Raw genomic sequence first — 117,629 nt, 5'->3', positions numbered from 1 at the left:
GTGAGTCCCATGTCAGGCTCCCTGCATGGAGCCTGCTTCTCCCTTTGCCTCTCTCTCTCTCTCTCTCTCTCTCTCTCTCTCTCTCTCTCATAAATAAATAAATAAAATCTTAAAAAAAATAAAAAGGAAGTTCTGATACATACTATAGCATGGATGAACCCAGAAGACGTTATGCTAAGTGAAATAAGCCAATCACGAAAGGACACATATGATTTCACTTATACGAGGAACTTAGGGCAGTCACATTCATACAGGTGGAAGGAGAATGGTGGTTGCTGGGCGTGGAGGGGAGGAGGGAATGGGAAATTAGAGTTTAATAAGACCAATTTTCACTTGGGAAAGATGAAAAAGTTTTGGAGATAGTGTGGTGGTGGTTGCACAACAATGTGAATGAATGTACTTTATGTCACAGAACTCTATCCTCAAAAAGAGTTATAATGGTAGATTTGATGTTATGTGTATTTTTACTGCAAACACATACAACTTGTTCAAAGAGAAAACAAGGGGCACCTGGGTGGCTCAGTCAGTTAAGCATCTGACTCGATCTCAGCTCAGATCTTGATCTCTCAGGGTAGTGAGTTCAAGCCCTAGGGTGGGCATGGAGCCTACTAACTAACTGACCAAATAAATAAATAAGGAAACAAAACCCCAAAATCCTTGTAGGAAGGCCAGCTTTTTAAGATTTTATTTATTTATTCACGAGAGACACAGAGTGAGAGAGGCAGAGAAACAGGCAGAGGGAGAAGCAGGCTCCATGCAGGGAGCCCAACGTGGGACTCGATCCTGGGTCTCCAGGATCACACCCTGGGCAAAAGGCAGGTGCTAAACCTCTGAGCCACCCAGGCTGCCCAATGGTGGGCTATTTTAAAAAATCAGATACATCACCAACATTGAAGTTCTGCTTTTCCAAAGGACGTCTCTTCAGGATCTGAAGGCCATTTCAGGAGTAAGGCTAAACCTGCAGTAGCCAATATAGCAGCCACTGGCCACATGTGGCTACCAAACACTTGAAATGGAGCTAATCCAAACTGAGATGTAAGTGCTGTTATTGTACAATACACAATGAATTTCAAAGACTTAGTACAAGAAAAATAATGTAAAATATTAATAATTTTATATATTGGTTATGTGTTGATAGTTTTTTAGCTAGGTTACAAATATTGTTAAAATTAATTTTACTTGTTTTTCTTTTTAAAGTGGATAGCAGGGGGGCATCTGGGTGGCTCAGTGGTTGAGCATCTGCCTTTGGCTCAGGTCATGATCATAGGGTCCTGGGATTGAGTCCTGCACCGGGCTCCCTGTGGGGAGCCTACTTCTCTCTACCTGTCTCTGCCTCTCTGTGTCTCTCATAAATAAATGAATAAATAAAATCTTTAGAAAAAAATAGAGTGGATAGCAGAAAAATTAAAAGCACATATGGATTTTACATTATTTTTGTTTCACAGTGTTCTGACTCTGCACCCTACCAGCAATATAGGAACAAACATGGAAATGCCCCACAATACCCTTAAAATGGCTGTGCTTGCTGTGTAGCCAGAGACCTGCTGAACCCAGTCTGGGAATACTGCCAGCAGTTAGGATTTGCAGAGATATTAGAGTACTATCAAAATTATGTCCCACTTTTCTTCCTTAAGATGCACTTTTTTAATTGTAAAAGAATTGGATTCTCACTGTTAAAAGTCTAATGATATGGAAAAGTGTAAAACAAATTAAACCCTATTTCATCCATAGCCAATGTTATTTCTCTGCTGAAAAAACATGCACCTATGTGGAGGATTTTTCCCCCTATAGCTTAGAAAAATGTAACATTATACAATTACATTGTATTTTTCCCTCTTAAATTATGGTCATCCTTCCATATCAATAAATTCTTTATTTTTAAGATTTTATTTATTTACTCATGAGACACACAGAGAGGCAGAGACACAGGAAGAGGGAGAAGCAGGCTCCATGCAAGGAGCCTGATGGTGAACTCGATCCCAGGATCACACCCTGAGCTGATGGCAGATGTTCAACTGCCAAGCCACCCAGATGTTCCCATATCAATAAATTCTGAACTGTTTTTAGTAGCAACATAATATTCCATCTTTTTTAAGGTTTTGTTTTTATTATTATTATTTTTTAGGATTTTACTTTTAAGTAATCTCTGTACCCAACGTAGGACTCAAACCCACAACACCGAGATCAAGAGTTGCATGCTCCACTACCTGAGCCAGCCAGATGCCCTCGTAATATTCCATCTTAAGGCAATACCTTATTCCCTTATTTACAGACATTTAGGTTGCTTCCACTGCTTGCTACTACAACAATGCTACAATAAGTAAGTTTATATAAATATTCTTATTAATGAGTTTTTTTGTAGACTAGATTTCCAAAGTAGGATTACTATGTTAAGGAATCACCACACTGAAACTTTCAATATTGCCAAAATAGTTCCCAAGAAGGATGTAGAGTTTACACTGTCATCAGCATTATGCATGTGCTTCTCTCACACCCTTATCACCAATAGATATATATCTTTTTTTTCCATTTTTTTTCAAATTCAAGAGTGAAAAATGTTCTTATTTTCTTAGGAAATTGTATTTCCTTGGCTACCAATGAAGTTTCTTGTTTATTAGCCATTTGTACTTCCTTTCCTATAAAATGGCCAGTTCGTATCGTTGGCCCATTTATTTCATCTTTTTTATATCAATTTATAAGAGTTCTTTCTACAGTACAGGTATTAACTTTTTAGACTCCCAAACTTCTATCTTCAGCTCAGACCTCTGTCTTGAACTCCACACACATATTTAGTTGTCCATTGTATCTCCACTTGGGTGACTTAGAGGCATTTCAAACTTACCATATCCCAAACTGAATTTCTGATCCTTCACAGAAAATCTGTTTCTCCCACAATGTTCCCCATCTCACTAAATAGCAATTCCATATTTCCAAGCTGCTCACTGTCATCTTTCTTTTTCTCACAACTCACAACCAGTTGCATATTGTGTTAGCTCTACTGTCCAAGTACATCCAGATCTGACTACTTCCTCTGAATTCTACTGGAGCCACCCTGATCCATGTTACTATCATCTTTCTCCTGGATTCTAGCTATAGTATTCTGAACAAACAACTGTTTTCCATTGGTTTTCGCTCATTTTAATAGCAGCCAAAATGGTTATTTATAAAACTGTGGAAGATAAGCCATATCAGATGAGCCCCCAGCCCTGCCCTCTGCCCTCCACAGATTTCCAGCCTCACTTAGAAGTAAAAGCCAGAGTTTTTTTCATGAATGTTGTACTTTGTCCAATGCTTTATCTGTCCCTCTTGAAATAATCATGTGCTTCTTATCCTTTATCTTTTTTTTTGAGATTTATTTATTTATGATAGACAGAGAGAGAGAGAGAGAGAGAGAGAGAGAGAGGCAGAGACACAGGAGGAGAAAGAAGCAGGCTCCATGCCGGGAGCCTGACGTGGGATTCGATCCCGGGACTCCAGGATCGCGGCCTGGGCCAAAGGCAGGCGCTAAACTGCTGAGCCACCCAGGGATCCCCTCTTATCCTTTAACGGATGTGATGTATCACATTGACTGATTTGTGAATAGTGAACCAACCATTCATAGAAAACCCAGAAATAAACCCACAATCATATAGTGAATTAATCTTTGACAAATCAGGGAAGAATACCCAATGGAAAAAAGTCTCTTCAACAAATGGTGTCGGGAAAACTGAACTGCAACATGCAAAATAATGAAACTGGGCCACTTTCTTACACCATACACAATAATAAGTTCAAAATGGATTTAAGACCTAAATGAGGCCTGAAGCCATGAAGATCCTAGAGGAGAACATAGGCAGTAACTTCTCTGGCATCAGCCAGAGCAACTTGTTACTAGATAGGTCCCCTGAGGCAACGGCTATAAAAGCAAAAATAAACTATTGGACTACATTTAAATAAAAAGCTTCTGCATAACAAAGTAAACATCAACAAGACTAAAAGGTAACCAGTGGAATGGGAGATGTTTGCAAATGACATATAAGGAGTTAGTATCCAACATATATAAAGAACTTAATACAACTCAACACCCCAAAACCACTCTAATTAAAAAATGGGCAGGAGACATGAACAGACATTTCTCCAAAGAAGACATACAGATGGCCAATAGATGTGTGAAAAGATACTCATCATCACTTATCATCAGGCAAATGCAAATCAAAAACACCATCACCTCACACCTGTCAGAATGGCTAAAATCAATAATACAAGAAACAACAGGTGTTGGCAAGAATGTGAAGAGAGGGGAACCCTCTTGCACTGTTAGTGGGAATGCAAAGTGGTGCAGCCACTGTGGAAAGCAGAATGGACTTTCTTCAAAAACTTAAAAATAGGGGATCCCTGGGTGGTTCAGTGGTTTAGCACCTGATGATGAAGGGATAAAGAAATTGTGAGATAGATATATAAATCTGGGGGATCCCTGGGTGGCGCAGTGGTTTGGTGCCTGCCTTTGGCCCAGGGCGTGATCCTGGAGATCTAGGATCGAATCCCACATCGGGCTCCCGGTGCATGGAGCCTGCTTCTCCTTCTGCCTGTGTCTCTGCCTCTCTCTCTCTCATTGTGTGTAACTATCATAAATAAATAAAAATTAAAAAAAAGATATATAAATCTGTCTATGGAGCCATACTGGCACTTTGCTGTTATATTCTATTACGTATATATATGTTCCAACATAATGTATATATAATGAAATATTATTCAGAATGAAATCTTGCCATTTGCAACATCATAGATGGATCTAGAGAGTATAAGGCTAAGCAAAATAAGCCAGTCAGAGGAAGACAAATACCATATGGTTTCACTCGTGTGGAATTTAAGAAACAAAATGAAAGAGCAAAGGGAAAAAAAGACAAATCAAGAAACATTTTTGGGGCAGCTGGGTGGCTCAGCGGTTTAGCGCTGCCTTCGGCGCAGGGCGTGATCCTGGAGACCTGGGATTGAGTTCCACATCCGGCTCCCTGCGTGGAGCCTGCTTCTCCCTCTGCCTGTGTCTCTGCCTCTCTCTGTCTCTCATGAATAAATAAATAAAATATTTAAAAAAAAACCACACACACTTTTTTTTTTTAAAGGGAGAAAGAGAGAAGGGGGGAGGGGCAGAATCTTAAGCGGGCTCCATGCCATGGAACCCGATATGGGGCTCCATCTCTCACAATCCTGAGATCATGACCAAAGTTGAAATCAAGTTGGACACTTGACTGAGCCACCCAGGCACCCGAAGAAAAAAACTTAACTATAGAGAACAAACTGGTGGTTACCAGAGGGGAGGTAGGTGGGGAATTGGTTATATAGGTGAAGAGAATTAAGGAGTGCACTTGGTGTGATATGTATTTGGGTGAGGTATGGAATTGTTGAATAAAACACTTAAAAAAAAGTGAAAGCCAGTCATTTCATCGATCCACAGTGTGCTACAACCTCACCCTACATCCTCATGCTCTTTATTTACTCTGTTGTAGTTTCCAGCCATACTGGCACTTTGCTATTCCTTGAACAGGCAGACATACTCTTGCCCCAGGACTTTTTGACTTGTACTTTCTGGCTGGAATGATTCCCCTTAGGATGGCTTGCTTGCGCTGCCATTTCAAATCTTTAGCACCGTCTTTTAATTTTTACTTTTTAAATTTTTGATAAAATACCCACACCTATCACGGATCCCAAAGCAGGGCTCCAACTCAACCCTGAGACCCAGATCTGAGTGGAGATCAACAGTCCGTAGCCCAAAAAAATGAACCACCCAGGCGCCCCTAACACCATCGAATAGTCTATATGTTTTACTTGTTTGTTATATTTATCTTCACCATAGTATAAGCTACAAGGACAGGATTTTTTATTTTTATTTTTATTATTTTTTTTTGTGGAGGGCCAGGTGCGCCCGCGCACCCGGAGCCCCCAAGGACAGGATTTTTGACATTTTTTGTTCACTGCTATATCTTTGGTGCTGCCCATTTGGTAGGTGCTCAGTAGAACTAGTAGAATGAACATGTAGGTAAATATTTTCCTGAATTTGTCACATGTATTTATGTTTTTGATGTCTTCTGCCATTCAAAATATTTTTATTTACATACATCCGTTGGTTTTGATTTTTTTTTTTTAAGGCTCAACTTTTGATCCCTCAGAGACTGTTCTTCTGACCTAACATTGTTTCATTAAACTTTCTATTGTGTAAAATGTCAAATCCACACAAGAGTGATCTCATTATTCCTCTCTTGGAAATTCCATAAAAGCAAAGATGAAACTCTGATTTTTCAGTCTCCATCCTCTGCCACGGATCTCAGCAACATTAGGGAATGTATTTCCAAAAAATGAATTAACAGCAAGAAGGTGCTCCTGGGCAGATGCCTCTCAGGCCCTCAGACAGCCCAGCATGGTCCCGGAGGCGGCAGTTTGCTGACTGAAGGCGGCTGTTCTGGTTTCTTCCGTCAGGCCCGACCCTCCCACGGACGCGCTCCCTGCTATCACCAGGTTTGGCTTAGGCTGCCAGGTGGGAGGAGTTCTGACTTCCGACTGAACAAAGTTTTTCCTTGGGCCCGCAGATCCCGGCCCCACCCGGGCCAGAGGCCGTCTCACCGACTAGGCCTCTCCGCCGCCGACGCTCCCCGCGCGCGTTCCCCCCTCTCCAACCCTCCTCTTCCCCCTCCCCCCGGCAGTGGCGGTTGGTCGCGCGCCGTCGTCCCTTTCCCGCCCCCTCTGCTAACGAGCGGGCTCCAGACCCTCTGGGATTGGCTGCGCCTGAGTGCATCTTCCTTCAGCCTCTCTGATTGGCAGAAGGACGCGCGGGATATGGGCTCCGATTGGCTGGGCCAGAGCGCCTGCGCGGCGGGGTTCTCGGTCGCCAGCCATTCCTGGGGAGGACTGCCGGCCGGTCGGACGTCTCGCCTGTCGCTGGAGGAGAGGTCCTGGCTCTCCGGGAAGGCGGCTGCGGCGGCAAAATGAAGATATTCGTGGGAAACGTCGATGGGGCGGATACAACGCCAGAGGAGCTAGCAGCCCTCTTCGCGCCCTACGGCACGGTCATGAGCTGCGCCGTCATGAAACAGTTCGCCTTCGTGCACATGCGCGAGAACGCAGGCGCGCTGCGCGCCATCGAGGCCCTGCACGGCCACGAGCTGCGGCCGGGGCGCGCACTCGTGGTGGAGATGTCGCGCCCACGGCCTCTTAACACTTGGAAGATTTTCGTGGGCAATGTGTCGGCTGCGTGCACGAGCCAGGAATTGCGCAGCCTGTTCGAGCGCCGCGGACGCGTCATCGAGTGTGACGTGGTGAAAGGTAACGCGGGGGCGCGCGGGGGCGGGGGCGCGGGCGCGCTCTGGGCACTCAGCTTGTTAGCCACGCCCCTTTCCCGGGGGTCGGTCACCGCGCGGTTGGGGCGGGTGGGGAAGTCCGCGGGAGCGAGGCCGGAGGTGTTGGGGGCGCGTTGGGTAGTCACCCTCCTCCCCTGCGGTCCAGGCACTATTCTCCAGATGGGAGGAAGCGGCTCTGGGTGGGTTCGGCGGCCACTATGAGCCGAGCTACGGGGCCGGGGACGCGCCTGAGAGACTTGCGAGTGTACCGGGGGCGCGCCTTCCACTGGTCTCCTGGGCCTGGCACCGAGCGGAAATTGGGAAGTGACGGGCACAAGCCGGATCGTGGAACGGGGAAGATTTCGCCACTTCCCCCCTTCCTCTCCAGACGTCGGTCAGAGCAAGGGAAGAGGGAAAAGGTGGGGGCTGATGCCCCAAGGCCACCCTCGTGTTCCCTCCCGATGAATGCTCCCGAGCGGAAGGTAACGGGGCCCTTGGACATTTCTCGGGCTGGGATCTTCTAGCTTTGTGTGGCATGGGTCTACTCATGGGTATAGTTACTCGTGGGTATAGGAGGGGCCCCTTCCGAATCATTTTGGCCTTTAAGTATCGTTAGGTGGGTTAGACGTGGCAACGCTGTTTTCCAAGTCCCACAAACTAGGCTCGATTTTACATCTATGAACTGGGAACCTGGACCTTTTGAATGTGGAAGGAGGCTTGTTTTATGAAGGCCTCTTTTCCATAACCTTTACTTGCCAGCCCATGTCCTTGGGGCAGTGTTCTTTTATAAGCTTGGTGATTTTGCAAGGGGGCATATACTCTGGCTGAGGGTGACATGGAGAGGCACGTGTGAGAGGTCTTGGTTAAACATCGGCAAAACAGGTTTACTTGCTAATCGTCTTTGCTGGAGTAGTCTAATCCTTAGGTAGATCCCTAGTTTGCCTTTTCTTGAAGAAAAATGTATCACTGTAACTTAGGCCCGACTTCTTTTTGGCACCCAGTTGACCTTTTTTATAGTCTAGGTTTCTATCCTGTAAGTTCTTTTTCTTTTATGTTGTCAAGGTTCGGTGGGATAGCCCTTTTGTATATGTGGCCTTTTTCGGTTTCTCTTGGGAACAGATCAGAGTAAACTTTGCCATCTTCAAGGATGTAACCTGGGGGAGGCATCTGATGCCCTACTCCTGGTGCTGGATTCATACCTGCTCTTACTCTGAAAAGTTTTGGTGATAGGAAATGGTGCAGGTGCTTATTTCCACCAAGACACTTCATTTGCTGCCCTGGATGGTCATATCTTTTGGGCTATTCCTTGTCCTTTCTGAAACTGGGAAAGTGTAAGGGGTTGCAGGCTCCACTACTAGGAGCAATTCCTTGTTCTGCATTAATACTGCATTCTGTTTTCCTTAACTCAGGTTATGCAAGTCTACGAATATCCAGAATCAGGCTTTGTTGCTGGGGGCTCTGAGGCAGGCTATGTGGTACATTGATTTTTGCTTTTGTTTAGAGTTAGAATAGGAAGGACTTCAGATTGGGCATCTGGCCAGGAAATGGATAAGGGTACATGACTCACTATGAGAATTCTGTGTTTAATTGACTTACCACATTTCTTTTGTGGTTCTCAGGCATGATGACTACTAGATTGGGAATCTAGAAATTAGCACCTAAGGGGACAGTCTCCATGGAACTCATTGGTCAAGATGCTTGTTTTCAGCTGGTGGACAAACCAAAAATTTCCTTCTATTCTCTCTGGTCTGAGACCAAGTGACAGTGGTGGGAAGGGTGAAGTGTGTAACTGTATGTGGTTTATAGAACTCCTGGCTGATACTTAGTGAGAAAGCGAAAGTTTTGACTATTTTATCCTTTTGTAAACATTCAGTTAGTGGAAATGTGTTAACTTCATCAGGGAGTAGTGGTTAGCTGTTATTTGTAGTTACCCTGATAAGTAACAGAAGTCCTGATACTCTGACGTCAGACTCTGGGAAAGATTTGACTGTTATTTCCTTCACTGATGCTTTTCTGTCTCTCTGGGGTGAAAGAAAGTGAGATTTTTAAGTTGGGAATGTAGCAGAAGAGACTGGCTCTGGTTTTATAAACACTCATTTCTTGGGTTGAGAATGGTCATTCGATAATCAAGTCTTCTGGTGTTGGCTGTCAGGTCTTTGAAAAGCACAGAAGCTTGGGGTTGCACAGGACAACCAGTTCTGTTTTATTTCACAGTGGAAAAACATAGTTGCTTGGTTACCCCTGAGGTGTAGATATGATTTGATTTAAAGAGCAAAAATCTCCATAGCAACTGGATTGTAACTACTTTCCATGGTTACATTCTATTGGGTGTTCAAAGATGAAGTAGGAGAGTTGCTGACAGCTTTCGGAACCATTTAGGCTTCAGGGGAGGTCTGAAAGGCAGAAGAGGAAACTGTTTCCTCTATTTTTTGTAGGTGGCCGTTTTTCCCTGTTGTACACAAATCTGTAGTTTAGAGATTTCTATTTCCCTCAGGATAGGAAAACTCATTTTTCTGGATTCTCTTGATGCTAGAAGAATTGTGATGCCGCCAGACCAGTAGGTGATCTGTGTAAAACATTGCTTGCTTTTTTGCCTTTAAATGCAGTGGATTTCTCCCAGAGGTTACTGTTTCTTGAACTAGCTCTCCAGGCAGATATGTTTCTGGAGTCTGTAGATTTCTGGTTTTTCATCATCCTAGGATTAATTGGGTTCCTGGGCATCTTTGATAGGGCTAGGTCTTGGTTTGGCTGCTGGCTTAGCCCTGATGTGATTAGATTAGCTGGACAACCAAGTCATACTGCTCTTTACTGTTTGGCTTAGGAACTCTTTGATGTAAATTGGTTATAATTGTACCTAATGGTTTTTTAAAAAGCCAGTGATAAAAATCAGTGATATAATTCATATGGGCAGTCAGTTGAATCGTACATGTGAAATCGAAATCTCCGTTTTCAAACTTCAACTTGGTTTCTTAACAAAACCTAGCTAAGTAGAGAGTAGACAGTGGGATGTCCTGTTGCTCTTACAAACCCTTTGAAGTTGTTGTTGGGTGTTTTTCCCTAGCTTGTTCTAGTCTCAGGAATCTGTGGATGGGTTAGCCAGGACTGTAATATCATTCATTAATACTCTGTCATAGTGTTTGAAGATTTTTTTTTTCATTTCCCTTAATCTGCCGACAGGCTTCTGTTTTCTGCTTGGCACTGCATTCTCTGGAGGGTCAGCTCAGTCTCTTGCTTTTATTTTTTTAGTCTCTGCTTTTAAAGAGGTCTCTGATCACTAGTATCTGTTTTTAGCTACCTCTACCCAAAGTGGTGGTGAGAGACCATAGGACAGTTCTAATATCCTGTGGCTAATCCAAAAGGAACACTTTGCTTTAATTGGTAGGTAAGAAATCAGATTCTGACCATGGAGGTATTTGGGATGGTTCATTTTGTTCTTTCATCATCTCTGGCAGGTTTTAAGCCTGCACATACAAATGGTATGGTAGCTGTTATTTTTTATTATTACAGATGAAGGATAATACTCTGTAGGGAGAGAAGCCTATGGTTGTTATTCCTAGGATTGAGTAATCATAATTCTTTATCATTATTATATAGCTATTTATATTTAACGAGGCACTTTTATTTTCTTATTTGAACCTCCTAACTCAGGTGGGTAGGACAGATTTGGCAAGTCAGTAACATCTGGATCTGTAACAGGCTTTTAAGTGCCTAACTCAGTATTCTTTGGCTGTATCATACTTATGATTTGTACCTGTTGATTATATTTTTATTTTCATTTGTATGAGAGGCAGGTTGATGGCATTGCCTCACACTGAGAAAAATAACTTGCTCTCAGAGCAGCTAGAGAGGGCATCCTGATAGGAAAATTTCTAGAAATTCAGACACTTATTTCAAGGCTATGTAAAAGGATTTCTTATCTTCAAGAATAGAATCTTAGTAATTTCATCCAGTTAGTTTTTTGTTTCCTAAACTGATGTGTGAGAGATGGGGTCCTGGTACTTGGTACTTAAATAGCCATGGGGTCGGATGGGTTAAAGTGCATGGCCTTATTTCCCATGAGCGTGATCTTGTCATTGTTTTTCAGATCCTGCTTGCACCATTGTGGTTTGTGAATTTGGACACGAATAAGAATTTCTTCCTACTCCTCCCCTTTCTAAAGTTGTCTCCTTCTGTATGGGAGATAAGTAGGACTTTGAGATCCCAGCATCCTATCTTAAGTCTGTATCCCACCACAGCTCATTCAGATCCTAAATGAGGACCTCAAGGGTAACCTGCTTAGCAGAACCTGCAATTGTAGCTTCTCATCTTGAAGCTAGGAAACCAGATCTTTCCTGTAAATAGTCTGCTCTGTGAACAGGAATCCAAGGGGTAAGGTATATATATTTCTGTCCCTTGAAGAGGAACAAGTAGAGGATATGACATAGCCTAGGGTAGGGGGCTTAGGCCTGAATTCAGCCAAGAGGCTCAGTTTCCATTCCCACACCTCAGTGACTTACATGAGCTCCAGCTGCACCTGTTCTCAGTTTAAATTTCTAGTTATCTTACACAGTCATGCCTTATATATTGATTTCTCAGGGATAGACTGGTGTAGTGAAGGGGCGCAGAAGAACTGGAATTCTATTCCTGGCTCTAATAAGTTTTGATCTAGGGCCGTATAAATTCTCTGAGCATGTTTGTACCCCTGTAAAATGGAGATAATGATCCTTTGCTTTGCCTGTCTCAGGATTATTGTGAGGCCCAAATGAAGGCCTGTGCATGGAAATCCTTTGAAAATGAAAGTACTCAGAGAAAGGGAGATGACATTGGAAGCATTTAATGAACTGTGCATTTCAGTCTAGCTTTCTTGCTTTAATTGGACCCTGGGCTGAGACATGGGTCATGCCAAGACATAATTGGTCATTTCCAGTATTTCAGAGTTATGGTTCAAAGGTGAGCAGTAGTGTTTGGTGACCTTGGGCTAGAGAACACTAAGTAATCGAGTGATCCAAGAACCCTTTCTCTGTTTTGTCTGGTGGTTTACACTTACAGGAGGTGGGAAGATTTTTATCCTGTGTTACAGTTCATCTTTGCTCTTCTCTCCAGAAAGTTGGGTGAGGTAGCAGGGGGGAAGGGGAGAATGGGGAGAAGGCCATAGGGAAAGGTGATGCTTGGGACAGTTGGAAGCTTTGTTATGTGGGAACCATGTTTTATGACATACTCCTGGAGAGGAGGGTTTGGAGGCCTGGAGGTAGCTGGCAACAGCTGGGTGCTGTTGTGTGTCCAGTTTGGGACCCATCAGGTAGCATGCCCTGCCCCCCTAATTGCTAACCCTCTGTCTGCTGCTTTATCAGACTACGCGTTTGTTCACATGGAGAAGGAAGCAGATGCCAAAGCCGCCATCGCGCAGCTCAACGGCAAAGAAGTGAAGGGCAAGCGCATCAACGTGGAACTCTCAACCAAGGGTCAGAAGAAGGGGCCTGGCCTGGCTATCCAGTCTGGGGACAAGACCAAGAAACCAGGGGCTGGGGATACGGCATTCCCTGGAACTGGTGGCTTCTCTGCCACCTTCGACTACCAGCAGGCTTTTGGCAACAGCACTGGTGGCTTTGATGGGCAAGCCCGTCAGCCCACACCACCCTTCTTTGGTCGCGACCGCAGCCCCCTGCGCCGTTCACCTCCCCGAGCCTCCTATGTGGCTCCTCTGACGGCCCAGCCAGCCACCTACCGGGCCCAGCCCTCAGTGTCACTGGGAGCTGCCTACAGGGCCCAGCCTTCTGCCTCTTTGGGTGTTGGCTATCGGACTCAGCCCATGACAGCCCAGGCAGCCTCTTACCGCGCTCAGCCCTCTGTCTCCCTTGGGGCTCCATACAGGGGCCAGCTGGCTAGCCCTAGCTCCCAGTCTGCCGCAGCTTCCTCGCTTGGTCCATATGGTGGAGCCCAGCCCTCAGCCTCAGCTCTCTCCTCCTATGGGGGTCAGCCAGCTGCGGCTTCCTCGCTCAACTCCTATGGGGCTCAGGGTTCCTCCCTTGCCTCTTATGGTAACCAGCCATCATCTTATGGCGCGCAGGCTGCCTCTTCCTATGGGGTTCGTGCGGCTGCCTCCTCCTACAACACCCAGGGAGCAGCTTCCTCCCTAGGCTCTTATGGGGCCCAGGCAGCCTCCTATGGGGCCCAGTCTGCAGCCTCCTCACTAGCTTATGGGGCCCAGGCAGCTTCTTACAATGCCCAGCCCTCGGCCTCTTACAATGCCCAGTCTGCCCCATATGCTGCACAACAGGCTGCTTCTTACTCTTCCCAGCCGGCTGCCTATGTGGCACAGCCAGCTACAGCTGCTGCCTATGCCAGCCAACCAGCCGCCTATGCTGCACAAGCCACTACCCCGATGGCTGGCTCCTATGGGGCCCAGCCGGTTGTTCAGACCCAGCTGAATAGTTATGGGGCTCAAGCATCAATGGGCCTGTCAGGCTCCTATGGGGCTCAGTCAGCTGCTGCGGCCACTGGCTCCTATGGTGCTGCAGCTGCCTACGGGGCCCAGCCTTCTGCCACCCTGGCAGCTCCATACCGCACTCAGTCGTCAGCCTCATTGGCTGCTTCCTATGCTGCCCAGCAGCATCCCCAGGCTGCTGCCTCCTACCGTGGCCAGCCGGGCAATGCCTACGATGGGGCAGGTCAGCCGTCTGCAGCCTACCTGTCCATGTCCCAGGGGGCCGTTGCCAACGCCAACAGCACCCCGCCGCCCTATGAGCGTACCCGCCTCTCCCCACCCCGGGCCAGCTACGACGATCCCTACAAAAAGGCTGTCGCCATGTCGAAAAGGTACTGTATGCCCCCCCGCCTCTGCCCCCAGCTGGGGCTTAGGGCAAGGGGCTGAGGTTGGCAGGGGAGGGAAACTGGAGCCACTGGCCCCTCCCTTGGTCTTCTCTCCTCTACTCCCATGGGATGTCCAAAGGGTTGATGTCTGTGAACTTTTCTGGTCACCAGGGTTCAGGTAGAGCATTAGTGCTCAGCCTGGGGTGGTGCCAGCTAGTCAGGCTGGGAAAAGTGTCACCTGTCTAGGCTAGCCCAAGTGCCATTGGAGCTACTGCCTGCAGGATTGTGGCCCATAGCCTTTCCCACCGTCTCAAGGATCCTTAAGCCTGTCATGTGGTTGTCCTGGCTTTGGTGGGGTGGGTTTGAAAGAATAGTCCCTTTGGCACTCACTGGCTGAAGGCAAGGTGTATGAGGTGCGTCCACTCTTTGGGGAAGTTGGGGACCTTGCTTTCGTCCGCCGTTCTGTTGATAAACAACCAAGGTCTTTCTGTGCGGGGCCCAGGGGGGATAGTTTGTTTGTGATTTGGGAATATAGACCAAAATCCACCTTGGCCAGTTGAGAAGGGAGGGCTTCAGTGGTGGGCTTGGTTTCCCACTGAGTTAACCAGGCTTGATTTCTTGCCCTGGATAGGGTGATGAGCCTTCTGACAAAATCTTGTTTGTTGGAGACCAATCTGATCACACCCTCCCTATCCCCATTGGCATCTCCCCCATGCCCACCTGGAGCCCTCCCCTCAATTGTCTCATTCACCAACTGTCTTCTTCTCTCGACTAGGTATGGTTCCGACCGGCGTTTAGCCGAGCTCTCTGATTACCGCCGTTTATCAGAGTCGCAGCTTTCGTTCCGCCGCTCGCCGACAAAGTCCTCGCTGGATTACCGTCGCCTGCCCGATGCCCATTCCGATTACGCACGCTATTCGGGCTCCTATAATGATTACCTGCGGGCAGCTCAGATGCACTCTGGCTACCAGCGCCGCATGTAGGGCCATCCTGGGATGGGGCACCACAGGGGGGGAAGGAGAGGAAAGGTGGGGTAGGGTGCAGACCCAGGTTATAACCACTGGCCCATACCTCTCCTGTTTGCGGTTTTTCATCCCCTCTACCCTGTGGGCCTTCCCCAGGAGATGATCCTTTTGAGTGTTCGGCAGTAACCTTTGTTCCTTCGCCTCAGCAGCAAATCTTGCTACTGGCTCTAGATCTGCGGTTTCCCCTCTCCCCTGCCTCCCATCTCCCAGGATGGGAATTTCTTTTATGTTTTTATTTTTTCCTGGCTCCCTTTTATTTTTGTGCGCGATATTTAAGGTCGTCTGGATGGGGAAGCAACCTGCAGCTGAGAGGTCGGCGGCGCCTTTTTCTTTTTAGATGTGAGGGAGGCCAGGAAAGGGTTAGCTTAACCATTTCCTATGCGCCAAGCTGTGCCAGCAGTCCAGGGGGCCCTGACTTTGTTCCTCTATAGACTGTGTTGAGACTGAATTCCTGTCGGGACAGTCGGTTGGTATATGTCCAAATCCCTACTGACCCCCTGATGTTCTAGCTGATGCTGAGTGGCACAGTCCCACATCCCCATCTCCCCAAGTAGGTGGTGTTAGAAAACCTTGATTTTTTTTCCCTTTTGTATGGACTACAAATAAAACTTGGGGCAATTTGCAGTTTGGAAACCTGGTTGTCATTGTCTTGATTGCACTCAGTTTCAGAGGAGCCAGTTTGACATCCAGGAAGACATGACAGCTAAAAGAAAGGCAGCTGGAGAACCCCAGGGCAGATGAGGAAAGGGGTTTGAATGTGGGAACTAGTGATTTCCCTGCTGCCCAAAGGCATTTAGGTCATCGTTGTCCTACCAGTCTGCCATCTTTAGGACTGGAAAGTCCAGACCAAGTTGCTTGGACTTCTCAGCCCTTAACTTGATCACACTAAGTAAATTTATTGCCCATTTTCCCCTAACTTATCTCCAGTTCGGAAACAACCTGTGCTCCAGTAGGGTGGTCCTGGGGTATGGCTTCTCAAGTGAGAAGTGGGGAAATAGGCTGCTTTGGTGCTTACAAGGCTAGTCTCCAGGCAGTGGGCTTGAGTGAGCGTTGGAGCTGGGACCCAGAGGGGAGCCAGTAATGGGGTAGGGGTGATTTCAGTGTCTGGTACTTCCCTGTGGTTAGAGAAAGGAGGAACAGGGACAATTGGAAGCAGGTATGGGGGATCTGGCAATATACCTGGTATTTCGCCTGTTGAACATCACCATGGAGCGTCCTTCCTGTGTCCTGTCAACTTCTACCATCGTAGTGCCGAGACTCACTTCCCCTATCTCCATTTGTCAAGGTTTCCAGATGTTTTCTTGCTGGGTTTATATCTGAAGGTGACCTCAGACTGGGAAAGGGGTGAGGTACAAGCATAACCCAAGTAGGGATCCTGGGTTAGAGGGAGGAATTGAAGAATCTTCCTATATTTTTATTCTGGGACTGGTGGGTGGGGTGGGTGTGTTGAGAGGACCTGGCGGGGGGTTGGGGGGCAGGCAATTCCAGGCAGGGACAAGATGGAGGCTTGGGCTTACTAATAGTGAGTGAATGGAAGAAGACTGGTCGGGTAGGAACATAATGATGTTCCTTTGGGCATGGGGACTTACAGAGATTCGATTTGGGAGTTTGCTGGGGCAAGGTGATTTTGGGCAGTTATATGTGTCAATCAAGTGGAGTTCAGGTGGGTTCTTTTCTGCCTCTCTCACTGGCTTCTCGTGAATTTGCCTGATTCAGAGTAGCTTGCCCCAGATGTTTTCTTTCACCTGCCCAGTGGGCAAAAGCCTATGATCTTTATAACCATGAACTCTTGTGGATGCTAATTGGGGTAATTTCAGAGGGTTACTGGGGTCATAGCTCTTTTCCTTGTTTCTCTTTCTGCTCACTGCTTTGCCTCCAGGTACATTGCTGTTCCTTTTCATTTCTTTACAGGACTGTGGGGGGAGTTCGATAGGTTTCTTGTCACTTTTCTGCAGGGAGGGTGGGGTGATCTGAGGGCCAAGCTAACCAGCTTAGCTCTGGTTATTACTCTGGAAAATACAGGGTTGGTTGATTGCAGGGCTGTGATTGTGGCCTGTATATTTGTAATATTTGTCATGTGGCTTTCTCTCTTCCTTTTTCTCCAGTGAGGGTTCTGCCACTACTCCAATCCCACGGTTCCTGTGAAAAAAAACTTAATGTGCTCTTGAGGCCAGTGTTGATGTTCTTTATTGCAGCCCAAGTTCTTCAGAGTGACCTGGCCTAGATGATCACTCTAACTGCCTGTCATCCTTAGGTCCTGATACCCTTTCTGCCTCAGCCCTCAGGCTTTTCGTTGTTTAAGCAGAAGAGTCTACAAAGCGAAATCATTTGTCATTCTCTTCTTCCTTGCAGATTGTTTTAAAATTCCCTTTGTCCTCTTTTATTTAAATTATGCCACCTGTGTTAATCCTGTAGCCCACTCCTTATACCTGGCTTTCTGTGGACTTCTAAGTTCTGGGTCCTATAACCTCAGATGGTTGGGTTGAGTGAATGGGAAGACAGATATTTAATGTGTGTTTGGGGAGAAGAGGGTGGGGAATATGGGCTCCCAGTGTCCTTCAGATTTTTGCACTTCTGCATCTCTCACCTCTACAACTTGACCTTCATTGGAGAAATTTAAGATGATTTATTCCTGGAACAAGATCACATAGAGGCTTCTAGCCTTGTCAGCCTGCTCTCTTCTGAGGTTTGGACTTTGTTTCAAATTCTGTCTGGGGTAAGCCTGGGGCTCGATCCCTTGTATTGGAGATAATGGGACTGGCACTGACTGGTCAGCCTCTGGGCAGGCCGCATTTCTAGTCATGCCCATCAGTTAAGCTCTGCCAATGTCTGTGCACAGACTGCTTATCTAGTCATTTTGTCCCGTCAAGCCATGTAAGCTGACCATAACGGGATGACTGAGGCCATAATGAAAATACATTTCTTAGATTTATGGACTATTATGTGATAGAAGGTTGGGTAATAGAGAAGGTAAGATGGAGAGCAGGTGATGGCAGCCTGGATTGCTCAGTTGGTTAAGTGTCTGCCTTTGGCTCAGTCATGATTCTGGGGTTCTGGAATTGAGCCCCAAGCCAGGCTCCCTGATGAGCGGGGAGTCTGCTTCTCTCTCTGTCTCTACCCCCCCCCTCCTCCTGCTCATGGTCTCGTTCTCTCAAATAAAATCTTTAAAAACGTGTGGAAAGCAGGTGAAAAACTTTATAGTTACTTTTAGAGAGATCATAAGTGGTAGAACCTAGTTTTCCAGAAAAAAGGTTCTTAAAATTATTTCAAGTATAGCTCTAAGTCATTTGAAATACTGTGTCAGTAATACTGGAAATACAGTGTTCAAGTAGCTGAGCCCTTGTGCTGACCTTGAATTTATAATAGGGAGGCAGGACCTACTTCAATGAACTAGTTACAGTTAATAAACAGTGCTAGGGTAGTGGAAGATAAGGAAGAGGCAGCTCCACTAGTTAAAACTTTCTGGAGATGGAATTTGTTTGGAAAATTGACTTGGCACAGAAAGAATGACTGGTGGTGTTGGCTCTAAAGTCACAGGTTTCCTGAGTTTGAATTGTCACTACTTAGCTGTGTGATTTTGGACATGTCAGGAACTTTCGTTTTTTATCTATAAAATGAAGGTTTGAACACTTGCTAAATAAGCACTGTTAAAAGTGCTTTTCACAAAGGAATTACATTTGCTCTTCATTGCAGCCCAAATGCCAATTAAGTATTTTGAAACCTCTTTTATAAATAGGGAAATTGAGGCTATAGGTTAAGTAACTTAAGATCATATGGTTAGAAAGTAGATCAAGGGATTGAATCAGTATTTTGAATCGAATTATTGAGGACTTTGCTTGTAATCATTTATAATACTGTGGAAGGATCAAATAACACAGGACAAGTGTAGGACCTTATATATAGCCACTGCTCATTAAAAATGCTAGCTATCTCATAGAGTTAGAACATTCTGAAGAGATTGGGGGGGGGCCTAGTGGAGCAAATATCCGAGCAAAGGACTTTGATGTAGCTCTGAGTGCAGCACATATGAATAACAGTGAAGCAGTGTATTTTTAAATGAGTGGTACCTAGGAGTGAAGTTGGCCACGGACCACACCAGTTTTTGTTACCTCCAGTCTCCAGCAACACTTCAGTGTCCTGAGATCAGATTCTCCTTGAGTATAGAAAAGAAAGGTATGAGGATAGGGAAAAGATGGTAAGGGGAGGGTAATCGAGTATAGCTGGCAGTGGGATTTGGAGGTTTAGAAAGCCTGCTTGACTGGCCTAGTCAAGGCAGGCCAGTCTGAACATCCCTGGCAAATACTGGTTTTTAATTTGAACTCTTAACTAAAACAGTAACTCGTTTCTGGACAGGAGCCAGAGTTATTAATGTGTATAAATTATATATATTCACCCACAAGGGTGTGGAAGTAGTAATAGATTGTTTGTTCACATTTGAATGGTTTTCACTGACATCAGTGTTCCTTCCTAAGTTTGGACTTTCCCCTCATTTCCCTTTCAAGAGTCCAGGCTTCAGGCACTTGTCTTTTCAAAATCTGCAGTCAGAATGTATATTTATGCTTGGCTATGACATGCAGCTTTCTAGATGACTTTGGACAAATCACTTTACCTTTTAGGTGCTTGGCAACTTGATCAACAAACTAAGAAATCTCCCAAATGACATCTAAAGTGTTCTGGACAAGGTGTTTTTAAAACACTGCATTCAATCCTATTTTGGATTGTTGGGTTGGTAAGGTTAGAGGTTTTGGACCAGATGTCTTTAATTTATAAGCCTTAATGGTTTTTAAGGAACAAATACTAAGCTTCTTTAGTACTCAGTAAAATAGAGTTGGATAGGTGAACATCATGGAGGTGGTTGAACTACTCAGATCTTTCTACGTAAAGCATTTTGCAGCATTTGTCAAGCTGGTAATCTTGGTAATCAATTTTAGTATATGTGCTGCCGAAGCGAGCACTAATCTTGGTAATCAAAAGCTGTAGTGTAGGTTACCCCCCTGGCTTTTGGGCATCTGCTTTTTCTGTTTAGGGAGACTGGAAAGCGTAATAGGTGATGAGGGTAAACGTGTTTGATTTTAGAACTAAGTGTCCATGGTCTTAGCTGATATTGACTGAAAATCCAAAGTATTTCTCCTTTTGGTTTCTAAGAAGTCTTGCATTCATTCCCCCCCCCATGTTAAGTCAACAAATAATTGAGTACCTACCATGTTCCAGGTGCAGCTCTAACACTGAGGATAGAGAAGGGAAGAAGAAAAAGTCCCTGCCCTTGCACAAGTATTTGATGGGGGAGGGGGGTAAGAGGTAGAACAAAATGGAATGAACACATAGGATTTCAAGTGGTGGTAAGTATTTGGAAAAATAACATGAAGTCATGGGATGAAGTTTCAAGGTAGGGTTGGAGTAGGAGGGATGTTTTTGGTTGGGGTGGTCACCGAAGTACCTGGAGAAAGAATATTCCAGTCTAAATGAACTTGAAACAAAAAGGCCAGTGTACTGGAGCATGGTTGGGGTTTGGAGTGTTTGGGGTGGAACAATGTGTTGGGGGTGGGTTTAAGAAATTGGGAGATTCTGGCAAGAACCAGATCAGATAGGGTGAGTTTGAAAATTCCAATTTTAGTGGGTTTTAAGGAGCAGGAGGGGATGATTGAATGCATTTATTCAGTTGGATGAGCTTGCAAAATGAAACAAATATAACTCCATCTTAAAGGCTTTCAGAAGGTAAATAATTAGATTGAGGGTGGGGGTGGGGCGGGGGTGGGGCTGTGGTCTGCAAATCGGTATAGATTGTGATCCTGAGATTTATATTCCCAGTCCTCTCCCCTTTGGACCTGGAGAGATTCTTAGAGTGAGTGGATCTCATCTGCTTTGGTATTCTGGAAGAAAGTTATCTCCAGGGCTGTTGGGACACACAAAGTTTGGAAGATCAAACTGAAAGGAGCTGAGAGGATTTCTATACCAGATGCATTTCCCTGCAGATTGAGTGGTGACCCTCACCTGATGGCTGGCCACCTCAAAAGGGCACACACAGCTGACTAACATGGAATTGATTTTCATCACTGATTATATGGCCTTTACTCAGTCTCAGAATATCAGCGTCCACAATGAAAATGGACCAAGATTAGTGACCACCACATCTGTAAATGTCATATTTCGATGATTTTAGGTCCTTCGCTCTTCCCACCCTAGATTAGTCTTGACCAGTTTTTCACCATTTGATTTCTGAGTCATGTCCTTTGATTCCTGAGTCATGTCCGGTTTTAAAATTCATTTCCGTAACTTTGCCTCCTCTTTATGGCCCCCACCCCCTTTTCTGGGGCTGCTTTGGACGGTCGTATATCATCTCTACTCATGATCCCTTCCTCATATATAATTCACTGCTTTTTGTGTTTTAAGTTCTTTAATCTATCGCCCCCCCCCCCTTAACTCCCTCCTCAAAAGCTGCCTCGCAAAAAAGGGTCATTGCTTGCTCACTGAATATGGGATTACATGAAGATCCAAAGGATGAGAAAGAAAATGTGATGAGGGAGACAGACGCTCCGGAGAATGCTGTTTTGATTGTATTTTGTTTATAGATGGATGTGACTAGGCTTTTTTAAGGTCCGTTCTAGGAGTTTAAACCTACAGCTCTGGCTGATGGTGCCCAATAAAATAAAACAAAAAACTTTGCTGCTCCAGTTTTTTCTCAGGGCGGGGTGGGGGCGTTTTCAATATCCAAGGTCTTACAGAGAAGCCGTTTCTTCATTTTGGACCCACCCCGGGAGGATGGTTCCGCGCGGGAGCTGGTCTCAGCGCCTCCTGAGTAACGCAACTTCCAACCGGGCCAACTTCGGGGCCGTTATAACCTAGTTGAAGCTGCGCCCATTAACCGTTTCCAGAGTTCCTTTCACCACCTATGACCGTAGTTTGATTTTGGGGGAGCTCCGGGACTCCTAGGGCTACGGTGTGGATTCTTGGGCAAAGGACGAGGTTGGTTTTTCAGGTGGGGACGCTTCGTTATTTTTCTTACCTGGCGTTGGGGTCTGCGTAAACTATCGTTCGTAGCATCCTGGCTGCGAGGGGGTGGTGGTTGGGGAGTGGAGAAATTCGGAGAAGGCAGAATGGAGCGGGGGATACTGTCAGAATATACACGTGTCGGTGGCAAAACGTGGAAGCTTCACAAAATTGGCGCCATGAAACTAAAGACCGCCGCACCGGAGCTCCTGCCTGCTCCGCCTAATGGCGGGCCGCACCCCGCCGGCAAAGCCCACGTTTGTAGTTCCTCCCTCACGCCAATCTCTTGCCCAATCACTGGCTTCGGCTTCGCGAGATAGGCGCTCATTGGCATTCGTATAAAAGCTCCGGGGTTACTGACGTTTCCACCTCTTCCCGGCCTCTCAGGTAATTGGCGTTGGTGGTAACCAATCAGGAAGAGGATCTGCGGGAACGCCTGCCTTTAACTTAACTGAGCAGCCAATCCGGTGGTATACTCGCCTCCCCTTCTACCCAGAGTCACTGCTGCGGCCGCCGCCATTTTAGCGTTTTGTCAGAAGCGTCTGCGCCGCGAGGAAGAGCCCCTGCTGATTTCGGTGCGGGTGAGAGACTGAGCCCCTCCACTGTTTTTTTTTTTTTTCCCCCCCGTTAAATCTTATCTCACTCCTTTGGGCTTCAGGGGTATCCTAGTAGGTTCGCGGCCTCTGCACCCGTCTCTGAGAGCCGACCTCGGTGCTGGGCATTGCGCGGTAAGCCTGAAGCGGCCCTTCCCCCACGACATCCCCCGAGAATACCCTGCTTTCTCTCCACCTTGCCCTCTATCCGACTTGGCTCGGTTTCCTGCTTTTGAGGTTTCCATAGAGATAACCGCGCTTTCCTTAGACTCAGGAAAATTGAAACCCTTTTCGAGAATTTCTTGGGCCCTGAGACGTTGTCTGGCTGATGAGTCGGAAGCCCCCTTTTTTGGCCACGCATTTCCCCGTTCTGCAGGAGCTCTTAGGATGGCACCTCGGCAGAGGCGTTCCCCACTCCTGCACTTCCTGTACTGCCCTCATGCCTTGCTCTCTGTCCCGAATTGCCCGTTCACTGCTTCCAAAGAAAACCCTAAAACGTAGCTATTCCAAGGCCCACTTTTCCGGAAATGGTGGCCACTCGGTTGCGAGAGAAAGAGCTAATTGATAATTTCAGTAGTCAGTTCAGCCAGCCAGTAGTTAGACATTCGTTTTCTGACCTCCCAGTGGGTAGAGAAGCCCAGTATTCCTAGCCTTGCATGTATGTTGTTATTTTCGTTAGAAGCTTTTCAACTCTTAAATCCTTTGTGTACTGAGGACATTTCTGTTATAGACCTCATCTTATTCTTAGGGATTCTGCAGCTGGTACTGTAGCAGGCCTCCTTATTCCCACTTCCCTTTGATTTTTGTGTGGAGGTGGGTGTGTAAGAGAGAAGGAAGACTGGAAATGTTTGCTAGAGTCAAAGGAGATTGTAGGTGTTGGGGTTTTTTTGTTTTGTTTTTAAGCTGATGTGAGCCTTAGGTCTTTTGTTAGAAAAAAAATTTTTTTCATGCAGGCTACATCGAGATGGTTAAGCTGTTCATTGGAAACCTGCCCCGGGAGGCCACAGAGCAGGAGATCCGCTCACTCTTCGAGCAGTATGGGAAGGTGCTGGAGTGTGACATCATTAAGAACTACGGCTTTGTGCACATAGAGGACAAGACGGCAGCTGAGGATGCCATTCGCAACCTGCACCACTACAAGCTGCACGGGGTGAACATCAATGTGGAAGCCAGCAAGAATAAGAGCAAAACCTCCACAAAGTTACATGTGGGCAACATCAGTCCCACCTGTACCAACAAAGAGCTTCGGGCCAAGTTTGAGGAGTATGGTCCAGTCATCGAATGTGACATCGTGAAAGATTATGCCTTCGTGCACATGGAGCGGGCAGAGGATGCAGTGGAGGCCATCAGGGGCCTTGACAACACAGAGTTTCAAGGTGAACCACCCTCTTTGGGAAGAGGGTTGAACACAGGCTATGTGCAGAAAATAGGTTGGATAAGTAAGGGTGGGGCTTAGGGTATAGATGCAGCTGTTGGTGTTGATGGTGAAGCATTGTAGGTGATGGACTTAAAATGGAGAATTCATGGGATTTAAAGGCTTTATCTTAGGGCAGTGTCTGCACCACATGGCTTTAGTTTGGAACTCCTAAGGCTTTTATGCCTGTTAGCACAGAAATCCTTTCCTTTGATTTCCCTAGTTAGGTTTTTTTTTTTTTCCTCACCTTTTCTTATAAGTAGGTTCATTCTGAATTTACTGTCTCAGCCCAGTATCAACATTATGCTTTATTTTACATTTGAAGAACCTGGCAGAACTGTTCTAAGCAACATTTTTGGGAGCAGAATCCCTGTTAAGCTTCCCCTTAACCTCATCCCAACTCGTATAATCTCCCAGTAAAGATAACTAGTCACTAAATAGCTAGTTTTTAGATAAATGGTGTCTTTAAAGGGCTATTGCTCTTATTATGCTTCTACCAAGCTGTTCTGTTTTGACAGTAAGGCCACTCCAGAATAAAGGTCTGATTTTAGAAGTTTCTGAGGAGAAAGATATTGGGGGGCGATAATGGCAATGCCTTTTTACTATTTTAGAGGGTGGACTCTTAACATCTTTGGTGAATAGAGCACTTAGATGGGTGTTAACCTTAGAGCCTTGGTTAGGTTATTAGTGTGTCTGGAGGGCAGCATGAATGACGGTATGGATTGTCACTTTATTTGGAAGGTTTTATGTTTTCTTGGTTTAAGATCTGAGCTCCTATGGCAAGAGTGGCAGTCGGGAAGGGTGAGTGTGGTAACCATGGTGAGTTGCTATCTGTTCTCCCACCCCAACCCCTCCTTTCCCCTTTGTGTCCTCAGTATCAATAAAGCCTTTTCCCTTTGGTTGTTAACTATATTCAGGTTAAGAGGTACTCCCACAACTCCTTGCTACATTTTTAAAGTATATTCCAACCTTTTTAGCCTAGACAAGGTAGTTATTGCTTCTTTTCCTGAATACTGCTCTTGTTAAGAGTCATTGCTGCTGTTTGGGGTGTTTATTTCTCTTAAATTGAACCTTTCTTAGAGCTGGAGGTCCGATCATCATTCCCCCAAGTAATGGGTGCGTTGTGTCATGGGTATTGCTGTGCATTATTAAAGAAGAGTGTCCCCAGTCTCTCAGGTCTAGTTTGTTTTCCTTTTTTAATTGGTAAGTTGAGAATTATTTGCTGTCAGCAACTTAATTGGGGTCAAAGGCTGCTTTTGTGGAGGGTTTATGATGAGATACCTAATTTTTGGACACTCTTCTCCACCTTAACCAAGTCATAGAATGGGTGCTGTGTCTTTTTGTAGCAGTTACATATGTAAGGGGAGGTCAGTGTGTACTGATTCAGGACAACTTGTCCTTATGGTGTAACTCAGGGCTATGAACCTTAGGCTCTCTGGTGCTATTTATGCTTATTTATATTTTCACTATATTTCTTATTAGTCATTTTCCTTAGTTCTATTCAGTAGAGTTCTTTGTACGTGAAGTAGCAGAATTTATTAAAATGGTCTTCTATATCCTTTTGCTTTTCAGTGTTGGGTGTATTCTCTATTATTTGCTCATTTAAAAGACACCAGTTATATATGTTTTTAAAGACTTAGTTTCTTTTTCTAGCTTTGGAATAGATAATATCCTCAATCAGGGTGTTAGTTAATGACCTTATATCGTGAATGTGCAAGGTTAAGTTCCTTGGTTGCACTTGTTTTGCTCTGGTTTCGTTAGGTGCCAAAATGGTCCCCTGGGCAAATGCCAGAGGGACATGTGAGCACTTTAAAACGTTTAAGTACTTAATTGTGAATATAGCTCCTAACTTGCAATCTATTTACACTTACCAGATGCAGTATTTACAAGAGATTTTTGGGGGTAATTTGATCCTTCCAACCTCTTTTCCCTTTCCTAGCTTGCTAGGACTTTAATTTTGCTTGTGAAATTGTTTATTTACCGATTTCTGTAATGTTGGTTGAGTAGGTGACCTGTTGACTCTCTTGTACTTCTGACCATTCACTTTGATACCTGCATGTTTGGGTACATCATAGCCAATTGCCTTGGAAGTTTTTGCTGGAATTTTGCATATTGATAAATTGGTAGATCATGTTAGCTGGAAATTGTTCCTGTGAAAAGATTTATACCTTAAAACTTTTTTTTTTTTTTTTTTTAGATTTTATTTATTCGTTAGAGACTGAGGTAGAGGGAGAAGCAGGCTCTCTGCAGAGACTTGATCCCAGACCCTGGGATCATGCCCTGAATCAAAGGCAGACACTCAACCGCTGAGCCACCCAGGCATCCCAAACCTTAAACTTGCTGAAAAATTTCTTTTAAGTTTTTCGGAAGTAATACTTTTTATTTCCAGAATACAAACTAATTTTCAGCAGAAGATAATATTAACTGTGTATTCTTAGGCTCTTTGGATCCCTAGTTTAAGGAGAAAAAGTACTTTAATCTTGTTAAAGTGAATGCTTTGATACCCTAATATTACTGGTTATTCTCCATTTTTCTCATATCCCTTCCCCTTTTTCTTCCATGATTTTCATAATCTTTCTAAAAATTTAGGCATCTTGTGAATTACCTGTCCTGTTCCTTAGGAGGTTACTAAAGTTAGCTCTCAGATTGTAAAGAATCTTTGGTGGATTGAATATCAAGACCAGCAATTTTAAGGACTCCATTAACAGGGGAGGCAGTCCTTCAATGAGTATTGTCCCTTCCCCCATTTCATGAGTGTTTTTCCCAGAAATCTTGAAATTTGCCCATCACACTCAGTCACAGATCATGTCTGGGTCATATTCTCCATCACTGGTAACTTTAGGGTCTTAACTCTCTTCGATTTTGGGGTGGGGAACTGAGGGATTGGCCTTTGCATTGTTCTGCTTAATGAAATCAGTCTTGATAGTGAAGATGGGAGATGTCAGAATCTTGTGGAGCACTCTTAACTAGTTTCTTTTGACAGTGGGCCATTGTTAGGGGTAGTTTTTGTCTGCAGTTATCTGGCAAAAGATGAAGTTGCTGGTTTTGGGGCACAAGCATTAAACTAGTGTTAGAGCTGAAACATTTCATCTAATTGATCTTTGCCTGAAATCACGTCATTATAATGAATTTGCATAGTATTTTTTTTTCTTTAATCTTTTGGCAATGAGTCCTGCATTAGAGTTGTCTAGGTAAAGCCATTGCTATGACCAGTGTCTGGGGTAGGGGCGGGGGCTATGACTAAGAGTGATAGCAACCCTTCTTGCGTCTGTTTCTTCAAGGCAAACGAATGCACGTGCAGTTGTCCACCAGCCGGCTTAGGACTGCGCCCGGGATGGGAGACCAGAGCGGCTGCTATCGGTGCGGGAAAGAGGGGCACTGGTCCAAAGAGTGTCCGATAGATCGTTCGGGCCGAGTGGCAGACTTTACCGAGCAATATAATGAGCAATATGGAGCAGTGCGTACACCTTACACCATGAGCTATGGGGATTCGTTGTATTACAACAACGCGTACGGAGCGCTCGATGCCTACTACAAGCGCTGCCGTGCTGCCCGGTCCTATGAGGCAGTGGCGGCTGCAGCTGCCTCTGCGTATAATTACGCAGAGCAGACCCTGTCCCAGCTGCCACAAGTCCAGAACACAGCCATGGCCAGTCACCTCACCTCCACCTCTCTCGATCCCTACGATAGACACCTGTTGCCGACCTCAGGAGCTGCTGCTGCTACAGCTGCTGCTGCTGCAGCAGCCGCTGCTGCTGTTACTGCAGCTTCCACTTCATATTACGGGCGGGATCGGAGCCCCCTGCGTCGCGCTACAGCCCCAGTCCCCACTGTTGGAGAGGGCTACGGTTACGGGCATGAGAGTGAGTTGTCCCAAGCTTCGGCGGCCGCGCGGAATTCCCTGTACGACATGGCCCGGTATGAGCGGGAGCAGTATGCGGATCGGGCGCGGTATTCAGCCTTTTAAGGCTTGAGGTGAGAGCGGTGGGGTGTCCCCTGTTCTGGTTTTGCCATCCCTCCTAAAGGCTCCAGTTAGGTTGCCCTGCTTGCTTGCTTTTGTTGGGTTAGGGTAGGGTTACTATCATGGTTCACAGGCTAGGGATAAGTCCTTAACTACCTAACTTTTGAAATACATAAACATCCTTAGCCCTCATGGCTATTTTTCCAGGGCTCCTCATAGTGGGAGTCAATCTGATGCTATTTATCCCTGGAAAAACAAAGAATGGTGTGATGAATCTTGGGTCACACTTATGTGCTGTAATTAAACTGAACCTGGGACCCATATATTCAGACTGAGGTGTGCTGTTTCTCAGAGCCTTTGTTGAAATTCCTAGGTGTGCGACATTATTAAGGTTTGCAGCTTACTGTTCTGCTTCGTGCCATGTGAAAGGTCGGTTATGACCTATAGTAATATAAATTTGATAGTTAACTAGTCATCACTGCTTGGGTCCCAGTTACTATGAAGACTACCCAGTGGCATCATCTTAATCTTGAAGCAGCGTTTTTCTCACGTTCCTGAACAATTCACTCCCTATGAGCTTTATAGAAAAACTCTTTGAAGTTAAGTTGGGACAGAGAGAAGAAAAGGTATCTTAATTTATAAAGCTTTCAACAAGGAGTCTGGGGCATAGACTCAAATCCAACTTCACTCAGCTCAGATTCATTCCCTGAATATAGAGTGTCCACTCCATTGCTCTGTCTTTGAATCTGTCCTATAAGAGCCTGTTTACTTTGTTCAATTTTTTTTTAAACTGTCCCACAGTGTTATGGTGGACATCTCTCCACTTCTTCAAGGTTTATGGTAATACAAATCTGCCATCAACAGCAGGGGTGAGAGATTTGCCTTAAGCAGATCACTCCCTTCATCTTCCCACTAATTACGGGCATTTAATATTCTTGAACCACCAGCTCTACCTTGAGTCCTCTGGCTTTTTCCTCTACTATACATTTTGAGCCTCATGATCCATTGGCTCTACCTGAGTATATTCTTTCTGATGCTTGCCAGCTTTGGGCTCCAGGTGTTTGAGTTTGCTGCTGTATTAAAGGGTGATTCTCAATGCCCTTTGTTTTGGGTAGACCCCAGTTTGTCCTAGACGTTACCTTTGATCCATAATTCAGTAGTGACAGTGTGAATGATATTCTGTTATCTTTGAGTTAAGGCAGAAGGTATGTGAGTTGCCCAGGATTATTGGGTAGGAAATCACTGATAGGGCTGGGAGAGTAACTCGAATGACTTGATATGTAGCTTACACAAGTCCTCCACTACATTCTTTTAATTTCTTCCCTAGGCAGAGTTGGATACCTGTTCAATTGATGCTGCTTTTTCCTAGACCTTTAATCATTTTTAACTTGGACCTTGGCAGTAAACCAAGTTTCAAACATGCTTTTGACTTTTAGACCAGAGAGCTAATTGGAACCTTTCTTTTTTTTCTGCCCTTCAGTGATAATTTGTGATGTGGAAATAACCTTTTCTGAGGAATGGTGATTTTAACATCAAGAGAAATGCATTATCTTTGGTTACTCTCATGAAAAAGTATTTGCTATTTAATTTAGAGAAAGGCCCCAGCCTGGGATTGCTTGACCTTCCCAGTTACTCTCTGACCTCCAAACTCTTTTCATTTTTAGAGGTTATTGTGTATACTGGGGATGGGTACAAGTAAACTTAAAAGGAGTGTCAAGTTACCAGACTTCATAAAGATATTCTTTGAAGTTTTAAGTAGGAAAGCCCTTTTGAGCTTTGCTGTAAAGCCCCTGTATTGTGCTCTCTTTCAGGTGGGATGTGTGTGGGCTGAAATTCCGAGCTGCGGTTGTGCATGAGAATACACCCTTCGTGGTACCCCGTCTCCGGGACGTTCTCGGCTCTGTACGTTCAGTCCCTCAGGAACCGTGGACCTTAATTTACCTTGCTAAGTTCAGACCACCTCTTCCTTTCCTCCCTCCTGCCCATTTTCCTGTTCTTCCTGTTCTTCAGTACTTCTGTAGTTTCCCATTTATGTTCTCTTCTCCCAGCAGGCCTCATTGTGTGCAGAAACTGGTGGGGGTTGTGCTGTCTCCCCGCCTCCTGCTTCCAGTGGGTATTGGACTTGGGAATGACCTTGATGAGAGTGTCACTGCTCCTGAGTCTTTTTGGCCCAAAGGCTTGTGGCGGGTAGACACATAGAGTTGGATAACTTTTTTTTTTTTCCAGTGAAATAAATGGTTTTTCAACTTAGGGTATGTGTGCTTTGAGAGAGTTCTTGCTTGGGCTTGTGTCTGGATTCTTTATTTGTCCCTGGAAGAGAAGGGGAATATAAAAAGTTTGACATTCAGCTCTGGGTGAACATCACTGCAATTACTTTTATTGTAGATAGGACTTAACAGGCACCAAAGGAAAAAAAGATCGTGTGCGGAAGAACTCAGGCAGGTAGTCTTATTCCAGTAAAGACTACTTTAATTGTAGATAGGACTTAACAGGTGCCAAAGGGAAAAAAAGATCGTGTGTGGAAGAAGAACGCAGGCAGGTAGTCTTACTCCAGTAAAGTCTTCCCCCTGTTCGTACACCTTTGTAATTAAACCAACTTACTTACTAGTGGTTTTGGGATGGGAGTTTTTTCCTGTTTGTGAAGCCATCATCATGTACCTCTTACCATTCCAACCACCCAGTCAGTACATTTAGCTTGATTTATTGCCAAGATAGAGTTCTAGGAAAAGGAATCAAAGGAATAGGAGGCGAGCTTTCATTTTTCATGCCATATGGAAAAATAAAGTTGTGGCTCTGTTAGTATTCTGCTGCTGCTTTAGGCCTGTAAAGTAACACTTTTTGATGCCTTTTACCATCTGTTTCTATACCTCTCCCCAAATACAAATCCGAAGTGCTCAATGGTAGCACTAGCACTTCATTAACTTGTACTTAGAGCCTTTAGAATGATAGGCACAGGAAAAGGACCCAGCAGTGAGCTTTTAGAGTATTTAATAATGAGCATAGGGATGAATACAAGGAAGAGCCCTGTCTCTTAGTTCCATACTTCTATCAAAACAGACCATCTTCCAGATCTTTTTTTTGTCTGTACCTTGTTTCCAGTTTTAACATTACATATAGTAGGGTATTTTCTAGAACCATTCATTCAACAAATAGCACCTACTGTGTATGCCTTTATGAAAGGTGGGTTATGGTAAAGGGAGATAAAAAGGATCTGGTTTTTGGTTGGGTGATTTCTCAGATTTTTCTTAAGGCTTCTATCTGGTTCTAATTCATAGATGGCTGAGATGGGAATAGTTATGTATATAACTTGTAATTTACTGAATGTTCTGTTGAAACCCTGTGATTGGTTATGTATGTGTTATTTAATGCTCCAAGCAGCCATTTTTCTGTCCATTGCAATGTTTTAATCCTCTTATCCTCAAAATACAAATAATTGCTGAACATATAGGCTGTGTTTGATTGAGAAGTCTAGTGATGTAGAGTAGTTCCAGGAAAACTATTGGTGGAAATAAGGTGACTAAGGATGAAAAGAGTTATTAGCTCCTACAGATAGGAAGTGGTCAGTAATGAAGATTATGAGTAAAGTTTGGTTACTTTCCTTGCATTTGGCTTTATCTTTCTTGGCTGGGTTGGATTTCTGCCAGTGCCACTTCTTGGAGGGGGTGCCTACTTTGATCCCCTTTTCTCTGAAAAGGTGGACCCATCACTCTTGGGCACTTTTCATTGGTACACCCTTGGTCTAATAGGTGGAGTTGGCAAGTTTCAAAAGGTGGAGACTGACAGTATTCATTGCTTCAGCAAATGATTTGAATGATACTCTGCAAGGTATTGTTGTAGGTGCTGAGTATAGTTCGGTATAGTTCTGGAGCCTAAGGTGTGTGGGGAGAACAAAATAATGTCAAATAGAGACTTAGATGAGAGTAGTGGGAGGAGGCTTTTCTGACGTGATGGTATGTCAGTAGATTAGATATGGAAATAATGTATTTTTGCTTTAAATAAAGCAGGCTGGTTAAAATTTTTAAAAGGAGTCATTTCTGCTTTGAGAGCATGGTCTCCCTGTATGTAATAGATAACCTAAGCAGTTTTTCATGACTCAAAATCTGGGCTAGGTTAATGCTACATTCCTACTGTGCTTTAATTAATTATTTATTTATTTAATTATTACTGCTCCTAATTATTGTTAAAAGGCAAAACACTATTAAAAACAGTGGAAAGTGGATTCTAAAACTATTTAAATTGGACTTGCTGATATTTCAACATTAAGATTTTGGAATTAGTGTTTAAGCTTCCGATCAAGTGTACCTTGAGTTGAGGCAGCAGTCTGCTCTGTGTAACGGACAGAATTAGACTGTTGTTGGTTAGCTCAGGAGTTCTGGGATAGTTTAAGAGTAATGCTTTCATATACTGATTTTTTTGTAGGCTTCCACCATTTCTTCTGTTCAGTAAAGTGTGCTTAGCATCCTCTTGAGAGCTGATTTTGTAGTTCATGAAGTATTTAACTAGTTGCCTACTGTAAGTACACATGTGGAGAATACAAAGATAACTGTCCCCACCTTGCCTCTGCAAGCAGCTTTCTATTTAGGCCTTGGATGTGTAGATGATTGGATCACTCACTGGAAGGTTGGAGTGGAATGGTCCCAGTATTCTGTAGTGTTGGCATCTGGCACAGATCTGACCCATCTAATTCTGGATGGGTCAAAGGACTTAGGAAAGCTGTTTTTAGGGTAATACTGGGGTTTGATTTGGTGTTATACCAAAAGTTTGTTAACTTAGAGTTCTTCCAGGCATCAAACTTGGAGTTGATTTGGATGAATGCCAAATTAAGCCAGACTCCTTAGCCCAGAGCTACCTCAGTACTAAAAGGCTCTAGGTAGAGCATTAGCATTATGGTATTAAGTACTGTTGCAAACTACTGGAGTGAAGTTTACTCAGTACTGATGTTTTCTCTGTGGTCTCACGCTGAGTCAAAAAATTGCCAGAATAATGACAGTGGGAAGTCCCGAGTACTTTGCTGTGGGTTTGGAGAACAGTATAGTCTATATTGAAGGAGAGCAAAGTAGTTACAGAAGGGAATGTCTCCCAAGACAGAATTTTAAAATTCCTGTATTTTATTTTATTTTATTTTTAAAGATTTTATTTATTTATTCATGAGAGACAGAGAGAGAGAGAGGCAGAGACACAGGCAGAGGGAGAAGCAGGCTCCATGCAGGGAGCCCGACGTGGGACCTGATCCTGGGTCCCCAGGATCACTCCCTGGGCCAAAGGCAGGCGCTAAACCACTGAGCCACCCAGGGATCCCCAAATTCCTCTATTTTAATACTTATGAAATTTTTGGTTCATTTGACGAGTGCAGAGCTGAATTCCTAAGTGCGTAGAAAATAAATGAAAAAACTTAAAATGTTTTACCAAAACTTTAAAATAGAATTATGGGGCTCAACCTAGTCGAGATCATGGCAGCACTGATATTTAGTAAAAGAATTGTCAACTAACTAAATTGGGAGAATGGGAAAGTATGGATGGGGGAGTGATGGGATGTGTAAGAGCAAAACTCATTCCATAATAGAAATTAACAATTTTTTTAAAGTGGTAAATGGAGAATATTGACCAACTTGAGTCCCATAAAGGTAAGAACAGCTAAAAAGTTGTTATATCTGGGGAAGATGAAGCTAGAGACTTGAAAGCCTTATACTATTTGTTAAACCATGTTCATGGGTTATTTTGATTAAAAAATAAAAGTTGGGGATGTCTGGGTGTTTCAGTGGTTGAGCGTCTGCCTTCTACTCAGGTCGTGGTCCTGGGATCCCTGCAGGGATCCTGCTTCTTTCTTCGCTAAGGTCTCTGCCTGCTCTTGTCTCTCATGAATAAATAAAATCTTAAAAAAGTTTTGTCATGCTAACAGCTCTTTTCTGTTTAAGCCTGAGATGATGGCTAATCACTCAGTGAACCTTTTAAACTAATAAGAACAGTTTACTGTTCTACAGTGATACATAAAGTAATAAAGTAATATGACTTTATTAACAAGTAAATAGCATCTCTGAGATACGAGGTGGAGATGGTGCTAGCAGTCTATCAAGGAGATAAGACACCAAAGAAGGAAGTACTTAGCTGTTGGTAAGTAAACCTTAAAAGCTGAATTGAGCATTTTATTACTGCTCCTGTTTTGTCTAATTTGTCAGTGCCAACAGGGGAAAACTTAGTACCCTTTTTCTTTGTCCTCCAGGGCTCGTTCTTTAAGGGCTGAGCCTGCTGGTTTCATTCAGTCCTATCCAACATGTTGAATTGTTCCTACTCCATTATGTAGCGAGATGAGAACTCTTAATTTCACTATGTAAGAAATGTTAAAACCAGATGTGAGAGTCTGGAGCTTCCTTATATAGAACTTCCAGACTTAACTATCATCCAGGGTGCTGCAAGAGGAAGGGAGATAGTTTTTACCTGCTGGCTTCAGCTGGAGTAGGGTCTTCTGATTTATTTATAGAGTTGAAATGGTTTGAAGAGCAGGTTTTAGTAGTGAACAAAGACGTTTTTCCTGGAAAGCCTGGGAACTAAGATGCCAAAAAAAATGTTTCCTGTAGAGTTTCCCTATGGTACCATCTATAAAATGCGAGGCCCGGTGAAGACTGGGAACTAGATTTCGAATACCTCAGTTTCGAAAGAAAAAAGTTTTATGGAATGAAACTAATATGAGGTTTTAGGATTATGTATTTAATCAATTCATTTTCCTCGTGTTTTTTATGTTTTTTATTTTTATTTATTTATTTTATTTATGATAGTCACAGAGAGAGAGAGGCAGAGACATAGGCAGAGGGAGAAGCAGGCTCCATGCACTGGGAGCCTGATGTGGGATTCAATCCTGGGTCTCCAGGATCGCGCCCTGGGCCAAAGGCAGGCGCCAAACCGCTGCGCCACCCAGGGATCCCCTTCGTGGTTTTTAATATCAAATTTGAATGCATTTTGATATCCATACTTTAATTAGCACCTTGGTTTTAGTGATATGTAAAGTAATGATGCAACTTAAAGTCAGTGACATTTTGTATTAAATGAAATATGGTTATATTGCATGAACGCAAGTGTATCTGTAAGCTATATATATATATATATATTATTTTTAAGACTTTATTCATGAGAGAGAGGAAGAGACACACAGGTAGAGGGAGAAGCAGGCTTCACGCAGGGAGCCCGATGTGGGACTCGATCCCCGGACTCCAGGATCACGCCCTGGGCTGAAGGCAGGTGCTATACCGCTGAGCCACCCAGGTATCCCCTGTAAGCTATATTAAAGGTGGAATGGCATTTTGCGTTTTGGTACAGGTCAGATTGTTCTTAAAAGTTACTACAGTTGAGGAGCACCTTGGATGGCTCAGTCCATTCTTGGTTTTGGCTCAGGTTATGATCCCGGGGTTGTGGGATTGAGCCCGGCATTGGGCTCCATGCTGAACGAGTCTGCTCAGGATTCTTGCTCTCCTTACCTTTTGCTCCTCCTTCCCTCTCTAAAATAAAATAAATAGAATCCTTAGGGATCCCTGGGTGGCGCAGCAGTTTAGCGCCTGCCCTTGGCCCAGGGCGCGGATCCTGGAGACCCGGGATCGAATCCCATGTCAGGCTTCCGGTGCATGGAGCCTGCTTCTCCCTCTGCCTGTGTCTCTGCCTGCCTCTCTCTCTCTCTCTCTCTCTCTCTCTCTCTCTCTCTCTATCATAAATAAATACAAATTAAAAAAAAAATAGAATCCTTAAAAAAAAGTTATTACAGTTTATATCCCAACAAATTATGAAAGTCTTTCCTTAAATCCTAATCCAGTGTATGTGTTGATCTTTTCCAACCTAATAGTGTAAAATGCTAGCTTATAAATTTAGTATCTATTTATATGAGTGAGGTAGATCATCTTTATATTTTTAAGTCATTTGTATTTCCGGTTTTTTTTTTTTAATTTTTATTTATTTATGATAGTCACAGAGAGAGAGAGAGAGAGGCAGAGACACAGGCAGAGGGAGAAGCAGGCTCCATGCACCGGGAGCCCGACGTGGGATTCGATCGGGGGTCTCCAGGATCGCGCCCTGGGCCAAAGGCAGGCGCTAAACCGCTACGCCACCCAGGGATCCCTATTTCCGCTTTTTTGTATCCTTAGTCCTTACCTTTCTAAAATCAAGTATTGGTTTTATTTGTGGAAGCAATGTATAAATTAAGGAAATTAATTTGGTGATCTGAGTTGCTAGTGTTTTTTCCAGTTTGTCATTTTATGATGATTTTGCCATGTAGAAAAATTAAATGTGTGGTAATTGAATTTCCAGCCTTTTCTTCTAGCACTTGAGGATTTTGCATCATACTTGGGATTTCTGCACTTGAAGAAAGTAAGAAAATTCTTTTTTTTCCAGGTGTTTTTATGGTTTCATTTTTTAAGTTTAGAATTTTTTTTTTTAAGATTTATTTATTTATTCATTCAGAGAGAGAGGCAGAGACACAGGCAGAGGGAGAAGCAGGGCTCCATGCAGGGAGCCCAACATGGGACTCGATCCTGGGTCTCCAGGATCACACCCTGGGCTGCAGGCGGTACTAAACTGCTGGGCCACTGTGGCTGCCCTAAGTTTAGAATTTTAATCTACTTGGAATTTGTTATAAAGTGTGAGGTAAATCTCTAACCTTTTTTTTTTTCTAGATGGCCACTCAGTTGGGGAACAAATAGAAACAAATCTCAATTTAATTGCAGTGGAACAAAAAGGGATGAAAATGATGCTATTTGAACATCATATCTCCTGTTCTGATTATAAGAAGGAAACAATTTTAGCACCCTTTTTGAAGAAAGCGGAATGAACAGGACATTGGATACCTCCTACCTACTTTTAAAAGCCCCTGTTTATGCAGGGAGGAACTACTGCCTTAGATTAATTATTAAATCATAGTCTGTAGGGGTTGGCTGGTGGCAAAATCAGCTCTTGTGAATCTGTGCTTAGAGTGCTTAAAGTATGTAGTCTTTACTTTATGGAATGTTAATCAGATTGGTTGCAGTTGGCATGCCTGGCATGCCTGTCCTTCAGGATTCATTCAGTAGTAGTCAACCTACAGAACTTGATGAAGAACTGGTGTTGCTCCCCAGTCCATTTGTGGCAATGCCCAGGGGCTTACCTATCAGATTTGGGCCTACAGGGACTTGCCTTGGCTTGTAATCATGATGGATGAGACTGATTTTTCTCTTGTAACTGTTTCTTCTGTTATTACACTGTTTGTAGCTCTGAGAGAAAGCCTGCATACCAATTTAGGGACAGACATGTAAGTTTTATAAACCCTTAACTTTAGAAATTTTCTTTGGCAAATTATACTCACTGGCAATCTAAGAATTTACTTGGAGTCTTTAAAGTGTTCTCATATTTAGTGAAAGGGCTTACTTGATTTGGCTGCTCAAGTTCCACCTGTGTATTGGTATATTTGGCTTAGTCTTCTATTCACTTTGTTAGGAGCCAGATGTGGGATTCGATCCCAGGACCACACTCTGAGCTGAAAGGCAGACACTCAACCACTGAGCCACCCAGGTGTCCCAATAAAACAGTTTCTTGAAAGAAATTATCTTTGACTTTAGTGTTGGATATCTTTTAAGAAGTGGAAGTGAATAAGAAATCTGGCAATATTTTCCCCCTTCACCAAGGGGGAATGGGTAAATCACATCAGTGGTGTACCAACTGATGTGGAAGGGTGTCTTGGTTTTCTTTGGTTTGGAGACAGTCCTTCCAAAATGCCAGCCTCTTTAATTTTTAAAAATTCACTTACCTTTCTTATGTTAGCTATCTTGTGTCTTTCTTTTCTTTTCTTTTTTTTTTAATTTATTCATGAGAGAGACAGGCAGAGGGAGAAGCAGGCTCCATGCAGGGAGACTGATGTGGGACTCGATACCAGGACCGCAGGATCAGGCCCTGAGCCAAAGGCAGATACCCAACTCTTGAGCCACCCAGGTGGTCCCATCTTGTGTTCTTTGCAGATTGCTTTCTTCAAAGTTTCAACCCTCTGATCCCACTGGAACTTCTGATTCATTGATCCAACTTTTCATTGTCCCTCACCCTCTTATATTCTCACTTCTTTCCCCAACTTGAAAAACATATCAGTCATTATCATTTGTCTACATCATTTTCTTTACAAGCCCTGGGGCTACTCAGTCCCCCAGCATCATCATACACACTTGGCAGTAAGTACTGGATCCCAGGTCATATCCAGTTCATCTGTTCACAATCACTTGATTGATGAGGCTGAAGGTGATGGAGGAAAACAGTTTGTGACTGATCCCACTTTGAATGATCATAAGCCTGACTTGTGTAGACTATGGTTCTGCCAAGAGATCAGGAGGAGTACAGTTCCCTAGTCTGTTGCTGTCTCTTTCACTTCCTCTCTTAGGCTCACTCAGCTACTGGCCTACTTCATTCTTACTGAGAAAACAAACAGAAGGGAATTCAGCCTTCTCATCACACCTGTTCCCCTCTAGCATCTGCAGCCACATCACATTCCCTCTGGTTAGTTTCTTTTACTTAGGGCCAGTGCCCTACTTAACACCTTAGGGCCAGCTTGCTGCTGCAGTTCTTTGCTGCTTATATCTGGTTTTCCTGTTTACTGAATCAGTCTTACTAGCATTATAAATATTATTCCCACTAAAAACTTTCCCTTGCTCGTTAACACCACTTCCATTTCTGTTTTTTTTTTTTTTTTTTTTTTTTTTTTTTTTTTAAGATTTATTCATGAGAGACAGGCAGAGAGAGAAGCAGGCTCCCTGCGAGGAGCTGGATAGGGAACTCGATCCCAGGACCCCGGGATCACCACCTGAGCCAAAAGCAAATGTTCAACCACTGGGACACCAAGGTACCCCTCTACACTCTGTTTTGTAGCAAAACTCTTCAAAAGCATTTTCTATGGTTTCTGTCTCCAATTAATTGCCTTCCATTTTCTCTTAAGCCCTTTTTATTTATTTTTTTTTTAAGATTTTATCTGACATGGAGTGAGCAAGTGAGCAGTGGGCAGTGGGAGAGGGAGAGGGACAAGTAGACTCCCTGCTGAGCAGGGAGCCCAACCCGGGGCTCCATCCCAAGATTCCAGGCAGATGTTAAACTGACTGAGCCACCCACGTGCCCTTTCTTAAACCCTCTTTAATCAGATGTTCACTTCTACCATTCCACAGGAAAATTGCTTGTGATTTTATGTTGCTAAGTCACGTGGTCAATTTTTTTTTTAACTGAAAAGATGAAGGCTGCTTGTTCATGTCACATGCCCATTGTGGTGGTGTGGTGGTTCCTCTTTGTGTTAGTTCTCATGACTCAAGGATTAACAGTGAATATAGTGAATTGGGTGTTAAGAAATAGCTTTGTATTAAAAAAGGGAAAAGTTGAATATAGAGTGTTAGGAGAGCTAGAGTAATGTATGTATGTGCAGATTACTGTGATAAATAGGGTGCCAAGCCTTATTGAGAAACTTGAGATTTGAGCAGATTGGAATGAGGTAAGAGCCAAACAGACTTCTAGTATTCTAAGCGGAGAGAACAGCTTGAGTAAGGACCCCAAGGTGGGATTGTAGCTGGCCTGTTTTAACAGGCCGGTAGGGGGAAGAATGGAGTGACAGGGAGAGAGTAGTAGGAGAGGAGGTTAGATCCTTAAATGATGGGGTAGTTCACGTAGGTCTGTTTGGCCTTTACTCTTGAAATAGTATTTTTAAGCAGGGGAGTATGGTGTGATGCACCTTTTATAAAGAAAAAAATGGCTTTACTGAGGTACTCTTTCCTTTTTTTTTCTTTTTTTAAAAGATTTTATTTATTCATGAGAGAGAGAGAGAGGCAGAGACACAGGCAGAGGGAGAAGCAGGCCATGTACGGAGCCTGATTGGGGACTCCATCCTGAGACTCCAGGATCACACCCTGGGCTGAAGGCAGGCGCTAAACTGCTGAGCCACCCAGGTGTCCCTAGGTACTCATGTCCATGAAATAAGAGTACAGATTTTTTAAGAGTACAGTTTGACACATTGATAAATCACAAGATGAACATTTTTTTACCCCAAAAGTCCCTGTGCTGATTTGCAGTTAATCCCTTCAACCCCTGGTCCTTATCTACTTCTATCTTTGGCATTAGTATTTTGACATAGTTGATTACTTTCTGTTCCTGAACAATTAATTTGACTTCCAGGACATAACACCTGGTTTTTCTACCTTTTCATTTTCCTCTGCTAGTTTTTTCTCTTTCTGACCTCTTGATGTTAGAGGCTCCATAGTTTAGCTCTGAGTCTTTAGTAATCCTGTGGATTCAGATGCCATGTGAATATTAGTATTCCCAAGTTCAATCTCTGGTCCAAGTCTTCCGAATTTCAGATTCGTATCCTGTTTGATATTTTGATATCAAAAATTTGATATTTTTGCTTGAGCATCTAATATTTCAAAACTTGTGTAAATTTGATCTTCTGACAGGTATCCTCTTCCACAATCACTCCTCTTATACCCTTCCCTCATCTCAGTTGATGGAGACTCCATCCTTCAGTTATCCTGGCCAAGAACTGGATTATACTCACATTCAGTCCATTAGGAATCTTGCTGGTTTTACTTCTCACAGTCTTCCAGACTTTTGGCCCTCTAGTAAGAGCCACTGTCCTCTCTTACCTGTATTTCCTAAAGTTCTTTCCCAGTTGATCTCATTGCTTCTACATCATCTAGTGTCTTCATAATACAGCAACCAGAATGCTCCTTTTTAAAATTTTATTATTGCCATTATTTGATTTAAGTAGGCTCCATGCCCAATGTGCGGCTTGAACTTACAACTCAGAGATCAAGAGTTCCATGCTCTATTGACTGAGCTATGCAAGTTCCCCTTAGAGTGATGCATTTATTTATTTACTTTATTTTAAAAAGATTTTTATTCATGAGAGAGAGGCAGAGACACAGGCAGAGACAAATAGGCTCCATGCAGGGAGCCCAACGTGGGACATGATCCCGGGATTCTCCCGGGACTCCAGAATCACGCCCTGAGCCAAAGGGAGGTACTCAACCACTGAGACAACCAGGCGTCCTGAGTGATGCTTTTAAAATGGAAATCACATAATGTCTTAGACCCCACCCCTTTAATCCCCCTACTGCAGCTAGAGGCTCTTCCTTTCAAATTTAGAATCCAGTGCAAAGCTTGTAAAGTCCTGCATGATCTGCCCTACTCATCTTTGAGTACTCTTTGTTGTACTCCTTGCTCCTTCTCCTTTGCTCCCTTGACTTCATCCATACCATATGCTGAACATTTTACAGCCAGGCCCCTTCTCCCTTAGCGTTTACATTGGTGGTTCTCTAGATACTCCTTATAATCCTCCCATTTTTGTAAATGGCAGATTTGGGTTTTCAAGGTGAAAAGGAAGCTGGTAAGTTTTCAGGGCAGTAAAAATGAAGCTGTATTCTCTCTTTTCTCCATGCTCATTTTAGTGGTATTGCCAATTCCCTTGGCCTTACCTACCATCTATATTCTGAAGATTCCCAAATGTTCATCTCCAGCTCCCTACTTTCTTTATGCTCCAGCAGGCTGTCCACAAGGCAATGCAAGTTTGAGATTTGAATTTATTCCTATGGTTTCCTCTAATTTGGATAACTGCTGGTCTCTCCAGAAAGGTATATGGAATTTTTCTTTGAGGACAGTCAGTGGTCCTTGGTACATGCTTTTGAAATTCTGTGGCTATTCCTTGGTCTAGAGGGAAGGGATCAGAAAAGATGAGAAAAACTTAATTCTCACAAGTGGTGGGGAAAGACTTCTTGATGTTGCTATTGAAACATTGGTTGGGTTTTTTTATGTGCCAGAAATGTGCTGAGGTCTTCATGTGAAATCACCATACCCCTTTCTTTTTGTTTTTTTTTTCTTTTAAATCTTTCTTTTTTTAATATATATATTTATTTATTTATTTATGATAGTCACAGAGAGAGAGAGAGAGGCAGAGACACAGGCAGAGGGAGAAGCAGGCTCCATGCACCGGGAGCCCGACGTGGGATTCGATCCCGGGTCTCCAGGATCACGCCCTGGGCCAAAGGCAGGCGCCAAACCGCTGCGCCACCCAGGGGATCCCTCTTTTTGTTTCTTTTAATTCTCTGTGTATATTACCTACGGTGGATGCCAAATCTGGAGGTCTCCAGAATTCTCCTGGACCCTCTTCAATTTATACTCTTTCTGGGTCAGTAGTTCTCAATCACTGGTGATTTCCGCTCCTTGTTCCCCACCCTCTGCTGGGACGTTTGGCAGTGTGAAGTTTTTACTTGTCTCAACTGGGGGGATGCTACTGGCATGTAGTGTAGAGTCCAGGGATGCTGCCATGCATCCTACAATGCACAGGAAAGAATTCCAATTCCTTACCACAAAGAATTACCTAGCCCCAGATGTCAGAAGTGCCAAGGTTGAAACCCTGTTCTAGGCAATTTTAATCAATTCCTTTCGTTTTGCATACTAACTAAAGTTGTGCTCTCCGGTAGGATAGCCACAGACCTATAGGGTTCTGTGAGTATAAAATTCCCATGGAGTTTCAAAAGCCTAGCACGAAAAATAATGTGAGACATTCATGTTTAAATGACCATTATATCAAATTATATGAAATAATATATTGGATCTATTGGATTAAATAAAATAATTTTACCTGTTTCTTTTTACTTTTCTAAATGTGGCTATTAGAATTTTTCAAATTACAGTTGACCCTTGAACAATATGCATTTGAACTGTGTGGATTCATCTATGTGTGGGTTTTTTCCAGTAAATACAGTGTAATGCTATAAATAATGTTTTCTCATCCATATGATTTTAATATTTTTCTAGCTTTATTGTAAGGATACAGTATATAATGTGTAAAACATACAGTATGTATTAATCAACTGTTTCGTGTTATCAGGCTTCCAGTCAACAGTAAGCTATTAGTGAAGTTTTTTGGGAATCAAAAGTTATATGTGGCTTTTTGGCTACACTGAAGGTCGGTGCCCTGACCTCCATATTGTTCAATATGTAGGGTCAACTACATATGTAGCTTGCATTTGTGGCTCACATTATATTTTTGTTGGATTATGCTGATCTGGATGCTGAAGACTGAAATTTACTTCTCTTGTCCTTGTTCTCTTGTCTTCTGTGCTCAAAGTTCAGGGATCCAGAGACCTACATAGAGTTCTTTCTTGGTTGTCTTTTTTTTTTTAAGATTTATTTTTTAAGAATTTATTTGTTTTAAAGATTTTATTTATTTATTTATTTGAGAGCACAAATAGAAGGGGAGCAGCAGGCCGAGGGAAAGGGAGGAGGCTCTCCACTGAGCAGGGAGCCTGATGGGGGGCTTGATCCCAGGAACCTGGGATCACAACCTGAGCCAAAGGCAGATGGTCAACCATTGAGCCACCCAGGTGTGTCATCTCCCCCCGCCCCGCCCCCCCCCCTTAAGATTTATTTTTAGGGAGAGCATGTGCAAATTGGGGGAGGGGCAGATGGGGAGAGAATCTTCAAGCAGAATCCCCCCCACCCCATCATAGAGCCCAAAGGAGGGGACACCTTGATTCCAGGTCCCCAAGATGATGACCTGAGCCAAAATCAACCAAAGCTCAACCAACTTAGCCACCCAGATGCCCTTTCACCCATGTTTTTCTAACCACACTGCCCTGCCTTTCAGGTCCTAGTTCACCAAACACTCCCTCCCTCAGGTCCTTCTTTCTATTTGGAAGGATTTTCCCCCTTGGCCACTTTTGGGCTAATTTCTTATCCTTAAGATCTTAGCTTCAAGTCCTCCTAGTAGACACCCCCTCCCATTTTTCCTTACCCATGTATTTGGTACTTAACCCACTATTTTGCTTATTTAACATTTTCTTCACAAAACTGAAAGGGGATCAAGGAATTTTCCCCCATGCCAGGCAACAGTGCCTGATACATAACAGGCATTTAATAATAAGTATATATGTAAACTATCATTTGAATTATGTGTTCCTCTGGAGAACATAATACCTTCTGCCCTTGTCCCCATCCATTCATTGCCTTAGCAGTCCTAGTCATTCAAGAAATGAGTGTCCTCATAGAACCAGGCCCTGGGGGTAGGATCAGAGGATTGGTGGATGCCCATTTCTAGGACTGGAGTTTTGCCCCATCTCATAAAAGTTCAGTAAGTAAAACAGAGAAAGTAGAACTGTTAGATGTGGGCCCTTTGGCTTTGAGATTTGATGATCCCTAAGGGCTGAGTAAGTGGGTTTATCTTCAGGTCTTATAGCTGGGTAAGAAACAGCAGAAGTGGGGGATCCCTGGGTGGTACAGCGGTTTGGCGCCTGCCTTTGACCCAGGGCACGGTCCTGGAGATCGGGGATCGAATCCCACGTCGGGCTCCTGGTGCACGGAGCCTGCTTCTCCCTCTGCCTGTGTCTCTGCCTCTCTCTCTCTCTGTGTGACTATCATAAATAAATAAAAATTAAAAAAAAAAACAAGTGGGAAGTTGGAATCCTTGAAGGACTAGAGAGAGTGTAATGTCTGCTCTCCTTCCTCTACCTTTTTTATTTTTTAAAGATTTTATTTATATATTCATAGAGACAGAGAGGCAGAGACACAGAGGGAGGAGAAGCAGGCTCCACACAAGGAGTCCGAAGTGGGACTCCATCCCGGGTCTCCAGGATCACATCCCGGGCTGCAGGCAGCACCAAACTGCTGCACCACCGGGGCTGCCTATTCCTCTACCTTTTGATAGTTTGTCATCATAGATTTGTGTCCTTGAGTCCATCTACTGTATTAATTGGTGAGCTCCAGAGGGTGGGAATCTTCTCTTGCTTACCCAACATTACAGTTCATCTGTGATAGGAATGGCCAGTTGAGGTTTTTTTTTTTTTTTTTTTTTTTTTTTTAAGATTTTATTTTAGAGAGCATGAGCCTGAGCCAGGGGGAGGGGCAGAGGGAGAGGGAGAAGCAGACTCCTTACTGAGCAGGGAGTCCAATGCGGGGCATGATCCCAGAACTCTAGGATCATGACCTGAGCCAACTGAACCACTCCAGGTGCCCCTAGTTGAAGGCTTTACATTTACTTCAAACAGCTCTTAATAGAAAAGTTATTTTATGATAAAACAGGCTCAGAGAGGTTAAGTAGCATGCCCAAGGCACAGAAAGGGCTTGTTTTTCAGTTCTGGACTCCAGTTCCAGAGCCTGAATTTCAGCCTTTAGTAAGTGTGCTGAGGCTCATGGCAGCAGGAGCTCTATCTACCCTTGGGGTTCTGGCTTCCTTGTGGGGCCCAGGGATCTGTGCCTGTCTAATGAAGCCTGGCTTGCCCAGCCCTTTTTAGTGCAGTGTGATTCTAGATGGGAAGCATACCAGCACCAGTGTGAGTCCCACAGTATTGGCCGGTTGCCTTGGATGACCTTGTTTAAAATTCTTCATTGTGTCTGTAAGGAGAGGTACAGTTCACACAGCCACTGAAGTATCCTGGCCATACCTCAACATGGAGGGAGTATGATACCTTTGGTGGGGAAAGCCCTTTCCCTAACCACTCATTTTCCTAATTCACATGGCCACTGCCCTGCTTCAAAGATACCAGAGCCAAGGGCAGTGCAGGACCACCATTACTGTGGCAGTCAGGTTCACCTTGCCAAATGAAGAAGCTTATTAAAAACCTTCCATTGGGATCCCTGGGTGGTGCAGCCGTTTAGCACCTGCCTTTGGCCCAGGGCGCGATCCTGGAGACCCAGGATCGAATCCCACGTCAGGCTCCCGGTGCATGGAGCCTGCTTCTCCCTCTATGTCTCTGCCTCTCTCTCTCTCTGTGTGTGACTATCATAAATTAATTAATTAATTAATTAATTAAAAACTTCCATTGTATCTCCTCCATGTTGATAGGGTTTTCCCTAAGACTGCTGGATCCCTTTGCCAGCTGCTCCTCTCCAGTAACTTCTTACTGTGGCTTTCTGCTGTAGAGAACAAGCACTAGGTATCAGAAAGCTTTCCCTCAGCATGTGTTTGTTGGGGGAGGGGGGTGTTGGGGAGGGGTGGCCCAAGTCATTTAAACTTTTAAACCTCTATTGCTTTAATTACCAGGGCAGCCAAGAATGCTGCCTCGTGGGGTTCTTGTGGACTAGCAGAGATGTTGTATAAATCATCAGATCTGAAGGGCCCTTGTATAGTTTGAATTTGGCTGGGATCTTTAAAGGACTTGGAAAACTAAGGCACTACTGATTTAAATAATCTCACCAGACTTTAGCTTCTTCCTCTGTTCCTGGGGCTAATCTGACATTTCTGGTACTTCAGTTCTCTTCAGCAGGAGAACATAGCCCAGATCTTAAAAGCCCTGAAGACGGGTTATTCTGACAAGTTGACAGCTTTTCCTAGTAATGCATTTTTATCTCTCTTTTCCTCCAAAATCTCCTAGGGCAGGAGACTGTTTGAGGACTACATTTGTGAGACAAATCCTGACAAGCCATGAAGTCCATCCTGGGCAAGCTGCTTCCTCTCTCTTTGGGCTGCCTTGTAGCCTCACAACCTTTTTTTGCGTTTCAGGCAAGCTCTGCACAGTGCATTGAGTGCTGAAGACCTGGTATCTTTTGTGACACATTGTCTATCTCTACAAGGCTGCCACTGGCCTAAAAGGTGGAACAAAGCTTGGGCTATAGTAGGACTTCTGCCAAGTAGAAGCTGTGGCAGGTCTGTGTCTCCCCTACCACCCCAGGGAAGATGTTGCAGTAGAACCCAGGGAGTTCTCCAATAGCACCTAGGGGAATCTGGATGCTTTTTTCTGGGCATCAATATTTAAATCAGGCTAGGATTTATTTTGCTTTGTACTTGAAGTGTCTTACTATGCTGCTGCTGTGTTTGGGTCTTGCTTGGGCGGATGCTCAGAATCCCACCTGGACTGCTCAGGAAGAAATTCATGGAAATGGAAGACCTGGGATGTTCTTCATTCCTATCCCCCACCCTGAAGCTGGGCCAGGGATATCCCCTTGGCCTTCATTATCCCTCCATTTTCCCTGTCTCTGTAAACTGGTAAGTCTGTTTCAAAGGGGAGAGGTCTTTTCTTTCTTTCCTTTTTTTTTTTTTTTTAATTATTCATGAGAGAGAGAGAGAGGCAGAGACAGGCCGAGGGAGAAGCAGGCTCCTTGTGGGGAGCCCGATATGGGACTCTATCCCAGGACCCTGGGATCATGACTTGAACCACTGAGCCACTCAGGTGCTCCAAGGGGAGAGGTCTTAAGTAAGGCACAAAGAATAAGCAGTAGAGTTTTGGTAGAACCACATAAATAATTGCCCTTCTCTGAACTCACACAATGCTTTTACATTTTTTTTTTGTTTTTTTTTTTTTTTTTTTTTGCTTTTACATTTCTCCTAACAATTAACATTTTTGTCATACCATCCTCTCAGCTGAGACCTTATCTCCCCTGCCCCTCAGCGGTGCCTTGTGCAAAGCCCTTAGGGCCTGGCGAACAACAGGTGTTAAGCAAATGTTAGGGTATAGGAGGGGTTCATGCAGTTATTTATGGGTTGATTAACCTCAGGGATTTAAACCCTACCCCTTTGGACTATCCCTAGAATCACATGCCTTTATGAATGAATGATCCTTTTCTTGTCTATAGGGTATTTTTTTTTCCCTTTAAAATGTCACTTTTTTTTGGGGGGGGGCTTCATCATTAGGGGAGAGACCTCTGTTAAATATCCCATAAATTTCACATTTATATTGCTATTCATTTTTTTTCCTTTCCAGAGTGATCTTTTAAGTGAATTTGATTCTTAAAAGAGGTTGATTCTGTTACCCCCAAACTTAAAACTGCTTAATGGCTTCCAGTTAGTCTTTTAAGGTGAAGGTGAAATTCCTAACACAGCCTTATAAGGCTCTAATGAACCGTCCCTGTAACTTAACCTCTTCACATGCCTACTGCAGTTTATTCCTGCCACAGACTCCCTTTCTGGTTCCTCATGGATGCCATGGTCTTGATCAGGGGCTTTCATATGCACTGCTTTCTCACTTGGACTATAACTGCCCCATTCCCTGTCCACCAAAGTCAGTCACTACTGTTTTCATAGCATCCTGTACTTGACCCTCCATGGTACATATCAGAGATGTAATTAAGGTTTGCTTCTCTGTTAGGAACCACATAGGCCTTCGTTCATCACCCAAATCTTGGCTCACAGTAGGAATTCAAATCGTTGATGAATGAATTCAGGAGTTTTTAGCGTTTTGAGAGGCCTCATGGGACTCTGAGATGGTCTGTTGGTCTTGTGAATAAAAGGGATTTATGCTCACAACATGCAATTTCTCATGGTATTTTTTTAAAATAAATTTTATTTATTCATGAGAGAGACAGAGAGACAGGGAGAAAGAGGGAGAAGCAGGCTCCATGCAGGGAGCCCAATGTGGGACTCGATCCGGGGTCTCCAGGATCATGCCCTGGGCTGAAGGCGGCGCTAAACCGCTGAGCCACCCGGGCTGCTCAATTTCTCTTGGTATTAATGGAGATTTAGAAATAAATACATTTGTTCCTACTCAACAGTTCTCTTTTTTTAAAAGATTTTATTCTTGAGAGACATAGAGGCAGAGACACAGGCAGAGGGAGAAGCAGGCTCCATGCAGGGAGCCTGACATGGGACTCAATCCAGGGACTCCAGGATCCCGCCCTAGGCTGAAGGTGGCGCTAAACTGCTGAGCCACCGGGCTTGCCCTCAACAGTCCTCTTACATTGGCTGAAAACTAACCCCTTTCCCAGTGTTAACCTGTTTTTTGGGGGGAATGAAAGGTTTTTTTTAAAAAAAAGATTTGAGAGAGAATGAACAGGGGGAGAGGGTGAGCAGACCCCCTGGTGAGCAGGGAAGCCTATGTAAGGCTTGATCTAGGACCCTGTGATCGTGACCTGAGCTGAAGGCAGACACTTAACCCACTGAGCCACCCACGTGCCCCATGTAAGTTTTTAAGGGATAAATATTTTGTAGGATTCTCTAAGGTTTTTTCCTTGCTCATAAGGGAACTTATTTTGCCATCTAAACTGCTGTCCAGTATAATAGCCACTAGCTACATACTGTGACTAAAAAAGTTTCTCAGCTTCACTAGCCACATTTAAGTACTATTTAATTGCTACATGTAGCTAATAGCTATCAATTGAGGACAGCACATATCTAGAACACTTCCAACATTGCCAAGTTTTATTGGAGAGAGCTGATGTGGAACTGTTCTGTAGACTATTTTATCTTGCCAGCAAGACAGGAATCAAAGTATGTTAAACTTACATTAAAAGTGCTTATGTGCCTGTGAGCATGAGCGTGCACACACCCCCACCGAAGAGGACCTGAGATTTTGGTGAGGCCAACAAAACGTGTACATATTTCTTTATTCTGCCTGGTGCCTGGTACATCAATTATAAGGGAATCCCAGTACCTCTGCCTTTTTCTTCATGTAAGAGCCCTGCCTTTTTAGGGAATATTGAAGCTAACATGGGCCTTGTGTACTTTAAACCTCTTCAGACTGTTGTATCCTAACCCCCCAAAACCAGGAAAAATGTTGCTTCACTTGGGTTAGATTTTTTTTTTTTTCAAGCCCAGCATGGAACCCATTGTGGAGCTTGAACTCACGACCCTGAGATCAAGACCTGAGCTGAGATCGAGACTTAGATGCTTGACTGAGCCACCTAGAAACCCGTCAGGATTATTTTAAATAGAAAATATGTGAGGGAGGGGCATCTGGGTGGCTCAGTGGTTGAGCATCTGCTTTTGGCTTAAGCTCCAGGGGAGTCCCACATTGGGCTTCCCACAGGGAGCCTGCTTCTCCCTCTATGTCTCTGCCTATCTCTCTCTCTCATGAATAAATAAATAAAATCTTAAAAATAATTTAAAAAATACGAGGGAAATGCTATAAAATTAGATTAAAATTCACAATTTACACATGAGCATTTCCACATAGGTTTCAATACAGAAAGCTTAAGTAGAATTGAGTCTGTCACTAATCTTGCTTTTATGGAGACCTAAGCCATGATAAAATATAATGTTCATAAATCTTAAAAAAAATTCCGTAGACACATTTAATTCCAGAATGTTGTTACTGCTAATCATTAATACCCCACTTTTCTGCTAAAAATATGACATGTTCTCCTTCTTTGATCTCTCATAATGGTTATTCATTTTAGCCATAGTCTAAACCTAGCAAAATACTAGCACCACAGGAAGTGAGACCTCTTTAAGTAGTTCATAAGAGAATTTAATTGAACTTGTACTATGAAGTCATTGTTCATTGAATCAACCTGATAGGTCCATGGCAATATTGCAGTTTATCTTTTTCCTGATACTAGGGTTTTAACCTGGGTTTGCTAGCCTGTAAAGTAGAAAGAGTAGCTTTGATTATTTAGAAATTAATTAAGATTCTATTAATTAATAGAATTAAGGAACCTGACCACGAGCAGTAGCATACTTATCAATGTCTCAAGATTCTGGATAACTTTTCTCCACCCATTGTTGAGGCCATATTACTTAGACCTCACTAAATCCTTCCTTTTACATCTAAATTTCAGGCATCTACTCATTTGAATTTTGTAGTTTGAGCACTACTAAGAATGAACCAGAAAATACTTGGTAAAGAACAGTCAACAAACACAAAAAGGTACTTAAGTGTTAGAAACGTTTATTTGTCAAAATATTAAAAAAAAAAAAAAAGTGCGAGGAGTGAAGTAAAACAAGGCTAAATTTCAGCTAATGCTGTACCACGATCACAGGTCAGACATAAAACAAAACAAACAAACAAAACAACAACCCCCACCCCCAAAACCCCAATGGTCCTAGCAGTTTCAGAAGATTAGCTTCAGTGTTAAGAGTCCAGAGCTAACAGAAGAGTAAAAGGTCTCTTGCCACTACATGGTCATTTTAAAGGGAAAGGAGATGTTGCAGGTAGACAAGGAGAAGGGTTCAATTCCTAAGGAAAGCAAGATAAGAGGGGGTTCCACTGTACAGGAAAAAGGGGATGCCAGCATAATCCTTACCTAGGGCTGCTCAGAGGCTGAGAATATAAGGAATGGAGTGAAAGGCTACAGAGACTAGTATCAAGAGGAAAGAAAAGTCAACTTAGAAGAATTAAGAAAGAAAACATAGTTGGTCACAAACTCCTTTGTTTACTGAAACATGAAGCAATGGAAACATCCCGGCAAGGGGGACCGCGCGGAGCAAGTTCTCATATATGACCGCAGCCCGAGGGTTCAGTCCGCAATTATCCTACCTGAAAGAGAGCACAACACAAGAGGCTTACACAATGCCTGGAGAGCAGCTTGGTTCCGAGTACAAGGGCCCTGGTCCCGTCCTGTATTCCAGGGGGAAAAGAACAAAGAACAAAACAAAACCAAGTCAGACTGGATCAAACTTATATCCCATATAATTACCAAGGAATCTACTTATAGCTACATATAAGAAGCAATCTATCTGCAAGACTGCTGTGTTGGTGATAAGATATATCTTTCTCATGTTCTAATCCATCTTTTAAGGAAGACAACCTCTGTGATACAAGGGTACTGTCCTTGCAACAAAGGGCAGACACATACTATAAAAAACCATAATTTTTTGCATCCAGAAAAAAGCAGATGATGTCAAGATCTCAAATATGGCCAACTGCACTACTCTAAATTTGTTTCATTTTATTCCATAGTAAACAAGGTTTCAGAAATGACAATCAAAGGGTATCAGGGAACGGTTCAGTCACCCTCCAATATACCTACATGTCATACTGTCACAGATTTAGAGCCATAACTCCAGTAGTTCCCCTACTTGGTCAAACCTCCCTTACCAAATCAAAAGAAGAAATCCTAAAATTCTCTAATTCTTCCACTGATGATGGGAACTCCAGACACCAATGGCTGGGGGAAAAAAGAAGTTAACTCACACCAAGTTCCTCTACTTATTACAGACAAAGGGCCAAATCTTGGTCTTGATCTGTACCAACCGACTTCAAAAGTTGTGACGTTCTTGAATCAGTTCTGCTAGGGTGAGACCCAAATTCAGATCCCCAACAGTTCTGGAGTATTTCATCCTGGCAGCCTCATTAACATCAGGCTCCTGGGACTGCAACCAACTCAGGGTTATTCAGTCCATTTGAGGTTCACACCTGGAAGGTAAGTTTCTTTAAAAGTCATCACTAAAAAGAGGTTAGTTGAACAACCACTGCTTGCAGTCAAAATTCACTTTAAAATACCTTAGTGATAACCTTCTAAAGCTACAATATACTAATTTAACTATAAAACACATTTGAGGAAAACAGAAGTTATCTGGTAGATACCACCTTTAGAGAAATATCCCACTTCGTGGTAGATCCAGCTGCATTAAAAATAAAAATTAAGGCAAACTACACAAGCTGTTAAGATTATGTACTTCATGCACTTGAAGACACACTGCTACACAATGGTCTTAGGAGATCCGTTTTTGTCATAGGATATAATTTATCACAGGTTCAAACCATTATTTGCTTCTCACTACATATAAGGGCAAATTCCCATTGCTTCATTTTCTTCTATACGTATATACCAATGGGATAAGTTAGGAACCCTGGAAACTGTTCAACAGCCCTCCCAATTCAAGTGATGCTCAATTTCAAGATACAAGGAAAACCATGAGAATAGAAAGTTGTCATGATGCCATTTCCACTCAGATGGAATTTATCTAGAAAATCCTACTAATTATTCTTGCCATTCCAACATCTTTGGTATACACTTTCTGAAGTAGGAAAAATTAAATTTCTGGGGTCATCACCAGTGGGATTTTATACATTTGGAAATTACCTGTTTTATCTAGTTCCTTCTATGTTCCCCTTGAACAAAAACCAAAACAAAAGTTGCTGGAAGAAATGAGAAGTGTTTGGGGCTCTAAATGTTAGTAATAGGTTATGCAGAAATATGGCTTCAAGAGCTCATGCATACGGTGTTCTGGACTACTAATAAGGAAAGGACTCCATGGGATAGTGGCACCAAAACATTTTGCTTTCAAGTGTCTTAGAACCAAACACCTATAGCTTATTGGACTTTATTTGGCTTATAGATCTACTATATTAGTTTCCTCTGATAAAGGCTAATGACCTAAGTAGTTATATTAGCAAGTGAGAAGTCTAAAGTTGTAGTTAAAATTCTCACTGTGACATTCATTATTAACTCCAGGACCCGTATTCTTCTGCTTACATCGCGACTTTTCCAGTGAAGAGAGGTCTGGAGTCTGCCAAGGCTGAGTGAATTCTGACTACCTCTAAATTATCAGATGACTTCAAAGTACTTAACCTCTCTGAGCCTTCATTCTTTTCTCTGTAAAAGAGAAAATATTTTAAAGGCTTACTGTGTAGATTAAATGATATAATGTACAAAGAGGGCACTCAACAAGTGTTCTCTTAACTATGTGTCTGTAACCCAAATTGCTTAATTAAATAATATCCTCACTAACTGAGTTTGTTGTTATTCTCTCTGAAGGAATAAGCTGGTTGGAGTCATAGACTAAAAAACCTCAACAGGCCAAATGAACCTCTGGCCTAAGCTAGAGAAATACTTCACACTAATATGTAAATTTTTACTTCTTAGATTCTGTCCTGACAGCAAACATGTGGCTTTAGCCTCCTCTATGCAGCACTGATCTCTTTCAAGGTAACTACAGAGTCTTAACCACACCCACCCCACTCTCACCTCCAGTTTTTAAAAGGCTGAGTACCGGGCTCGGTCCACATACTGCTCCCGCTCATACCGGGCCATGTCATACAGAGAATTCCGTGCAGCTGCTGAAGCCTGAGACAGCTCACTCTCTGGCCCATAACCGTAGCCCTCTCCAACTGTGGGGAGCACAGCTGCAGCACGACGCAGGGGGCTCCTGTCCCTTCCGTAATAGGAGGAAGTGTTGGCAGCGGCAGCAGCCATAGCAGCCGAAGTGGCAGCAGCACCTGAGTTCGGCAACAGGTGTCTGTCGTAGGGATCAACAGAAGTGGAGTTGAGGTGACTGGTCACAGCTGTGCTCTGGACTTGAGGCAGATGGGACATAGACTGCTCCGCGTAGTTGTACGCAGAAGCTGCTGCTGCCGCTGCCACTGCCTCATAAGAGCGGACCCGGTAACGCTTATAGTAGTCGAGTGCTCCATATGCATCGTTGTAATACATGGATTCCCCGTAGCCCATGGTGTAAGGTGTGCGCACTGCTCCATACTGTTCGTTATACTGCTCGGTAAAGTCCGCCACACGACCTGTACGATCTACTGGACACTCTTTTGACCAGTGCCCCTCTTTCCCACACCGATAGCAGCCACTCTGGTCTCCCATCCCAGGGGCAGTCCGAAGTCGGCTTGTGGATAACTGCACGTGCATCCTTTTGCCTTGAGGAAATAGATGTAAGAAGACTTATTATAACTCGCTGGCATTCTTTAATCCTCCCAAAATCAAAGTAACTAGTTAGCATAAGACACACATACATACACACACTCCTGCAACCTATTTCAGCAATCCCCTCCAAAAGAAGTCAGAGTGAAGGTTTAATACAGATGAGAGAAAATTTGAATCCTCAGAGACCAGTCAATACTTTCTACTTTTATCAGGCAGCTTGATTCCCTCCTACTTCTGTCTCCACAACTTTCCCTTCCTTCCTCTGGCCCCCAACACAGAAACTGAAAAACTTCCCACTGCTAATACTGATTATAACTGTAATGATTCAAGATCTGCCAATTTTCCCAAATAGCCAACAACACCTCAGTTATGCCAGATTTGAAAAGTACCTTACCAACCTCTCACTGATTTACTCAGGGCAATATAGGCCCTCAGCAATTACTGTAGCTTAAAAACCACGGCAATCTTCTGTTCATCTTGTTTCCTCCAGCCATTTTTGCAGGTGTCACCAGAAGGCTATGTTGGATACACAAATCCTACCTGGCTCATCATCTGCTTCACCTTAGTACCTCTAGGAGTTATGTGACTCTCCAGATTTCAACCCCCCACCCATGTTTTTCAGCAAGGGCGAATCTGTGCCTACTGTGGAAAGAAAACTTGACCAAGGTCTCTCAACAGCAAGAATTAGATATTGAAGCAGTACTCATTTCTTAGAGACAGTGTGTTCCCAAATAATTCAGCATTTCATCCAGCCATGTAGCTCACAATTCTTCATAGGGGATTATCTACTTGTTAGAAAAATGCATCATTTGCCTAAAAGCCTCTGGGCATCCATACAAACAAGCAACACCCATTCTTCAGGAAATGGCCAGCACTACAAACAGCTAAGAGAAGAAACAATCTTTGCCTTGGGCTTGTGTACCAGCAAGCCCAGGGGCCCTTAACTGATGAAAGCATCCAAGGTCTTTAAAAGCAGTTTGAGGAAAGGAATATTCTTGGCAGTATTTAGTCCCAAACTGCCTAAGACTTTGGAGATCAAGTCAGTATTTCTCAAATTGTAGCCAAAAGGCAGCCATTAGAGATGCAGAGAACAGGGGCTTCACATCACTCTTAAGGGCTGCTCAGAACAAATCCCCCCTCCGCAATCAGCAAATTGCTCTCTCTTTAACAGACCTTGTTCTGGATGCAGCTATGCGATAGGAGGCCTCGTGCTCCACCATCCTGTTGGAAACAGCCCGATTCAGGACGGCAGCCAGAACAGCGCCATGCACTGACCCTGAGAGGGGAGCGGGTTAGTGCAGTAATAATCACTTTAGTCAAACTCCGTTCTGCCCAATGTCTAAGATTCCTACCACCCCAGTTTCTAGTAGTTGTTACCTCCAACTTAAAACCCTTTCTTTAGCAGAACAAAGATGCTCAGGTTTTTACTTCCCAGCTGCGAGCAGAGTGGGAGCATCCACCATCACCACTGATAGTCAACAATACCAAATGGCAGTAATTCTCTGCAGCATTTAGCTACCCGTTGTTTTCAGAGATTTAAATACTCCTAACTCTAAGAAGTTATTAAGGACCACATGCTAACTATGCTTAGAACAGAAACACATTTTTTTTGCCCCAGTTTATATCCCAAATGTAGAGCTCCCTGATTTAGACTGGAAGACTAAGTTACTTGGTTTTCAAACATGCATGGTGACATTAACCTATGTGATAGACACAAACTGCTTCCATTCTGAAGTCGGAATAACCATGTCAATCTAAAAAGCCAATTCGGAGACCTAAAAGTACATTTTTTAAAAATTTCAATTTAATTTGCTTTTTACTTTTATAGATTCTGGCCCTGGTTTTGTTTTTCTTTTTTTGAGAAACAAAACCCAGTGATTTTTCCTTGATATTTGTTACTACATCCAATCTTCATTCCTGTTTTATTGAAAAAACTCAAGTTTATAAACATCTATATTTATAAGATGTTTATAATCTACCTCCGTAGCAGCTGTAAAAAAGATTCAGGTAAAAAAATTTTTTTAAATAGAACTAAAAAATCTGTAATATAAGTATTTTTGCCACACAAAATTTTCCAAAGATTGTAACTAGGTTTTTAATTTAAATCCCCTGAAGTTATTAGAACTGAAAAATACTGTGCTTCTCTATTACCTTAAGGAACCAGGGCAAAGAAAATTGAAAGATTAAATTCTACCACTTTGCTACACTTGGAGAGGCCAAAAGCTTAAAGATTTTATGAGACCTCCAAAGTTACTGAAATACACTGCCAACATTTCCCAGAAAACTAGCCAAATAGAAGTGTTTTCTTTTGAAAGCTGGAACAGAAGAGATTATTAAAAATACTGAGAGATGGGCAGCTTGGGTCCTAAGTGCTGAGCTCCTCTCATATGCCAGGATCCAGAGAAGGCTGGGGGTGTAGCTAATCCACAACAGCACTCCAGTTTAGTGCCTATTTACATATGGGGAGAAACAAGACACCTGAACTCTTATATACCATTCCCAACTCAGTTGCTTGAACTGTTACTTAGGAACACCTTTTTGAGTTAGGGTCTTCCAATGCAAACTGTTTGCTAATTCAACAGTGGTTCAGTTCACTGCTGCTTGTGGAGAGGAAACAGGTCTTGAAAGACCCAGGTTAACTCAGATTCTGCTGCTTCCTTTTATAAGTCATAAATGCAGAAGCCTAATGGCACCATTAATAAATGTTCAAAAGATATTCAAAGTGGCACTCTTAAAGGCAACCTTTGGTAGGATCCGACTAAAAAGGCTTTATTGACAAATGTGATCAATTGGTATCTAGATTATATTTTCTGTAAAACTGAAATATATATCCCATGCTAAACTTTCTCTTGTCATCTGGAAAAAAACAGAGCTGGTTATAAAAATGTCTGTATGTATAACTCAGAGTAGAGTGCTTTCTTCGGAGTAGATAGGCTAAGAACATAAAAACCAAATAAAGGATTCTTTTCCAATGATGACATTTTAAAGAATTTCATGGGTCACTATTACTCAAACACCCACTTCTAGAATAATCAGACTTGCTTTATTAAAACACGCACTCTTCCCAAGCCAACTCCCCCAATTAAATGACTTATGCATGCATGCTTTTGCCCTTATCTTTTTATTCAATTGTATACTAAAAAGGTAAGGACGTGCAGTATTACATTACCAGGACATCTTTGCAGTATGTACCCGACTTTAATTGCAAATCTTTTTACATTTTGTTACCTGTCAAGAGAAAACCCCTATTTTCCCTCCACACACTGTCCATTCATGATCCCCATCTCTATCAAGTGAAAATTAAGAATATTCTTAAAGCTGTATGAAGTGCAACAGCTTTCCAAAATAATAAAAGAAAAATATAAGAGACGTGAGAAAAGCTATCACATTTTAAATAAACCTCTAACCGTAATAGAAACACACTCATTGTTCCAAACAACACTCACCTTTCATCATATAGTGCTTACTGTCAATACACTTTCACATCTATTACCTCATTCTAGCCTCACTACCATCCTGTGAGGGAGGTACTGCAGGGATCATTAATTCTATTTTATAAGTGGGGAAAATGAAGCACAGAGAGATTAAAACACTTGTCCAAAGTCACACAATTAGTTAATGGTAGCAAGTTATCTATGACTTTTACCCTCTGCTTTAGAGAGGAACTAAAGGTCAAGACACCACTGGCTGAGGCCAGAGGGATCTGACACACTATTTGCAATCTACAGTACTTGCAAACTTTCTTACCCTTTTCTGTTCAACTTTTCTTCTCCTCCCATTTCTTTTGTTTTCTAGGTTTAGCAGAGAACACTTAAGTATTTCTCAATAAACCTTTTAGTGGCACTCAGAAAAAATAGTGTTAACTTATGAATCTGAGAAGTGGCTATAAACGTGTGGGTCAAGATGATACTGTCAGCAAAAAACTTGTAGAACAGCGCTATCCAACAGAACTTTCTAAGATGATGGAAACGTTCTGTATCTATACTAATAAAGTCACATGTAAAGTCTCATGTAACTTCTGAGTGCTTCAAATGTGTACAACTGGAAAACTCAAAATTTATTTAATAGCCACATGTTGTCTAGGGGCTACTATATTAGCACAGTGGCAGAGTCTTCAGATAACCTTGAGGTATTAATGATAACCTTTGTACCTTTATAATTGGTAAAATTATACAATACACTCCATGCCACCTTTACTGGAACCTTTCAGAAGCAGGACCATCATTTCATTCAATCTAGTCTTCAAAATGTTTTTCTTTCTTTACATTAGGGTTAAATAATAGTAGGTGGAGAATAGTCCAATGGCATGGGTTTTGGCCCTGCCTGTATAGTTCACAGACTGAACAAATTTGAGCATTCAAAAGTTACTTCCCCAAATTCAGGTTCACCATTCAGGTTTATAATATAGAGATCCCTCTAGATGTCTCTGTCCCTCTTTCCTACAACAACCTATCACACAAAGCAGTAAAGAGTATAAACCCTAATCATTTAAACTCTCAAATATAAAGCTTCCTGGTCATAACAAAAGCAGGAGGTAATCCAAAGACTTTTATCCCCACTTCTTTGAGGTACTTATTTGCCCAGGCAGATTAAACTTCCCACAGCAGTCAAATGAATGAAGACTATGGGATAAAGTAACCCAGTTTGTGACTCTACAGAGTTGTTGAGGAACATTTTGGCAAATAAATCTGAAAAGGGAGTGTTTGCTTCTCCCAAGAGTAAACTGTGCTTAAATGTGGTAAACTTGCAATCTTTCTATTATATCCAGTTAAAATAGAAAGGAAACCACCACCCTGACAGCCACCTGGTCCTGTGTTCTTGTCTCTGTCTTAACCTAGACCCCACTACTCTGCCACCCAGACCCCAGAGCAGTTCACCTTGAAACTCTGTGTTGTCAAGGCCCCTGATGGCCTCCACTGCATCCTCTGCCCGCTCCATGTGCACGAAGGCATAATCTTTCACGATGTCACATTCGATGACTGGACCATACTCCTCAAACTTGGCCCGAAGCTCTTGGTTTGTACAGGTAGGACTGATGTTGCCCACATGTAACTTGGTTGAGGCTTTGCTCTTATTCTTGCTGGCTTCCACGTTGATGTTCACCCCGTGCAGCTTGTAGTGGTGCAGGTTGCGAATGGCATCCTCGGCTGCCGTCTTGTCCTCTATGTGCACAAAGCCGTAGTTCTTAATGATGTCACACTCCAGCACCTTTCCATACTGCTCGAAGAGTGAGCGGATCTCCTGCTCTGTGGCCTCCCGGGGCAGGTTTCCGATGAACAGCTTCACCATCCTGATAAGCGCCTGGGAGAGAAGAAATAAGATTTCCAAAAGTTAAGGGTGGAGTGGGAAATTTCAGTGCATTGCATTTTGGTCTAATCCTCCAAAGAAGTTCTTGGCACCTTCAAGATTCAAGATCTCACATAAACGTTATTTATTTTCTTAATAGGAAGAAAAGGTTTGTACATAAGAGGTAGTGTGAGGTGTGTGACACCCAAACAGGAGGTCAGGGTCAGCATGCACTGCACCGTCTGTTATCTCCGTGAAATGAGAGCATTTAAATAACAGAGTTGGCTGTTTTACGTCTTAAAATACTCTTTTTGGGGTGCAGGAAAGAGAAGAGCTCAAGAAGGGGGCAAGACGCATGTATTTTGAATGTCCCTGATAACGAGGTTTTGGAGGGAAATCGCTGTACCTCTCCTCCGTGCGGTATTACCCTCAAAAATACTCCAAGAATAAAGAGGCTTCCTCGGCCCCATCCCAGACCCTCAACGACCCAACCTCCAGCTCTTTCGCCCCAACAAAGACTCGACCCGACCCCTGCCCCGCCCCCTCCGGAGACCCGGCCCCGCCTCCTCCCGTTGTCTTCAACGGACCTCCCGCAGCAAGAGAAACCCACACCGTGGGCCGGCCCCGTCCGCTAGAGGCCCAGCCCGGCCCGCCCTCGGGCTCCCCGCACACCCCCACAAGACCCCCTCGCACCTCCGGGTGGCGGCGGCGGTGGCGGCGGCTCCCGCGTCAGAGAGAACCCTACAAAATGGCGACGGCCGCTCGAGCCTCGGCGCGACCGGGCCCTACCTCGCGCGCCAGCTCACGCACGCGCGAGTGCGCGCTGCCTCCTTCCCCTCCCCCTCGCCGGAGCCGGGCGACCAATCCCGCGGCCGCATACAAATGGCCGCCCCCGGCTAGGCTCCCAGCCGCCTCGACACGGGGGCGGGGCCAGCTGGTGACGGCGCCGCGGAGCCGAGGTCAGCCCGCCCCCAGTCCCCGCTGGCCAATCAGTACCCTGGAAGCGGGGGTGTCGGGGCTCAAGCGTCAGAAGGACTCCGGACGCAACCACTACGGTGGTGTAATCAGAATCCCGGGGAGTTGCTAACCATCACAATGGATCGGCGGGAGGGTAGCTGATGACAAAGGGTTATCTCGCTGGGTCCTCTAAACCGGGGCTTGCTTAGCTGGCTGACCAGCCTCTTTGGGAGCTTGGGTCAACATTTTAGAAACACAGAAGAACCGCATTTTCAGCAAACGTAGTCAATTTTTGTAGAGCTTTAAATATAACGATATTTTTCGCTGCAAGCTTGTTGTTCACTGGTGAGAAAACAGAACCAAAGATGGCAGAGCTGGGATAGTTCTAAGAAGCACTGTATCCTGGCTACATTTATCGGTCACATCTTGTTTGTGCATGGATATATGTGGGCTGTTTCTCTCTCTTGTTAGAGTATTAGCTCTAATTGTATGTCCCTCACGGTTCCTGGTCCGTGGTGAATATCCCAAAGGAATACTTAGTGCAGAAGCCCAGAGAAGTTCCTTGTTTAGGGCGGGGCGGAGGGACTGGGATGAGGAAGCGTCTTCAAATCCACACCAGCTGCTGGAGGTCTAGGCAACCTGGGCTCCGGGCACTTTCTAGCGTTCAAAATTCAGCTGTGGTCCACGGGCGCCTCCTAGCGGCAAAAGGAAAGCTATTAGATGGGTTGCTCACTGTCACCCTTGAACAAAGAAGGACGTGTATAGAGATGGATGGACCCAGCTTATCTCTGAGTGGAGTATGCCAGGGTGGTTGTCAATCACCTTCTTCATTGTGGTGGCTCCATAGAAGCTTCTCTGATACCATCAGGCACAAATTCCCCAGGCTGCCCTCTTCCTCCCTAGCTACTTTGATATTTCTTTCACTGAATTTTTTTTGGATTCCCAGCCATTTCAGAAGAGGCACTGTCCTTGCAATTTTAATACAATTCATGATTTCTCCCACCTAATTCTATCTACCTCTCCCCTTCCTTCCTCCCCTTGGTCATTTCCAGTTTCTCTCTACACCTAGACTTTTAAAACACGTATAGGGACCTCCTCACCCATTTCTAAAAGAGCTTTCTCTCATCGTCACTATTATTGTTTTCTATCTTGGGTTCCTTGCCTGTGTTCCAGGCCGGACTTCTTTGCAAAAGGAGTCTGAACCTGTGATGCCCACCTTCATACACTGTGTTTTGGGTTCTGCCCACCTCTCCCAATTCCCCAAATATTCTGAGCTCATCAAAACTAATGTCCTTTTAACAGTTTTCACCTTTCTAAAGCTTTCATTTTGTTCACTATCCATTTTCTCCCCTGTGTTTTTATGCTGTTCCTTCTCATTGTTGACTGCATGGTTCCATCTCCTTCCTCCCATCTATTTCCCTACCCTTATCTATCCCCTTTGATCTCACCTCCCCTTATAGGCAACCATTCTGATAAGCTTAATGTTAATTATGCTTGTGTTCTTGCCAGACATTTCTTTTCAGTGTGCATTTGCTTTATCCATTTTTAAAAATGTTTTATTGTGGAAATTTTCAAAAAAGTCATATACAGAGAATGTCATGATAAACTTTTATGGACCCTTTACCCAGCATTGGCAGTTATCAACATTCTGCTGACCTTATTTATTCCCTGTACTTTTTTTTGGCTGGAGGCTTTTTTCTTTCTTTTTAAATTTTTATTTATTTATGATAGTCACAGAGAGAGAGAGAGAGAGGGGCAGAGACATAGGCAGAGGGAGAAGCAGGCTCCATGCACCGGGAGCCCGACGTGAGACTCGATTCCGGGTCTCGATCCCGGGTCTCCAGGATCACACCCTGGGCCAAAGGCAGGCGCTAAACCGCTGCGCCACCCAGGGACCCCTCTTTCTTTTTCTTTCTTTCTTCTCTCTTTTCTTTCTTTCTTTTCTTTCTTTCTTCTTTCTTTCTTTCTTTCTTTCTTTCTTTCTTTCTTTCTTTCTTTCTTTTTCTTTCTTTTTTTATTTGTCAGAGAGAGCACTAGCAGGGGGAGAGGCAGGCAGGAGAAGCCTGCTCCCCATGATCTGAGCTGAAGGCAGGCACTTAACCGACTGAGCCACCCAGGAGCCCCAACTGGAGTTTTTAAAAGCAAATCCCAGGCATAATGTCATTTCACCTATAAGGACTTCACCATCTACCTCTAATTAAAACATCAGGACTATGCTAATATTATCTAATCTATATTAAAATTTCCCCTAGATTGTTGCAAATGTGTCTTTTTGCAGTTTTTTTTAAAGATTTTATTTATTTATTCATAGAGACACAGCTAGAGAGAGAGAGAGGCAGAGACACAGGCAGAGGGAGAAGCAGGCTCCATGCCAGGAGCCCGATGTGGGACTCGATCCCAGGTCTCCAGGATCACGCCCCGGGCTGCAGGTGGCGCTAAACCACTGCGCCACCGGGGCTGCCCTTTTTGCAGTTTTTTAAAAAGATTTTATTTAATTATTTGATGGAGCATAAGCAAGGGGAGTGGCAGAGGGAGAGGGAAGAAGCCGACTCCTGGCTGGGCAGGGAGACCAATGTAGGGCTCAATTCCAGGACCCTGAGGTTATGACCTGAGCCAAAGGCGGACGCTTAACTGACCAAGCCACTCAAGTGACCCTGTAGTTGGTTTCTTCTAATGCGGATCTAAACGAGGTTCATTGATTTCTTCTTCTTTTTTTTTAATTTTATTTATTTATGATAGGCACACAGTGAGAGAGAGAGAGAGAGAGGCAGAGACATAGGCAGAGGGAGAAGCAGGCTCCATGCACCGGGAGCCGACGTGGGATTCGATCCCGGGTCTCCAGGATCGGGCCCTGGGCCAAAGGCAGGCGCCAAACCGCTGCGCCACCCAGGGATCCCCTCATTGATTTCTTATATGGGTAAATTATCTAAATGTTTATGCAAATTGTGTTGCATGGCTCATTTAGTTTTTTCACTAAGCACCTGTGTTGCTGTGTGCTCTCTTACCACTGGGTAAACTCCCTACTGTGCAACCACCATATTCTACGTATAGGAGACTCATGTTGCCTCCAACTCCCCACCACTATAAACAAATTTTAAATGCCATTAAAAACATCAACAAATTGTTGATGTTACAATTAACATCGTTAATTATATGTGCCCTACTGGATCCCTGTGAGAAACGGGTGGGGAGTGCATATAAATCCAGAGTGGAATTGCTAGGTTGTTGGGTCATAGCGTATACGTGGAACTAACTTTAAGTAGTGCCAGAGTATTCTCTGGAGAAACCGTACCCTCCCACCCACAGCACGTGAGGGGTTCTCTATATCAATGACTCTGCCATTGTTGGACGCTGTCCAGTTTTCTAATTTCTATGAGTCTAATAGGTATAAAGTGATATAGCGTTATTGCTTTAAGGATCTCTTCCGTGAATTTCCTGTTCATATCTTTTGTCATCTTTCTTAGTAGGTTGCAATCTCCTCTTTGTTGTTGATTTGCAGGATTTTCTTGTATATTCTACACATGGATCTTTTACTGGTTTCAAATATTTTGTCATTCCACTAAATTATTAACTTTGTCCATGGTGTCCTTCATTGGAAGAGAAATTCTTTTTTATGGAATCTAATATTTGTCTTAAAGTTTGTGCTTTTTCAGTTTTGTATAAGATAACCATTTCTACACCCCTGAGTGACAAATATATTCTCCTACATTTTCCTCTATTAACAGTCATGTTTTTACTGTTCACATTTAGGTCTGTAGTCAATTTAAAGCACTGCCATCCTGGGGCACTTGGCTAGCTCAGTAGATGGAACATGTGACTCTCAATCTTGGGGTTGCGAGTTTGATCCCCACACCGGGTATAGAGATGTTAAGAAGATAAACAAAAGCAGTGCTGTCCAAACAGAAATATAAAAGGTCATCCATCTATGTAATTTAAAATTTCCCAGTAAAGACATTTAAAAAGTAAAATGAAACAGCTAAAGTTCATTTTAATACTTTCAAAACCCAATAAAGCTAAAATATTTCAACATATAATCAATATAAAAAGTATTAATAAAATATTTTGAATTCTTTTTCTCTTCAGTTTTTTTTTTTAAGATTTTATTTATTCATGAGAGACACAGAGAGAGGCAGAAACACAGGCAGAGGGAGAAGCAGGCTCCCTGCGAGGAGCCTGATGCAGGACCCGATCCCAGATTCTGGAATCATGCCCTGAGCCAAAGGCAGACACTCAACCGCTGAGCCACCCAGGCATCCAGTCCTCTTCAGTTTTTGAAGTTGGTGAGCATTTCACACTTAAAGCACTCTTCACTTTGGACTGGCCACATTTCAAGTGCTCAGTAGCCACATATGGCTCATGGCTACTGCCATGGACAGTGCAGATCTAGAGTTCACCCTCAGAGTCAGTGTTTGGTAAGAAGGCAGATACATATTTGTCCAAATAATCTAAGGTTAGCTGTCCATATTTCTCATTACTGTGGTAACTGTGTATACTGTATTTTTGTGCTCTAATCTATCTTGTCCCTCACTGCTCTATTTCATTAAGTTTCTTTCTGGAATTTTCCTTCCACTCATATCTGAAGGTGTCTCTCAAGATTTATTTCCTGATCTTATTTCTATTTTTCCTTTCTGTCTTGCCACCTAGATGATGCTCAAACCACATCTTCATGACTTCCCCATTCACAGTGATTGACCGCATCCTGCAAGACTGCTGTATTTTGCTGCCCTATTTTCATTCAACTTTTACATGTTAAAACGAGCAGTTCTTCATTAATTTCTTACTCCCATATACACTTCCTTTCTAAAATTTCCCATTATTGCTTCCCTTCCTAACTTCTATGCTTGCCACATTGGAGTTGTAAATACCCTGTTTCCCTGAGGAGAAAAAATATATGACTTTTTCTTCCTTCACAGTGGAGATTTTACAGTTGTACCTGAGAGGAACAAGGGAAGGTTGTAGTGCTGATGTATTATTCCATTTAGTCCCACAACAGATTGTTCCAGTTAACATTTGTCCAACATGTTTACCATAGAACACTTCTAAATTTGCTTTTCTTAAGAGAAAGAGAATTATTCTGTGGGCTGTTTGGTCTACCAGATCTCATGTTTGGAGACCATTCTGAGGCTGTGTTGTGCTACTCCCAGGCCTGCACATACCTGACCCTCTCTTAGTCATGGCTGATGATGGTCAGGGGTCTACTCAGCCAGGGCTCTTGGCCAATTATACTAAGGATAGGGCTGCTTAGGGAGGGATTGGGGAGGTGGGTAAAATAGGTGATGCAGATTAAGGTGTGCTCCTAAGGAGCACTGGGTGATGTATGGAAGTGTTGAATCACTATATTGTATGCCTAAAACTAATATAACACTGTATGCTAACTATACTGGAATTGAAAGCAAAAAAATTACAGATAGGGCTGTTTCTCTGGAAAGATCTTCTCTGAGCCCTGAAATGGTTGGTCGTGTATTTATGGGAAACAATGAAAGAACAAAGATTTTCTTGTAGGAGGCCACCAAGGCAATACCCTGATGTTTCCAATTGCCAAGCCAGAGAAAAGGGAGAAAGCTACCTACCCCTTTTTTATACTTCACCAGATCTAGAATATATTCTGTTGTGTTTGTGTGTGTTTATACACTTTGGATGTACCTTGTGGCTTCCCAGGTGATGCCATCTTATTGGTCGGTGGATCGGGGACCTTGCAACTTAACTGACCTCTGTCTGAACTCCCTTGATCCTCTCTATTGGGGAGGAGACAGAAGATGGGGTCAGTAATCACCCCCATGCGCTCCCTCCCTCTCCACTGTTGGGCTGAGCAGCGGCTGAGACTTGCTTGTGGCTTGAATTATTGAATTATCTTTCATTTTTGAAAATAGTCAAGAGAGTCATGAGTAAAGAAAGTTGTGTACCAGGGAAGTAGTTGTTCACTGCCTTTTAACATGAACAGTGCTTTTTAACATCATCCTGACCCATGGTGAACTTCTTTGGTCTAAAAAGAGGCTTGTCCTCTGTCAGCCCAGCAAACTGGAGGTCATTATCATGGGGAAATGAGACCAGGGGTAGGGAGGCTCTCAAAATAATGTGGTTCTTTGAGGGCTTAGAGGCTGGAGGGGGAGGGAGGGTGCAGAGTGGAAACCTGACATACAGGAGGCCAGAGCCAGAGGCAAGAATGTGGGGATAGGCAGGGAGGTTTGTGGTCAGGAAAGCAAAAGACACCCAGAAGCAGTAAGAGAAGCTGAGCTGTTTAATCACCTCCTTGGCCAGACTCAAGGCTGTGGCTGCCCCTGAACAACTCACACCTGGAAGCCACTGAGCATCGCTAGAGATGGAGTGGCCACTTGAGTCAGAGGATGAGTTAGCATGGGAAGGGGAAACTTGGGCATCTCTGACTGGGTCATCTGGCAGTCCTGCCCCCGGGTCCTGCTTCAGCTCTGAGAGGTTCCTGGCTGGTCCCCAGGGGCAAGGAACCAAAGGGCGTGCCCTGGCTGCGGGGAGAGAATGACCTGAGGCAGGGCAGCCATTCCCACATGGCCTATGTCCCGAGGTGCAGCGCTGTCCGCACCAGGGTGAGGGTTGGGGTGGAGGGCTCGGGGGGAGACGAAAGAAGTTGGGAGATGGGAGTGGAATTGGGGGTTGCCTGGGTCCCACCACCAGTCTGGAATTAAATAGCAGAAGAGGAGCATTGCCTTTGGGAACACTGACTTATCCCCCGAGACAGTTCCTGGTGATGGGCTGACCTTGGCAACAGACCCTAGCAGCAGGCAGTTGTCCTGCCAAGAGGGTGGTCCCTGTTGACAGTCCCTGGCAGTTTCCTGAATAGAGGGAAGAAGCTGGCCTGGGAGTCTTGCCCCCAACTACTTGCTCTTCTTGAAAAAGCTGAAGCGTTTTTCTCTCTCTCGTTCTCTGCCATCCTTGCTGCGAAGTACAACAGGCCCCTCAGCCCCAACCGGTGATACTGGGGGCATGGTCATGGCCCGGGTCATGCCCCGCGTGGCACTGGGCACCGCTGGCTCTTCAGGCTCTCCAGAGGCAGAGGACGCGGTGGCAATGGCAGCATTCACCACCCGCAGCCATGAGCTCATCTCTGCCTGCAGAGGGCAGAGAGAGACAAGTGGTCAGCTTCATGGCCGCTGTACTGAAGCTGGAAAGCCTACAAGAACAGGCAGACAAGTGACTGGACTACTTCACCTCACTGGAGAAAAAGACCCCTTTTAAGATGGGGAACAGGTTTTTATGTGGCTTTCACAAACATCCAGGTAGCACATCATGAGCTATCTGATCACAAAGAATGAAACACTTCATCAAGGAAAAAGGAGAGGAAAGAAAGTGTATCTGTGACTGGAATGTTCTGGGAATGGCACAGAGAGATGGGAGCGTAGGAGGAGAAGGGGCCAGCTCACCTCATCCTTGGCCTGGAATAAATATTCTTTTCCATCCTGTAAGCTGTTGGGAGAAAGAGAAACCTCAGGGCAGGGCTGAGAATCTGGAATGGCTATAGCAGAGCTGAGGAGAGCTCAGTTATCACCCTGAGACCAGGCTGCAGAACATGCCGCTCCAGCCCTCAGTGCCAGACCAGACATGTCCTGCACATTCTTCAGATTCCCAAACCCTTCCTGTTTGGCTGCTGAGGACCACGGCGAGCTCACCCCCACCTCAGGCCACGCCTCCTGCTCTGGCTGCTCAGTAGCAGGCTGGGGCAGGCCCCTGGAGGTCTCCCAGCAGCAGGGGGGTACCAGCACCCCACCTTCAGGTTTTCTACCCAGGATAATTTTTTTGCTGGATGTTGTCAGCGGTCAGGCCTGCATCTGGGAGCCCCAGCTCCCCTTACTGTGGATCCCAACCAGAAACCCTATACCTCTCCTTCGTCTCTATCACTGGCCCCTCATGCCCAGCCCTCTAACTCTGTTCCCTCAGCTCCTAGCTCATGGCTCCCCCTACTTTGATCGCCTCTATCTCCCCTCCCATACCGAGGGCACCTTCCATTCCTACCCCAGCTTGAAGACATGTTTGCGCTTTCGATAATCAAAGGCGACGCTGCCTTGAGCCCTGGCCAGGCTGACAGGCACCTCTCCGTGGTATGGCACTCCCATGCTGGCTGCCTTTGAGTCCTTATAAAAGCCGAGGCTCCCACGCCGCAGGACGCAGTACACATTTTGCCAAGACCTGGGAGGGCCCATGGTGCCGGTGAGATGGGTGACTGGTCTTTGAGGTGCCTGGAGCCCTGGGAGTACCTCGGGTGTCCGAGGACTTCCAGGGCTGTTCCTGTTTCTGAGTTCGTCTTTACCCGATGCTGACCCTCACCTGAGACCTACTCTTCTCCTGGGTCCTCCCCCTTTCCCAGAGGACCCTCCTCCTTATAGGGCACCTCTTCCCTGAGGTTCCAGGGAAGCCTCTTCAGAAGGCAGCAATGGGAGAGGCCACCAGTACTGTGTGGCCAGGACCAGTACCTGTTGGCAGCTTTCTTGCCAAAGGCTTCCATCTCCTGTTTGCGACACAGCATCCCCTCCATCTGCTCCTGGGCAGAGAGCTCAGGGCCTCGGGGGGGCAAAGTGGCAACACGGGCTGACTCGGAGGACCTGCTCTGGGGCATCACAGGAGGGGCTGGGCCCCGCGTCCGGGTCTGCTTCTCTCCTCGTGGCCCATTGGCCTCGTCTCCTGTGCCAGACCCCTGTGGGGAAAGTGAGGAATGGTGTCAGTGTCACAGGAGAAGATGGGAGATCCCTAGCCTGAATGTCATAAAGCCAAAAGTCCAAAAGCTGGTTTTCCCACCCCCTTGTTTCCTTTGGGCCCCTGCCCTCTCCTCTGCCTAGTATCACCACTACCTGGCTCCCACCCTCTTCATCCCTTCATCTCTGGGTTATTAACACCCACACCTCTGGGAGAAACTCACAGGTCCTTCTGGGAAGCTGCTCTGCTCAAGTCTCTGTTGTTCTAGCAGGGGCTACAAGGATAAGAAGCTGTAAGAAGATGTGCAAGGTGGGAGCTAAGATTCTGATGGGGGTGCACAGGGGAGCAGGGGGTGACCTGTGGGGACTCGGCATCTGTGCAGACTCCATTAACACTGGCCTGCTGCGTGGGTGCTGGTGGCCGGGGGTGGGTTCTGTAACAGCAGAGAGAGAGGCACAGAATGTTAGGCCTGGGATTGCTCAGACTCAGCCTCTTTGTCCTTCCCTGAGCATCCCAGCTCTTACCTGTCCCAGGTGGCATCGGGGGCTGTCTGGCTGTCCACCAGGTCCCCTTCAGGCCGACGGGCTGTGGGCTCTGGAGCAGGGGGCTGTTTCCTCCGTTCCTCCTCCTCCTTCTTTCTTTTCCGTTCTTGCTCCTGCTCCTCCAGCTGTCAAAACATTCTGGGATCAGAGCATAGAAGGTCTCATTTAAGAGGACCAGGGCACTGGGGAAAGCTGAAATGCCTCAGCTCTAGCCTGATGAAACACAAAGGATGGAAAATATAATTCCAAAAGAAGGTGGGGATTTAGAGGCAACGGAGGAGATAGTGTCTCTTAGTGTCACCCAGGGCGGGTTGGGGGACTGATGGCTCCTGAAACTGCGGTGACAACGGGTACTCTTGGCCCACATCTGGGAGATGTTGGCGCAGAGGGAAGAGAAGACACATCTTCTTCAAGCAGGAGTACCGGCCTGGGCAGTGGGAGGAAGCAGGCAGTCCTGCGGTCCTGTAGCCCTCACCGCTGTGAGCTTCTCCAGCGCGCTGAAACGCTCCTCCCAGGCCACTGCTGACTTCTGGAAGGCCTCATGCCGCTTGATGAGGCTCTCAACTTCATCGACTGTGCAACCCAGCTCAGCACTTCGCACCAGTGGCTCTTGGCTGCACAGCCAGGCCTCTGCCATACCTGCGTCTCTCCCAAATACAAGCACCTCCAAAACTGCAGGGGTTCGGGAGGGGTCACAGAGAAATGGCAGGTCAGAGCATCAGCAGGGCACTGTAGCCACAGTCCTTCAAGAACAGAGACATGGAGGAAGCTACTGCCCCAGAGCAGGAGCACAGGGCAGAGCCAGGTAGTGCCAAGGGTGGGCAACCTTGAGTTCCATGCCCAGGCTTCTTGGTCTTATGTACTCTGGAAACTCCAGGGTATGAGACCCCCAGCCCCTTCTCCTGAGGCCTGGTGCCCACAGCCAGCTCCCTGGCCCCCAGGGCAGCTCACCAAGCTGGAGCCAGTCCATCTTTTCCTGCCACTTGTCTGCTGTCTCCTGGCGCCGGGCCTGCAGCTGAGACAGCTTCTCTGAGATCTGGGGGGCAGAGACGTGAGTTAGCACCCAATGGGACCTTTCCAGGGTCCCTGGAGGACTCACACAAGGAACTGGTGACTTCTGATTTCAGGAGGCAGATGGTTCTGGAGAAGAGTTGGAATGGGGAAATCCCTGAACAGCACTGAGGGGGAAGAGGTTTCTACAAAGGAAGAAAGAAAGGAAGGAGGGAGACTCATCCTCCCCTGTGAGGATGGCCTGGCTGCACCCACACCTCACCCACCTCCTCAGCCGCATAGTGGCTCCTGGCAAGCAGCCCCTGCCCCATGTCGATGCATGAGGAGAAGCGGTCGGCCCTGGCCTCTATCTCTGCCTTGATGCCTTGATGATTCTTGATGACCAGGTCTGCAGAGGACACATCCCTGGGGGGACAGAGACCATATTACTGCTGCTCACAACCCTGCCCCAGCCACCAGTCCACAACCCTTGGAGGCTGCTGAGCACCATGGGCCTCACCGGGGCCGCTCCTGAGCATCCATCTGCAGGTTCACACCATCCATCCACAGCATCAGCTCCCGAACAGCCTTGAAGAAGCGGAACTTGTCCGTGGTGTCCAGTAGCAGCTGGCGGCGGGCAGCAGAGCTTCCTTGAAGCTGGGTCCAGGCCTCGGCCACAGCCTGCATGTGACGGCCGATCTCCTCAGCCTTGTCTCCAGCATAGGCCTTCTGGAGTCGGTGGCCATCATCCTGTACCTGCTGGACCTGCGGGGCCCCAGCTCAGAGTGAGGTACACCTGGGGGGACTCCGAGGAGCTGGAGTCTCCCCAGTCCTGGTTTCTGTTCTCTACCTCCTGTTGGTTTCATCCTTCAGAGAAGCAGGAGGCAGAGCAGAGGGTGGGGTGCTGGGAAAAATGAAGGCTGGTGGCCAGCCTAAGCCTTGTCATACCCTTCCCTGCTAGGTCTCAACATGGGGCCTGCAGAGTCTAGGGGAGCAAGCCTTTAAAGGGACTACTGGCCAGTTGAGCTTTCAGAGGACTGTCCAGGACACACGAGACCTCAAAGACTGCTGGAATGAGATTTTCAGCCAAGAAGGGGTAGTGGCTGATTGGGTTTAAATGATTGGAGGAAGAATCTACAATTGCTCAGTGTAGGTCTAGAGCTAAGCTGGGTGGGACCGCAGGCAGATTTTAGTACAATATGAAGACTCTAGTCATTAGGACCATCTGGAAATGCAGGGGGACCTCGAGAAGTCTGGTCACTAAAGGTGTGGATGCTGTGGCTGGATATTCCTTGGCCAGAGATGTCACCCTGGAACCATTCTAACCTCATCCCTGAGTGTCCCTCCAGGATGGCATCCTCCTAGCATTTCTGAGTGCTCCCCCAAACTGTTTCCCGCAAAGTCTCCCCCTAGCTAGCCCCCATACCACCGTCTGTGGGTCAGACCTGGGCACTGAGGGCCTGGATGTCGTGCTCGAAGGCACAGTGTCGGCGCTGCAGGGCTTCGGCTGCGTTGAGGTCCCGGCCGGTCCCGTCTGGAAGTTGCTGCTGTTTGTGCTGCACCCGTGCCAGGGCTTGGCGGGCCCCGTGCAGGAAGCGCTGCAGCTCATGTGCCGCTGCCAGCACCTGACCCCGAGTGTCTAGCAGCTCAAGCAGGTCTGCCCAGGCCTCATTGAGACTGTCCTTCCATTCAGCCACAGTGGCCCGGGCGGCATGGCCCCCAGCAATGAGACCGTTGGCCAGGGCGTTGGCACCATCCACGCGCTCCTGACCGATGGTACTCGTGTCCCGGGAAAACTCTCGGAATTTGTCCCGGAGCATCTGGAGGAGGAAACAGTAACATGGACTGGATGGTGCTGTGATGCCGATGGATGCGGTCCCTGCCTGATGGGGGAGTCTTCTTGCCCCAGACCGAGAACCCACTTCTCTCCCTGGGCCATGTGGGCCAAAACAGGTTTCTTCTGCAGAGCAACTGGCTTCCATTTACCCCAGATGTGACTGATGCCCCGGCCCCTGGCCAAAACACTGGTCTTCAGACAAGGATACCCTAACTGTGGCTCATATATCTACACGAATAATGACAGTCCAAGCCCCCAGACTGTGCAAGGGAACCTTAAGTTCCCTGTGTTGGAAAAGAATGATTGGAAATTTTCTTTTTGTCCCCGTCTCCGAGCAGCCCCATGACCTCCTTTCTGCACAGTTGTTCAAATACCCAAGGACAGCTCCCGCTCAGCCTGCTCTTGTGCCCCACCTTGCCGGGGCCCTGGCCTCCCACTGGGTCCCCTATTCCTCCTAGAGCTGCTCTGCCCCTGGCGTCCACCCCACACTCACGGTCACGTGCTCGTAGTCCTGGCCCAGCTCATGGGATGCTGCCACCACCTCGCGCTCCTGGATCCACTGCTCCAGGTCATCTAGCTCGCGTCGGAGCTGGCACAGCCGCAGGTGCTCCTGCAGGCGCTCCCGCCGCTCTCCAGCCAGCTCTTTGAGGCTGGCATATAGCTTGTCCACTTGGGCTTGGCGGATCGAAATCCGTGTGCTGCAGGAGCAGAGGAGGTACCGCAGGACTTAGGATGCCGTCCTGGGATCCCTAGCCTATTCCATAGAGTCCTGCCCCTTGGGCCCCCCAACTACTTGCCAGGTCTCTGCCTCTCCAGCTCTCTAGACATCTGTGTACACGTGTTGTACCAAAGGGCTCCACAGTCCCTGCATCACTCCAGAACCGGCTCCCATCTCCCCCAGGGGCTGTTCCACTCTCTGTTGCCTACTATATTCACCTCTCTGGGTGGTTGTGGTCAATCATGTCTTGGCTGCTGACTGCCAGCTGGTGGATGGTCTGAGCATAGTCAGCCAGGGCTTGCTCCAGCACCTGATGCTTCTTTACCTCTGCTTGGGCGCTGAGCTCGTCCTGGGGATGACAGTGGGCATTGGGCAGTAGGGCGGGGGGGGGGAGGGAGAGCAGCAGCCACACAGCCTGAGCTCTGCCCTGCCGCTCACCTTGGCTTTCTCCTGGCCCATCATGTGTAACTCCTGCTCGCCCATCCAGGCCTCCGCCTCGGCGGCATCGCGGTAGAACTGCTGGGCCCGCAGGGCCTCCTCCAGCCGCTTGCCTCGAAGCTCCAGCTCACGGCTCAGGTGTTTCCACATCTCTTGCAGCTCAGCCAGCTCCGGGCCTGCCGTTGCCGCACCCACAGCACGCTGACGCTCTGTTAGGTCTGCGATCCGAGGCTCATGGCCCTGTATCTCCTTCTGCAGGGTCTGTCCCCAACAGCAGACGAGGACAGTCTGACAGGGGACCCCTCATCCTACCCTCCCCCTTACACCCACTCAACATCCGGCCCCTCAGTTTGCACTTCTCTTTCTTCCCTATTCCTCCTCCCATGTCCTTCCCTGGCCTAAGGTTGTCATGGTGACGCCCCTTCGATCCACCTGATCTGCTACAATGGAAACCCACCCTCCATCAGTGAGGGCAGGCCAACCACTGATGGGAAGGATCACACACAGCCTCAAGGGAAGCCAGAGAAACCCCAGGTTTTAAAAGAAAAAACAAACTTCTGAGTCTGGGAGGCTCTTGAGATCTTTTCTTTTGCCTTTAGCTTCAGCCTCACCTGGTTTTTCTTCATGAGAAGCTGGACACTGGGCAGGTCCTTGCCATGTTCCATGGAGCTAGCCATGGGTAGCCGCTCTGTCACCCACAACTGGATGAGAAAGGCGGGGGGTCAGTGGAGATCCAGAGGGCAAAGCAAGAGTAGGAATAGACAATGGGGAGGCCTGGGGGGAGAGGTTTTCTAGGGCTCCTGGAACATGTGTGCTGGGAATAGTCATCTCTATTGATGGGGTGAAGGGACCTAGGGGGCATCCCCAAGGATCCCTTGAGGGTCTACTTTCAGTGCCAAAGGGAAGAGAAAACAGACCACTGCTGGCATCTCCCCAGCCTCCAGGAGGGAGACTGGAAAGCAAATGTCAGGGAATAATTTGCCATGATCACAACTCTACCCCATCCAGACTGGTGACTCACAATCTCATCCTCCACATCCCGGTGGAACTGGTGCTGCTCGCGAGAGGCTTGTAGGCGCTGACAGCGCTCCTTCATGGGCTGGCACAGGGCTCGGAACTTCTCCTCCACAGCCCTGGAGGTCCTCTCCACCTCCCCCGCACCCTGGTCCTCCTGGGCCAGTGCTGTCGCCTGGGCCTGGATAGCCTCCACCTCCTTCTCTCGCACAGCCATTTCCCGTTCCAGCATCTGTAACCCAGGAGGAAGGAGATGTCATCAGTGCGCAGCTGCCTTCGAACTCAGAGGAGACTCCAGTCTTTATGAGCCAATCAAGATTTCTTATCCCTGGGGTTTGCCTTAGGGAGAGCATATCCTCATGGCCTACCTCAGTGGATCTCAAACTTTAATATATGTAAGAGTCCAGGGGGGTGTGATAGGCAGGCCAGTTATCAGTTTACTGTCTCTCGGTCCCAAATTCAGATGTACCTGGGTTCAGGTACATCTTAGCCTGTTTGAGACATTGCAACTGAACCCTGTCAAGGGTTCATTGCCAGCTAGAGCAATGCCAGGCCTTGTGAGTAGAGGACACTAGAAGGACACCACAATCCAGGAGAGTGGAAGGTGCTATTTATGGTTCCAGTGTGCCTTTCTTCCTGCTCCTGAGGTAAAACTGCCCATGGTGTGCAGGAAATCCAGTGGCTCTCACCCTCTGGCAAGTTTTGCTGACATCCCAGTGGCAACTTCCTACAGGTCAGTTTTGGCCTGCCAGCTTTAGACTTGCTTGGTCCCATGATACCCCAGCAAAGTTCTATAGCATCCAGCAGGCCTCGGCCCTCTTCAATGAGGTCCTGAAACTCAACCTTGGGGTTGGGTGGGGGGAGGGTATCTTGTTCCTCCTGGGGTATCCCTCCTCAGCCCTAGAGGTAGTAGCTGATCCCTACATTTGCTATTTCTGTGCTCTTTACAGCAGGGATCAGCAAAGCCTGCTTGTTTTTGTAAATATAGTTTTATTAGCAATAGCCACACCTATTACATATAATTTTACACATCACCTATGGCTGCTTTTACCCTACAAGAACAGAGTAGAATAGTTGTAACAGAGATCGTATGGCCTACAAAGGCTGAAATGCTACTGTCTGGCCCTTTGTAGAAAAATGTTTTCTGGTCTCTGCTTTCAATTTCTCTTTAGCCTTTAGGTAGTTAAACACCTTTTACTGATTGATACTATTTATTAAATTTTCCTTGTTCAAGTTAAAGTATGGGTTCTGTCTCCTGACTACTTTGACTGATACACACTCCTAGAGGTGCTGCTACGGTGGCCCACGGACATGGCCTTGAGAAATACCAGTAAAGATGTTGTCTGGGAGACCTTAGAATGACCTCCCCAACCCCAAGAGCTACAGACCCCCTACTCCTTTCTGCTGCAGTTCAGCAGCCCCATCCCAGGCCCACTGGGCACCTGTTGCTTCTTGAGCAGGATGTTGACACTGGTGAGGTCCTTGCCATAGTCGTCAGAGTGTAGCTGGGCCTGCAGGCTCTCCAGCCAGCTCTCCAGGGCTGAGCAGCTCTGGGCAAACAGCTCGGCTCGGTTGGCATCGAAGAGGCTGCGGGCTTTGGCTTGAGTGGTGCTCTCCAGCCTGTCCCAGCGCTTGTGGAGGTCCTCTAGCTTCTCGGACACCAGGGCTTTCAGCTCAGGTTTCTCAAGGGTCAGTTCCTGCCCCTCCTGGGAGGTGGGATAAAGAATGTGGCAGTGTCAGAATTAGGTACTACTGAATTTTACGGGTCAGTGGCAGACCAGGGGCTAAAAGGTGCCCTGCAGGAACCTGAGGTGTAGGCATTAATTCCAAGTTCTTGTGTACTCTCCACAGCACACTTTTCTCAAAGGCTCCCCCCTACTCTAAGCTGACTCCCCCATCCCTCCAATGCAGAGTCCATCCTACTTGTTCAAGCCCCAGCTCAAATCTCATTTCAACCACAGAGATTTGGGGCTCCCTCACACCTATGGCTTCTGGGGTGATGCCACACATGGTCTTGTGTATTTGCCATCCTCTCTTGTTTTTCAGCAAGTCACCCCTCACCTGAGTTATGTACATGCGCAAGTCCCACACGTTCTCCTCACTCCTGGCCTTTTGTTTGAGGACTTTTGTTGCCAGGGAGATGAGGGAAGCATGGTCTCTTGACCTGTATGCCAGGCAGACTGGGAGTGCCTGACACTTACTGCCCCAGGAAGCAGCCCTCAACCAGTGACAGGCTGGGAGCTGGAGGACAAATGCTCTTCATCCTCATGCCTTGGTTGAGATGTCACTGATGCATGTTCTACACAGTCTCCCATGGTGCCTCATTAGGACTGAGTGCCAGTTGCTCACTGGGGTGCCTGGCATGGCAGTGTAACCATTATTGAACGCCTTGCCTTTCCATCCCAGCTTCCCACTTCCATACTGGTGTTTTCTTTTGTTTCTTTTTTTTTTTAAGATTTTATTTATTTATTCATGAGAGAGAGAGAGAGAGAAGGCACAGACACAGGCAGAGGGAGAAGCAGGCCCCGTGCAGGGAGCCCGACGTGGGACTCGATCCTGGGTCTCCAGGATCAGGCCCTGGACCCAAGGTGGCGCTAAACCGCTGAGCCACCAGGGCTGCCCCGTACTGGTGTTTTCTATGGCCATCGCTCATAGGTAGGTGACCTGCACTGAAAACCTTGCTTCAGGGTCTGCTTCTAGGAGAACACAAACCAAGGCGCTGCCTTGAGGCCATTTTGGGTATGGCTGCCAGGATGAAGAGGGTCAGGGTCTAACACTGCTTGGGTAACTTCAGGAACCTTTAGCACAATCCATGTGTCAATGTACAGTCCTTACATGTGATCAAGGCTTATCCTGACCTGCCCGATCAGGCTTTTCCCACCATTCCTTCCTTTCCACATTCTGTGTTCCTGCCAGACTGACTTACCCCCTTGTTCCCATACAGGCACCTTGGGTTTCCTGTTTGCTCTGTTTGCCCTACCCAGAAACATCTTTCCTCTATTATCTCTGCTTGTCAAATCCTACTCATCCTCCATGGACTGCTCTGGAGGCCCCTGCCTCTAGGATTCCTGTACCTCCTCCTCTCTCATTGTAAAAAAGTTTTTTTTTTTTTAATTTTTATTTATTTTATGATAGTCACACACACACACACACACAGAGAGAGAGAGAGAGAGAGAGAGAGAGAGAGAGAGAGAGGCGGAGACACAGGCAGAGGGAGAAGCAGGCTCCATGCTTCCGGGAGCCCGATGTGGGATTCGATCCGGGGTCTTCAGAATCGCGCCCTGGGCCAAAGGCAGGCACCAAACCGCTGCGCCACCCAGGGATCCCTGTAAACAAGTTTTGTTGGCACATAGCTTTACTGGCACATACAGAGGAGGGCCCAGGCTTTATCAAGCCCTCTCTTGCTGCATTTGTCATATTCTGCTTTGGATGTAATTTAGGTATTTGCAGATCTGTCTCATTCCCTGGCTGCCGTGTCTGTCATTCCTCAAGGGTGGAGCTCACAATGGAATTGCCTTCATTTCCCCTCTCAGTGACTCATCCAATGCTTTCCATATAGTAGCACCAAGTAAGTGTTTGCTGAACAAATGGAAACATTGGATACCCTGGTCTCCTCCTCTCCTCAACCGTCATGCCCTTGAGGGAAGGAAAGTGTCTTTTTATGTGCCTCGCAGTACCTACCAGAGTGCTGAGCACAGAGACTGTCACCTGGGGAATACTTACTGAGTTAAAATAAAGTTTCACCTATGCTCAGCTCCAGAGGAAGTGGTGGGTTTGGTGACCAAGGACCAGGAACAATAAGACTCAAGAGTAAGTGTTGGCAAACTGTGCTCTGCGGGGCAAATACAGCCCCCACTTGTTTTTATAAATAAAGTTTTATTGGAATGCAGCTACACTCAATCATTATGTATTCTCTATGGCTGCTTTTGAACTACAATGGCAGAATTGAACAGTCATAGCAGAAACTGTATGGCCTGTAAAGCTGAAAATATTTACCATCTGGCCCTTTGCAGAAGTTTGCTGATGCCTGCTGAAAAGTGTCCTTCTGCTCTGGACACAGGGATAATTATGGTGTTGGCCCAAAGCAGCAGTCTGGCACTCTATTAATTTGTACTTGCCCAAGGTTCTGTAGTTACTGTCTCATAGTCCTAAGACTTTTGTTCCCCAGACCATAAGTTTCCACCTTGAGGTTTGGCACTAAAGACCCCATGACCTCTAGCCCTGAAAGAACCAGAGCCTGAAGCCAGGGTCCTCCCCTGCACTGTGGCCAGGATCCTGTCCAGGGGAGCCCCTAGGGCTCTCTTCTTGCTGCTAATTTCACATCACTCACCTTATCTACCTTGTCCAACCAGTCTTTGTTGGCGGCCAGCTCAGCCATGAACGCCTGGTGCTTCTGCCACTTCGTGTGCAGGTTGCGGGCCTCATCGTAGGACACATCCTGGGCTGTCAGCATCTTCTCATCAATCCAGAGCTTCAGCTGAGTCAAGCATAGAGCAAGGATGAGAAGGGCAGAGAGCACTGCATATGCAGTGAAGCATAAGGGGGTGAAGCGAGCGAGGGGAATGGTGGATGTGGGGAGAAGCCATGCAAGGGTCCACTTAAGTAATACTACAATGGACTTATTCTATGCTCAGAAAGCTGGGGCATGTTAGTAAAGGGATGGCTAGGGAATGTCGGAGGGGACATGGAGGGACCAAGAGCCTCACCTCGTGACAGTCTTGTAGGAAATGTTGCTGCTCGCGGTTGTCCCGAAGACGGCCCAAAAGCTGCTGCACTGCTTCTTGATTCTTCTTGTGTCTGTAATGACAGTCCCTCGTGAGACCCATGAACCTGCTGTTAGAGGTTATTACCCTCTAACTCACCGAGAAAGCCACACAGGAATTCTGATATCCAGCAACCAACTATGCCAGTGGACTTCGTCTCCCCTGGTGTGGGGGGAGGCTCAGCTCCCCAGCTCATGGCCCAGTCCCATTCTGACCACTAAGTTTTTCCACCTCTACTTTTTGTCAGTCCCCATCGCCATCCATCTGCCCATGCTGCACTATCCAGCTGCTTCATCAGTAAAACAGGCCACACTGTTCTCACTCACTTCCCTGTCGGAGCTCTCCTCTACCCACTGTGTTTATCATACCTCCTCTCAATGGAGTCAGCCTTCTCCTGGATCTTCTCGGCATGGATGTTGCCCTCAGACACCAGCTGGCGTCCAGCCTCCAGCAGGCCGCGGATCCGCTCTCCATTGGCATCCATGGTGCTCATGAAATCCTCCAGTTTTTTTATGGCGGCATCAGCAGCTTGGAGTGTCCCCGGCATCTCCGTGTGGGACAAAACATATTCCTGTGTGGGAAGAGAACACTTGTCCACCTTTCAGAAGGGATCTACCATATTGGACACGAAGGCCAGCTGAGGATGGGAGAGCGGATGGTCTGGCTCTGAAGACAACATGTGGGGGGTGGGAATAGGGTGGGGGGGGTGCTTGATTATCTGCAGGCTCACAAAGTAACAAGAGAGCTGGGCAAGAGGACCTTAACAGCCCAAACCCTGTTCCCTCTTCTTCTGGCCACTGATTTGATTTAACAGTTATATGACAGGTCAGGTTTTCTATTTCTTCTCAAGTCAGTTATATTTACACCTCTTTAAAAAACATTCTGTTAAAAAAAAAAAGGGCGAGGGGGATCCCTGGGTGGCTCAGTGGTTTAGCGCCTGCCTTCAGCTCAGGGCGTGATCCTGGAGTCCCAGAGTCCTGGGATTGAGTCCCACATCGGGCTCCCTGCATGGAGCCTGCTTCTCCTCCCTCTGTGTCTCTGCCTCTCTCTCTCTCTCTGTCTCTTGTGAATAAATAAAATCTTTGAAAAATAAAAATAAAATTAAAAAACATTCTGTTAAATCCATTTCTTTTTTTAAGTAAGCTCTACACTCAACATGGACCTTAAATTCATGACCCTGAGATCAAGAGTCACATGTTCTAGTGACTGAGCCAGGCACCTTTATCTTTTTTTTTACTCCCTTATTTTTCTAATATGTTCTCCCAGTCCACCAGTCCATCTTGGTTCCTCAATTGCCCGCTGCCATTTCCTCCCCATCCACCTCTGTCCTCCACACTTCCCTGTCCCTGGTTCCCTCTTCTTCCTGGGTGGGACTGCGTGTCCCTGGGCTCTCACCTGGCTGCTGAGCACGCCCTCGGCCTGGCGAGCATCCCGCAGGAAGCCTTGGAAGCCGTGGGCCTGGGCCAGCCGGCCTTGCCGGCTCTCCCACATGCGGCCCAGCTCCTCCCAGCCGGTTCCCAGGGCTTCGAGTCGCTGCCTTAGGAAGAGGCACTGCGGATCAGCCTGGTCCCGGGTCACCTCCTCACCCAGGGCCCGCAGCCGGCTGTACTCGCCCCGGGCCCGCTCCACCTCTCCCCGCAGGGCTGCATGTTGGGCCAGGAGGGCCTCTGCCTCAGGCAGGGTGGCTGGCCCTTCTTCAGAGGCCACAGAGGTCTGTGTGCGACCGAGCCATGCCTGGAAGTCATCTAAGCTGCGCAGGAAGTCCTGCAGCCGCCGCGCCTCACCCAGTGATTCTTCTCGGCGTCGCATGGTGGCCCGTAGGTCTTCCCAGCCAGCTTGTACCTCTCCAAGCCGGGCATTGATGGCAGGGGCTTGGGCAGGGTGGCCAGTGGCCAGGGCATTTGCCTCTTGAGTCAGCTCGCCCACCCGGGCGGCGATGGCCTCCAGGTCCCTCTCGGTGCCGGCCAGCTTCCGCTGCAGTGCCAGCACCCCAGCTAGGTCGTTGCCCAGGCCCTGGGTGGACTCGATGACCTTGGTCTTCTCTCTCATCCAGGCCTGGGTCTCTGTGCACTCTAAGTGGTAGTTCTGGATGCTCAGGGCTGACATCAGGGCTGCCTTCTTGCCGTCTGCCAGGGTCCGAAACTGCTGCCACCTGAGAGTGGAGGGAGGGTCTGGTGTCCAGAGCTGCTCAGTTTCCCTGCGCTGTCCAGGTATGTATGGAAGCTTCTTCCCTGCCTCCCCCTTCTCTGGTATATTCTACCACCTGCTTCTGCTGTTAAAGAGGCTGCTCCCTGCTCATTCTCCCTTGACTCCTTGATTACTCCCTGTCTAGGTACAAGCCTTTTTGGACTACCCCTTTTTGTTTCTTTCCTCATTTCCCACCTTTGCCCCCACAACGTATTCCAGACAGCCTGCTTTCCCTGTTTTTAGTCTCCATACCATGCCCTGGAGAACTTCCTTCTGGCTGCCATCCCTGCATCCTTTCTAGGTTACCCTCCCCAGCCCCACCTGTGGTTGAGCTGCTTCTGGGTATTGACAATGCTGTCCTTGCCCGGGGGGCTGGCTTTCAGCAACTGCTCTGCAATGTCATTTACAGCTGTAATCCGTGCTGCAAGGGCGTTCATCTCAGGCTCCAGGGTCTCGAACCTGAGCAGGTAGAAGAGGCGGCCATGAATCACCGGAGCCGTGATGCACCAACCCTCCTCCCCTAGAGGCCTAGGGAAACACTTCTCTGTCAACGTGAGGCTGATTGGTAGGAGCCTCTGCACATCTTAAACTTGTAAGGTTTAAGATCCCTTGTAAGGTCTAAGACCTTAAACTTGTAAGGTTTAAGATCCCTTGTAAGGTCTACGGGATCTATGGGTCAAGTGGGGAGCCCCAACTCCCCCCAGACAAGTAGAAAAACAACCATCTCTTGAGTTAACTCAAGAAGATGGTGGAAGTTTAATATTAGGAACAGTTCCACAAGCCAGACTCATTCCTGGCCCAGAGCTCTATTCTTTATCAGAACCTCCCTATTCCTCCTGGGATTGACCTCTTAGCTGCCTACCTGGGACCCATCCTATTACCATGTGCTAAAAATGAATTGGTGACCAAAAATATTTGAGCAATGAGCATGTGAAGTATAACTTCTGTGATATTCTCACAGTTGGCATATGCTTTCTGTAAGGGCCAGATAGCAAATATTTTAGCCTGTCATGAGTATTTAGCTCTGCTGTTGTGGTACAGAAGCAGCCAGGGATGATATGTAAATGAATGAGCTTGGCTCTGTCCCAATAAGGATTTAAAAAAAAAAGGCAGCAGACTGGATTTGGCCCCAGAACTATAGTTTGTTGATGCCTGTCACAGGATATCTTGAAAACTTAAAAACAAACAAACAAACAAAAAAAACAAAAAAACTTTATATTTTTAAAACCACCAGGAAATTTGACTGTAGAACGAGTAATAGATGATATCAAGGAATCACTAATTTTGTTCTATGCGATAATTAACGGTATTGTGGTTCTATAAGAAAAATGTCATTTCTAAGTGATTTTAATATGCTTCATTCTGTAAATAAAGCCACTTTATGAGGTTAATCAGCGTATCTGTCTAAAGGTTTATAACATCAAAGCCTCAGCTATTTTAAGTCCACACACGCAATTAAAAAATGATTTACTATATTTGAGAATACTTCATATTTCTTAGAGGATGCATCCTAGAGAATATAGAAGTTAGATGGTAATACGCCGGATTTGCTAATTTTTAAAATGAAAAATGATCAAATTATAGCAAAATACTGACAATTACTGAATCCGGATGCTGAGTATATAGGAGTTTGTTGTATCTTTTCTCCTTTTGAGTATGTTTAACGTTTTTCATTAAAGCAAAAAAAAAAAAAAAAAAACAACAGTCAACTGTTAAGACTCAAAGGGTTGTAGCAAGAGCAGGCAGTTGTTGGCAGGGCCCACCACGCATACGAAACTCCCCCATTCCTCCCCACCCCAGGGAGTCTGCAGGGCACCTACCTTTGCTGCACCACCTCCAGGTCTTCCAGGCGCTCAGGCAGGGCCAGCCCATTAAGCCACTGCTCCTTCTCCTCTACCCACAGCCCACATGCCCCTGCCTCGCTGAGCATGGTGTAGAGTGCCAGGGCTGCTTCCAGGGCCCGTGCTCGTTCGCCTGCCCGGGCCTGCAGCTCCTTATAGTGCCGCTCCAGGGTAGGCACCCGGCCCTGCACCTCTGGTGTGCGGCTCAGTGCAGCAGGCAGAGCCATGGCCTGATCCCGCAGGGCATCCAGGGCTGGCCGGTGGCTTCGGATCTCCTCCTCCAGGGCCCGATGCTGTCGGGCCAGGGCCTGTGTGGAGAACTCATCATGCCCCAGTTCAGGGCTGGACACGAGACGCAGTGCGTCCACCAGCCAGGCCTCCATGTCGTTGGCATCTGCCTGGAACTGGTAGAGACTGGCAGCCTGGGCAAGCCGCTGGGCGCGCTCCTCTGCCAGAGCCTCCAGCCGCTCCCACTGGGCCTGCAGCTCAGCCATGCGGGTGGCAGCCTGGCGGGCTCCCGGATGGCCCTCTGCGACTAACTGCTGGCCCTGTTCCAGCGTAAGCTTCAAGGGCCCCTGGCGGCCGCTCATCTCACCCCGTAGGGCTGTGTGTTTGTTGAGCAGGCGGAGGACGCCAGTCAGGTCCCGGCCAGTTTCTGCTGAAGCCAGCAGATGCTGCTGCTCCCGAACCCAGGCCTCGGCCTCACCCACCTCCCAGAGGAACCGCCAGAGGCGCCGGGACTCCTCCAAACGGGCCCGTCGGGCCGCTGCTAACTCACACAGTGCCTCATAGCTCTGCTCCAGGGAAGCCACCCGCTCTGTCACCAGCTGCGGGTCGCATGGTTTGTACTCTGAAAAGTTCAGGGTGGAGGGTTGAGCACTGTAACCCAGCCATCCTGCCGCCCCTTACCTACTCCTGGCAATGAATCTCCACCGCCTCCTTAGGCCTCCCTCCCTAATGCTGTCACCTACCATCCACCCATCATCCTTCCTGTCCTCAGTTTGCCCAGTCTGGCTACTTCAGTTCTCAATGTTCTCCTTCCTAGCACCACCACCCACCCACCCCGCCCCGCTCCCCAGCTCCTTCCCCCAGTGTTCACCTTTCCCTGGGTCACAGAAGCGCAGCGCAGAGGCACTGACAGCCCGCACCCTCTCAGCCTGCACAGTGATGTCTGCTTCTACCAGCTCGTGCAGCTGCAGCAGGTCCTCCACTCCAGCCAGATGCTTGCCCAGGTCCTGAGACTGCAGCCGGCCCTGCCAAGGCAGCCGACATGCTTGTGTCCCTTGGAGGCCCCCCAGGTTCCCTCCTCACCAAGTTTCTTTCAGCCCCATCACACACCTGGGCTAACTTGGCTCCCTTTCCCTGGATCTGTTGCACCTTCCAATCTCCAGGTGCTGCACCTCCCAACCTCCAGATGAGCACACCTGCTCCTGTCTGGCAGCCTGCACTCACACGTGCAGTGACACCCCAATTCTGTCCTGGCACCCCGGCCACTTTGTACTTAGCCCCTCCCCTCCTGTGGAACCACTGATTCTCTTACTAAATCTTGCTCCTGAAATCTCCATTCTGACTTATCTTCTCGGCCTCAGAATTACCACAGTTCAGTCTCTAGCACATCCAGTGTCTCTCCTGACCCACCCCTACCCCCATTCCAGGCTGAGATCACTGCACAGACTCTAACTGGCCCCTCAACCTCTACTCTGGCTCTCCATGATTCTCCTTCACATCGTGGTCACATGTCTCTCCTTTCCAAACCTTCTGATCACTCTCAGTGCTCCATGTGACTCTGAACAAGGACCCAAACCCCTGAGCAGGCCCAGAAGGCCCTGGGTGAGCTGACTGTTCCCACCTTTACCTCATCCACTGCCTTTCCTGTTTGTGCAGTACTACTGGCCCTCCCGCCTATGCTGAACACAGCATGCCTATGCAGGCCCAGAGCTGTTCCTTCTTCCCGAGACATTCCCTGCTCACATCTCCCCACGCTGGCTCCCTGTGTTAGTCTGCATTTTCTCAGAGGCCTTCCTGGATCACTTCACCATGGGCCCCTGTTCAGTTTCTTGTAGGCTTTAAGTCTGCCTGCTATTTTGTTTTTTGATAAGCCCACGGGTTTCCTCATCAGCCCCCTCCTGCTAGAATTTGAGCCCTGCAAGCACAGGGCCCTGTTTGCTCTGTGTATCTGAACTGGGATCAGGGCCCTGCACTGAGACTACTGCCACCAAGATGCGCCAAGGGAATGAAAATCCCCCCAGTTGCATTTCCACAGTCCTGTTCGTCTTCACCCCCTCATCTCGCGTTACCTTCATCTCTTCCATCCAGTCCATGAGGTAGAGCAGGTCCTGAAACACCTTCTGCAGCTCCAGGTTGAGGAGGAGCCGCTCCCGCCGGGCTGCCACCATCTGCCGCAGGAAGTCCCAGAGCCGTGCCACATTGTGCTGGCGTGCCGCAATGCGCTTGATGTCATGGTAGCGCTCGGCGGCCAGCTCTGCGGCCACCGCATCCACGGCTTGCACCCGGCCGCTGTAGGCCACGATGTCCGTCTCAATGGCCTCGTGCTTCCGCACTGCTGCCTCGACGGCTGCCAGTTCCAGCCCAAAGTTGTCCTGGAGCAGAGAGCCGGCCAGGGAAGTGGAGGAGCTCAGGCACCCTCTTTGCCCGTTTGCCCCTTCTCTCCAGAGAGCTTCTGCTGCATGATGCCAACTCCACAAGGTGGCTCTGTTTCCTCTCTACCCTGTCCCATCCTGTCTCACTAACCCTTTCTCCTGTTCAAGCCTCTGGCCCCTGGTTCCAGGGACTCTTGGTCTTCTGATCTGTATGATGGAATTCTCATTTCATTAGTTTTCTGTCTTGCCAGGCACCTAATCTACTGCTCTCTCCTATTTGTCCTGCCTGTCCTGCACAGGCCAAGAGCCCCCCATGTTCTACCTGGGACACAAGGCGCTGGTTCTCGCTCAGCCAGGTCTCCCGCATGGCAGCTTTGCGGTCGAAGCGGGCGGCCAGCTGCTCCAGCTTCTCCTGGCGGATCAGCTCGGTGCGCAGGGCCAGCTCGCGCTCATGCTCAGCTTTCTCCAGCCGCTCCCAAGCCTATGAGGTGAGGACAGGATTGGTACTAAAGAATTGGGCTCAGGAAGTGAGGGTGGGGAGGGGTCACGGGGACCGGGGCATGCGATTAGTCCCAGGGAAGTCTAGTGGATCTGTGGAATGTGGTCAGTTAAGACGCTAGTGCATGGAAGTATGAGACATGGACAGCATGAGGGCCATGGAGCCATATGAAAGCACACCTGCTTCTAGGTGAGGACTGGAGGGGGACAGGGAATGATGGAAACCACTGGATTTGTTTGTTGGGGGGGTGAACCCTATTACTTATATTAATCTTCAAACATTGTGGAAAAATATAAAATATAAGCAGAGAGTGAATTGGGGGCGTGTTATACAAGATAAAGAACTGGGCTATAACTTTATCATGTGCACTTGCATGGGGAGACAGATGGAGGAGGAAGGGGGAGGGCAGCAGGCAGCCAGGACAAGTGCTCCAGGTGGGGCGGCAGGGGCTGGGGCCGAGGACAGGACATTGGTAGGGCGGGAAGGGAGGCTGTGCACCTTGTTGATATCAGAGATGAGCCGGCCCTCGCGAGGTGTGTAGACCTTCTGATTGTTGGCTCGCAGCTTGCTCTGGATGGTGAAGAGCAGAACTTCCAAGTTCCCCTTCTCGGTGAACCTGAGTCAGGAGGTCGGGTTTGGGTCAGAGTCAAAGGTCATAGAGGCACAGGGGCTCTACGTTTCAAAACGAAGCTTCCTGTGTTGATTTTCTTCTCATCAAAGCAATATACATAGTCTCAGTGCAAAAGCCAGAAAATACTGGCAGGCATGAAGAATATACTTTTAAAACAAATGAAAACCAGACAGAAACAACCAGTTACACTTTGGCATGCATGTTGTTGTTGTTGTTGTTCTCCTTCTTCTTTTTTTATTTTTTTATTTTTTATTTTTACACAGATGGGATTATTTCAGAACCACAGCTGACATTTGCCAAGGACTCACCCACCATGAGCCAGGCCCTGCTCTCATTTGGTTCTCTGTTATCTGCATTCTCTTATTACCTCATTTTCCAGATAAGAAAACGGAGGTTTGGAGAGGCTAAATAAGATGCCCAATGCTTACAACTGCTTGATGGCAGAGCCAGGATTTGAACTCAGGTACTTTGAATCTGAACACTTAGTCATTTGCTCCCTGCTGTCTACAAATAAGCAATTTTTAAGACTGCTTTTTCATTTCTGTTTCATGAACATCTTTTTTATGTCAATAAGTGTATTTCTTCAACATTATTTTCAGCGGCTCTCCTGTGACTTATTTTTCCTTTACCAAGGTCAGGTTAGTGAACATCCTGGAAGCTATGTTTTTGTTCAGTGCCCAGAAGAGGGCTTTCTGAATCAAAGGGCACACCTCAAATCATTCTTGGAATATGTAGGAATAGATGTTTTCTGGATTAGTATTAGTTTTGGAGCTGAAACATATTAACTCCAAAAGAGCTCAATAATAAGCAAACAGAAGTTTTAGCATGTACTATATAGAATTGCCTACTGGCAATTCCAGACTTGAAAAAAGTCCACTTCTAAAACAGGTGAACAGTGAGAACCTTGGCAGTGTGCACATCACCAGCCATGCTCCCGAGTCACTGATTGTGACCTGCCTGTCAGATCCAATCCCCCTGTCCCTAAGCTGGGATTGGGTTCTGGGACACCCGGCCAGTAATCTTGTCTGAGTGAATTGCACTGACTCTACATACCATAGTAAGCATTTCCACACGATGAATTTTTTTTTTATGGTAGTCACAGAGAGAGAGAGAGAGAGAGAGAGAGAGAGAGAGGCAGAGACACAGGCAGAGGGAGAAGCAGGCTCCATGCACCGGGAGCCTGACGTGGGATTCGATCCCGGGTCTCCAGGATAGCGCCCTGGGCCAAAGGCAGGCGCTAAACCGCTGTGCGACCCAGGGATCCCCATGAATTTTTTTTTAATGGATCATCATTTAAAAAGTTTATCTTGGGATTGCTTCTGGCACTTTGAGCTGGGGGAAATGAGCATTCACTGCATTTACATACTGCCAAATTCCCCTCCCCAAAGGCCACCCTAATTTAGGCTGCTTCTCCCATGAGCATGGCTCAGGGCAGGCATGCCGCAGCAGGAAGTGGTCCAAGGGCACCTACTTGGGTGGCTTCTCTACCGTGCGATAGGAATTGAAGGACTGCAGCTGGTTCTGGACCCCGCTCAGAGAGTTGGCCAGCTGCCGGTCATTGAGGGTCACAATTGTTTGCTCAATCCACTGCAACAGGTCTGAGGCCAGGGACTCATACTTTTCCACTAGGCGCTCTGCCTCCATGGCATGGTCCAGCACCTGCAAGACAGAGACAAGGGGGTCCTGCCATGGGGTCCCTGGCCCACCCTACAGCTCTACCCTGTCTCTGCTTTTGGGGGAGGAACACCCCACCAGGCCAGATCTTTGCTTCAACCACCCCACAGTGGGGAGTACCTTGCCAATCCTTTTGCCTTCCACAGCCAGGGCCTTCATCTTGGAGAAGTAGTGATAATAAGTAGCCACATAAGTAATGATTGATTTCTCATCTGGTTGGTCCACATTCACATCTGAGAAAAAGGGCCACTGGGGTCAGGCATTTATGTTTGGAGATTTGAAACCTGCCTCCCAGGAATATACCTGCAACTTGAATCACTCACCCCGAATCCCAGGGCCTCCCACCTCTGCCCTCCAAGACTGACATCTTTCAACTCTTAGTGCAAAATGACAAATAAATCATTTGGACTAAAAGGACATGAAAAAGCTATGTTTTTTTTTATTCCCTTAGAAACAAGCAGAAGACAAAATGCAGAAGCCCAAGGAGGCTTTTTACCAGTGTTTCCAATGGAGACCAAAATTTGCTGTTTAGGGGAAGAAAGGCAAAAAAAAGAAACAGTATTCCCATTTGGGGATAGATCTTGTACTTATGGGCTGGGTAGATGTCTAAGAAATCAGTGGATTAAGGGTCAGCAAGATGGAAGATACAAACTAAGCTTCCTAACACCAGGATGTTCAGAGGGACGGGCCCAGTGAGCCCTAGCAATTCTCAGGGCTGTGTCAGGGCAACGGTCATGGCTGTTGCTGACCTCAATCCCAAAGTTCAGGTATGAGTCCAAGGAGGTGAGGGTCCTTCAGGCAAGTCAGCTTCTACCACAAAGACCAAGGCTGGAGCTCTATATGCCTTGGGTTCTCTTAATTAGGCAGATTCCATCCTACCTACAGGGGAGACTATGGGACTGGAAGCCCTTGTGACCACCTCACAAAGCCCACAGGCAAGGAGGACCCATTGAAATCACTTCATGAAGCTACAGGATACTTCACTTTACTTAAATGTTCTTCATCAGAGCTGTGCTTCTCAAATGCTTTCCCAGGAACCTATGTCTACTCTGCTTCCACCACTAGTTAACTAATATTTGTTACTCTGGACCGAGATGGTGCTACGTTAGGATGGAAAACAGATAACTGAGACCCAAGTCTGCCCAGTGAGCTTAGGAAAAAGTGTTTCCCGTGGGGAAGCCCCATGGCCCTTCTCCGCCTCCCTTTTGTGGTAGCTCCAAGTCTTGTCTGTCAGAGACGTGGCTAAGGACACAGGTCTGGAGTTTGGATCTCTGCTCCACCAGCTGTATGACCTTGGGACACTTAACCCCGTGATAGGTCCCCATCTCCTCTTCCATAAACTGAAGACAATGATGGCACCGATTTCAAGGGGGTATTGTGAGGATTCGGAGCATGTCGAGTGCAGCTCCAGGTACAAAATAAGAGCCCAGCGGCCACTGCCAGTCTCACCAGCATTAAGATCGGAACCCCAGAAGCCAGTCAGCAGGGCTCTGCTGACCATAAGGTCAGAGCTGGCTGAGAGGTCAGGATCATGCAGCTTATTTAGGACCCTAGAATTTTAGAATAAGAAGGGCTCTTAGAGGGACGCCTGGGTGGCTCAGCGGTTGAGCGTCTGCCTTTGGCCCAGGGCATGATCCTGGGGTCCTGGGATCGAGTCCCACATCAGGCTCCCTGTGAGGAGCCTGCTTCTCTCTCTGCCTGTGTCTCTGCCTTTCTCTCTGTGTCTCTCATGAATAAATAAATAAAATCTTTAAAAAAAAAAAAAGAAGGGCTCTTAGAGACCACATAGACCAATCTTCTCATTTTAGAGATAAGGAAAATGAGCCACAGAGAGGCTAAATAACTGGGTTTAAGTCACAGAGCTGCTCCATGATGAGGCTGGCATAGAACCACATTTCAGGGCTCTCTCTGCCACAGGGCTGCCCCCTTCTTAATTTTTTTTTGGGGGGGCGATATAATTTTTGTACCATAAAATTCACCCTGTAAAGCATACTATTCATCATTTTTAAGTATATTAACAAGGCTGTATAGCACTTATCATGATCTATTCCAGAACATTGTCATCAGCCCCAAAGGAAACCCCCTACCCATTAGCAGTCCAGTCACTTCTCCACCCTCCACCCTCAGCCCCTGGCACCCATTCATCTGCCTTCTGTCTCTATCCCACAGCAGCTTCTTTACATCACTTTGCCCCACCTTCAGGATCCAGCAGCTTCGTGAGCCCCAGCTCCTTCTCAGCCAGATTGAAAGCGTTTTGCAGATTGTAGTGTGCGTTGCACTTCTTCAGCGACTCAAAATCCAGCAGATCTGGCCTGTACAGAGGGAATATAGAAAGTATCAACAGCACATAAGCTCCTAAAGAAGAAAAGTAAAGTCACCCCTGTGTTTATCCCTGTCACCAGCTCCATTTTATCTAGAACCAGGCAATCCAAACCCACACCCACTGCTCCCCAACCCTCTGGCTCCCATCACTGTCCTTTATGTAGCGTGGTGCCCCCACATCCCAGCTCTTGACTGGATGTTCACTCCTCATAACTGCTGTGTAGTCCATCTCATGGCTCGTCTATGCATCTATGCACCCCTAGGCCATGAACCCATCTAGCAGGAGCTCAGGCAGGCTCGCTAACCCAGCTCACCGGTGCTTATGCACAATGGCATTAAAGGCCAGCCCATCTCTCCAGCTGGTGGTGAAGTTGTGCACGTTGACATTGGGATACCTATAAATAGAGACCGGGAAAAAGAGTGAGTAGGGCCCAGCCCTGGTCTGTTACTCAAGGATGGATCCCCAGCTGGTGCTTCTGGGAGACCATCCCTCCTTTACCACACAGCTTTGGTGCCTCCAACCCTCCAAGGCCATGGTCCCTGGGCAGCCTCACCCTGCGGTCTTCATCTGGCACCACAGCAGTAGGGCATCCTTGGCTGACTTCTTCTCCTTGTTGTCTTCTGTTTCCACACTGATGTCTTGGATCTAAGAAGGAAAGATGGAAGGTCCTCACTCCCTAAACAGGGGCTTCTGGAGTTACTGAACATACTCAGCAGTACACAGCAGGAACTTTAGGTTCCTGTAATAGGGATGCAGGGACAGAGCCTGGGGCCCTTTCATTCTGGAATAGTGACCATAAAACATCAGTTCAAAAGGATTTGAAGCAGCAGAATGGGTCAGAAGTCAGAAGAGTGGAAGTGTCTCAAAGCAAAGGATGATGGATGGCTCCTTGGAGTGGGGAACTGTGTGGAGGGGCGAGTGCTTCCTGAGAGTTGGGTTTCAAAGGGGGCGCTGATGGAGCTCTCTCAGGGCTGGGAGGAGAAGAGGTTACACCCAGGGAGTCAGGGGACAACTGGGATGTGATGGTATCAGGACGTTGGGTTGCCTATGCTCAGAGCGTAAGAAGCAGTAGGGGGACTGTTTTAGGGAGGCAAGCAGAGTTTGAGGCAGAGGAGTGGAGCAATGAGCAGGCGGTGAAGGTCCAAAGTGTAAAATCTCCAGTCCCCTGTGGACCAACATGCGGCCCTACTACATGTGGCCAGGTAACAGACCAGGCCACAGGGAACCTGCCACAGAAGTGTGACAATACCCACACTGATCTCTATCCCATTTAAGGAGGAGGGTCCCCTGATCTGGTGCCTGGATATCACAGCAACCACAAACTGGTATACCACGTATACCATGTTTTTATCGATCATGACGTGTACAGCACTGAGGCATGAAGTGCTTGCACTGAGGTGTGAAGCACACTCTGCATGGCGTTGTGCCAGGTACCTGGAATCGAAGGATGATGGTCCAGACCAGCCCAAGGGTCAGACGGTGGTTTCCATCCACGATGTCATGGGAGCCCATATTTTCCAAGTGTACTTTCTGCTCCTTCAGGAACTGCAGAGCCTTGTCCACATTCTCCAGGCAGTGGATCCGCATGCGGCCTTTTGTGGGCTTTGGCTGTTGAGGGATAGGAGACATGACAACATGGGGCCCCGTGGGCCCCCTCCTCTTTCCCTCTCAGCCTTCCCAGGGCCCTGCTTTGCACACCTTCCCCATCTCCCCCACCCCCATCCCCACCCCCAGGAGCACAGAAGCAGCCCTCAAGGCTGGGCCAAAGTTCACAGAGCCAAAGCGGAGGTTCCAGAGGTGGCTTGGGCAGATTAAGATTCCCAAGGGAATTAATTGCACCCTGAGTGGGTGGGAAAGGAAATGTTTTGAATGGGGCCACTGTTCCTGTCTCCGTGAAGCAATGCTCCTATTTAATCCACGCAGCAAAACCTCTCAGAATGAAACCATCCTCTGACCAGAGGGCAGCCAACTACTTTCCGCTGTGTGCTGTCACTCTTCTCTCTGAGGGCGCCTCCCAGCTTGTCCCCTCAACCACTGTCTCTCAGGCTCCCTCCTCCCTCTGTGACCACAGCTCACCAGTGTCTCTCCCGAGAGCACCTCGAGGAGCCTCAGGAGGTTACGTCCATCCCGGAGGTCGCTGTACAGGTCTCCCACCCGGCATGTCACCCGGGCCAGGTGCGAGTTCACCCACTTGGTGAAGGTTTTCTTCTGCACGGCTTCCCGCTCATCTGTGGCGGCAACATGGGGTCATTTCTGTCCTTCAAGTACAGTTCACCTGCTTCTAAACACCAGTGGATGGGGTTGGGGGCCTGGAGGGATGCTGAAGACCCCAGAAGTGAGGTCTGGGAAGGAGGATTGGAAGGAAGATGCCTGAGATGAAAATCTCTAACTTAAAAAGCAGGGAATAAAGAAATTGGAATGAGCTCATAAGGGTAAAAATATAAATGAGCAAATGGGCTTTGAGAAGAAAGGATGAGAGAAGTTAGAAGCAGTGAGACATAAGGGGAAGGCTTGAGATTTGGGATCAGGGATGCCCTGTAATAGTGGAGGAACATTGTTACTTAATCAGAGCCTCATGTTTTCATCTATAAACCAGGCATACTACCTGACTTTCTACTTCAACGCGTGACTGTGTTGATTAAACAAGACTATGTACGTAAGATGCCTGGCACACATGAGTTACTCCTTGATGAGTTACAGTTATCCAGGCATGATCTAACCCGAAGGAAAGACCCAGAGCTGCTCAGGAGCAGCAGGAGGTGTGGCTGTTCTCTTCGCTGTTGGACAGGGCGTGGACTTAAATTACACCAGCAGCTCTTCCAAGTGGTCATTAGAAGGACACGACATTATAGAGGCTCTAAGCCTCCTTGAGTCAGCTTGCTCTCCTGGGATAATTTAAAGGAAAGATGGGCTCCTCTATTTGTGGAGTGGGTTCATTCAATCGGCTGCAATGGGATTCAGTCCTAGGACATCAACATTCCAATGCTAAGAAGGAAAACAATCTTGAAAGTTGGGAATAGGGAAATCACTGAGCCTAAGAAACACAGTGGGGAGTAAAGCAGGCAGAGTTAGGCACAGATCTCAAGGACAGGGAGGAAATGCCTTGCTGCCTGGTCTGGTCCATTGCATAGGAGAAGCTGCTGATGAGTGCATGCTTTTTAGGTTCCACAGAAAAATTAAGATTTTAGACATTATAAATGACAAAGTGAGGGAAGAGGCTCAGGCCATCAGAAGCTGCTCTGGCCACTCGAATTTCTGTTTTCCCCAGAGAAGCCTAGTGTGATGCCCGAACCCAAGTGGCTGGAGTCTGAAGAGTCACTTTTGTTTCCCTTCTGGGCAACAGCATCTCAGAAATCAAAAAGACTCGTCCCTGAATTTCACATTCCTATGCACCTCACCCATTAAACATAATGACACACCCACGTCTACTCCTGTCTCTCTTACCTCCAACCCCTGAACCTGAGCGAACCTTGGGGTCCTGACAACTGCACTGGCAGGGCCCTGCTCTGTGGGCTTCCTTCCTTTCAGGGTCTATGTGCCCTGCCTGAGTTGGGGATTGCCCAGATCATCCTCCATCACTGGATCGTGAAGACTGCCCTGATGCCAGGGGCACAGGGGTGAGGCCATTTTGGCCCACAGGTAGAATAAGAGGAAGATGTAGAATCAGTGGCAGCTAGGAGGAAACTGGGCAAAGCCAAGGACCAGAGATAAAACATAGCTTTACAGGGTGTCCACAACATCCACAGGCGCCTCCCTCCAAAAGAAACCCCACAGTGGGTCCCAGGAATACACTGAAATAATGGTGCCAGGATGAACATACACCTGCTCTGCACCTGAACCTGTCTGCACCAACTCTCCCTGACATAGTCTCTGGTTTCTACACACACACACACACACACACACACACACACTGCTCCTTCCACGCCTTTAGACACCTACTCAGAAACCCAGGGCAACAGGGACAAGCCCTGGGTTGCTTGGCTTAACAGCTGTCCCAGCAGGTGCTTCATCTCCAAATCCTCCGTGGTGACAGCCTCCCCGAGTGCTGACCTGGGCGCTGCCACCACGCTCACTGTCCCTGCTTCCAGGGCGAGCCTTTCCCCACTCTGCAGCACCCATGAGGCATTTTCTGGCCTCTGGTAATTAATTATTCCCCTTGCACACTGCCTCCCAACACTCCGCGGGGGCTCCTCCGTCCCGGGCCCGGGATGGCCGCTCACCTTGAAGCTGTTTGAAGCGGCCTTCCAGCACGCTGGCGTACTGAGCGGGGTTGATGAAGGCGGCTGGCGACAGCAGGAGGCCCCCCGGGCTCTGAGCCCCTTCCACCGCCTCATAGTAAAAGTCGCCCGCCCCATTGAGGCCGGGCCCGTGCGCCCGGCTCACCCCGTTACCATTCATGCCGCCCGCTGCCTCTCACGCGGCCGGGGGCCCGGCGTCCATGCCCTGCCCGTGTCGGGGGCCACGGGTCCGCTCCCCCTCCCGGAGCCCCGGGGTCCCGAGCGTGTGGGCTGCCGCCGGGGAGTCGGCTCCAAGGCGGGGAACGTGTCGCGGAGCCGGGGAAGCCGCGTGCCGGCCGGCCGAGCGCCCGAGCTCCGGGGCCAGTCGGCAGAGCACACCTGGCTGCGGCGAGAGCAGGCGGAGGCGGCTCCCGACCAACAGGTCGGACCGTGTCGGGAAGGGGGGAGGGGGAGGGGCGGGGCGGTGGGCGGGGCCGGCGGCGGCGGCGGGCCCGGCCCTGCGGAGCGAGCGCCGAACTGCCAGCGCCCTGCAGACCGGCCCCTCCGGCCCGAAGCTGCTCAGCGCGGGCCCCAACGCAAACGCCCACTTCCCCGAAGGCTTGCAGGTGTGACAAGGATGGCCCCTCTTGGGGTGACGCTGGGGGGTCCGCCTTCGGGACTTGAGCTTTGGTCCCCAGCTCGGAGAGCAGAGAAAAGAGAAATCCTTGAGGCAAAACCAGCTCAGAAGGTGCCGGCCACCGTACCAGGCGGTTGCTTAAATACTCTTTATCTGTGAAATAGGTGATCGAATCTTCCCTAGTTTGTCAGCCCTTGCAGTTCCGGCCTCTTTCCTGCCACTTGGTTCACCCAGCCCTCCTCAGACAGGCCATTCCTGGCCCCCAGTACAAGCCACTGCTGGGACATCTGCCACATTCTCTTCCGACCCCTCTCTGGGCTTCAGCTCATGCCCCTTACCGCCTACTCCTGCCTCTCTCCTGTCTTCATTCAGTATTTATTTGGCATCTACTGGTGCAAGGCGTAGTGCTAAGTCCGTACAGAGAAGCCTCTTCCGGAGAGCCCAGTTTGCTGGTGGAGAAATGACAGCTCAAGGTGGCGTGTGTCATGTGTGCACAGACATGGTGACAGTCCTGGGTATCATGTGGCATGTGCACACAGACAACATGACAGTTCTAGGGTCAAATGCATCCCAAACCAGGGTATCAGGCAAACTTTTCCTCAGAGAGGTGACATTGTCCACAACCCACTCTTCTGTCTTCTCTCATCTATAGAAGCACTGATATGATTGTTTCACAATCCAGCCTAAAGACTCAATTGGAAGGGCAGAGAGGTCCTGGAGAAAATACATGACAAGGGGTTCCCACAGCTAAGGCCACCACACAAAGGTCCTCAGATGCTGGGCTGCCTGAGAGAAATTACCTGGAGAGCTTTTTAAAAATCCTAATGTCTGGACCATAGGTCCAAAGATCCTAATTCAATGTGTCTAGGAGTCTGTATTTGGAAGTCTGTATTTGTAAAAATGTCCCTGGGTGATCCTGTAAAGACTGCTGCCTGGTTTGGGAACCACCCCCTCAGTGTCTCCCTACTTCCAGAAGGCCACCCACTCATTCCGGGGGCACTGCTTCCAATGGGGAGGAGCAGTTGTGGTCTCGCCCACTCACTGGGCTGGGGGACAGCAGGTCGGTGGAAGAGACAAGGGTGGGACAACGGAGGAGGGAAGCCAGACGGGGCGGGTGGCCTTAGGGTGTGTGGGTGATTCAGCCCCACGCCAGCCGCTGATGGTGTCAGGTGGCAGCTGTACTCTTGTTGCCATGACAACTCCTCCCCGGAACGCAGGGAGGCCCGTCAGACGGGTTTGTTTGTGCTTGAAAAAGCTGAGGGAAGAGCCCAGGCCTGAGGGTAGGGCAGGGGCCGAGGTGGGTTGAGAGCAAACTCGGGAGAATGGGCGGCTGCAGAAACCAGCAGCGGGTGGAGGGAACTCGCTTCAGGGAACAGGTACATGAAATAAAGGGAGGAACAGGTACAGGAGATAAAGGAAGGAACAGGCAGCAGGTGGAAGGAACAGGTGGGGAGGGAGCAGGGAGGATAATGGGCTGGGAGGGAGAACAGGTGTGAGAGGTGACAGAGAAAACCAAGGAAGACCCAACAAGGGGATGAAAGGTAAGGGAGGGGTGGGTGGAGATGGCAGGGACTAAGTATGAAAGAGTCAAGGACCATGACTCAGGACATAGAAGAGCAGAGCTGAGCCCTCTGCTCGGGGGAAGGGAAGCTGGGGAACATTCTGGATTGTATGAACTTTATTCTTGGCACTGGAATTGGGGACCAGGGGCTTGCGGGGGTAACGTGGGTCAGCTGGCAGCTTAGAGAGAAAGTTGGTCTTCCCACGAAGTTGGAGGACCCTCCCTGACAAGCTTATCTTCCCAGACTCCACAGCATGTCCTCTGGCCCTCCCCGGACCTCACCTGCCAGGGCCTTAATTCGAGACCTCTCAAAGAGGCGGGCTGAGCTGCTGTCATTGTCCCAGTCCGAGTCAGGCAGGTCCCAGCGGTTGTTGATGTCGCTGTACTGGCCCTGGATCTCCAAGCTGTCGAAGTCTGTGGGTGACAGGGTGCTGCTCATGGTGGCAGGTGGCCTCCTGCTCCTGCAAGGGGGAACATGGCTGGTGAGGGGCATCTCAGGACCACTGAGCCCACTACTCACTGTGTCCTTCTCTCCTCTTGCCCTAGATCTGCTCGGCTCTCCTGAGGGCCAAAGGCTGAGACTGGTTCATCAATGGAGATCAGACCTTAGTGGGAGAAGGGAAGCCATGGTGGGGAAGTAGAGGGACAGGACACCAAGAGATAAATGTGGAGTGAGACAGAAAGGCAGGAGTGCCTCAAAGTGCTGTGGCAGAGAGGAAGGGCTGCAGAGACGAACAGTGAGCAAAGCTGGGAGCTAAAAGTGTTAACGATGGCCAACAAATGGCATGGCTCAGGACAGCAGTGCACAAGCCAGGGTAACACACAAGCAGATGTGGGACCCCATGAGCAATAATGAGTATAAACTTTGATTTCGTGGTTCCACAAACTGTTCGGAGCTCCCACGCCACACGAGAGAATCTCCTATCCCTAGGAGGTGATTTGAGATGAAAAGACCCTAATCCTGCTCTCAAGCTAAGATGCATTTATAATACACCAGGAAGCTTGTGATGCACTTAGTAAGTATAGACAAAGTGCCCAGGAATTCAGAGGAGGACACAGTATGGTTCTCCCTCCTTTGCTTCCTTTTGTTTCTCACAGGGAATAAGGGAATACCTAATAGGTGCTAGATAAATGTCAGCTATGAGGGGGATCCCTGGGTGGCTCAGTGGTTTGGCGCCTGCCTGGGTGTGATCCTGGAGACCCCGGATCGAGTCCCACATCGGGCTCCCACATGGAGCCTGGTTCTCCCTCTGCCTGTGTCTCTGCCTCTCTCTATCATAAATGAATAAATAAATAAATCTTTAAAAAAATGTCAGCTATGATATGTATCCCTACTATGTAATGCATCACCTCATCACACCCCCTAAGGGGCAAGGGTTCATTGACCAGGAAACTGCACCTCTTAAGTCATGGTTCAAGGTCACGCAGCTGGAAGGGGCAGAGTTGAATTTTTTTTTTTTTTTCAGAGTTGAATTTTAAAGAGAGGTTCTTTCTGACTTTGGGGAACAAGCTCTTAATCACAACATTTACATGTGCCTCGAATCTCCTGGAGCCCTTCAGAGCTCCCTGGGACAGATCAGCACCCATGGCTCCCTTCTAGGGCCCAGGCTACTGAAATTAGGACCACACATGCTTGCCAGCACTACTCATGACTCCACATTATGCAAACTTTGTCCTTCTCAAAACTAACAAGTGAATTTTATTTTTATTTTTTTAAATTTTTTTAATTTATTTATGAAAGAGAGAGAGAGAGAGAGAGAGAGAGGCAGAGACATAGGCAGAGGGAGAAGCAGGCTCCATGCACCCGGAGCCCGACGTGGGATTCGATCCAGGGTCTCCAGGATCGCGCCCTGGGCCAAAGGCGGGCGCTAAACCGCTGCGCCACCCAGGGATCCCACAAGTGAATTTTAGATTAGCTGCTAGGGATTTTTAAAAACCCCCTACTGTCCACAGTTCTCATGTAATTCACCATTCAGCAGCCATTCAAGGGAATGGAGGGGGCCCAGTCTGTAACTTTATTAGAATCTCAAATTCTACATTTCTAATTTTCCTAGCACCTCTCAAACACAAAGACATTTTAGTCTTTGTGTAGACATAGCTACTTCCTAGGGTGGAGGCTATCATCTTGGCAGTCTCTGGCTCTGGAAAGATGGACAGGAGAACCTCATGTGTAGTTTGGGAAAAAAGGAAGGGATGGGTGGTGAGTTGTGGGAAGGTATGTTCCCTGGCACACAAAAGCAGAGCTTGGCTTCTGTCATTAACTGGTTCCATGAAGCTGAACCTGACCCTGACTCCCAGGAAGCCAGGATTGTCTGCCCCCCCCCCCTTTCTTTCAAAGAGAAAGCAGGCACAAGTTTCCCTGGGAGTAGCATTAATGAGGGGTGAGGGAACTAAGGTCTAAGGTTCCTAAATTGGGCTTTGCATTCCCTGTAATAGGAAAAAGAGCTTAATTTCCACTAGCCTGGGACACGTTTCTCATTTTAAAATCCATCATTTCTTTTAATCTCCAACAGATTCTTTGAATTTACTCTGTAAATATTTATATAAAAATAAATTCTAGGGCAGAATTCAGTCACCCTGAGCAGAGTGCTGTGGGCAAGGTGTGACCTGAACTAGAGTCATCTAATATAGGCAGGCACTGAACAGGGAAGCAGCCCAAGCCCCAGGACCTGTACTAATTCCATTTCTCTCAGCCCTTCAGGTCCAGACTTCCTCACCAGTAGCCAGCTCACACTTCGCTCTGGGATTGACATTTCCAGTACTTTCTCTCTACATAGACCTCCCTGCAGAAACACCTACATATAATGCCCTCCAGCCTTCTGTTTCCATGACCCTTTTGCCTTTTATTAGGAGTCACAGACCTACTAAGTCCTGCCCCCAAGACTATGGCCAATAAGCTGTTAAAATATAACTGATTTGGGGGTGTTTGTGTGGCTCAGTCAAGAGTCACAGAGCATGTGGCTCTTGATCTTGAGGTCGTGAGTTCAAGCACCATGTTGGGCATAAAGGTTTCTTTACAAATACAATTGAATAATAATAATAACTGATTGATTTTGGATTTCTTTGGGTGGGCCTGCACTTTCCAGTTCTCTACAGGCCCCGCCATTCCCTTTTCTCTCCCTCCTAGCCATGTCACATATTTTTCTTACTTCCCTGGGCTCTGAAAGCCTCTGAGGTTTTCTTTTTTATCTTTTTTTTTTTTTTTTTGGTTTTCATTTTTTTTAAAGATTTTTAAAATTTATTATTTATTCATATATATATATATATATATATATATATATAGAGAGAGAGAGAGAGAGAGACAGAGAGAGAGAGAGAGAGAGGCAGAGACACAGGCAGAGGGAGAAGCAAGCTCCTGCCGGGAGCCCGATGCAGGACTAGATCTCGGGACTCCAGGATCGAGCCCCGGACCAAAGGCAGGCGCCAAACCGCGGAGCCACCCAGGGATCCCCACTCTGAGGTTTTCAAATCCTGCTTGCCTGACCCCGTCTCCAAACCACCGTGTCTCCCTGGGGCCCCATCAACTGCACAAAACCTAAACACATCTTAATCTGGCTTCCTTTTGGTGATCCAACCTGGTCCTCCTCTATGGGGACCCAGGCATGGGATCTAGACCTCCCAGTGAGATCTGGCTGTTAGATCCTCTCCATAATTTTGCGGAGAAGGTATGGAGTAGGAATCTCCCCTCCTCCCAAATAGAAATTCAGCTACTTAAATGCTCCTTTGGCTAAACTGAGTTTTGACACATGTGTTTTGTGTCCTGAATTTCCGGGGATGCTGTCATACAGATAAGGAACCAGGGTGGCACGGTGTCCTTAGGTCATGGATCTCTATAGGACCACATGTTGGGACTCCAAGGAGTTTGTTTCCATGGACTTGCATGTGAATGATGCTCTCTGGTGTTGTTTAGTGTGGTAGTTCTGCGGGGCTCTGAGTTTTGGTTTTCACATATCTGGGCTCTGCAGTCCCTTGGCCTTTTGGGTGATACTCTGTGTTCTCTATTCTCTGCTGCTATCTCTAGATTCCTGTAGTTTTCTATGGAGTTTCTTTACATAGATCCTGCTCTATGTCATTCCTTACCTATGATCTGGGTCTCCATACTCATATTTCTTTAGCGTGCCTGTCCACCAGCCTCATGACCCCCTGTCTCTCTGTACGCTGGAGAATCCTCAACCTTATTCTTCCCCATGGATTCCCAACTCTGGCAATAGGATGGCACAGCAGCTAATCCAGATTACAGTTTCACCAGCACCTTATTCTTAGCCACTGACCTCAAGGCCAGGCCCAAGTAGCTTACATTGTTTGTTCATGCTAGAATAAAGCCAACTCCCACTAGCTGCAAGCTTGGGGTCCTGCTAGATTCTCCACCTAAAGTGCTGCTGGATACAGACTCTGCTCAGCCACGTGAGGATCCTCAAGAGCAGCTGTCCCACTTCCCGTTTCCTCCCGTTTTAGCTGGCATGTAAGGCTAGAAATCCTATCCTGGGCTACAGCCTGTCTTTTACCCTAATTCCTCCTCTGGCCTCATCCCGCTCCTGATTAATTCTTTACCTAGCTCCGAGAGAGTTGACGGTTCCCTCGTCTGCGCTCCCACAGCACTTGGAGAGCAGCTAGTATTTGCCCCCATCACATTGTATTATGCTTAGTTGTTTATGTGTCTCTCTGCTTGCTCCACTTTTAACCCATTGAGGACAAGGGCCGTGTCCTACTCATGTTTGTCTTTTCCAAGCCCAGTACAATAGGTATTCAGTAAAGAAAGAATGAATGACTCAACTATAATTCTTTTTTTCTTTCTTTCTTCTTCTTCTTCTTCTTCTTCTTCTTCTTCTTTTTTTTTTTTTTTTTTTTTTTTGCCAGCAAATTGATTCTTAGAGCCGGAGAAAAACTCAAGGAAAGAATAAAATGGGATTGGAGAATACCCTCTGCTGGAGGACTCTCTGGGTTAAACCCTCAATTCGGGATCCAGGATTCTCAAACTTGCATTAATTACAATTACCTGGAGAACTATTAAAATACAGACCACTGGGCCCTGCCCCCGCCCCAGGGTTTCTGATTCAGCAGATCTGGGTGGGGCTCATAAATTTGCATTTCTAACTAGTTCCCAGAGGATATTAAAGTAGTGTTTTGGGGATGACACTTTGAGGGCACAGCAGTCCAAAGATGAGGAGTAGAATTGGTTAGAGGAGCAATGAGGACTGAAGAGACACAAAGTTTCAGGGGTGAGTGTGACTGGAGGTTAGCTTCTGGGGGGGGGGTTCAGGCTCTATCCAATGCTAAGCTCAAATATAGCTTCTCTGAGAGACCCCAAGACCCACAAAGAGCCAGAAGCCTCAGGCAATGAGAGAGGAAATGAAGATGGAGTGGACTCTAGATCTAATGAGACAAATAGAGCTGCTGGTCTGACAGGCAAATCACAGATGTGCGGAAGAAGGAAAGGACGATGGCGGAGACGCTATGGGGAGGTGGTGGGGGGGGCAGAATTGAACAAATGACAGCAGGATGAATAACAGATGAGAAGAAATGGGGACCTTGGTCAAATAAAAATCTTTTTTGATTCAAAGTATGAGTGATTGGCAGAGACGTAAAAGGAAAAAGAGATCACAAACTCAGGGCAACTAGGAGGGCATAAGAAAGATGCACCCAGGGCAATCAGAGACCCCTGTGGAGAAACAAAACCCTAACCCATATTCCTCAAGGCTGAATTCCTGGTGAAAAGCAGCGACCCTCCTCCAGCGAACTTAAAGACTAGGCTGAAGAGTGGCACTGAATTTTTTTTTTGATCTTCTTTGCAATCCTCCACTCAGGGCAGAATTATTCAGACTAATTTTCACTCCCTTGCTGTGCCTCTCCCCCAAGCCTGTAATGGCTGGGTTACATCAGTTTTTGCAAGGGACAAATCCAAGATCCATATTAACTTTTTCCTCTTCGGAATTGGCCAAGAGGTTGTCCAGCACCCGAAGCCAAGACCCATACTTGGAACTCAACGCTGGCCCTTTCACCTTCAAGGAAAACTGGTTTGTGGATACCCTGCCCATACCTGCCTGAACCGACCGGCTCTCCAGCACTAGAATTGTGGCTGCTCGAGGGCGAAACAACCCACGGAGACCAAATGCAGCAGGTTCGCAAAGGGACAAGCCCGCAGCGCAGCCGAGCATGCGACGCCATGGGGCCGATGGGGGAAAGTCGTTCCGCGCCAGAGTGGACAGTAGATGCCCCACCGTGGTGCTGGAGTTGGAACACCCCAGCGGGGAGGCCTTGCCCTCTAGTTCTGTGCGGGGCCGACTCTAAGCCGGCCGTCCAGGTGTCCCGGCCACAGAAACACCTTCCTTACACCGCTCCTTCCCCACCCCCTTCGCCCTCAGCTCGTGTTCTGGTCACCACCGCCAGCCGTGTCCCCTCTCACACACGCACTGTGAGGAAGCATAAAGGAGAGCATGGAGCAGCTACCGAAGAGGCGAGGAGGAGCCCCTTGGGCTCCAGAGGGAAGCCCCCAGCAAGCCCGCGAGAGGCAGCGCGGCGCTCGCGCGCGCGGGGCACAGACGGCGGAGCGGGTCCGCAGCACCTGGGTCAGCGCCGGCCGCTCGGCGGAGGAGCGTCGGCGACCGGAACAGCGGGCGCTGTCAGACACGCTCGGGGCGCCGCCGACCCGATGCCTCAACGCGTTTGTCAACCTCAACTCTTGCAAGACTCTTCTCTCCAATCCGGAAAGGCCCGCGTTCCCCTCGCCTCGACCCTCACCCCCGGTACCTGGGTGGCTGGCACATGACTCTCCATCCTGTCCCCGGGACCGGGCGGAAGCGAGGGCCCGGCGCCGCATCCTCCCTCCCGGGCTCTCCCGGCGGGCCCGGGCCCGACCTCGACCCCTACCCCAACCCCGCCGCCCGCACGCGGCCGCACAAAGCGCGCCGCCCCGCCGCCGGGACAAAGCGGGCCCGGGCGCCGGCACCTACCTTGGTGCGGAGCGCGGGCCGGGCAGGCGGGAGTGCGGCGGGCGGGGGCGCACCGGTGGTCGCCGCGCCTGCAGCCTGGCCGCGAGGGGCGGTTGCGGGCGGCGGCGGGTGGCCGGGCGGCGGCGGGGCGCACGGCTAGCGGCTGCGGGCGCTGTCACGGGGCGCGAGCGGCGCGGGGGGCGCGCGGGGCCGGCGGCGGCGGGGCGCGTGGCGGCGCGCGGGCGCGAGCGGCGGGACTGCGGCGCGCGGAAGGAGGACAATAGCCTCCCCCTGCCGCAGGCCGCCGGCTCCCGCGGGAGGCCCGGGACCATCTGGAGCCGGCGGCCCCGCGGGGCTCTGGGCGGGGCCCGAATCACCCCCTCCCCGCCCGGCGCCATGGCAACCGCGGCCCCTCTCGGTTCTCGGCGCTGCTCCCCGGCCCGGGGTCGCTGACCTTCCCCCGGGCGAACTCTGCGGCGGTTCTGCGGCCGGCTCCCGACCCCCGCCACCTTCCGCGTGGGTGCCCCTATAATGCCGCCTTCCGGTCACCCCGGGGCCACCGGGTACCCCCCACACAGCTTGCGGGGCTCGGGCTCCGCAGATTGAGGACCCCCACCTTTGTCCCCACTCCTCCTTTCCTCCCAAATCTATCCCTGAGACACACAATCCTTCCTTTAACGGCACTCACCGCCCGGAGGGTTTCTCCAAATTCAGCCTCTGTTTCCTTTTCAAATTTTCATCTGTGGGCACCTCCAGTTCATCTCCCTTTAAGCAATGCTTTCATCCATCCCTTCTCTCGAGCATCCTTCTTCAGGCAGGTAGGCCAGCTCTCTTTCCCAAAGCGTCTCCATGGTCTACGTGGTGGAGATTCGCCTGCTCGCAGATCAGATTCTCAGAATAGTCATCACTGCAGCTTCTCTCTGCTCCTTCTCAGCTCCTCTCATTTATCAACCAGGAGAATTCCGTCCTACTCACTGTCTTAAAAGGGAGTGGGGGTGGGGATGGACATTTCTAGGCTTGGCACAGCTGGGTTTCTCCTTGGTTTAGTAGCATCTGAGTGGTTGCAAGGTCTTAGGTCATTAAGCAAGGTGAACTGCTATCTGCTTGAGAGAAAAGAATTATGCTCTAATAATAATAAAGTTATAAAGTGCCAGCTGCACGTTAAAAATGCATTATCCAAAAAAAAAAAAAAAGCATTATCCCATGTGACACCCCCCACCCCCCCACCCCACACTCCAGCTCTGAGAGGTAGGTTCTGTTCTTCCAGACTAAGAGGCTAGGCTTGGAGATGCACAGCAAAAACAGATTGGGCTTTGTACAGAGCAATCAGAATTTACCCATTAGATTGTGCTGTCTCTGATGATGCAGGCCTGTTTCCACCTGGGAAATGCCTGAAATGGCCAAGTAAGGGCAATGTGAAGGATAGGGTTTGCATGAATTACTGGGTTTAAGGTTTTATTTATTTATGGGTAATGGAATTGTAGGATTTTGCTCCTTTCTGAAAAGGTACACCTACTGAAACAAATTTGTAAGTGATTGAAGTACTTTTCAGTTAGGATTTTGGCGAGGTGAAATCATTTGTTTTAAACTTATTTGAAAACATTTCCAAGGGGGGAAAAAAAAGATCTGCTACCAGTCCTGTCTGGTTGTATCATCTCACCTATCTGGCCTTGGTTTTCCTAGTTTATAAAATGGGTTGGAAGGGATATCATGGAGTTGCACTAAAAGGTGACCTTGAACTTCTCTTCTAGGTCTGATAGTCTGATTTCACCACCAGACTGGAAATTGATCTTCTGAGGTGTACCTCACTAGTAGCTACAGTTCAGGCTTATTTATTACTTATTTTTTAACAGTCGCTCTCCAGGCAATGGAGTCAGAGAAGGGAGAGCATAAACTACAACTGTTCCCAAGGGTAAGAGTGAGTCTGTTCAGGGGGAAGGTGTGTTTTTGATCATCAAGGAGCCTTGGCCAGGGATGTTAAAGCTGATGGGATGAGAATCAGCTCATCTGCCAAGGAGCCAGAACACCCAACCGACTACTGCTCTACTGCTATGGGAACCAAGGGTCTCAACAACAGCTATTGGATTGTGACCCAATTAGGAGACAAGAATATTAAGTCTATGATCAGCATACTAATAAGACCTTTTATATAGTAATGCTATTTTTAGCATTTCATAGTCCTTTAAAAAGCCTTGTAGGGTAATGGGTAGCCCGGGTGGCTCAGTGGTTTAGTGCCACCTTTGGCCCAGGGTGTGATCCTGGAGACCTGGGATCGAGTCCCACATCGGGCTCCCTGCATGGAGCCTGCTTCTCCCTCTGCCTCTCTCTCTGTGTGTCTCTCATGAATAAATAAATAAAATCTTTTTTAAAAAAGCCTTGTAGGGTAAACATTATCATTCTCATTTTCTTGATGAGCACACTGCTCTTCAGATACCTAAGTGAATGCCTAAGTTCAGAGTTAGTTCATGGTGGGGACATCAGGTCTTCCAATTCCTAATATGTTCTTTCCCTTCTGCTAGAGAGAGTGTAGCAGAGTGGTTAAAAGCATCAGTTTTGGAATCAGACTCTTTGGCTTTAAAAGTAGTTTTGCTGCCTACTTGCTGTTGACCTGGGGCAAGTTGCTTAACCTCTCTGGGATTCAGGTTCCTTACCTGCAGAATGATATCATAGGTGGGGATCAGATGCGTGATTGCAGGTGCCTGACACATACAAAGCTCTCAACTGGTGTCAGTCATTATTATTTTAGGAGAGTATCATTTTACCATACTATTTCCCAATTTGGGGAGGAAGCATGCTCAATAAAGAGAACATTGAGATGGCTGGTCTCAGTTGTTTTGGAAACTTATTATTTTCTCTGTAGTACGTCAGTATAGTCAATGATGGAGGGGAAAAACGTCTTCTTCCTTTTTACATGATTTGCAACAGTGAATGGAAGGAAATCCACAGAGTGTGCTGAGCTGCTCTGGAGAATCCAGATTTGCTACTCATGTTACCAAGATTAGTGGAAAGTCCTGCCCCCAAACCTCCAGACTAGCCCAGGGTTCATCTTTCATCCTGTACCATGGAAGAGATGTCTCTCCTGTCTGAGACTGATTCTTCTGGCTCCTACATGAAGTGCCATCCCCTCCGGCAGTCTCATGGCTCCCAGTCATTCTGGTGAGTTCCCTCTCTTCTGGGTCCTTCTCATCAGCATTTGAACATGCGCCAAGTATCTGCTAGTTTAAAAAACAAGTGAGAGACCCTGATCCTCCTCTGCGTCTTGCCTTTATGATCATGATATTCTTGAGTGATTTGGTTTCTTTTTAATTTATTTATGATAGTCACAGAGAGAGAGAGAGGCAGAGACACAGGCAGAGGGAGAAGCAGGCTCCATGCACCAGGAGCCCAACATGGGATTCGATCCCGGGTCTCCAGGATCACGCCCCAGGCCAAAGGCAGGCACCAAACCGCTGCGCCACCCAGGGATCCCTCTTGAGTGATTTGAATGCATTGGCTCTACTACCTTGCTTCTCCTTTAGCCAAACATTCATTTAAAAACTATCTGACTTAGGAGCTCATAGGTGGCGCAGTCCGTTGAAGGTCCATCTCTTGGTTTCGGTTCAGGTCATGATCTCAGGGATTGAGCCCTGTATCAGGCTCCACACTCCAGAGTCTGCTTGAGATTCTCTCTTTCCCTCTCCCTCTGTTCCTCCCTCACACACACTCTCTCTTAAATAAATTAATCTTTTAAAAAAATTAAACGAAAACTATCTGGCTTATGTGTCAGGCACTGTGCTGGGATCTGGGGATCTAATGATGAGTAACATGGACAGTCTCTATCTTCATGGAGCTTATATTCTGGTAGGGTTGACAGACATTAATAAAATAACCCCCTTAGATGATGCTAGGTAAGAATTTAACAGAGCGTCATAATCTAGTTGGGGGGGGGCGTGTCAAAGGGGACCTCCCTCAGATCATTTGAGCTGTGATCTGAAACATGACAAGTGTTAACTAGCCTGAGAATAGAGGATAATAGTAGTGGTAACTAACACTAATTGGGGATTATGTTTCTAACACTTTATGCATATCATTTCATTTCATTCTTATAAAAACTCTGACAGGTGAGTATTAACTTTATTCCACAGAAGAGAAAAATGGAGGCATAGAGAGATGAAATGTCTTGCCCAGGGTCATTTAACCAGGCTGGGGTGGAGCTGGGATTTCTAGACCAGACGTCTGACACTTGAACCATGTTCGTAGCTACAGAGACACAAGAGCATGTGGATGACAGGCTTGAAGCAGCAGGGTACATGATGTGTGTAAGAAATGGAGAGAAGGGTAATGGGAGGGAAAATAGAGGGTAAGAGGGAATATGTGCTGAATTCTGGCTGGAGAAAATAGGCAAGGGCTTGATCATGCAGGGGTTTCTAGGTCCTTTAAAGAATTTTGGTTTTCACCTTGGGAGCCCTGGGAAACTATCGAAGGATTTGAAGCCATGGAGTGAAGTGATCCACTGTGTATTTTTTTTAAGATTTTATTTATTTATTTGAGAGAGGGAGCAAGAGCCCAAGCACGCAAAGCAGGGGGAGAAGCAGAGGCAGAAGGAGAAGTAGGGTCCCCACTAAACAGGGAGCCCTATGCGGGACTCGATTCTAGGACTCTGAGACCCAGGAGTCTGGAATCATGACCTGAGCAGAGGACAAACAACCCTCTGAGCCACCCAGGCACCCCTCTACTGTGTATTTTTAAAAGATTACTCCAGCTGCTATGGGGGGAATAGAGGAGTGTGCATGTTGATGTGAGAAACCAGTTGAGAAGACCGGATTTGGGTGAAGAGAGTGTAGGTCTCAGAACCTGCTGGGTTTGTGATATCTTTGGCCCAATCAAGTGGACATACTGAGGGGTCAAGTGCATCTGGGTGCACAGCTCAGAATGGAGACTTGGACTTCGATACACATCTGGAAAGCATCAGTGCAGAGCCAGATGGTGAGTGAAAGAGACGGATGGGCACTGATGCAATTGATTTAGTCCAATGCAATATAACTTCTATTTCTCTGTAGCTACTTTCAACAAGGTCCTCAGGAATCCTCTTGCTAAATCCAGTGTTAATTTACAATTGCCTCCTTACTATTCCTCTTGGCAGTGGTTGATTTTAATTATGCCTGCCTCTTGGGATTTTCTTCTTTTGGTTTATGGTTGCCACAGTCCTGGTTTTCCTTCAACCCCTGTGGTCCCTCCCTTATTTCTTTTGTGAGTTCCTTTCTGCTCATCACTTAATTGTGTTGTTGCCATTGGTAATAGTGTTTTGTTCTAGGCTCTTTCCTAATTCTATGCATTCTGCCTGGGCCTCTTTATCTACCACTCTGCAGCCAGAGCATCTTTTTTTTTTTTAATCATTTAAAGATGTTTTATTTTTTATTTATTCATGAAAGACACAAAGAGAGAGGCAGCGATAGAGGCAGAGGGAGAAGCAGGCTCCCTTTCCAGGACCCTGGGATCACGACCTAAGCCAAAGGCAGATGCTCAACCACTGAGCCACCCAGGTGCCCAGAAAGCATCTTTCTAATACAACATTCTGACAAGTCTCTCCTCTGTGGAAACCCCTTCAGTGGCTCCCCAATGCCTTTGGGGGTAAAGCCCAGAGTTCTTATGGAGTTGACACACCCCACTTACCTCTCTACCCTCATTGCTCACCACTCCTCTTTTGATGCTCTATGTCCTGACATAAGGAATCTGTTGGAGCTTTCCCAATGTTTGTGGGATTTTGAACATGGTATTCTCTTTGTGGGAAATTTTTCCTTTTCCATTCACCTAGGATTGATTTACTGGTCTGTTGGGTCTAAATTTAGGTGTCACTTCCTCCAAAAAGCATTCTCTGGGCTCCAAGTCTGAGACAGGGGCCTTCTGACAGAACTCCATGTGACTGTTACTGCCCATTGTTTGTGTTCCTTCTTAGATTATGAACTCTGTGAGAAAAGGGAGCACATTCATTTCGCAGTTGTGTTCCTAGTAGAGCAGACATGTAGATATCTGTGCAACATTTTAATGAATGACAGAAAGGACTTTGGGAGAGAAGGGGATTTCTTTTTGTAAAAAGATAAAACTAGATGTTTTCATATCAAACAACGTGTTTCTGTTTCTTTTACCCTGAATCTATCCCCCATCGTTAAGTAGCAGCAAGTGCTTTCTAGATGCAGTATCCTCTGCATAGGGATGACACAGAAAGATCAGGGTCAAAGTCTTGGGCTTTTGAATTCTTAACCAGACCTTTTTTTTTTTTTTTTAAAGATTTTATTTATTTATTCATGAGAGAGAGAGAGAGAGAGACAGAGACAGAGACAGAAGCAGGCTCCATGCAGGGAGCACCATGTGGGACTGGATCCCGGGACTCCAAGGTCACACCCTGAGTAGAAGGCGGGTGCCTAACCACTGAGCCACCCAGGGATCCCCTTAACCAGACCTTTTTTTTTTTTTTAATTTTTTTTTTTATTTATTTATGATAGTCACAGAGAGAGAGAGAGGCAGAGACACAGGCAGAGGGAGAAGCAGGCTCCATGCACCGGGAGCCCGACGTGGGATTTGATCCCGGGTCTCCAGGATCGCACCCTGGGCCAAAGGCAGGCGCCAAACCGCTGCGCCACCCAGGGATCCCTTAACCAGACCTTTTAAAATCAAATACAGAGAAGATGTTCTTTTATTGTTCCTCCAAGTTTGTGTTTAATTCCAGTTAGTTAACCTACAGTGTAATATTAGTTTCAGGTGTAAGATTTAGTGATTCAACACTTACATACAACGCCCAGGGCTCATCATAACAAATGCCCTCCTTAATACCCTTCACCCATCTAGCCCATCCCCTACCCACCTCCCCTCTAATAGCCATCAGTTTGTTCTCTACAGTTAAGAGTCTGTTTCTTTGCCTGGGTGGCTCAGTGGTTGAGCATCTGCCTTCAGCTCAGAGCATGATCCCGGAGTCCAGGAATTGAGCCCCGCATCAGGCTCCCTGCAGGGAGCCTGCTTCTCTCCTTCTGCCTATGTCTCTGCCTCTCTGTGTGTCTCTCGTGAATAAATAAATAAAATCTTTAAAAAAATGAACATGGGGGAAATAAAAGAGAGGCAAACCAAGAAACAGACTCTCTCTCTTTTTTTTTTTTAAAGATTTTATTTATTTATTCATGAGAGACACACAGAGAGGCAGAGACATAGGCAGAAGGAGAGAAGCAGGCTCCCTGCAGGGAGCCTGATGACCAGGACTCTAGGATCATGCCCTGAGCTGAAGGCAGGTACTAAACCACTGAGCCACCCAGGGATCCCCTCCCCCATATTCATTTGTTTTGTTTCTTAAATTCCACAAATGAGTGAAATCATTTCCATAATTTGGCTATTATAGATAATGCTGCTATAAACATCAGAGTGCCTGTATCCCTTCGAATCAGTATTTTTGTATCCTTTGGATAAATACCTAGTAGTGAAATTGCTGGATTGAGAGTAGTTCTATTTTCAACTTTTTGAGGAACCTCCATACTGTTTTCCAGAGTGGCTGCACCAGTTTGCATTCCCACCAACAACAGTGCACAAGGGTTCCTCTTTCTCCGCATCCTCGCTAACACCTATTGTTTCCTGTGTTGCAGAAATGTTCTTGAAAGCTCCAGTCTCTAAATTGTTCTTGAGAGGGATTTTTTTTAAAGATTTCATTTAGGGATCCCTGGGTGGCGCAGCGGTTTAGCGCCGGCCTTTGGCCCAGGGCGTGATCCTGGAGACCCGGGATCGAATCCCACATCGGGCTCCCGGTGCATGGAGCCTGCTTCTCCCTCTGCCTGTGTCTCTGCCTCTCTCTCTCTCTCTGTGTGACTATCATAAATAAATAAAAATTAAAAAAAAATTCATTTATTTATTTGGGGGAGGGAGGGGCATGGAAATAGAGGGAAAGGGAGAGGGCGAAGTAGGCTCCCTTTTGAGCAAGGGAGTCCAATGCAGGGCTCCATCCCAGGACCCTGAGATCATGATCTGAGCTGAAGGCAGATACTTGACCGACTGAGCCACCCAGGCACAATGAGAAGGATTTTTTTTTTTCTTCAGAAGTTTCTCTTGAAATATCAAGAGGCAGAATCTGATAAACCTAAAGCTTAGAGTTTGTGCCATTAACTGGTGAAATGGGAAGGACATGTGAGTTTTTCCCCACACAGAAATATAATCCTTTCTGAGCCTGAAGCAGAATTGGGAAAAGACTGGAAAAAGAAGGGAAAAGAGTTTAGATGCATCTTTGGGCTCTGCCTTCTGTGCTCACCACAAACAACAGTAGACAAAAGAGGCTTATGTTCCATTCTGATCCTAGAACTCTGAGAAGACAAAGCATTTCAAAATACCCTGTGCTAAGGGACAGCTACCACAGAGTAGAAGTGGCATTGTCACCTCTGGAGGCAAAGTAGATCTTAGATAAATTGAATTTCTTCATTACCTACAGCCTTCTCACTCCCTAAACCTGAGTCTATTTGACTTGACATTTGGGGGAAATTTGAAAAGTTACTTGGTGCCCAGCCCCTGAGAGGAGTGTAACGATGAGCTGAGAGCCCAGTGACTGTGGGGATTGCTGTGGAGTGGCAGGTGAACCCCACAGTAGAGTCTAAGGGCTGCATGGCTCAAGCCAGGAGCCAGTTGGAGACTCAGGAGTACTAGGAAGAGCTGAGATAGGAGCCACTGAGCTCCTCATAAAGGAATCACTGTCTCCTTCTAATCTACACACCAGGGAACACTGTAGCAGGTACAGTGGTGATGGAGTCCAATGGCCAAGACCAAGCGAGGCAAAAGCAACAGAAGATGGCACTTGACCTTGGTACCCTTCCCTGATGTCAGAATGATATGTGAACCCCCAACTGGAACATTGTCAGGAGAAAGAAACAGTTGAAGTTTAAAACTTGGAAAGATTGAGTTGTCTGGAATTGGCAAAGTTATTTTTCTGCCATTAGTAGAAATGGGGGCTGTAGAGCTAGGTTAAGAAATAAGGAAAATTGCACATGTCCTCACCTGGGTCTGTGACTTGAGATTATAAACAAGCCTGGTGTACAAAGTCAAGGTCAGAAAGGTGGACTTGCAAGGAAAGTCCACCTTGTGTCTTACAAGGACTGACCTAATTTCCTGATGACTGTGGACCAGGAGGCTTGTATAACACCAGCTGGGGACAGGATTTGCAAAGAATGATCATATATTTGAAAGCAAAAGTCTGCAGATGAACCAAGATAAAGCCTCAAGTCAAACAGGGTGTTCTGATGCTGGGGATGGTGGAGGAGGGGAACAGAGGACAGAAGAGTACTACCTGGAGCTCCCTTATATAGTATAGAAAAGTCTGAGGTTCTAGGAGTCTTGAGGGGTGCATTCTGAGCTGAACAATGTTATGCGTGCAAACTGTTGGTGACTAAACTGAAGAAACTGAAACTGATTTGAGGACATAGAAGTATTACATCCATTTATCTTTGTCCATTTTGGATTCAAAACAGCAGTTTATTTATGGACCATCCCTCCCCAACTATTTTTAACTTGCAAATCTAAGCACCATTAAAAATTGGACCTAAAAACACATTTGAATGATTTCAACCTGTCTAGGAGCAGACTGGTTGATGATGATTCCACCACTTTTGATTTCACCTGTCAGTAACGAACCACTTCCTTCTTCTAAGAAGCTGATACCACAAAGCCCTGAGAATACACAAATCCTTTGAAAAAGTGTCTGATCACACCCACCTGCCTAAAATAAATTTTGGCAGCATCTGCTTCATCCTAACAGCTGAAGGGAAGTCTTTGGAGTTCCTTGATCAAATTGCACTGAGAAATGTGAGTTGTGTGGGAAACCTACAAAGAGTAGATTTTTGGGTGCCAGAACCCAAAATGAGTAGACTTAGTGTACATCTTTGAAGCTGTAAACATTTTAGGTCAGTTTTCTGTATTGTAGCCTAATTCTCTGATGTGGAGATCCACAGCTATGCAGCCAGTCATTTCAATTATTATTGGCATCTGAAACTTCCTAATGGTTAAGACATAAGACTCTGGAGTCTTATGGCCTTGTTGGAATTCAGGCCCAACATTTTCTTTCTTTCTTTTTCTTTCTTTCTTTTTCTTTCTTTCTTCTTTCTTTCTTTCTTTCTTTCTTTCTTTCTTTCTTTCTTTCTTTCTTCTTTCTTTTTTAAGATTTTATTTATTTATTTATTTATTCATGAGAGACACACACACAGAGAGAGAGAGAGGCAAAGGAAGAAGCAGGCTCCATGCAGGGAGCCCGATGTGGGACTCAGTCATGGAACCCCAGGATCATGCCCTGGGTGGAAGGCAGGCGCTAAACCGCTGAGCCACTCAGGGATCCCAACATTTTCTAATTGTGTGACCTTGTATCAGTTATTTAACTTCTCTAAACCTTGGTGTCCTCATCTGTAAATAGGGGATGAATTTATTTTTTAATTTAATTTAATTTTTTAAAAAGATTTTATTTATTTATTTATGAGAGACACAGAGAGAGGGGTAGAAACATAGGCCGAGGGAGAAGCAGGCTCCCTGTGGGGAGCCTGATGTAGACTCCATCCCAGGTGGTGGTAGTGGGATGGCAGACGTTCAACCATGAGTCATCAGACTCCCCAATAGGGGATAATTTTAAAGGAGTTATGGTAAGAAATTAACTAATGCATGACAAGCACAAATTAGTACTCAATAAATATTAGCTATTGCTATTATCATGATTTTACTTGTTTTGTATGTAGACAGATCTTGCCTTAAGTAAAATATAACATATAAAAATCGAGATTTGCATAAAAGTTTAATGGGGGAGGTTCTTCACATCACAACAAAGTTCGTCAGTCTATGAAAGAACGGATAACAGGGTTTCTTTTAGACAGTCGGCTTCTCAGTGTGTCTAAAACAATTTGATTCACACACAGCTAGGTTTACACAATGCGTTTGGAACATAGCTAGTATACAAAGCACAGGACATCTGTAATACAATCATCCAGGCCAGGTCTGAAACACTGTGACAAGTTAACAATAACAATCCTGGGTATTCCTCTCTGTCCTTTATACAGGGATTAGATGACTTCTCTGTGGTTTCAAAGTGCAGAGGTGGGACCAATGGGTGGAAGATGCAGTGGGGGAGTTTTAGTTCAATATAATAAGAAACTCCTTACCAAACCACGGCTGTCCAGAACTGGAACGGGTTGCTTCTGAGGTGGCAAATTTCTCAACATGAGGTATTCAAGTAAAAGCAAGATATCAACTTGTCAGGACTGTTGGAATGAGTATTACATGAAATGGGGAGGTGAATTAGGGCAGTGTTTCACAACCCTAAGTACATGAAATATATTGTGCAAACTAGATCAGTTCTCTACCTTGGATACCAGAAAGGGGTTGAAGAAGGAGGTACAAAGAGGCTGTTCAGGAGGAGGGTTGGGGATAAAGGAAATGAATTGGAAAAAAATACTACTTCTCTGGTTGGGAAATACTGGATTAAATGACTTCTAAGATTTCCTCTAAAGATTCTAGGGGCATGTGGCTAGCTCAGTTGGTAGAGCATGCAACTCTTGATCTCTGGGTTGAAAGTTCAGAGCCCCAAGTTGGGTGGAGAGATTGCTTAAAAATACAAAAAAAATCTTAAAAAAAAAAAGATTCTAAGACTCTCAAATTGTTTCACAGATTTTTTTAAAAAACTATATTCCTGGGATAATTTTCCCATTTTAGTTGAGGAAAACTGGAACATAACACCAAAAGTAAGTGATAAAACAGGAAAAGAATCCAGACATCCTCACCATTTTAGAATTTTGATTCCACAGCCTCTTTTCAGCTGGTGAGAAGGGAAGTTGAAGAAACAGAAGATAATAGAGGTAACAACGCTAGAATGGATGAAATCAAGTCAACCTCAGTGATCAGTGGAAAATCAGCTCCACGAAGACTGCATATTACTAGCTTTAAAGACTCCATACACCAGCATGCCTGGCAGAGTCCTTAGAGTACTATAATCAGATGAAGACCAAACTAAGACTACATGTGGAGCCAGTGTCCTCTTTTTCCCAGAATATTTTTCCCAGTTAGCCTATTTGTCTTTCAAATAAAGTTGATCATCTGGCCTTTGGATCAATAGGTTTCCTCAATCATACAGGACCAGATTACACTGCTTTTTCCATTCTCAAAGCTTCTATGCCACAAAGAATGCCTCCTACACAGTGGACATCAGCTAAGACATCCAACCCTGCCTAGAGAGAAAGTTAAAAGCCAATTAGAGAGTAGAACAAGCTTTGTGATATAGATTTTATTGGTTATCAGGGAAGAGTAGGAATTACACATTAACAGGGATGGAATGAAATCTTCCCAGTTGGCCTGGGAACTTACTACTGATAGATGAGGAATCAGACTCTGTACGGGGGTGGGGTTAGGAGGTTGGGGGGGGGGTTGTCAGCTTGGAAAACCAGGAAGCTATCTAAGAAGTTGAGGAAGAAAACATAGGGAAAAGTGGTGAAGTAAATAATACTCCATCTATACAAACTCTAGTATTGTCTTGGGGGAGAATCTTTTGCCCATAAGTCTTAGAATGAGGAAGGACAAATGCTGTAGTCCAAGAATTGGTACAAAAGTCGGCACCACTATGGCCTCTAGTGCCCCCGAAACCTAACATACCTCTGTGAGAACATCCCTGTCTGACCCCGGATAGGAAAGCAGAGAGGGAGGTGAGTAGCAAAGCTGCCCCAGATTCTGTGCTCCAGGTGGAGAAGGCCTCAAGAAGGTGAAGGGATGAGCTAATCTGAGCTTCCTGGCCCCATTTCCAAGGATGTGATTAGTGGAGAGGCACCTGGGACCTGCTCCATTTCAGGAAACCCGGTTATGGGAACTGGTGGGGGACAGACTTGGCTCAGGACCCAAGAGAAGCAGTTAACCCTTTCCTATTGCGTGTATGGGAAACAGCCTCTTTTAGTAGTTTCCCAGGGGGAAAGAAACTTCTCAAATGGATTTAGTTTTGCATCAGT

General features: G+C 46.8%; 4 protein-coding genes across 16 annotated transcripts; 2 read left to right on the top strand and 2 right to left on the bottom strand.

Moving 5' to 3' along the window:
* The first annotated feature begins 6,857 nt into the window (after window positions 1-6,857).
* On the top strand, window positions 6,858-22,577 carry RBM14 (RNA binding motif protein 14). 3 transcript variants are annotated; one of them, XM_055311008.1, is made up of 3 exons: window positions 6,858-7,296; window positions 12,641-12,751; window positions 22,499-22,568. In XM_055311008.1, exons 1-3 carry the CDS (start codon window positions 6,960-6,962, stop codon window positions 22,516-22,518), a joined length of 468 nt encoding a protein of 155 aa, XP_055166983.1. In that variant the 5' UTR covers window positions 6,858-6,959; the 3' UTR covers window positions 22,519-22,568. The 3 variants fall into 3 exon arrangements, with proteins under 3 accessions (XP_055166983.1, XP_055166973.1, XP_055166991.1); XM_055310998.1 differs by lacking the exon at window positions 22,499-22,568 and adding an exon at window positions 14,875-15,757 and having other exon boundaries at window positions 12,641-14,105; XM_055311016.1 differs by lacking the exon at window positions 12,641-12,751 and having other exon boundaries at window positions 22,499-22,577.
* Window positions 22,569-53,432, top strand: LOC129500507 (RNA-binding protein 4). Of its 3 annotated transcripts, XM_055311027.1 has the most exons (4): window positions 22,569-22,692; window positions 23,658-24,080; window positions 27,400-28,093; window positions 29,891-30,329. In XM_055311027.1, the coding sequence occupies exons 2-3, from the start codon at window positions 23,669-23,671 to the stop codon at window positions 28,083-28,085; spliced, it is 1,098 nt and encodes a 365-aa protein (XP_055167002.1). In that variant the 5' UTR covers window positions 22,569-22,692; window positions 23,658-23,668; the 3' UTR covers window positions 28,086-28,093; window positions 29,891-30,329. The 3 variants fall into 3 exon arrangements, with proteins under 3 accessions (XP_055167002.1, XP_055167011.1, XP_055167021.1); XM_055311036.1 differs by lacking the exons at window positions 27,400-28,093; window positions 29,891-30,329 and adding an exon at window positions 53,157-53,432; XM_055311046.1 differs by lacking the exon at window positions 27,400-28,093.
* Window positions 51,003-60,484, bottom strand: LOC129500521 (RNA-binding protein 4B). Of its 7 annotated transcripts, none has more exons than XR_008662561.1 (5): window positions 60,333-60,484; window positions 59,231-59,654; window positions 53,670-54,346; window positions 51,893-52,114; window positions 51,003-51,316 (listed from the first exon to the last, which is right to left on the bottom strand). XR_008662561.1 is itself a non-coding variant. In XM_055311057.1 (4 exons), the coding sequence occupies exons 2-3, from the start codon at window positions 59,640-59,642 to the stop codon at window positions 53,679-53,681; spliced, it is 1,080 nt and encodes a 359-aa protein (XP_055167032.1). In that variant the 5' UTR covers window positions 59,643-59,654; window positions 60,333-60,484; the 3' UTR covers window positions 51,003-52,114; window positions 53,670-53,678. The 7 variants fall into 7 exon arrangements, 4 of the variants coding, with proteins under 4 accessions (XP_055167032.1, XP_055167046.1, XP_055167060.1 ...); XR_008662563.1 differs by having other exon boundaries at window positions 51,953-52,114; XR_008662564.1 differs by having other exon boundaries at window positions 51,003-51,235; window positions 51,953-52,114.
* A 6,332-nt stretch (window positions 60,485-66,816) lies between these two features.
* SPTBN2 (spectrin beta, non-erythrocytic 2) lies at window positions 66,817-105,785 on the bottom strand. 3 transcript variants are annotated; one of them, XM_055315044.1, is made up of 37 exons: window positions 105,347-105,785; window positions 98,012-98,190; window positions 93,391-93,542; window positions 92,749-92,922; window positions 91,868-91,959; window positions 91,628-91,708; window positions 91,188-91,303; window positions 89,112-89,224; window positions 88,789-88,976; window positions 87,185-87,302; window positions 86,510-86,668; window positions 85,885-86,187; window positions 84,687-84,840; window positions 83,567-84,437; window positions 82,068-82,205; window positions 80,955-81,711; window positions 79,928-80,130; window positions 79,503-79,593; window positions 79,127-79,273; window positions 76,239-76,502; window positions 74,804-75,028; window positions 74,394-74,483; window positions 73,783-74,043; window positions 73,563-73,693; window positions 73,120-73,324; window positions 72,235-72,609; window positions 71,310-71,554; window positions 71,077-71,215; window positions 70,751-70,835; window positions 70,275-70,471; window positions 69,782-69,924; window positions 69,615-69,690; window positions 69,481-69,531; window positions 69,038-69,258; window positions 68,580-68,753; window positions 67,991-68,033; window positions 66,817-67,678 (listed from the first exon to the last, which is right to left on the bottom strand). In XM_055315044.1, the coding sequence occupies exons 2-37, from the start codon at window positions 98,166-98,168 to the stop codon at window positions 67,445-67,447; spliced, it is 7,173 nt and encodes a 2,390-aa protein (XP_055171019.1). In that variant the 5' UTR covers window positions 98,169-98,190; window positions 105,347-105,785; the 3' UTR covers window positions 66,817-67,444. The 3 variants fall into 3 exon arrangements, with proteins under 3 accessions (XP_055171019.1, XP_055171020.1, XP_055171018.1); XM_055315045.1 differs by lacking the exon at window positions 105,347-105,785 and adding an exon at window positions 104,680-104,753; XM_055315043.1 differs by lacking the exons at window positions 98,012-98,190; window positions 105,347-105,785 and adding an exon at window positions 95,535-95,971.
* Window positions 105,786-117,629: the final 11,844 nt, after the last annotated feature.

The sequence above is a fragment of the Nyctereutes procyonoides genome, unplaced genomic scaffold (genome assembly GCF_905146905.1).
Source record: "Nyctereutes procyonoides isolate TBG_1078 unplaced genomic scaffold, NYPRO_anot_genome, whole genome shotgun sequence".
NCBI lineage: Eukaryota > Metazoa > Chordata > Mammalia > Carnivora > Canidae > Nyctereutes > Nyctereutes procyonoides.
This window is presented reverse-complemented; position numbering and strand designations above follow the sequence as displayed.

Excerpts from the sequence above, each read along its gene's own strand:
- LOC129500507 (XM_055311027.1), top strand. The coding sequence starts at position 23,669 with ATGGTTAAGCTGTTCATTGGAAACCTGCCCCGGGAGGCCACAGAGCAG. Across the intron at positions 24,081-27,399 it reads TGACAACACAGAGTTTCAAG|GCAAACGAATGCACGTGCAG; the intron begins GTGAACCACCCT and ends TGTTTCTTCAAG.
- LOC129500521 (XM_055311057.1), bottom strand. The coding sequence starts at position 59,642 with ATGGTGAAGCTGTTCATCGGAAACCTGCCCCGGGAGGCCACAGAGCAG. Across the intron at positions 54,347-59,230 it reads TGACAACACAGAGTTTCAAG|GCAAAAGGATGCACGTGCAG; the intron begins GTGAACTGCTCT and ends TATTTCCTCAAG.
- RBM14 (XM_055310998.1), top strand. The coding sequence starts at position 6,960 with ATGAAGATATTCGTGGGAAACGTCGATGGGGCGGATACAACGCCAGAG. Across the intron at positions 7,297-12,640 it reads CGAGTGTGACGTGGTGAAAG|ACTACGCGTTTGTTCACATG; the intron begins GTAACGCGGGGG and ends CTGCTTTATCAG. Across the intron at positions 14,106-14,874 it reads GCTGTCGCCATGTCGAAAAG|GTATGGTTCCGACCGGCGTT; the intron begins GTACTGTATGCC and ends TCTCTCGACTAG.
- SPTBN2 (XM_055315043.1), bottom strand. The coding sequence starts at position 95,712 with ATGAATGGTAACGGGGTGAGCCGGGCGCACGGGCCCGGCCTCAATGGG. Across the intron at positions 84,841-85,884 it reads ACTGGATGGAAGAGATGAAG|GGCCGGCTGCAGTCTCAGGA; the intron begins GTAACGCGAGAT and ends CTGCCTTGGCAG. Across the intron at positions 81,712-82,067 it reads CAGAAGCAGCTCAACCACAG|GTGGCAGCAGTTTCGGACCC; the intron begins GTGGGGCTGGGG and ends CTCCACTCTCAG.